Raw genomic sequence first — 144,179 nt, 5'->3', positions numbered from 1 at the left:
TGAAGAGGAATATGTCAAGGAATGGGGAAGATTAAGAGAAAGAGTAGACTTTGTTATGAGTGAACTTCAGAAGTCTTGTATTGAAGCTCATAGCAATGCTAAGAACTCTCTACATGACTGGTTCCAAGAAGTTGTCAAGAGCATGCAAGAAGTGGAAATCAGAAGGACTGAAGAAAGAAGCAAGCTTTATATTTCAGGCCCTCCAATGTTTGTTGATGCTTCTGGTATCATCTCCTCAAGTGTTCAATCTGAGAATCTGGATCTAAAATAGTTAACCAAGCTGAAGGTTCAAACAGTTTCTCCTATCCTTGAGAAATTGAAGAGTGATTTTGAGCTAGAGAAAGAGAACAAAAGACTCAAGAAAGAACTCTTAGAGTATAAATTAGCACTTGCTGAACACAAAAGACAAACAGAAGTTCAGCTGGAAGAAGCAAGAATTAGAGAAGAGAATATGATCAGGAGCAACAAAAGAAGAAATGAAGAAGCAATCAGAAACAACAAACAAGATGCTCAAAGAGATGATGGAGATGTTCCAAAAACAAGCCAAGCCTTAGTTGCACACCTTTAGCTTGTTTATTTTCCTTGTTTGTATTTCTGCATGTTTCTGCTTCTGACTAATTTTCTGCTTCTGACTAATTTTATGCTTCTGGACTACCTTTGTGCTTCTGAACTCAATGTTTATAGAATTTCTCACTGTTTTTCTCATCTCTTTCTTTTTGTCTTATTTTTATTTATCTTTTTGTTAATGACAAAAGGGGGAGTAGATGTATAGTATTTATAGGCTCTGAGCCCCATTAATTTAATTTTAATCAAGTTAAATTAATAGGACCTTCTTCTCATATCTTACTCTATTTAATGTGAGATTATTCTGAGTGTTATTATGTTTTTAATGATGAATTTAATTAACATGGATAGAACTAAGGGGGAGCTTACAAACCTCACCTTAAAGTACTATTGGACTCAGGGGGAGCTTACAAACCTCATACTCATTAAGTCAACTTGTTAATTAGATTAACAACAATTGAACATTTTAAATACTAATGTTTGTCATCATCAAAAAGGGGGAGATTGTTGGAACAAAATGTGTTTAACATTATCCTTTAGAGTTTTGATGATAACAAGGTATTAAAAATTGTCAATTGGATATGCTAATATTTGTTCAAGTGTACAGGACCATAGACAAAAAAAATTGTGTCTACTTAAAGCTTAGGTACTGGAAGAACAAAGGAGAGCAATGGAATCAACAAGAAGGAAGCTTGAAGCATCTGAAGAGAAGTGCTCCTGAAGTCAAGAGCTTCTGAAGTGATGACGTCATCAGAAGCAAGTTCATCAGAAGCACCTCATCAGAAGCAATATCACCAAAAGCTGAAGTTCATCAGAAGATGAGAGACTTAAAGCTTCGAAGGCTATTCAAAGGATTTAATCACGTCTAGCGTTGCAGAAGACCAGAAGAGTGAAGCAACGGCTAATTCAAATGAATTTGAATGCATTGGATGCTTGTTCTTTGAAGAGCGTTGACAAAGTACAATTGTACGAAGTGTACAACCACTACCTCCACTACTCTGTTTTGTCTCTGCTACAGGACAAGAATAACAGCTATGCCTGCAACGATGTTCCTTCATACTTGGAATGGATTTGAAATTGATCCTTCAAAGGACAATAACCATATCAGGCAAAAGATCATTGGTGATTGATCAAAGCTTCAAACGACTCTTTTTTTATGTGCTGGCAATTTTACAACGTCTCTTTCACACCTCTATATAAAGGAGTGAAGACTTAGAGAATGGTAAAAAAGACTCAAAAACAATTTACAAGTGCCAAAACTCTGTCAAAATTGTTCTGCATCAAAAGTTCACTTAGAATTTCTTAACAACTTTCATATCTTAGAAATTCTAGAGTCTTAAGAGTCTGTATCTGATTTGTATTGTGAACACCACTGATTGTATATCAAGTGTTCAACCTCAAACAATTTTCTTTGTAATTCTGTTTGAATAGAAGTCTCTTGCAGTTGTGCTTGAGCATAGGAAGTCTCTTGATTGTGTTCAGGAGCATAGGAAATCTCTTGCAGTTGTGCTTGAGTAGTTTGAAGTCTCTTGCTAGTTTTAGCAGTGAGCAGTTGTAATCAAATATTACATTTTTAGTGAACTCTCCTTGGAAGTGCAAGGGGGAGAGGACTACTTCCGGTTTGTGGAAGGAACATGTATAATTGCTTTGTGTCTTTCTCTCTCTCTCTCTCTCTCTCTCTCTCTCTCTCTCTCTCTCTGTTCTATCTGCTGCAATTAGATCCTGAACATTACTTTAGTATTGGAACTCTATCTGCTTCTGATCAGTAATTTCAGCTTAGGAGAAAAAGAAGAAAAAACTAACATAATTCAACCCCCCCCCCCCCTTGTGTTTTTCTCACCTTCAGTTTTGTCTTAACATTAAAGCACCCCAGAAGAAGGATTGTTCAAAGAATGAATATATATTTTTAAGATATAGTTCTAAAAGAACGAATAATTTAATATCAAGCATTCATAAAAGATTGCAAAATAAAAATATTGTGATTTTCCTTTGTTGTTCTCGATGGAGGTTTGTGGTGAGTTCTTGAAGAACTAGATCTTTGTTAACATATACTGAATTTTATACTTTTAATATATATTTTTTATTGAATTTTATTTAGTTAACACATTAACATGTTTGATATTCTTAATAAAACTTTCAATAATTTAATATCGAGTATCCCTGAAGGATTGCGCAAAAGAATTGTTCTCGAATTATTAAGATCATGTGTGATATAATTCCTGAATAGCTTAAAATAAATTAAGATTAAAGCATCCCTGAAGGATTGCAAACAATCAAAATTTTATCATTGTTTATGAAGGTTTAAGATAGTTCTTGAAGAACAAAATATTTAATATCTAGCATCCTCAAAGGATAGCATAAATCATGACCTTCCTTGATGTTGATAGATTTATGATTGAAAATAAGATCTATTTTACCTTTGTATAACTTTAAAATGAAGGTATTGAAGAGTTACACGGTGAAAATGTAATAAAGTTCTCGAAGATTTTTTTTTTAAGGATCCCTGAAGGATCGCTCAAATAAAGAAGTTTCTTGATGATTGTTTATAAAAATTTGGAATATAACTCCCGAAGAACTAAAATTTAATATTAAATCATCCTTAAAGGATTTCAAAGATTGTGATTTTACTTACTTATTGTTCATAGAAGTTTGTGGAGTTATTGACCACAATTCATATATATAAGATCTATTTGATCTTAGTATAAATTTTATCAAAAGAATTAAAAAAAAATATTTATACCTCTTGAATGTGCTCCTGGAGCAGCAAAATTGAGAAAATAATATCAAGAAAATTTTGAAAGATAAATCACATTTGTGATTGAACATAAGAGTAGTCATCGATTAAAAATATGAAGTCTCACAAGATAAATTAAACTTTATTTCTAGATTGAATGATTCATACTATTTGTTTCATATAGTCGATGTTGCATTTATGATAAATGATATGGTAGGAATCTTCATTCATCTAAGCTTTGAACTTGTGAAGATAGTAAAATTCTATTATTATGATTTGTGATTATGATCTTTACTATTTATGAGTTTTCACAAGACATAAAAATTAGAAGTAATGTCATCTCATTACATATTCGATACTTATAAATTGTGATCCACGTTGTTTTTCGGTAGAATGCTCCACATAATTGCTTTGTTAATGAAATTGTAATTATTGCGGTTGTGAATGTGATGTTATTACTTCTTTTGAAAAAATTAAGTTTAAGAACTATATTGTTTTGAAATGGGATTCTTGTTAGTTGACAAAATAACTATAAATTAGATATGTATTATTGATTCCTTCTAAAAAGTATGCATAAACTATTTCGAGCAAGTATTGCTCCTAAAACATGGATTCACTAAGGAGCGCAATAATTTTATGTATTTTGTTGGATATTGTATGTAAATGAAATATTTCTTTTGTAAAAGACTAAAAATGAGGAAAGAAACTAATTTTAGTATTATATTTGACTTTTCCAAATATTATTGAAAGCTCCAGAAGAGCGAATATATTGTTACATGAAAGAATAGGAATTTTTTATATCTTGAATATCATATTGAAATAAGAAATGAAGGACATGTTGAATATCTCTATATTACTAGACAAATTTTTTATAAATATGTGTAGTGAAAAAAAAATTACATGTCTTTTTATCTGGATTAACTACACTTATATTAGTGCAATGGAAGCACATATTATTGTAAATCTGAAATTTACATATTATATTATTAGTGCAATGGAAACACATATTATTGTAAACCAGAAGTTTACAAATCGTTGGCAAGACCGGTTGGGTTATCCCGGATCTATTATGATGCAAAAACTAGTTGAAAAAAATGAATATATATATATATATATATATATATATATATATATATATATATATATTGAAGAGGCAGAAGATTCTTCAATCTAGTAACTATCGTGTGTTATTAGCTCCCAGAGAAAGTTGACAATTTAAAAGAATGAGTCTCTAACTTATATAAGGTGATATATAAATTAATACACTGATCATGTGAATCACTTAGATATTTTATGATTTAAATTGATGCATAAACTAAATGATCACATGTATATCCACAACCATAAGTTTGTGAGATTATTATGTCAACAGTTTGACTAAGAGTTTATTTTCTGAACTTTTTCAGAAAGCATTTGATAAGTATCATTCGTCACTTGAAATTAACATTGAACAGCTAGTAGCATATATGCTCATAAAAATGGACTTGAAGATCCATTCTTTAGACGTCTAAAGTTAATTGTATGATTGATACTTACGAGACCATACCTTATAAACTCTAGCTTGGTTATGAGACCATGTCTTATAAACTCTATTTTGGGAATCAATAATCTTGTATGTAGAGATATTGATTTGCATCAAACCAACACATTACTATATATAAATGCCCCTAATCTATCATTTGTTTTAGGTTAACAACCTAATATTTCTCATCCAAGTGGATTTTGGATGTGTTGTGTATATCACAATTGCTCCAATATAATGCACTAAGATAAATCTTGAAAGAATATTGGGAAAATATATTTGATATATATCCATCTATCCTTGATTGTGCTGAGCCAACTTATTTACAGCCCAGTAGGCTGATTATCAATTGATTGAATAGTTTTTCCAATATTATGGGGAGATAATAAGCAGCTGAAAATGTGAACCTGAAGTTCAAATAAATTACTGGAAAGGAAATATTATTGTCTCATCTTGAACCTCAAGATAAAACTCATTTGCAAAGTTAAACAAATCAAATATCAGCTGCTAATGCTCCAAACGAAATAGATGTCCATGTCGGATAATCTAATACTACAAATGAGTTTCAATCATGCCTAAAGCATGATAGATCAATCGGTTCCAAATATAAAAATCCTTAAATAAGAAAAGGAGTTTAAAGGAAAGATAACCCAAACAAGGATATAGAAACTCTAGAAGAGTTTTCTGACATAATTGATTTTTCAGTTCCAGAAGAACTAATCAGGTACCTGAAACTTATGGAATATTAATAAATTATGTCATGAATGAAAGATCTCAATCATGGGCGGATCCAGTGTGAAACATGGTGTGGCAGTTGCCATACCAGATTATTTCCCATTTAAGTATATATATGGTATAAGTCATCTATATATCAAAGTTTATTTGTTAGCCTAGCGGTATACGTTTGTTGTTGGTGGCTTGCAGGTCCTTTGTTCAACTCTCTGCGAGTTGCTGTTTTTGATTTTTTTTTAAATTAGATTTTTTTTTAAATTATATTAAAAATGGTGTTGCAGGGAGTCGAACCTGTAACACCATGGTATAATGCTCTCACCCAAACCACTTTGCTGCAGATTTTAAGTTGTCAAAGCTTTTCTCTGTTAATATATATAGTTGCTTTGCAAATTTTGCCACCCCAATATCAACGGTCTAGATCCGCCCCTGATCTCAATGGAATGAGATGGAACCGAAATGAAGTCAACGTCGACGTGTTTTTGGATATAATATAGCGCTATATGTGATAAGTAATAATGAGGATCATGAGTTAAATATTAAAGATTATAGAAAAATAAAATATATGCTGATGAAAAGAGACAATTCCAGTGAAATGAAACTCGCTTTGTAAAGTTGAATTTTTTGGACCTGTAGTCCTGATAAAGGACAAAAAGGGGTAGTGATTTTAGTTTTGTATTTTTGTGAATTTTGGATAAAATATGATAATAAAACAGAATGAAAAAAATGGAAATTTGGATATTAAGGTTAAAGAATGATGGAAATAGGCAGAAAATGGTAACCAAACAAATTCCCAATCCAAGGAAGATGTTTAATTTGGTAGAGGATCGCCACAAGAAACGTGGTTTCTTGATAAGATCAATGCATGGTTCAATCCAGAACCAAAAAGAAGCAAAGCTTCCAAATTCACATAAAGTGACTTTTTTTTTATCAAAATTCTCTATCTTTACATATCATTTTCGTGCTCTATTTATATGAGCTTATTACATGATGATTTTGACTCTAAAACTCTTAGAAAATGAAAGGAAATGCAGCCACTAATTACAATAATGTTTTGGTGGCTGATTAATGCAAACAAAAGGTTACAAAATGACTTTAAGGTGGGGGTGGCTGCATCAATGCATGGAGATGTTATACATTCATTTGCTTCTTTAATCATCATTGCTGAATAGTTTAGAGACGTTACACTTTCATAATTCAGCTCCATCTAACCTCCATTGTGCTTCTTTAATGTGTTGTTTCTTCTCTTACATCAGCCCATTCATCAAAATCACGTCATCCAATTCATGCTCATTTTACACCAAGAAATATTCCGAATTTGCTCTTGAGTCCAACAGACAAAATGTAGAGAATATTCTAAGCTTTCCAACGCATTAAAGATCACCTCAATCGGACATTCAGAACTCTAGATATGAGAAAAACAAGACAGCTATATAATTGCCTACGAAAATAACACTTGGAACCAAAATTAACTTGGTTAATTTTATTCCATTATTAAATTATCTCTTGTATAAGGTGAGAATATTAGGTTCTCATCTCTGATACCAAATGATAAAGGACAAAAAGGGGTAGTGATTTTAGTTTTGTATTTTTGTGAATTTTGGATAAAATATGATAATAAAACAGAATGAAAAAAATGGAAATTTGGATATTAAGGTTAAAGAATGATGGAAATAGGCAGAAAATGGTAACCAAACAAATTCCCAATCCAAGGAAGATGTTTAATTTGGTAGAGGATCGCCACAAGAAACGTGGTTTCTTGATAAGATCAATGCATGGTTCAATCCAGAACCAAAAAGAAGCAAAGCTTCCAAATTCACATAAAGTGACTTTTTTTTTATCAAAATTCTCTATCTTTACATATCATTTTCGTGCTCTATTTATATGAGCTTATTACATGATGATTTTGACTCTAAAACTCTTAGAAAATGAAAGGAAATGCAGCCACTAATTACAATAATGTTTTGGTGGCTGATTAATGCAAACAAAAGGTTACAAAATGACTTTAAGGTGGGGGTGGCTGCATCAATGCATGGAGATGTTATACATTCATTTGCTTCTTTAATCATCATTGCTGAATAGTTTAGAGACGTTACACTTTCATAATTCAGCTCCATCTAACCTCCATTGTGCTTCTTTAATGTGTTGTTTCTTCTCTTACGTCAGCCCATTCATCAAAATCACGTCATCCAATTCATGCTCATTTTACACCAAGAAATATTCCGAATTTGCTCTTGAGTCCAACAGACAAAATGTAGAGAATATTCTAAGCTTTCCAACGCATTAAAGATCACCTCAATCGGACATTCAGAACTCTAGATATGAGAAAAACAAGACAGCTATATAATTGCCTACGAAAATAACACTTGGAACCAAAATTAACTTGGTTAATTTTATTCCATTATTAAATTATCTCTTGTATAAGGTGAGAATATTAGGTTCTCATCATACTCCCCCTCTCCAAGAGAATTCGACCTCGAATTTGTAGATTGATTACCTCCGGGGTCAAAAATAACTCTATAGAATTCATCACATGGAATTTCCACTTTAGAAAACTCCTCATTTTGATTGATAGAATTTGTTTGATTTTCTCCCCCTTGTGATTTGTGGACATGATCATCTTTCCAAAGCACATAATTTCCTTCCACCTGTTGAGAAAAAGTTTCTTCATTCTCATTGTTTCCTTCATGACATAAAGAAATGTTAGACAATTGAATAATATTATAAGAAGAATCCCAACATTTGAAAACACAAACCAACTTAGAAGAAGGTACTAATGTAATATTAGGCCAAAACTTCCCAACATTTTTTTCTTCCTTTTCCTTCTCATTCTCCTTTTCTTCTCCTTTTTCCTCTACTTCTTTTCCATCACTTTCTTTTGTCTCTTCTCTTTCCTTTTCACATTCTTCTTCGTGAGTTTCATTTATAATGAGACTCTCTTTTTCTTCAACATTTATTTTAGGCTCTATATAATGATTTTGGATTTGAAGGAGATTTTCCTCTAGTATTTTAGAGATATCAGCCATTCCTCTATCAATTATTGCCATCATTTCCTCTCTCCTATTTCTCTGTGACTCTCTAAGAGCAGAAGAAGGACTTGATCTTCTCTTGATATTCTCAAGAATTTTTCCTCTACATACTTTATCAAAATATTCAATTGAAGCTTGAATTTCATGAGCCATATTTTTTTTGTTTAATACTTCAAAAAGAAACTGAGATGAAGAAATTTCAAGAATAATATGCAAATGAAAAAGATTTTGAAATTGAAAAATAAAAATCAGTCCCAACGGAACCTAGCTCTGAATACCAAATGATAAAGGACAAAAAGGGGTAGTGATTTTAGTTTTGTATTTTTGTGAATTTTGGATAAAATATGATAATAAAACAGAATGAAAAAAATGGAAATTTGGATATTAAGGTTAAAGAATGATGGAAATAGGCAGAAAATGGTAACCAAACAAATTCCCAATCCAAGGAAGATGTTTAATTTGGTAGAGGATCGCCACAAGAAACGTGGTTTCTTGATAAGATCAATGCATGGTTCAATCCAGAACCAAAAAGAAGCAAAGCTTCCAAATTCACATAAAGTGACTTTTTTTTTTATCAAAATTCTCTATCTTTACATATCATTTTCGTGCTCTATTTATATGAGCTTATTACATGATGATTTTGACTCTAAAACTCTTAGAAAATGAAAGGAAATGCAGCCACTAATTACAATAATGTTTTGGTGGCTGATTAATGCAAACAAAAGGTTACAAAATGACTTTAAGGTGGGGGTGGCTGCATCAATGCATGGAGATGTTATACATTCATTTGCTTCTTTAATCATCATTGCTGAATAGTTTAGAGACGTTACACTTTCATAATTCAGCTCCATCTAACCTCCATTGTGCTTCTTTAATGTGTTGTTTCTTCTCTTACATCAGCCCATTCATCAAAATCACGTCATCCAATTCATGCTCATTTTACACCAAGAAATATTCCGAATTTGCTCTTGAGTCCAACAGACAAAATGTAGAGAATATTCTAAGCTTTCCAACGCATTAAAGATCACCTCAATCGGACATTCAGAACTCTAGATATGAGAAAAACAAGACAGCTATATAATTGCCTACGAAAATAACACTTGGAACCAAAATTAACTTGGTTAATTTTATTCCATTATTAAATTATCTCTTGTATAAGGTGAGAATATTAGGTTCTCATCATACTCCCCCTCTCCAAGAGAATTCGACCTCGAATTTGTAGATTGATTACCTCCGGGGTCAAAAATAACTCTATAGAATTCATCACATGGAATTTCCACTTTAGAAAACTCCTCATTTTGATTGATAGAATTTGTTTGATTTTCTCCCCCTTGTGATTTGTGGACATGATCATCTTTCCAAAGCACATAATTTCCTTCCACCTGTTGAGAAAAAGTTTCTTCATTCTCATTGTTTCCTTCATGACATAAAGAAATGTTAGACAATTGAATAATATTATAAGAAGAATCCCAACATTTGAAAACACAAACCAACTTAGAAGAAGGTACTAATGTAATATTAGGCCAAAACTTCCCAACATTTTTTTCTTCCTTTTCCTTCTCATTCTCCTTTTCTTCTCCTTTTTCCTCTACTTCTTTTCCATCACTTTCTTTTGTCTCTTCTCTTTCCTTTTCACATTCTTCTTCGTGAGTTTCATTTATAATGAGACTCTCTTTTTCTTCAACATTTATTTTAGGCTCTATATAATGATTTTGGATTTGAAGGAGATTTTCCTCTAGTATTTTAGAGATATCAGCCATTCCTCTATCAATTATTGCCATCATTTCCTCTCTCCTATTTCTCTGTGACTCTCTAAGAGCAGAAGAAGGACTTGATCTTCTCTTGATATTCTCAAGAATTTTTCCTCTACATACTTTATCAAAATATTCAATTGAAGCTTGAATTTCATGAGCCATATTTTTTTTGTTTAATACTTCAAAAAGAAACTGAGATGAAGAAATTTCAAGAATAATATGCAAATGAAAAAGATTTTGAAATTGAAAAATAAAAATCAGTCCCAACGGAACCTAGCTCTGAATACCAAATGATAAAGGACAAAAAGGGGTAGTGATTTTAGTTTTGTATTTTTGTGAATTTTGGATAAAATATGATAATAAAACAGAATGAAAAAAATGGAAATTTGGATATTAAGGTTAAAGAATGATGGAAATAGGCAGAAAATGGTAACCAAACAAATTCCCAATCCAAGGAAGATGTTTAATTTGGTAGAGGATCGCCACAAGAAACGTGGTTTCTTGATAAGATCAATGCATGGTTCAATCCAGAACCAAAAAGAAGCAAAGCTTCCAAATTCACATAAAGTGACTTTTTTTTTTATCAAAATTCTCTATCTTTACATATCATTTTCGTGCTCTATTTATATGAGCTTATTACATGATGATTTTGACTCTAAAACTCTTAGAAAATGAAAGGAAATGCAGCCACTAATTACAATAATGTTTTGGTGGCTGATTAATGCAAACAAAAGGTTACAAAATGACTTTAAGGTGGGGGTGGCTGCATCAATGCATGGAGATGTTATACATTCATTTGCTTCTTTAATCATCATTGCTGAATAGTTTAGAGACGTTACACTTTCATAATTCAGCTCCATCTAACCTCCATTGTGCTTCTTTAATGTGTTGTTTCTTCTCTTACATCAGCCCATTCATCAAAATCACGTCATCCAATTCATGCTCATTTTACACCAAGAAATATTCCGAATTTGCTCTTGAGTCCAACAGACAAAATGTAGAGAATATTCTAAGCTTTCCAACGCATTAAAGATCACCTCAATCGGACATTCAGAACTCTAGATATGAGAAAAACAAGACAGCTATATAATTGCCTACGAAAATAACACTTGGAACCAAAATTAACTTGGTTAATTTTATTCCATTATTAAATTATCTCTTGTATAAGGTGAGAATATTAGGTTCTCATCATACTCCCCCTCTCCAAGAGAATTCGACCTCGAATTTGTAGATTGATTACCTCCGGGGTCAAAAATAACTCTATAGAATTCATCACATGGAATTTCCACTTTAGAAAACTCCTCATTTTGATTGATAGAATTTGTTTGATTTTCTCCCCCTTGTGATTTGTGGACATGATCATCTTTCCAAAGCACATAATTTCCTTCCACCTGTTGAGAAAAAGTTTCTTCATTCTCATTGTTTCCTTCATGACATAAAGAAATGTTAGACAATTGAATAATATTATAAGAAGAATCCCAACATTTGAAAACACAAACCAACTTAGAAGAAGGTACTAATGTAATATTAGGCCAAAACTTCCCAACATTTTTTTCTTCCTTTTCCTTCTCATTCTCCTTTTCTTCTCCTTTTTCCTCTACTTCTTTTCCATCACTTTCTTTTGTCTCTTCTCTTTCCTTTTCACATTCTTCTTCGTGAGTTTCATTTATAATGAGACTCTCTTTTTCTTCAACATTTATTTTAGGCTCTATATAATGATTTTGGATTTGAAGGAGATTTTCCTCTAGTATTTTAGAGATATCAGCCATTCCTCTATCAATTATTGCCATCATTTCCTCTCTCCTATTTCTCTGTGACTCTCTAAGAGCAGAAGAAGGACTTGATCTTCTCTTGATATTCTCAAGAATTTTTCCTCTACATACTTTATCAAAATATTCAATTGAAGCTTGAATTTCATGAGCCATATTTTTTTTGTTTAATACTTCAAAAAGAAACTGAGATGAAGAAATTTCAAGAATAATATGCAAATGAAAAAGATTTTGAAATTGAAAAATAAAAATCAGTCCCAACGGAACCTAGCTCTGAATACCAAATGATAAAGGACAAAAAGGGGTAGTGATTTTAGTTTTGTATTTTTGTGAATTTTGGATAAAATATGATAATAAAACAGAATGAAAAAAATGGAAATTTGGATATTAAGGTTAAAGAATGATGGAAATAGGCAGAAAATGGTAACCAAACAAATTCCCAATCCAAGGAAGATGTTTAATTTGGTAGAGGATCGCCACAAGAAACGTGGTTTCTTGATAAGATCAATGCATGGTTCAATCCAGAACCAAAAAGAAGCAAAGCTTCCAAATTCACATAAAGTGACTTTTTTTTTTATCAAAATTCTCTATCTTTACATATCATTTTCGTGCTCTATTTATATGAGCTTATTACATGATGATTTTGACTCTAAAACTCTTAGAAAATGAAAGGAAATGCAGCCACTAATTACAATAATGTTTTGGTGGCTGATTAATGCAAACAAAAGGTTACAAAATGACTTTAAGGTGGGGGTGGCTGCATCAATGCATGGAGATGTTATACATTCATTTGCTTCTTTAATCATCATTGCTGAATAGTTTAGAGACGTTACACTTTCATAATTCAGCTCCATCTAACCTCCATTGTGCTTCTTTAATGTGTTGTTTCTTCTCTTACATCAGCCCATTCATCAAAATCACGTCATCCAATTCATGCTCATTTTACACCAAGAAATATTCCGAATTTGCTCTTGAGTCCAACAGACAAAATGTAGAGAATATTCTAAGCTTTCCAACGCATTAAAGATCACCTCAATCGGACATTCAGAACTCTAGATATGAGAAAAACAAGACAGCTATATAATTGCCTACGAAAATAACACTTGGAACCAAAATTAACTTGGTTAATTTTATTCCATTATTAAATTATCTCTTGTATAAGGTGAGAATATTAGGTTCTCATCATACTCCCCCTCTCCAAGAGAATTCGACCTCGAATTTGTAGATTGATTACCTCCGGGGTCAAAAATAACTCTATAGAATTCATCACATGGAATTTCCACTTTAGAAAACTCCTCATTTTGATTGATAGAATTTGTTTGATTTTCTCCCCCTTGTGATTTGTGGACATGATCATCTTTCCAAAGCACATAATTTCCTTCCACCTGTTGAGAAAAAGTTTCTTCATTCTCATTGTTTCCTTCATGACATAAAGAAATGTTAGACAATTGAATAATATTATAAGAAGAATCCCAACATTTGAAAACACAAACCAACTTAGAAGAAGGTACTAATGTAATATTAGGCCAAAACTTCCCAACATTTTTTTCTTCCTTTTCCTTCTCATTCTCCTTTTCTTCTCCTTTTTCCTCTACTTCTTTTCCATCACTTTCTTTTGTCTCTTCTCTTTCCTTTTCACATTCTTCTTCGTGAGTTTCATTTATAATGAGACTCTCTTTTTCTTCAACATTTATTTTAGGCTCTATATAATGATTTTGGATTTGAAGGAGATTTTCCTCTAGTATTTTAGAGATATCAGCCATTCCTCTATCAATTATTGCCATCATTTCCTCTCTCCTATTTCTCTGTGACTCTCTAAGAGCAGAAGAAGGACTTGATCTTCTCTTGATATTCTCAAGAATTTTTCCTCTACATACTTTATCAAAATATTCAATTGAAGCTTGAATTTCATGAGCCATATTTTTTTTGTTTAATACTTCAAAAAGAAACTGAGATGAAGAAATTTCAAGAATAATATGCAAATGAAAAAGATTTTGAAATTGAAAAATAAAAATCAGTCCCAACGGAACCTAGCTCTGAATACCAAATGATAAAGGACAAAAAGGGGTAGTGATTTTAGTTTTGTATTTTTGTGAATTTTGGATAAAATATGATAATAAAACAGAATGAAAAAAATGGAAATTTGGATATTAAGGTTAAAGAATGATGGAAATAGGCAGAAAATGGTAACCAAACAAATTCCCAATCCAAGGAAGATGTTTAATTTGGTAGAGGATCGCCACAAGAAACGTGGTTTCTTGATAAGATCAATGCATGGTTCAATCCAGAACCAAAAAGAAGCAAAGCTTCCAAATTCACATAAAGTGACTTTTTTTTTTATCAAAATTCTCTATCTTTACATATCATTTTCGTGCTCTATTTATATGAGCTTATTACATGATGATTTTGACTCTAAAACTCTTAGAAAATGAAAGGAAATGCAGCCACTAATTACAATAATGTTTTGGTGGCTGATTAATGCAAACAAAAGGTTACAAAATGACTTTAAGGTGGGGGTGGCTGCATCAATGCATGGAGATGTTATACATTCATTTGCTTCTTTAATCATCATTGCTGAATAGTTTAGAGACGTTACACTTTCATAATTCAGCTCCATCTAACCTCCATTGTGCTTCTTTAATGTGTTGTTTCTTCTCTTACATCAGCCCATTCATCAAAATCACGTCATCCAATTCATGCTCATTTTACACCAAGAAATATTCCGAATTTGCTCTTGAGTCCAACAGACAAAATGTAGAGAATATTCTAAGCTTTCCAACGCATTAAAGATCACCTCAATCGGACATTCAGAACTCTAGATATGAGAAAAACAAGACAGCTATATAATTGCCTACGAAAATAACACTTGGAACCAAAATTAACTTGGTTAATTTTATTCCATTATTAAATTATCTCTTGTATAAGGTGAGAATATTAGGTTCTCATCATACTCCCCCTCTCCAAGAGAATTCGACCTCGAATTTGTAGATTGATTACCTCCGGGGTCAAAAATAACTCTATAGAATTCATCACATGGAATTTCCACTTTAGAAAACTCCTCATTTTGATTGATAGAATTTGTTTGATTTTCTCCCCCTTGTGATTTGTGGACATGATCATCTTTCCAAAGCACATAATTTCCTTCCACCTGTTGAGAAAAAGTTTCTTCATTCTCATTGTTTCCTTCATGACATAAAGAAATGTTAGACAATTGAATAATATTATAAGAAGAATCCCAACATTTGAAAACACAAACCAACTTAGAAGAAGGTACTAATGTAATATTAGGCCAAAACTTCCCAACATTTTTTTCTTCCTTTTCCTTCTCATTCTCCTTTTCTTCTCCTTTTTCCTCTACTTCTTTTCCATCACTTTCTTTTGTCTCTTCTCTTTCCTTTTCACATTCTTCTTCGTGAGTTTCATTTATAATGAGACTCTCTTTTTCTTCAACATTTATTTTAGGCTCTATATAATGATTTTGGATTTGAAGGAGATTTTCCTCTAGTATTTTAGAGATATCAGCCATTCCTCTATCAATTATTGCCATCATTTCCTCTCTCCTATTTCTCTGTGACTCTCTAAGAGCAGAAGAAGGACTTGATCTTCTCTTGATATTCTCAAGAATTTTTCCTCTACATACTTTATCAAAATATTCAATTGAAGCTTGAATTTCATGAGCCATATTTTTTTTGTTTAATACTTCAAAAAGAAACTGAGATGAAGAAATTTCAAGAATAATATGCAAATGAAAAAGATTTTGAAATTGAAAAATAAAAATCAGTCCCAACGGAACCTAGCTCTGAATACCAAATGATAAAGGACAAAAAGGGGTAGTGATTTTAGTTTTGTATTTTTGTGAATTTTGGATAAAATATGATAATAAAACAGAATGAAAAAAATGGAAATTTGGATATTAAGGTTAAAGAATGATGGAAATAGGCAGAAAATGGTAACCAAACAAATTCCCAATCCAAGGAAGATGTTTAATTTGGTAGAGGATCGCCACAAGAAACGTGGTTTCTTGATAAGATCAATGCATGGTTCAATCCAGAACCAAAAAGAAGCAAAGCTTCCAAATTCACATAAAGTGACTTTTTTTTTTATCAAAATTCTCTATCTTTACATATCATTTTCGTGCTCTATTTATATGAGCTTATTACATGATGATTTTGACTCTAAAACTCTTAGAAAATGAAAGGAAATGCAGCCACTAATTACAATAATGTTTTGGTGGCTGATTAATGCAAACAAAAGGTTACAAAATGACTTTAAGGTGGGGGTGGCTGCATCAATGCATGGAGATGTTATACATTCATTTGCTTCTTTAATCATCATTGCTGAATAGTTTAGAGACGTTACACTTTCATAATTCAGCTCCATCTAACCTCCATTGTGCTTCTTTAATGTGTTGTTTCTTCTCTTACATCAGCCCATTCATCAAAATCACGTCATCCAATTCATGCTCATTTTACACCAAGAAATATTCCGAATTTGCTCTTGAGTCCAACAGACAAAATGTAGAGAATATTCTAAGCTTTCCAACGCATTAAAGATCACCTCAATCGGACATTCAGAACTCTAGATATGAGAAAAACAAGACAGCTATATAATTGCCTACGAAAATAACACTTGGAACCAAAATTAACTTGGTTAATTTTATTCCATTATTAAATTATCTCTTGTATAAGGTGAGAATATTAGGTTCTCATCATACTCCCCCTCTCCAAGAGAATTCGACCTCGAATTTGTAGATTGATTACCTCCGGGGTCAAAAATAACTCTATAGAATTCATCACATGGAATTTCCACTTTAGAAAACTCCTCATTTTGATTGATAGAATTTGTTTGATTTTCTCCCCCTTGTGATTTGTGGACATGATCATCTTTCCAAAGCACATAATTTCCTTCCACCTGTTGAGAAAAAGTTTCTTCATTCTCATTGTTTCCTTCATGACATAAAGAAATGTTAGACAATTGAATAATATTATAAGAAGAATCCCAACATTTGAAAACACAAACCAACTTAGAAGAAGGTACTAATGTAATATTAGGCCAAAACTTCCCAACATTTTTTTCTTCCTTTTCCTTCTCATTCTCCTTTTCTTCTCCTTTTTCCTCTACTTCTTTTCCATCACTTTCTTTTGTCTCTTCTCTTTCCTTTTCACATTCTTCTTCGTGAGTTTCATTTATAATGAGACTCTCTTTTTCTTCAACATTTATTTTAGGCTCTATATAATGATTTTGGATTTGAAGGAGATTTTCCTCTAGTATTTTAGAGATATCAGCCATTCCTCTATCAATTATTGCCATCATTTCCTCTCTCCTATTTCTCTGTGACTCTCTAAGAGCAGAAGAAGGACTTGATCTTCTCTTGATATTCTCAAGAATTTTTCCTCTACATACTTTATCAAAATATTCAATTGAAGCTTGAATTTCATGAGCCATATTTTTTTTGTTTAATACTTCAAAAAGAAACTGAGATGAAGAAATTTCAAGAATAATATGCAAATGAAAAAGATTTTGAAATTGAAAAATAAAAATCAGTCCCAACGGAACCTAGCTCTGAATACCAAATGATAAAGGACAAAAAGGGGTAGTGATTTTAGTTTTGTATTTTTGTGAATTTTGGATAAAATATGATAATAAAACAGAATGAAAAAAATGGAAATTTGGATATTAAGGTTAAAGAATGATGGAAATAGGCAGAAAATGGTAACCAAACAAATTCCCAATCCAAGGAAGATGTTTAATTTGGTAGAGGATCGCCACAAGAAACGTGGTTTCTTGATAAGATCAATGCATGGTTCAATCCAGAACCAAAAAGAAGCAAAGCTTCCAAATTCACATAAAGTGACTTTTTTTTTTATCAAAATTCTCTATCTTTACATATCATTTTCGTGCTCTATTTATATGAGCTTATTACATGATGATTTTGACTCTAAAACTCTTAGAAAATGAAAGGAAATGCAGCCACTAATTACAATAATGTTTTGGTGGCTGATTAATGCAAACAAAAGGTTACAAAATGACTTTAAGGTGGGGGTGGCTGCATCAATGCATGGAGATGTTATACATTCATTTGCTTCTTTAATCATCATTGCTGAATAGTTTAGAGACGTTACACTTTCATAATTCAGCTCCATCTAACCTCCATTGTGCTTCTTTAATGTGTTGTTTCTTCTCTTACATCAGCCCATTCATCAAAATCACGTCATCCAATTCATGCTCATTTTACACCAAGAAATATTCCGAATTTGCTCTTGAGTCCAACAGACAAAATGTAGAGAATATTCTAAGCTTTCCAACGCATTAAAGATCACCTCAATCGGACATTCAGAACTCTAGATATGAGAAAAACAAGACAGCTATATAATTGCCTACGAAAATAACACTTGGAACCAAAATTAACTTGGTTAATTTTATTCCATTATTAAATTATCTCTTGTATAAGGTGAGAATATTAGGTTCTCATCATACTCCCCCTCTCCAAGAGAATTCGACCTCGAATTTGTAGATTGATTACCTCCGGGGTCAAAAATAACTCTATAGAATTCATCACATGGAATTTCCACTTTAGAAAACTCCTCATTTTGATTGATAGAATTTGTTTGATTTTCTCCCCCTTGTGATTTGTGGACATGATCATCTTTCCAAAGCACATAATTTCCTTCCACCTGTTGAGAAAAAGTTTCTTCATTCTCATTGTTTCCTTCATGACATAAAGAAATGTTAGACAATTGAATAATATTATAAGAAGAATCCCAACATTTGAAAACACAAACCAACTTAGAAGAAGGTACTAATGTAATATTAGGCCAAAACTTCCCAACATTTTTTTCTTCCTTTTCCTTCTCATTCTCCTTTTCTTCTCCTTTTTCCTCTACTTCTTTTCCATCACTTTCTTTTGTCTCTTCTCTTTCCTTTTCACATTCTTCTTCGTGAGTTTCATTTATAATGAGACTCTCTTTTTCTTCAACATTTATTTTAGGCTCTATATAATGATTTTGGATTTGAAGGAGATTTTCCTCTAGTATTTTAGAGATATCAGCCATTCCTCTATCAATTATTGCCATCATTTCCTCTCTCCTATTTCTCTGTGACTCTCTAAGAGCAGAAGAAGGACTTGATCTTCTCTTGATATTCTCAAGAATTTTTCCTCTACATACTTTATCAAAATATTCAATTGAAGCTTGAATTTCATGAGCCATATTTTTTTTGTTTAATACTTCAAAAAGAAACTGAGATGAAGAAATTTCAAGAATAATATGCAAATGAAAAAGATTTTGAAATTGAAAAATAAAAATCAGTCCCAACGGAACCTAGCTCTGAATACCAAATGATAAAGGACAAAAAGGGGTAGTGATTTTAGTTTTGTATTTTTGTGAATTTTGGATAAAATATGATAATAAAACAGAATGAAAAAAATGGAAATTTGGATATTAAGGTTAAAGAATGATGGAAATAGGCAGAAAATGGTAACCAAACAAATTCCCAATCCAAGGAAGATGTTTAATTTGGTAGAGGATCGCCACAAGAAACGTGGTTTCTTGATAAGATCAATGCATGGTTCAATCCAGAACCAAAAAGAAGCAAAGCTTCCAAATTCACATAAAGTGACTTTTTTTTTTATCAAAATTCTCTATCTTTACATATCATTTTCGTGCTCTATTTATATGAGCTTATTACATGATGATTTTGACTCTAAAACTCTTAGAAAATGAAAGGAAATGCAGCCACTAATTACAATAATGTTTTGGTGGCTGATTAATGCAAACAAAAGGTTACAAAATGACTTTAAGGTGGGGGTGGCTGCATCAATGCATGGAGATGTTATACATTCATTTGCTTCTTTAATCATCATTGCTGAATAGTTTAGAGACGTTACACTTTCATAATTCAGCTCCATCTAACCTCCATTGTGCTTCTTTAATGTGTTGTTTCTTCTCTTACATCAGCCCATTCATCAAAATCACGTCATCCAATTCATGCTCATTTTACACCAAGAAATATTCCGAATTTGCTCTTGAGTCCAACAGACAAAATGTAGAGAATATTCTAAGCTTTCCAACGCATTAAAGATCACCTCAATCGGACATTCAGAACTCTAGATATGAGAAAAACAAGACAGCTATATAATTGCCTACGAAAATAACACTTGGAACCAAAATTAACTTGGTTAATTTTATTCCATTATTAAATTATCTCTTGTATAAGGTGAGAATATTAGGTTCTCATCAAGTCCACACACTTCAAGATATGAAGTTAATTAGATATATATGATTTTCCGTGCGAAAAAGGAATTATATTGATAAAATACATACATATAAAGTTTGATATATTCACCAGAAGTGAATTGGTAAATGTCTACCATTTATTTTTAAGAGACATGTATTCTTTAGACACATATTCACCTAAAGTGAATTCATGAAATTTTTCATACTTGATTAAGTTCAGTAGCACATGAAAGGCTCAAATTATATGAAAGATGTTCTACAACATATTTGTATGGCTCACTTGATAGTGATATATGAACTCCCTGAAAGATTTCATTTGTGTAATACATACTATCAAAATTATTGAAAATACAACATCATTTGTCCATTTTAAGAATTTGAAAATGAATTCGTTATAATCGATTTTATGATAATCGTGTAAAATATTATTATAAATCCTGAAGAGATTCTAAAATTTGTTATTATATAAATTTTGATATGGACAAATCTAATTGATTATGTACTAGAATGATTGCGATGTAAGTAAAGATCATGCCCTCAAGAAAATTATGAACAACTTGAATTGGTCAAGTGAGGACACTAATGTATTTTGCTTGTTATTTGCTTATTATATATATCATGCTATTTTAGTTTTGTCAATACAGATATTGCAGCAAAGTCAAGCATACAATTTGTACCTTAGAGAAGGAACAATATCACCCAACCATTTGAAAATGCTAACACCACATCAAGGAAGTGGAAAATGCTCTTTATTAAAGATTATGATCTTATACATAGAATAAACAAACTTGCAGTTTTTTAAAAAGGATGTTCTTTCAACAACTCAATATGAAGATATCTCAAGAGCCGCTAATTTGGAGAAAAGTATGTAGATATATCATATCTTTCTACAGAGTCACCGCCAAGTAAAGATTTTGAGTAACTAATGTGAAAGATTATTTAAACTTCTTTGTTGTCTTTATGAGGGGGGAGACAATAATGTGTTCTGTACTCTTTTTCCCTTAACCATGGTTTTATCCCACTGGGTTTTCCTGGTAAGGTTTTTAATGCGGCAGATTATGACACAAAAGGATGTTGTACTCTTTTTCCTTCGCTAGAGTTTTTTTCCATTGGGTTTTTCTCTAGTGAGGTTTTAATGAGGCATATCCTTGATGGACATCCAAGGGGGAGTGTTATGAATATAAGTGTTAGTGGATGTTCATCCATTACCCTTCCACATGATTGTAACTCCCACTAGTACGTGGATTGTAAAGTGCCTATTCATTCACTTATTTGTGTCCTATAAATAGGACCTATAATCCATTGTAAATGTACACTTGTGAAGTAATACAACATTCTCTTTGTTCTCTCTTTATCCATTTCTCTCCACTCTTCTATGTTGTACAATATCTTGCAATACTTTTGATTAATTTCATAACAATTAATATTATCTATAATTAATACTAAAAATCGGACAAATAGGGTGCCACGTGTTGCTCTATTGGCTCCCTTATCCTCAATTTTAGTCCTAATCCTAAGATGAATGTATTTTTAGGGTTTATCCTTATATGACGGTCCACAACCCCAAGCACGATTCATTTTTAAGGGTGGAGGGTTTGAATAAGATATGACGGTCAACAGTCCTCAAAACACGAGTCTTGTTTAAGGGCGAAATTGTTATAGTAAGATAGGACGGTCCACGATCCCTAAAGCATGACTCCTTTTCAAGGGCGAAGTGGAGTAAAAGTATTTTTTGTTGTATAAATGTGATATGGAACAATGAAAAATCTACCCAAAGTGAGTTACTTAAATTATGTCCATTGGATATGCTATAAGGAAACCATGCTTGATGTGTCCATTCTAATTTCCCACCCAACAACTTTGTGACATTTTAATTAAGCATGTGACTCTTGAAATTCCAACGAGGTAGAACAGAAATCAGCTATGCAATTACATAACCATTTAATACACTACATAAATGAAGTTATAATACAAATTATGATCAGTACCCAAAAAAATTCAAATTAAGAAAGAAAGAAAGAAAAAGAAAAAAAAATTTCAACCATTACATTGTGTAAGATATGCAGCCACTACCCAACACAATTAGATTAGGCTTAAAAAAATTTAGAACACATAAAGTTCAGCCAATTCCTCTAAAGATTCAGAACTAAACTTAGGATCAGCATTTTCTAGCATCCATAATAAATGATCAAAGAGAACAACCTCACAATTAACAACCAAAACATTTTCATTATCACTACCCTTTTGCTTAGACTTGTTGATCAAAGCTTCAAGAAGAGGATGATTCAAATACTTTGAACTTATCACATACCGTTTCCTTGAGCTACCAACAAATATAGTTTCACAATTTTCATCTTGTTGCATACCATGCCCTTCATATAAATCTTCTCTATTTGATTTTGACCTTAAGCTACTATATGATGATGATCTTCCTAATTGCTTTGACAAGCTCTTGCACTTTCTTAGTAATAGATTGATTTTCTTCATGCCTTTTTCTTTCTTTAGGGATGGAAAATAATTTGATTCAGATTAGGAAAGAACAATGAATGTACAAAAAAAGTTATGAAGAAACAAAGAGGCTTAAAAAACACTTGTAAAAAGTGTTACTTATGAAGAGATTGTGAGAGAAAAGTGGTTACAAAGTCATTGTTTTTGGGTACTAGAAGTGTGGGGTCAATTTGTAAACCAAACATTTTTAGTGACACAAACAAGCCATCTTTTTAGTTAACAAATTTGAAGGTAAGAAGCTTTTAACTTACAAACCACAACAGACAGATAGACACAACACAACTGAAGCTATTGTCATTCATCAATGAACAGACACATTTTTTACATAGCCCTTTGTTTTGTTTCTCTTATCCCCGTTTGTTTTTTTTCTGAACAAGGAGTTTAACCCCCACATTACTCATGTCCATGCCAGCTTAGTAGAAATTTGATAAGATTTTTCGAAATAAAATATTTTATGAAGTATTTTGTTAATAAGAACTTGAAATTTCTCGCTTAATTTACAATAACCGATTCTAAGATTTTTTGTGCTCTGTGCGAATTAATAAAGTTTTATCTTTTTATTTCTTGCATTTTTTGTTGCAAAAAATTTATTTATAATCAAGGTTCTCTAAAAATTTATTTTCAATAGAATTAACCAAAAGCAAGTTAAGAAGAAATATATATGTTTATAATATTAACTACTAGGTAAAGTTGGCCTCTTGATGTTGTCTTAGGACCTTGGAGTGTGCTCCTCCTCAAGGTCTCTCAAATTTGATTCTTCCCGATGCCAATTTGGATGGGCTAATTTAGCTTCGTAAAAAACAAACCTACCAAGTAAAATTGTGCCCCTAAAAGAAATTGTGCCTTGGACCCCTCCAGCGATGATCAAGGTCACCCTTGTACAATATGAATATCAAATTGTTCCGTGTAAGTTGGAAGTTATATGGAGTTAGTTAAGGTAGTTAGACTAGAGTTAGTAATCAACTATAGTTAGTTGATAACTAAACTAGAGTTAGTAGCTTGGTTAGAAGTTAGTTAGAGTTAGTTGCTCAAACTAATCTCTATATATAGGAACACCATTGTACACATTCATCATCTTTTATCAAAAATCTATTCACTCTACTATGAGTTTCTTTGAGTATCTTCCTCATGAATACTCTCTTGCTTGCTCTCTTGCTTACATCTATGATCTTCATCCCTATGATTATACCATTTTTAATATGGTATCAGAGCAATACCCGAGGGATGTAGATGAAGATTATGCTTCCGCTTCCGATTCTGAAATCTGCGAAGAAGATGGATCCGATGATGATGAAGTTCTCAGCGTTTCTTCACAAAATCTGGAATCTTCAACTTCGCAAAACTCAATTCTGTTTGGCAGTTTCGCAAATCCAATCATTCCGGTTTCTTGCACTTCCATCGTACCCGTTTTTGATGGATTCTCCATCAAGGTTGGGGAAATATCTTGTTTTCTTGGTGATTCTTGCAGCAACAATGGTGATTCTGCAATCACCTCCTCGGAAGAAGACAAGAAATCAAAGGATGATGAATCTCAGTTTGTGATTTCCAAAGCCAGCAAGAAACCAAAGAATCAAAGTGTTCAAGCGTTCTCTTCTATGATCAAGCGTCGACACGATGACAAAGTCAATCCATTTTCGCATGATCAAAACCGCAAGAACGGTGAGAAGCTTTCTGATTCGCTACTGTGTTCGTCAGGAAGCACTTCTGATTTTTCTACAACATGCTTAAGCTGTTCAGATTTTGTATTCGATCCCGGCGGAACAAGTTCGTTCCAATCATCTCTGTTTTCGTCGCTTGTGTTTGCGGTGGCGATTTATCTCAGTTTTCTTTCCATGTTACAAACACAACGCCTCAAATCGTCACACTTTGTTTTTGATCCTGGAGGAATTTCAGAGATAGATTGCTCCCTATTGTTGTTCTTCCTAGATCGGTGTCAGAAGAAGAAAAGTGCTTTCTTCAGAATTGTGTTTGGGAAAAGTTGTTTTGGTCCAAAATCACTTTTTCATGCCTTTGGGTATCATAATCAATTTTCTGGAATTGCGTATGGGAAGAGCTGTTTACGGTTCAGTTAAGTGATTCAATTTGCTGTTTTCATCAACTTCCACCAGTGGATCATCATCTTCCACCAGTGGAAATGGTGAAGTTTATGATGGCATAAGCTGTTTTAGCACAGAAGCACGTTTCCAGAATTTTTCATAGGGTCAGTTTTGCGAAAGTCATTTTGGTTGAAGTCTTAAGGAAGGAGTTCAGACTTAATCACAATCACATGTCTTGGGAAAAGCTCGTTTTGAAAAGCTATTTTTGCCAAAATCACGTTTGCAAAAGCTCTTTCCATAGGAGGTTGTCATTGTGAAGATTGAAGAAGATGAAGGGTGTTTTTGTTGTTCTGCATTCAGAGCACAGGATTTTCAATAGGCCATTTGCTTTCTCACGTGTTGAGTTTGGACCTTCATCACATTACTAGGCCTTCTTAGCTTTGCTAGTTTTCTTGTCTTTTTTTGTCTTTTACTAGTTTACGCCCCTTGTTTTTACTTAGTTCTTATAGTATGCATTTTTCAATTGTAATTCATTGTATTCCAAACTCAAATTGGTGAATATCCCCATTTTGAGTTTGAGGGAGGCTGTTAAAATAGTTGGAAGTTATATGGAGTTAGTTAAGGTAGTTAGACTAGAGTTAGTAATCAACTATAGTTAGTTGATAACTAAACTAGAGTTAGTAGCTTGGTTAGAAGTTAGTTAGAGTTAGTTGCTCAAACTAATCTCTATATATAGGAACACCATTGTACACATTCATCATCTTTTATCAAAAATCTATTCACTCTACTATGAGTTTCTTTGAGTATCTTCCTCATGAATACTCTCTTGCTTGCTCTCTTGCTTACATCTATGATCTTCATCCCTATGATTATACCATTTTTAATACCGATGCCAATTTGGATGGGCTAATTTAGCTTCGTAAAAAACAAACCTACCAAGTAAAATTGTGCCCCTAAAAGAAATTGTGCCTTGGACCCCTCCAGCGATGATCAAGGTCACCCTTGTACAATATGAATATCAAATTGTTCCGTGTAATTCTTTTAAAGTATTAAAATTGGTCCTATAATTTACAAGTTTTGCGAGTCAGTTTCTAGAAGTTTTTTAAAAAAATATAAATTGGTCCCTATAAACTTTTAAAAGTGCAAATCAGTCCTATAAATTTTTTAAATGTAAAATTTTCAATTACTTCATTCTAACACAATCTAATAGTTGAGGTATTTGAATTGCTTGGAATCATAATTTACGTAGAATTTCCACCTCGTTCTAACACTAAGAGTTTTAGATTATAATGTGGTTTTTTTTTTTTTCCTTTTTCATTTGTCCCTAACATTATCAACTTTTTGCAGCAAGTTGATTACACTATTCTAAGAACCTAGTCTCTTTTTTTTTCCTGATGCAAGGAACTTAGTCACTGAATTTATTATGTTCTTTTCACAACAAATACTCTTTTGACTTACTTTCTACAACGTACAAACTAACAAGACCCTTGCATGACAATTGACAAGTATAATAATTCAAGATAACATTTGAGATAAGAACTAGAAGAGTCACTATATATTCTGACATGTATAAACATGCTATTTTTACAAAGATATTTAATTTTCTTGTTTTAAATATCTAGATGGTTTCATCAAAAATAGAAAAATAGGACATCTCAATTAAACGAAGATGTGCCATGAGATTGATGCCCCCACATAATTATGGAACCTTGACTAGATGCTTCGTTGTATGTGGATGATCATGTTCAATGTTGTGCACGCAAGTATATGTATATGTCCCCAAACGTCTATCGCGTGATGCATGGTTGTTAGATGCATTCTAGTAGGGATACAAAAATGATTTTATATGTGATTTTTTATAAATAAAGTAGGGATACAAAAATGATTTTATGTGTTTTTTTATAAATAAAGTTTTTTATTTCTAGTCATGCAGAATCACAAAAGTGAAAGCACTCAATCATGTGCTAAAAGTGAGTGAAAATAAATGATTTTAGTAGTATTAAATTGATTTTCACGTGTTTGAGTAATTTTGGGTAAATTATTTTTGCATTCAATGTGGATTAATTATGATTTGAAGTTGAGATTTGAAGATTTTCCCTTTAATTATGATTAGTGTTTTAAAACCCGGACCGACCCGGCCGGTCAGATCGATCAGACTGGGAACCGGAGGGTGCAGCGGTTCGGGCAGGCTACTGGACCGGATATGCAATTAGCCCGCTGAAACCCGTGTAACCTGGTCGGGTCAGTGGGTGGACCGCTAAACCAGTTTAACCCACCCGACCCGTTTCCTTTTTTTTTTAATGAAAAATCACAATTTGCTGACACGATTTAATTTATTTTTTTATAACCGGATATCCTTGCATGTAAGTGTAGAGATTAATCCATCAAACTAGATATAACTATAATAAATGACAAAACTTTCACTTGAGAGATTTAACCCTTTTGTTTGAATGAAACAATTCAAGGAGTAGAAACATACAAGCTTATTTATTCAAAGTGGTTCAAAATGAGAATTTTAAAAAACTGGAGTCATATTTGTAAATTCTCGTCTTAAAATTTGTAAATTTCAAATATGACTCTAGTTTTTTTTTTCTTCAAAAAAAAACTGGAGTCATATTTAAAATTTACAAATTTTAAGATGAGAATTTTGGGAATAGGAAGTCATATTTTTGAGTTTTATAAATTAATAATAAATATGAAAAATTTATATACGTAACTAAACATTTTTATATTATTTTAAAATCCATCGACACTACAAAATCAATAATTTCAAATTTGTTTAAAACAACAACAAGTAAATAATTATATTTTTTTTAAAAAGACCAAATAAATTATAAATTGAAACCACCAATCACAGCACAAGTAGTACTATGATAAAAAAGTTGCAAAGTTGACAAGAACATAAAATGCATCAAAACAACGACTCCTGAACCTAAAATAAAACTGAATATTATACTTTAAGTAGAGCAACTCCTGAACATACAAGAGGTTGAGTGTTCTACACTTCCACAAATAAAACCATATAAGAATCATTTAACTTTGGTCTTGATCCATTACCATACCAACCGTTTAACCATGTCCAAATGTGTATCGGTTGAACATCATGCTAGTCAAACACCACAAAATTACAGTGCTTATAAATTGACTAAATACATGTCATCCAAATTACATGAAAACACTTATTTACTTTCTTACCATGAGAAACCAAGCCTGAACTGCATGACAAAAACAATTCTTTGTCAATAAAATACTAAAACCTAACCAAGACAAAACTTCAAACCATAATTTTCTGGAAATCAGGCACTAAAAAATAAATGATTAGCTGATTCATTAAAAACAAAGGTGGTGCTAAAATTTGCATCCCAATACATATTAAATTATCTTTAGTTGGAAGACGATCAAGTAACAATCTTCATGCAAACAACGATATCTTCAAAATTAGAGAGATTATCTCACAAGCTTCTTTAACCGAAAACAAGCCACCAATGTTAAGATCCCAAATCCAAACGGCCACCACATTATTTTGCAAAGTAATGTTAGGTAATAATGTTCTACACTCATCTACCTATTCAAGCTCTCAAACAAACAAATTTATTCTCCGACTCTAACAACCTCCCTCCATACCAATACCTAACACCATATCTCTCAGAAACATTTTTTCATCAATTCTAAACTAAACAACCTACTAAAGTGTATCTTAAACACCTCCCAACTTACCCACGACTCATGCCAAATAGCGTCCTACTAACATTCCTTATTTTCTTTGTAATATTATTTATAAACCAACTCCATCCACTTCCTCCCTCTCTCAACACTACAAATTTCTTCAAATTGAATCCATGCTTCCCCTACCACTTCTCCATTAAGAATGCCATATTTATGAGTTAACACTTGGCACCAGAGCCTTTCCTTATCCATTCTTACCCTTCAACACCGCTTTTCTAAGATGGTTGATTTTTTTATTTTTTTTAAAAAACTTTTCACTCCTAAACCTTCCTTCTCTCTAGGTAAGCACACTTTGTCTAATCAACCTAATGTATTTTGCGAACCTCTTCATTCCCACCTCACAAAAAGGATTTAAAAAGAGACTCAAATTTTAGAATGGTACCTGAAGGAGCTTTGAAAATGGAGAGAAAGTATATTCGAAGAGAGGTTAAAATGACTTTCAGAAGAATTACACGACCACCGTAGATATATTTTAATATTTCTAAGAAGACAATCCTTCTCCGATAAGTTCAACCACAGGGTTCTAAAATGATAATTTACGAGAATTATCACCAATTGGCAGCCACAAATAGTTATAAGGCTGTGCAGCCACTATCCAATTCAATATGGAATCAGCCTTATTTAACCAATAAGAATCAACATTAACACCAAGCAACATACTTTTGTGCAAGTTTATCTTCAACCCAGAAAGCAATTCCAACAATAAAAGAGTAGCTTTAATGGTTACATATATTGCACTATATTTATTTTCCAATAGTCAATGTATCATCTGTAAATTGAATATGAGTGAGTTTGAAAGATTCATCATCACCCGTTTGAAACCCAAAAAACTTCTCCTACCCGATTGCCTCGGTAAATAAGGAGCTAAATCCTTTAGCTGCTAGGAGAAATAGAAAAGGAGACAAATGATCTCCCTATCTTAGTCCACGCCACATTTTTTTTAAACTCGATATCCGACCGAATGACTGTTTAATATGAAGGGTTCAATCTCATCGTCTATTTACGGAGGCTCCATTTAAAACCAATATAAAATTTTGTATGAACTAGCCCACATCATATGTTAGATAAGTGAAATAAAGATATAATATATATTAATTTTATATGAAAAACTACATTTGTAAGAAAATTATATTTAATTTGTTAACACATCATTTGAGCTACTCAACTCCTATTTTTGTTCCTCTTAAACATCTAATGTTGTTCTTGAGTTATATTCATAAGATGTGATACTAAGTAGCAACTGTGTGAATTTTATGGTCTAATATTTCCAACATATTTTTTTGGCAGAAATAATATTTCCAACACTTTTTTTGTGGGGAGATTTTTTTCTCCAACATAGCAATCATTTTTAAATAAATATCTAGTAATATTTTTTTTGTTAACCCTTCGGTGTTCAACGTACATAAATTAAACTCGTGTTCTCTCGATTGATTCATTCTTTGATGAATCTCATTAACCACTTGAACCCAATTGATTGATTAATATTATTATAAATATTAAAACTAGCCAAAATTCAGTTTAGTGTCCCCTTTGGGTGAGTTGTAAATGCAACTTGAGAAATGTGTTGAATAACAATAATACTGCAGCGAGCCCAACCAATTGGTCTACATCTCCTTCAGTTATGTTAAAAATTGATATAAGTTAGTTTTGGTTAAAAATCAATTGAATGTAAAATCGTTTTTTGTTTTATTTTTTGCGTTAATTTAAAACAAACAATAAATTTTGTACCCAAAAAATAAGCAATAAATTTGAGAAACCCGGACCGGTGATTGACCCGGTCAAGGCACTGGGTCACTGGTCGAACCAGTGGGTCACTGGTCGGACCGCATGACTATTGACCCGGTCTATATAAAAATATTTATGACCAAAAATTACATTATGAATGAAATTTTGATAAAAAAAATCTTGTCATTTTTTACTATTTAAAGTTTGTACATTTAAAAATTTATATTCACAGCTGCAAGTTTGCAAGTTAATTTCTTAACTGCAACACAATTCAATTTCAAGCTAATTCCAATCCAAATTCAAATGAACTCATACATTAAACAATAATATTGCATAAAAAACCTCACAAATAAGTTTTAATTCAGATTCCATCATTAAAAGTTAAAACATAGTATGTTCTAAACTTTTTTTTTAATAGTGTTCTAAACGTTGTTGGAAATCAAAATATAACAGACTTACAAACCCAAGTAAGTTCTGAACATAGTCAACAAAAAATAATAGACTTATAAACCCAAGTAAGCTATAAACATAGTCAACGAAAAACAGAAACACAAATAAGTTATAACAATTCACTAATCAATAAACTATTTATGCCCTTGGAGTCAAATTGTTTTAGTCTTTACTCTGATTTTAGCCTCTTTTTTATCATTATTTTGGCGTCCTTTCCTGGAAAAAAGAACTCTTATGACTTGGAAGCTAAGCTGAAAGGTTTAATTATAAAAACTAAATGCTTAAGCACAATTAGCTGGTGGATGGGTCCTATCTATATCTTCACCATGAAGATTGTAGTAATCAAGATTTATACTTTTATTAAGATCCAATAAGTAGCGACAGTATAGATGGTTTTTTTTTTTTTTTGAGAGGGTGTAAAAATATGTATAAATGGACTAATATATTGTTTTTTATAGTAAAAATATATTATTACTCCTTGTAAAATTTGATTTCAGTAACTACAAAAATCATATTCATTTAAACATTAGAAAACTAATGAAATAAATATAAAACAACTTTTTTTTTGTTTTAATGCTCTAGCTTCTAGTAAAAATGGGTCGGATAATCCAAAATTTGTCCGAAAAATAAATAAAGTCCGACCAATGATTCTTCCATCTAAAATTTAAATTTGATACTTCCAATGAATTGGTTCTTACCTGAATTTTATTGCTTATAAAAAAAAAACATTGAAGTTTATTAATCATTTGAGTCTAACCACATAAATGTATACCATCATTAGTATATACTCCCTCCGTTTCAAAATACATGTCCAAGTCAACTACTTCACATATGCCAATGCACAATTTTGACCGTTAATATCTTTAATTATCTAAAGTAAAAAATTATAAAAATTTAATATTTTAAAAATATTTAATATTGAAACGGAGGGAGTACATAATCTCCCTCGAAAAATTAGTATATAATCATAGTTTTCTCCAATAGCTATCAAAACATTAAATATTTTAATAGTAAATAGGTGTGTCTAATTTATTTATTGCTATCAAGATGATTTCATTGTATCACAAAAATAGACTTTATCCTTCAAAAAAAAAAAACTTTAAAATATCCGTAGATTCCACGTAACATGTACTATAGTTTGTATCACCATTCAATATTTTTATTTTTTTTATCATACATAATAGTACTCCACGAACAACTTAGTAGTGCTGAAACCAATAAGGAGCCTATGAAGAAGAGTTTCCTGCTGGAAACTCATCACTAAAATTTACCAAATCTATATTTCATGTGTTTCTTTTTCACATGAAATATGTTGGGTTTTTGATAATGTTTTGACTTCATTTTGTTAAAACAAGAAGTTCTAGTAAGATGTTGTACTAAATGTCATAGACTTGTAAGTACGACATCTTAGCTTAAGGTGAAATACTTTGTTTCACATTCTTGGAAGATTGTATTTTCGTGTGAGATCATAGAAGATTTGTTTGAAGATTTGATTCATGTAGCTTGTGCTCCAAGATGCGTGTGTTCTTAGAAGCCTACTCATGTCTCTTTTGCCATGTCGTGTTTTTGAATTAAATGTCATAAACATATTTGGTAATAATATATTTTTCTTCTATATGATTTTGATCGTATATACGTTTTGGTCAGCTGGTATGTTTAGCCTGATTGAAGAAAAAGCCCATGCATTCTCAGGCTATATAAGGAAGACTCAAACCCTTGTGAAGATTGATCGAAGTCGTCATTTAAAGAAAGAATCTTTAGGGTTTCGTGTCTTGTGCTTTGTTATTTGCTATTTGTACACCTCTCTATGTATCATCTTGATGCATAGAGCTAGTTTGTTTAGCTGAGTTGTATGATTGTAATTTGTATACCACTTTAGTGCATCTGACAAAAGTTGGTCTTTGTATTGGAGGTGTTCTCCTTATTTGATTGTATTTGTGATTGAGTCAATCACTTGGTTGTGGTTGAGAGAAAGTGAGATGTAATCTCATATCTAGGGTGAGTCTTAGATAGAAATTCTCCGGTAGTGATTAGGTGAAAAGGTAGTGAACAAGGTTTCTTCACATAAGAATAGCAACTAATACTATTGAGAGTGGATTTCTTTTCTTGGCATGGATGCCTCCAAATGTAAGTGACGTTGCACCAAACTAGGTTACCAAACCTCTTGTATCCTTTATTGTGATTTCTATTTATTGTTTATTGTGATACATTGTCATACCTGTTATCTAGGACATCAGTATTGTCGAACCTATTGTACAGGACATTAGGTAGGACATTTGTCCAACGTGTGCCAGAATTTCAAAATATTTCAGAAATTTTCTTAAAGCTATGAATTATGTATAACTCACTAATGCTCAATCCAGACTAAATTATGCATACTTAATGATGAAACCAAATGAAAAAACAAGATTCGTGAAGATAGACCTTGTGTTTACAGTTTTCACCTAGAGTGTAGTGAACAAGAACATGGTATGTATATACCTTGCGCAGACTTTTTATCATACTTCAGAATTTTAGGCCAAGTAAGGAAGAGATATTTGTCATTGATGTTGATATATCAATAAATTGTCAAGCAAATTTAATGTATTACAATATGGAAGAAAAAAAAAAAAGTTGAATCAAAACAATGCCTCTCTGAAGTTTAACTAGCAATTGGCTGAAAAATTTCTGATCTGTAGTATATATGTCTCAATCCATCGACTCCTAGCTTGGAGCATCCTCAAATTTATCACAAACAAAAACAATGCTTTTGAAAACTATAACGAGCAATTGGCTGAAAATTTTCCTGATCTTGGTCATAAATTATATCTCAACATTTCCACTGATTCCCATCTGGGAGTGGTAAGTTCGATTATACATTGAATCGAAACAACATTACGTCTCCTTCTTGTACAATGTAGTCTTTACCTTCAGATCGCAACTGCAAAAAACATATTTAGGTAAATTTAGCTAATGTTTTACGGAAATAGAAAATATTCTCCTGTTTACAAGTTTGAACCAAGTCCGGCAGGGGACAGGGAAATGGTGGATGTTCAATTACATGAAACACAATGAGCGATCATCAAATCGCATTTATAGAAATCAATAACAGCCAAGTTATATAAATGAAAATAAAAAGGCAGCCTAGTTTATTGGGAGGGAAATGAAATGAGAAACTTACGAGTCCTTTTTCTCGTGCTGCACCAAGTGAACCAGCAGCAACAAAGTCGTCATAAGCCACCTAATAGAAAATAGAGACATTTTAAAGATCTTACTTGATTCAATTTCCCAAATCCATCAAGACTAGCTTTCATATTTTATATATCCCAGTACATGAGTCAGAATGATTAGTAAACAAAGCCAGTTCTAGGATATAGCAACAAACAGCCAAGCTTTAACCAACTAAGTAGACATGGCTACACCAACCAGACAATACTAAAATTTCCTATCATGTATTCAGTTCAAAGATAGACCATTCGCTTCCATTTCTCTCAATGGCCTATACCTTTTTCTTGGTCTAACTCAAACTATTAGACTACATGCGGTCTAGTTAACCCTCCTTCCACATATGTCTGAGCCAACTAGCACGAAATTCTACCGTCTTTTCTAAATTCGAAGCTCCGTCAATTTTCTTTTGTCTTAAATATGCAAATGTTCCCTGCAAATATTTTCAGGGACCATTTGCATATTTAAGCCTACTTATATATTATTAATACAAGATCTATTAAATGCAATGCATTTATTCAAAAGTAGTACTGAAAACCAGATTGCCCTGGCTCACTTTCAAGTCTACAACATAGAGTATAAACTCTGAACATAAACCTATAACTCTTCATCCCCTGCATATTCTAGAATATTACAACAACCACCACCAAGCCTTATCCCACTAAGTGGGGTCGGCTATTCTAGAATATTGAATACCAAAATCACTTCCACCTTTGTTTGTTTTAGATTATTACAATACTTGCTATGCCAAGTCATGCGCTATTACTTGCTATGCCAAGTCATGCACTATTACTTGCTATGCCAAGTCAAGCACTATTATTAATGTATAATAAATAGGAGTTCAAAAATGTATCCATGATGCTTACCGTCTCTGCTCGGATGAAACCCTTCTCAAAGTCAGAATGAATAACTCCAGCAGCTTGAGGTGCAGTCATTCCTAGTACAACAGAGACTTAAAATTTAGAAAAGAAATTCAATTCAAATTCTTACGTTATTATCGATTCTGTTTGGTCAATCAGTCGGATTACATCATTAAAAAGGGCAATCAAACATGCATTAAAAGAGCACAATGTAATCTAACCAGAACCATTTGTCAACACGAGGAAAAAAGGTATTCAGAGATATCAAAACCTAAGGATAAAGGAAACTCCAATTTAAATTTAACAATCTGTTTAAATATCAATATCTCCAATTATTTGAAAATGATATTCAGAAAAGGATGAAATCAAGTCACATATTTAAGTTTTGTGCAAACAGAGAAAAAATTAACCTGCAAGTATTGTCCATGCCTTTGTCTCCTGTGGATACATTAGAAAAACAACATTAGTTTTGGAGATGAAATACAGAAGTTAAAATCTAGGATGTCTTGGGGAACATTTATTTTACTAGTTAGGTACAAAAATATTAACTACTATGGAATAACTAATCAAGAGGTTCTAGTTTCCATATAATGATATTTATCACCGTATTCGTGTTTAACATGGGCTATCTAACAAGGAGACTTCACATTGAAGGTGTGTCCGGTGTCCACCACGTGTAGCTATCTGACACATGTCACTGTCTGACACAACACCGACGCATGTGGTTATAGCTTATATTTAATTATTGAATTTTCTCAATTTATTACTGGGGTCAATGTTAATATTGTGTTCGTATCTGTGCCAGTGCTTTATAAAACAGGATACTCTAAACTGTAATGCTCTCTAAAAAATTTCAAGATTTTCTCTTACCTTCTCACCGGAAGTAAAATAAGTTCGCAGCCCCAAAAGATCATATGTTGCTCTAATTAGGTTCCCAAGACCACTTTCACTAACACCAAGAGATTTCAAATATTCTTGTCTTTCCTCAAGCGCTAGTTCAGAAAGCTCTGCCTCAACCTGCATAGACAAATAAACACATCTTACTCGATTCTCTGTGGCGATGATAACAAGAATGTCAACGATTGCTGTTTCAATCGAGAGATTTCATGATCTATCAAGTGATAGATAAAGCAAAAGTTGACATTGCACAAATTCCCTACTGAAAATTCATGGAAAGTTGAAATTGCCCATATGATATTTGTAAAACTAGAAGAGAAAGAAGAACTCATTGAACAGAAAAGGTCAAACCATTTAAAAATACCAAGATGCAGAGGACTAGGAAGATAGCGATACTAAAATTAACAGTAACTTGAAACAGAACTATGGTAACATTTTCATTTATCTAACACTGATACACAGGTCAAATCTAGACAATGGATCAAAGGAGTCGAGGTTTTATGCAAGGAGGAAGAAAAAGAATATTCCAGAGGGCGCCAGCCACATGTAATAGGGTATACACTCACGGATTACCCCTAGCCCCAAGTGTTACTAAAAAACAGACAATGGCAACATATTTATTTATATTAGAGAATATAACTCAAAAGTTGCGTATCGAAGCTGTATACCTGCGCTGAAATTGTTACAATTCCAGACTGCAACTCAGATGCAACATTCTTGACACCCGTAACGTAATCATTGTTTGAAGCATCAGCTAGATCGGACTCCGCAACATTTGCCACATATATAATGGGTTTCATGGTGAGCAAGCAAAGTTGTTTTACAGATTCCCTTTCAAAATCCGTCAATGACACAGATCGTGCAGGTTTTCCATCCAAGAGTGCTACACGAATTTTTTCCAATGCAGACTTTTCTGCCTCTTCCTACAAACAAAATTTTCAAAATCAAGTAACATGGTATTTTTCAACCAACAAATTCAAGAAGCAGTGATGGGTAATAAAAATTAAAGATTGTAACCTTGACTTTAGATTGTGAATCCTTTGTCTTGCCCTTTTTTAGTTTATCCAGTCTTTTCTCAATCTGCATTTCTTCAAACGAGGAATATCTTAGTTTGATTTGATAGTCAATTTTGCCGCAAAAACCCAAAAGTAGTCTTCACAGTGAAGAGAAAGGAAAGTGATACAATAATTTCATCCAAGTAAATTTATACAATCATGACATATATCATTGAAGTCATAAATGCGCTGCCACAAACATTTGGAATGATAATAACAGATTCAAAGGATATAAAGGCAGTAAAATTGTGTAGAGTGACAGTTAGTAAGCTGACCTGGTCTAAGTCTGTGAAAACAAGCTCCAAGTTGATAACGTCAATATCAGACTTGGGATCAACTTTCCCGTTCACGTGAATAATGTCATTATCATCAAAACATCGTACAACCTAAGGTGATAATCATCGACCCATGGCATTGTTATAATCAGAAAATGATTACAAAAGCATTTTTTTATCACATGCAGTATTTACCTAACTCCAAGTTTTGTTAAGCAATATGTGCATATCTACTACTGATCTAGGCTTTGTTTGGATAAACAACTTACGTAAGCACTTATCATATAAGTGCTTATGCATAAGCTTTTTCTATAATAAGATAAAATGAAATCAAACTGTTTTCATATAAGCTACAAGCTGTTTTTATAAGCTAATCTGGAGAGCTTATGGAATTAAGTAGTTTCCGTAAGATCTCCCAAACAAACTCACAAGTGCTTATGCAAGTAAATAAGCTCAAATTAATTATAAGTCGATCAAAACAATCCTCTAGTATATAGAAAAGGAAGATACAATATGAAAAGAATAGAAGATGAAAGTAAACTGATGACAAGGAAATGATGATAGATAAACACCTGAAGTATGGAGTCCACCTCACGAATATGTGATAAAAACTTATTGCCGAGTCCCTGTAACAGTTGAAGTAAGATAGCAATCAAAACAATACATATGTAACTTTCTACAACAATAAAGTTATAAAAAAATAAGATAAATAAGTGTCAGTTGACAGAAAACATAAACAAGAAGAGAAATTAAGTAAACCTCGCCTTGACTTGCACCCTTTACAAGACCAGCAATATCTACAAACTCTATGGATGCTGGAACCATTCGTTGGGATTTACTGAGATCGGAGAGCACTTGGAGACGAGAATCTGGAACAGCAACAATCCCTACATTTGGCTCTATTGTACAAAAAGGGAAATTGGCAGCTTGAGCCTTTCCGTTTTCAACCTAAACATGTGAGATCACTATTTGTCAAAATTCGATATATTTGATATGTTATTATAGCATTCAGAACAAGGGCTATATGCATGCAAAACATCGATACAACAATCAGCCAAAATATAGAACAGAAATCGATGTTTCTTACTTTCTTTATTGCACAAAGGCATATGAAGTTATTGCAAGGATAATGCTAAAATAATAATTCCTTATTTTTGAAAAAGTAACCAACAAGAGTGATTTTTCTCAACGGCTATTTCCTAGACGAGATTTAATTATTGATTCTAGGTGGACTATCCTTTTAGCACAAAAAAAAATATACATGTAAGCCGTGACAAAAACCATAAATATCAAATCTCATTTCAAGCAAACTCACAGCCTAGTAATCAGCAGCTAACTTCAAGCTTAACCAGTAGCTCACCACAAAGTACAGTTGACTATATATTCTAATAAAATGATTTAATACTTATATTCTGACAGTGACAACAACGAAATTGTGTCTTCAAGCAGTGGTGAAAAGTATTGTAGTTTTAACTCTTAGGTAACATCGTGTTAGGAGTTAGAACATCTTTCTGGTATTATCTATTGAATGCAAACGATAGCAATAAACAAGAAGATAACCTTGCACACAAGGTTACCCCAGAAGACCCTTCTCCTTTCACACTAAAGCCTTCTCTAGTTCAAAAATTTCACAAAATGATTTCCTCCCTTCCCCTTAGCAAAACACGTCCTATTTATAATCCGTAGAAGCAACAAAAACAGAAAGAACAAGCCTAACAAACAAAACTAAATACTAACTGACTTAACTAGTTACTGGTCTACAATCTTCCCATTTATTCAAAGTCCTAACACATCGCCAATTCGCCATTCATATAAACAGGGACCATTTTAAAATGTAAGTGTCAATGACTATAAGAAGTTCACTCATGTTTATATTTCATAATATAATCAGTGTTGTCAATCACTGAAAATACTGGTTTGTTCAAAGCACTACTACTGTTGCCACTATTGGACAATATTTTGTATAAAAAAGCATAATAGAGAACAATAATAAAAGCTCATTGGATAATGAAAAACCATCAAAAAGACTCGATCACAGAGCAGACGAATAATAAAATAAAGCCTTGTTATAAGCTAGTAGCAGATGAACTTATAACAGATAAGCTAACTGATAGCAGATAAGCTAGCAAATCAAATTTCAAATGTTTGATAAAACGAACAATGGAACTAACTGGTAAATATAAAACGATATTAAAGGATATTTTTAATTGAAAGTTAATTTTTTTCAATTAAAAGTGAGGGTAAAAATGAGAGGAAAATGATACACTATATAAACTCTACTTTGTGAGTTTAGTTCAACCATGACTAAAATTGATTTTGAACGAATGGTTTTGTAAAATTGATTGTGGCCAAATTCAGTTGAATTGAAGTGATTTTATATTTGCATACATTTATTTAAAGTGGATTGAACAATAAATCCAAGGCTAAAATTAAATCAAGAAGCAAATGCTACAAATTTATGCTTCATGTTAAAATCATTTATGCAGGAAAAATCATTTCTACTAAGAACATTCAAACAAGTCAAAATCAATTCTACATATCTAAAATTAACTTCGTGTTAATCATACACTTTAATCATACGAACTTATACGCTATAAACTAGCGCTTTGGCTATGCTAAACATAGCCTTATTCTAAAAGTCATTTTCTCAAACACGCACCCATCAAAGAAAATATAGCGTTTAGGATTAATACTTAGACACCGAAACACGTGGACACTAACACGTAAGCATCAGTAGTACTTGAAGAAGAGAATGACATAATTAAATGTAGACATTTCACATGTCTGACACTTTTAATCAGAAGTGTCGGTGCTACGGGTCATGTAAACGAAAAAGGGAGAGAGTGACTTACGACGGCATTGAAGAGGGTAGATTTGCCAACATTAGGAAGACCAACAATACCAGCTTTGAGACTCATGCTTATCTTAGAAGAAGAAGAATATGAAAGTTTTGGTTGAACTCCATAAAGGTGAAAAGATTGTTTGGTTAAAAGAGAATTACCGAAAAACCTTGATTTCAAAGGATGAACTAAACTGGGTACTAGTTTTGTTGCCATTGTTATTATAATAAGGAGAAAGAATAGAGAGGAGCACAGAGAGAGACGAGAGAGTTTGTTATTGTTGCTGTTGTTATCTCTTCTTCACTATGAACATTTTCAATGGCTACGGTGTGAAGATACTGATGATTGTTCTATCTCAATATATGCCTGCCTGCCTGCCTACCGTTTGCAATTAGGTTAAGAAAATAAATTAAAAAAATAAGGGTCGTGTTAAACAGTTATCCGGTGCTTCCGACACTAGTTAAGCAAGTTAAAAATAGAAATTTTCCAAAAATTAATATTACAAGGAAATATTTTGTTTTATTTTTGTTAAAAACAATAAACAATATTACGTTCAAATTGATAAAGTGCTTGTTTGTTTCAGCTTTTTCATAGTCCAGAATCACTTCTACGAAAATTGTTGAAGACACATTTAGTTTGGCTGAGAAACACTAATAATTTACCCAAATGCCCCCTCGGCAGTTAACTGCCGAATTATGGAACCGGCTGCAGTTAACTGCCGAGGAAACTTCTGCAGTTAACTGCCGAGGAAACCTCAAACCTGTTTTTTTTTTTTTTGACAAAAACCATAAATTGTCATTATTAATATTTATTGATTTTGAATGTTTGAATCATTATTTTGGTACGTTTCAAACAATTGCAGTATTATACTTATGCATATATATCTTAATAAGAATAGCATTTAAATCGATGTAAAAATTAAGCATTTGAATATTGTTTTGCACATTACTTAAATAAAAATAATAATTTGTACCAAAAAAAATCGTTAAAATAATTGTGCACAACGATTTTTTTTAAGGTATAGTATGTTGTTATATTTTCTACATTAAAATAATTGTGCACAACGATTTTTTTTTATTGAAGTAATTTGCAAAATAATATTCAAATGCTTAATTTTTACACTCATTGAAATGTTTTTTGAGGACTTAAATGCTCTTTATTTTTTTGTCAAGATTTAAATGATATTTTTATTAAGATATACTCCCTCCATTCCTTTTCTTTTGATGTTTTAGGTGATTGCACAAACATTAAGGAATCATTAAATTATAGGAATAATTGTATGGTTTATACTAAAATACCCTTACTTACTCCTTATTTATTTTTTCTCAAAATTCTAATCTCCTTAATTATTGAAACTCACCACACAAATTGCATTTATTATTTAAACTTCCAATTTTCAAAGTGTGTTTTTCAATAAGGGTAAAATTGGATAAAAAGTATTAAAAATTCTAAAACATCAAAAGTTTTGGAATATAGTTTATGTTTTAAAACATCAAAAGAAAAGGAATGGAGCGAGTATATGCATAAGTATAATACTGCAATTGTTTGAAACGTACCAAAATAATGATTCAAACATTCAAAATCAATAAATATTAATAATGACAATTTATGGTCTTGGTTTTCCGAATTACATGATATCTCACTACAAAAAACTCAAAACACCTATAAAGTTGCATGATTTAGTATAAAAGTAAATTACAACGACTCGAGTGAAAACAATACAATATGTTCCTCAAACCATTGACAACTCCTCTAACCCTCGCCTTATTTGTCTTCAAATGCATAGAAAAGTACTAAAAACAAAGCCAAAAATATCATATGATGCTCCGTCATCACAACCCTAAATTTAAACTGTTTCTTATTGTAACACCTTAAACCCTTAAAACGATAAATCAAGCAAATAATACAAATCATGCAAAGGATTTAGATGCTATTTATTCTATAAGTGCAAACATGCATAAATAATTTTTCAAAATCATCACAGCAGAATAATAAGATAACATCTCATCAACAGATAAATAAAAATCTCCAAGTAGGCGTGCCACATGATCATAATATATCTCCAAAATAAATCTGACACCTCAACATACTGAGTGATAAAAATCTCAACAAGTCATAAAATGTAAATAATAGACAGACATCCTAATTAGAGCCCGACACACTAAGACTCTGAAAGCAAAATATGAGGTAGATCCAAAGCTAGTCTCCAGCATACTCACCAAGCAAAGCAATTAATCATGCACGCCATTTATCCATTCATAAGAATAAGGTAAGCGTTCAACCAAACGATAACTGGGGTTAGTTCACATTTCACAATTAAAGTATTATCAAACGAAAGTAAGACAACATAATTAAAATCACATGATTTTCGGCATCATTATCACACTTCGATCATACAAGCATAATAGTCATACAAGTACACATTCAACATCTTCACATATTCACCAAATGTCACCAAACATGTAATTCACCAAGTTCACAAATGCACATAAATACTTATGATGATTTTTAGAGAGGTGTAAGCACTTATGATGATTTGATTGTGGCATATGGTAAAATACTTTTATGGTGTTTATCACAAATATGTATACCAACAAAAGGTCATATAACATGGCTGTTTTTGTTCACATTAAAGTCTGCTTAATCAAAGGTTTGTGACGGAGTTTAATCAATGGATAGAAACAAAACAACATAAGAGCAACTAAAACTTCAATCCTGTGAGATATTCTTTAGAAAGAACAAAAATAACATACTAACGAAAACGATAAAACTTATATACATCAATCTTGCTCTTCATACAATATGCTATATTTGCTGATATATAGACAAGTTTTATTGACGTAGTTTTTTTTGGTATAATTCTGTTAACAAAGTTTATAACATTGTTCATTGATGCTCTTCATTCAATATGCTATCTTTGATGATATTTAGACAAATTTAATTGACGTTACTTTTCCACTTTTTTTTTTGTATACAATTTATATCTCATAATTATATGCTTTTGGGGAACAACCCTTACAAAAGAAATTGTACCGTTAAAATAAAATATTGTTTATCAATTATACACATTAGCACAATAAAATACGTGGATAGACAAACAATTATACGGGTATGAGTTACCCGTCTGAATGCTAGTATGTATAAATATAATTCTTAAAAATATTAATAAATATGTCAGGGTTCAAACCTCGTCCACCACAAAAAATATTTTTGACCCAAAAAAAAGTAAACAATATATACCACAAAAAAAAACAATATATATCTTGACAAAAAAGAACAACATAAAAAAAATGAATTGGGGCGCAAGGAAGAAAGAAAAGTGGCGGGAAGTGGGTCATTATCACCAATCTTCGCCCATCTCGTTATTTATACAACTTAATTGTTGATACCTAACTAGATCATCGACCCGTGCTCCGCACGGGTCATACCAGATAAAATTACTTTCATATGTAATTCATTATATAATACGCCTATATGAATAGTTCGTATTGATGCGCTGCAAAATAACAATAATATTGACAACAAAATATATAATATAAAACATTTTGATGACATTAGGCCAATATATAGATGTAAGTTTAAACAATACACGTTTCATAGAGTACAAACACATAATTAATAGAAAACCTAACAAACATTCCGAAATACTTCTCTGTATACAACGTTAGAAGTAACGTTGCTATCTTGACCATCTTCATCTGTAATAAGTATCTCCAAACCATTACTGGAAGTAACTCTAGAAATTGATCAACAGAAATTGTTAATACATGTTTCAACATATCATATCATAACAGAATCAAGGATTTTTTTTGTACAATGAGTATGAACAAACAAATCCATGAGAGAGAGAAACCACACACCAAATCTTCGGCTCCACTACAATAGGACATATTGCGTTTCACCATAATTAGCTCCACTACAAAAAGACAAATAACAGAGAATAGAACAGTACACTGTGTGACCATGTTATAGTGTCTATTTGTCTGAATCCAAAAATGGAAACAAAATTAAATACAAAAACAAACAATGAACCAAAGAAAAAATTTCAAATTTGTGCAACTCTGAAAAGGAAAAGGAAAAGAAAAAAAAAATATATAAAAAGCATGCTAACTTTATCATAATATTTATTTTTGATTAATTCTATATTTATATTTAAAAATGAAGAATTTAGTTGACATTTTTTTTTATTAAATACTATATTGGACATGTGATGATATGATTGATTGATTAAATTAAATAACATTTACAAATGGAAATATCTTACGTTGAAACATAAATAAGTATACACGCCAAACCTTCTCGTCAACTAACAGCAAGTGCATAAAGATAATCTGATCTGGGTGATTTTTGTCAGTTATGCACCACATATGAGGTACACGGACCATGAGCATCAAGTCCTTTTTGGCACCTGATATAGTCGAGATTGGTGTGTATTTTTCTGCCATGTTTTTGTTGTTAAGTTAGGTTTGTTGCTAAGTTTAACTCAAAGTAGTATATCACTTGGATCTAATCTGAAACTGAAAGTATATATATAATATGTTTTCAATTTGAACTTAGTACATTTTTAACTACTGAAAGCTAATCATAAAGATAATCTTGTAACTTCTCAACAGTTATTGGACAATACACTCAAACGAGGTGTATGCGTGTAAAGAATAAACATTAAATGCATTGCAATTGTAACTAAACCCTACCCACATTCAAATATAGGGCAGCACGTAAATTGAATGCATATGTCATCAATTCCACTTCCCTACCAATGTAAATAACAACCAATGAGCAATGAGTGTGCAGCATAGAGCTGTCAAAACGGGTCGGCCCGAAAGCCCTAATAAAATGCATGGCCTGAGCCGAATAATTGCAACCCGAATCGTTTCAAGGCATTTTAGCCCGGCCCAAACAAACCCAGAGCCCGGTAGGGCTAGCCCGGTCGGGCTTCGGGCAGCCCGGCAACCCGCAAAAAAATAGCATTGGGTTATTTCATTAGACTGGATCACTGGACAGCCCAATTACTATTAAGGATCCGGCCCAAATATTCTTAACACTAACGAACAAACCAAAGATAGAAACCCTAAAACACTCACTCACGTATTGAAGTTGAACGGCGCCCTCACTCTCTCTCTTTTCTCTGTATCCTATGTATTCTTCTTCTTCAACAACTCCGTTTCTTCTTTTTCTTCTTCATCGTTTTCCAGGTTCGTTTCTTCTTCATTTACTGATTTCGCTTCTTCTTCATTCTATTGTGTGTTATTCTCTTTGAATTTCTCTGATTTGTGTTATTGTGTGTTCTTCTTCTCTCTTTTCTCTGCTTAGATTATTGTGTGTGTTCTTCTTCTCTCTTTTCTCTATTTTGTAAACGACATCTGTATTAACCAAAATTAAAATTTAAATAAAAGATCGGGGATCAAAATTAACTGACAATATTAGGATTTCTTCTGCATAAGCATGTTCGAAGAATACTATTTTAGTTAGTTACTTAGTATGAGAAGTTTTAGCTTTGTTATAATTTTTGTTAGTTATCTTTGAATCATTTTTACTTAGGTTTGTCAACTAATTGAAGATAGTACAATTTACTACTAGTATTTATTGATCAGTAGTAACCATAAAAGCATATCGCGTATTTAACTTAAAGCAAGAAATAGAGAAATACCGTTGTTCATTCTCAAAAGATCATCAAGTTCCCTTGGATTCAATTCATTGGGAGCAGCACATGAACACCTGCTAACAGCATTGCATAAGCACAAAGGTCTTACTATTTATGAAAGACAGTAGATATGAAAGACAACTTCTCATCATGAATTGATTGTTTATATGATCTTTAATGATTGATTTTCTGGTTTAGATGTCGTTATTCTACATTTAGTTTGACTTATAATTTGTCATATAATATTGTAGGAATTACAATCTATTTGTGCTTGAAATATGGCGGATACGGATAGTGATAGTCATGAAATGTGCGTTGATGGGGAAATTGAGAGCCAAGCTAAGGAAATTCCACCGGTACCACGATTTGATGAAAATGCACAAGAAGTGTCTTCTAAACTGAAGAATAAGAAGCGTAAGGGCAAGGCTAAGGACAAGGACAAGGCTAAGGGCAAGGGTAAGGCAATATTTTGTGAAAGTTGGTATTGTAGAAGGAGTAGAGAAATGTAAATGCAAGGGGTGTGAAAAGTTATTGACTTGTGAATCAGGCAACAGAACTAGTCATTTGAAGCGTCATAGACTTAGTTGTAGAAAGTCTATTAGAAATCATGATATGTGTGAAATGATGATTGATGCTGAAGGAAAATTGAGAAAGAAAAAGATTGACCCTATGTTTAATCGAGAAATTTTAGCTAGAATCATGATTACACATGGTGCACCATTTAATATGGTTGAGTGGAGGGTCTTTAGAGAATACCATAATTTTTTGAATGATGATTGTGTTTTTGTTAGTAGAAATATTATAGCCAAAGAGATATTGAATGTTTATGGTGATGAGAAACAAAAGTTGAAATCACAGTTAGCTCAAATTCGTGGGAGAGTTTGCTTGACATCTGATTGTTGGACCGCATGCATGAATGAAGGTTATATTTCTTTAACTGCTCATTATGCTGATGTGAATTGGAAATTGCAAAGTAAGATTTTAGCATTTGCTCACATGTGAAGTGGAAGAAATAGTCACAAGAAAGGGGGGTTTGAATTGTGACCCTTTTTAATTTTAATTCTGAAAGAAAATAATTACTCACGAAAATTCTTGGTAAGGGTTAAGCAGGTAATAATATAACTTAAATAAATAATTAAGTAATAAATGAACAGGACCAGAGAACTCTGGATTATATAACTGAAATGAATAAAGTAATACAAGGACCAGAAGATTCTGGAATGAGTAACTGAAATAAATAAAGCAGTAAAGTGACCAGAGTACTCTGGATATATAACTGAAATAAATAAAGCGATATAGTGACCAGAGAACTCTGGATATATAACTGAAATAAATAAAGCAATAAAGTGACCAGAGAACTCTGGATATATGATTAGAATAAATAAAGCAATAGAAGGACCAGAGAACTCTGGAAAGTTAGTTAGAAGTGATAGTGTGTGTATATAGTGTAAAAATAAAAGAGAAAGAGAAAGAAGAATAACACAGGAGAATTATCCTGGTTCACCAAAGCCGGCTACTTCCAGTCCCCACACTTCGTTTGAGATTATCCACTATAGTATACAGTTGGTAGAAACTTCTAACCAACACTATAAAGTCTTGATCACACCAGATCAGTCCAGTACACCTGTATTATCAACCTCAGCAGGCTTCTACAATTCTTGATCACACAAGAAAGGTTGGAACTTTCCTATCTCAAACTATTAAGCCCAATAGACTTGAGATCTAGGTTTCTCTTTGTAGGATGATTGTTTGGATCTTTCGTCTCAAACAAAAAAAATTGTAGGATGTTGTTTGGATCTTTGCGTCTCAAACAAACTATCCTTTTACAAATACAAACTCAAAAAGATGTTCTCAATTAAATGAGATAAAGATAAAATATAGTGAAAGATTATGGAGTTTGCTTTGTGTTTGTTGAAAGATTGATGAAGAGATTGATTTCTTTAGCTTTGAGAGAGAGATATCAAAGCTTTTATCAAAACTCTTGCTTTTAACCTTCATAGCCTTCCTCTATTTATAGGAATGAGAGACTTGCTGCCCACTGCATAAAAGAGCTGTTGGGACACGTTTTTCTATGTAGAATGTGCTTCCTTTAGTTGCTTGGAGAGAAAGCATGAAATTTTGCACTTGCAGAACGTTCTCCAGAACGTTCTCTGCATGCAGCTAGACTTGAGAAATATTTGACACGCTTTTGCTAGCTGTAATGAGTTGTAAAAGTGCAACCAGCTGTTCTCTTGATTGTAGAAGCTTGGAAGCCACTTATGATGATGTAATCTTGATGTCATCGCGTGATGTCATAAGATGATGTCTTTGATGATGTCATATGGTAGTAACTTTGGAGACATATTCCTTAATGGGCTTTGCTTCAAATGGATCAAAAATCATTAAGGCCCAAGACAAATTCTTGTATTGGATTTATGTCATGCTTCCCATTTTGATGACTTGTCTATTGACGAGAATTATTTATTTGCTTTGTGAACAGTGACCAGAACGTTCTCCAGATTATTCTCACTGAAACTTTCTCACAAAACACATTAGTGGATAACAAAATAATAATTGTAATATTTTTGTTATCTTTTAAAACATCAAATAATGATGTTTTCTTCACTTTGTATGACAAGAATGATATTTGTAGGAACATGAGAAACATTTCTCAAAGTCAAAATTTCTTTGATTGATTTCTATCCTTCAAATCATATCTTGAATAGTGATGTAAGATTCTTGGACCATCATAAATCTTTTATGATATAATCTCTAAGCATATGATCATGAATTTTCTTCTTTGATATCAATATCATTAATGAATGACTTGATAAATAATTTATTCATGAATTGGTTTCTCTTCAAAGTCGATTTCAATCATTTTGATGAAATGATGAGAATAATTTCAAGTGTAATATGAATCCTCATCATGAGAACATTCTTTCATCAGAGTTGATAATGTTTTCTTCTATATGAGATGAAAATACATTCTCAGTTAATTAACCTTGAATTAATTTGTTGATGATGTGATTTATCTCAATGTTTCTTCTCCATTGAGTATCTTTGAGATGTTTTAGTTTTAGGCATGCATTCAATCATTCTCTTGAATGAAACTTTTGTGCCTTTTTCTTAAACTCTTTTAGAAGATATTTGAAGATCATTCATTTCAAATATTAACCCTTTATTCCTCGAATCTTTAAGGCTTTGTTGAAAACCATGTGGTGATGAGGATGAGTCAATTGATCATAAACTTCATCTTCTTGTTGAATCTTCAATCAACACTCATTTGATTCAAACAATATTCTTTTTATATCTTCTTTGAGATTGTGATACTACTGTTTTGGTATTCTTTCAATGAGTATATACATGCACTTGTAAGAGACTTCTTTCTTGTCAACTTCTGTGAAAAAACTCAAGTGCAAACATTAGTAGATCACCATTCATAAAACTTAGTGTTTATTCCATAAGGTTTGTTATCATTAAAACATTCATCAAAAAGATTTTTGTTTCAACAACATGGAACCCCCACATGCTGGGTGGGATTTAGCATTGAAGGTGTTGGAAATGTTAGATGATTGGGGCATTGAAAAGAAATTTTTTTCCATCACTTTAGATAATGCTTCCTCAAACAACAGTATGCAAAACTTTTTGAAAGAACATTTAGGGCTATCAAATAGTTTGTTGCTTGATGAAGAATTTTTTTTATATAAGATGCTCAGCTCACATCTTGAACCTCATTGTTCAAGATGGACTCAAGGTAGTTAGTGATGCTTTGCATAAGATTAGACAAAGTGTGGCTTATGTGAGGGTAACAGAAAATAGAACACTACTTTTCAATGAATGTGTTAGAACTGTTGGTGATATTGATACAACCATCGGATTGAGATTAGATTGTGTTACTCGATGAAATTCTACTTTTATAATGCTTCAGAGTGCGATTGTTTATCGTCGTGCCTTTTATAGCTTAAGTTTGCATGATTCAAACTTTAAGTGTTGTCCTACAAATGAGGAGTGGAGAAGGGCTGAAACGATGTGTGATATTTTGAAGCCATTTTACAATATCACAACTTTATTTCAGGCTCTTCATATCCTACATCAAATTTGTACTTTGGTGAAATATGGAAGATAGAGTGCCTTATAAGATCTTATTTGAATAGTCAAGATCCTTTGATTCAAAAAATGGCTGGAAGGATGAAGGAGAAATTTGATAAGTATTGGAGTGACTATAGTGATGTTTTGGCATTTGGGGTTGTTCTTGATCCAACCAAAAAGCTTAACTTTTTGAAATTTGCTTATGAAAAACTTGACCTACTCACTACTGAGGAGAAGTTGAAAAATATTAGGATGACATTGAGGAAGCTTTTTGCCGAGTATATGAAGAATGAGATTCCTTCTAATCTAAGCTCTTCACAAGTCCAAACTAGCTATGGAGGAGGAACACAAATTATGTCATCTTCATATGAAGTAAGTTCATATATTCCTTCTTTATTTTATTCTTTTATTAATTTTTTTGTTTTTGTTTGTATGAATATTTTGTAACTTGGTTAGGTTAGGTGATTTGTAGAAATTTGAGGAATATGAAAGCCAATCAAGTAACAACATCGGAAAATCTGAACTTGATACTTATTTAGATGAGGCGCGGATGCCTCAATCTGCAGAATTTGATGTCTTGACTTTTTGGAAGGAAAGAAGTCGTAGAAGTCCAAATCTTGCAAGGATGGCTTGCGATATATTGAGTATTCTAATAACAACACTGGCATCAGAATCTGCGTTTAGTATTGGTGCTCGAGTGGTGAATAAGCATAGAAGTTCAATAAAAGATGTTTCTGTTCAGGCTCTCTTGTGCGCATGTAGCTGGTTACATGGTTTTGAAGGTATAATTTTTAAAGTTCTATCATTTTTACAATTGTTTTATAGTTAATATAGTCAATGGTGACAATGAATGAAACTTTTATCACAGTATGAAAACTATCCAAATCTATCGCAACTAGTCCAATCCTAGTGAGAAATAAATTATTTGAAAGCTGATGTTGCTGCCAGATCATATTCAAAGCATATGTGATGTTGATTAAGTGTTTAAGCTGAAATTGTGAAAAAATTTGTCGCTTCTATCATTTGATATGTTGCTGCTGTGTTTATTTATGGCCTATTTTTTGTTTATATAAGTGCTAAAGCTAGAGCCAAAAGTATGTTAATAATTGAGCTTTGTGATGGATCTGTTTCAAACTTGCTTTGTGATGGATCTGTTTTGTTTCAAACTTGCCAAAAATATGTTAATAGTTGAGCTTTGTTTCTCCAGCCTTATGCACTTCTTATGCTAGGCTGTTTTGTTGGAATAATATTATGCTAAACTATCTTGGTTAAGTCTTGTTATGTAGAATTTTAGTTTGGCAATTATTATAAGAAGCATTCAACCAATTTTGTTATTCTTATGTTTCTCTTTATACGTCAAGCATTTAATTAAGTGGTCATGCGTTTGTGCTTCTATATTTAACAATCAAATTTCTTAATTTGTAGAATTATATGATGACAACAATGATGTTCAAGAAGAAGAAACTCATGGAAGTGGACAAACATCAAACAGTGTGGATGTTGTGAACCTTACTGAAGATTAAGTGACTTTGTTGGGAGTGAATTTTTGGATCATTAAAACTTTTGTTATGTTATTCTGGATAATTTGTATTTTGAATTTAGAATCTTAGTCATTTTGGATAATTGGTGACTTATGTTAATGTTACTATAGATAATTGGTATTCTCTCGGATCGATCTTAATTTATCTTTTGTTCACTATTTGTGTATATTTATGTCAATATGTTCAGTCTTTAAAGAATGAAAAAAAGAGAGGAAAAAGGGTCAGGACTGGCCAGTTAGCCTGGGAGCCCGTACAGGGCCGGGCTCGGGCTCTATATTTCCAGCCCAAATTCAAACAGGGCTTTTCAGCCCGGCCCTAAAAACCCGTTGCCCGGTCGGCATGGCCTAAACGGGTCGGACCGCCTGTTTTGACAACTCTAGTGCAGCAGGACAGTTGGAATGTGCATTGATGCATTTAATGTGACAACTACCCTATATTGATTGTCTCTCATCCTCTACTTGGTATGTTCAAAACGCATGGCTCTATGTATCATTGAATACAGTAGGGTGCAGCCACTGCATTAATTGTATCAATAACTCAAATAAGCACATATATTTATACCAGTATGTTAATCTTTGCACAGCCATCCTTACATATGGTGTCTAATGATGAACCAAATGGTTAGATAATGTTTTTTTACTATTTACCTTATCCTTATTAAATAACGGTGAACATATAATATGCTTGATCTAAACATAAATTAATATTAAAATAAATATGAATCTAATATAAGCAATGCATATGATTAAATTGCATTCTTACAATAAACCAAATAAAACAAAGGTTCTACTACCATAGCTATGTATAATGATTTTGTTCACAATCTTCGTAAAATAAAAGGAAGCAGACATTTCTTCCATTTTTAACTTATAACAAAAATAAAAAAAAGCATACATAGCTGAACCTTTGCTACATTACCATTGATTAAACATAAATTTCTAATCAAGCTGATACAAAAGTTAAGTTTTATCTCAAGTAAAACGGCTGAGAACAACCAAGTTTATTAGTTTGTTAATAGATTCATAATATAATAAGTTGTTGGATTTGGATCAAAAGGAGCTGAAACAATGTTAAGGAAAATCAGCAGTTCATATTTAATTGAACATAGTACAACATATAAACAATGGATATACAATGAAAAACCTTTCAAGCAATGGAGTGCAAGCAACGTTTCGAATTCACGGTAAGACATGTTATCTTATGTCTTATTTCACGCATAAGCAATTAGATGGGAGGAGTTGGGTGATTTTGTAAGATAGCATGTCATTTATATATATAAAGTAAGATAGCACTGGTGATTGGTTAAAGGAAGTATGGGAAGCTTAAACATATAATGATGCATTAAGTTTGGTGGTTAGGAACCCAATGGTCACTTTAGTTATGACATATGAAGATGGGAGGGAAATTCAAATTTTGAAAACCTTTAAGCATCATTTAATGAGGTGTATAGCTTGCAAGGCACGATTCAATAAAGGTAATAAGGAGGGAAACTAACAAAGGAATTAGGGTTTAACAATTGCCTAACCTAGAAAGCTTTTAGAGTAAGTATATTAATTAAGTAGTAATTTGATTTAATTACATCCGATATCAACACTAATTAAATTACTTTTCCTAAAAAAAATACTCCCTCCGTCCTGAAATATAAGCAAAAAATGCCATTTTTTTGTCCCAAAATATAAGAAAAAAAATTAATATTGACCAATTTTAATCAAGTGTTCCAAAATTACCCTTTTACATTTATGGAGCATGAACATTGAAGTTCAATTACCTAAGCATGTTTAAGGAGTATTGGAATTGGAATGCCACTAATATTAAGTACCTACAATAATTAAGTGTATTGGAATCATGGTTTACGGTATTGAAATCAACAGGATTTACAACTATTTAGTGTATTGAAATCACTTGATAGTATTCATGCTTCCTTCTCCATTTGAATTTTAATATACTTCTTTTATCTCTATCACACAAAAATGACAGGACACCAACCTTTGTTTGATGGACCATCATTTGATTTGGGAATTGAAGAAGACACAGAGAACTTGTCACTTCTTATTGTGGAAGACACATTAGATAAAGAGGTGGAGAGAGACCAAGATCAAGAAGAAGTAATTTCTCAAATTGATAATGGGGTCAAATGCAAACAGTGTCATCAAATGGAACGGAAGGTGAGTCTAATGCAAGGGAGGAGAAACATTGTTTAGATTTGCAAGTTATTGAACCCTATGATATAAGGTTTTTGTATTTGAACAAGGTTGTTTTGGATTTGAATAAATTTCCAGAAGAGAGATTGGACTTTGGATATGAAAATGAAGAATTGAATGAAGAGGTTCATTGGTGGCCGAAGATTTTTGTGGATTCTTAATACTAGACGTGATTGAAAATAAAAGCAAGGCAAACTATGAATAATTATGTTGTGTGTTTCTTTTCTATCTTTGGCTAATCATTCATAATTTGATACTACATGGAATTGAATGAATTGTATCTTCTTCTATTATTTGAATGAATGGAATTGGCTAATCTCCAGCTTATGAGTCGCTATTATTTGTTTATCGGTATTTGATGAATAAACACAAACACTATTTATACTCTTGCATTACAAAATTCTCATTATTCTAGAAAAATTAGAATAAATAACCATAAAACAAGGTTCAATACTACTACTGCACCACAAACAAAAAGAGTACGAAGAAATTGAAAACAAATCAATTTCTTTTATTTTACTAAGGCTAATTAGTTGCATGTAGTAAACTCAATTCATTGTTCACAAAAACACAAAACATAGCTAGTATCAGCCAAACAAATCTTGATCACAAACAAAGCTTGATCACGATAAACTTCCGCACCAACCTCCTCAAACAATACCACACGCCATCATCAATCAATATTTGAATACCTAAATAAGCAGAAGTCCATCAGAAAATTACCTACTCGATCACTTTGAAACAAGGAAAAAATATTAGCATAGAATAATAAGTCCCACTTTGAAACAAGGAAAAAATATTAGCATAAATGAACATTGTTTAAGTATTCCATAGTTTCAGTGACTACGAGCCAATTAGACATGGCAACAATACCCGTCCCCATGGGTACCCGCCCAAACCCACCCCGATTTGTCGGGTTTTCCCCGCTTTGACTGGGTTTGGGTATGGGTTTGGGTTTTCCCCGATTTCAAAACACGGGTATGGGACGGGTAACGGGGTTATATGTACCCACCCCGAACCCATACCCATACCCGTCCCAAATGTAAAAAATTATTTTTTTTACCCCTTTTTATATAAATAGAAACACAATCCTAGATCATGTTATGTTATTTGGTTTAATAATTCCCATGTTATAAAAATTGCCTTTGATTTTTAAAGGAGCAACCAAATTATTATGTTAAGGAAATGTTAAAGGGAACATAATGCTTTACAAAATTGCCATTGGGGTTGGAAAAAAAAACTTTTTTTTATTAAAAAATAATTCACTGCGGGTACGGGGATGGGGATGGGATTCCCGGACCCGTCGGGGACGGGGATGGGGTTCGATTTCTCATCCCCGTTGGGTATGGGTAGGGTAACGAGTAAGTATATGAGAATAAGGTATGGGGATGGGGAAGGTAAAACCCGTCCCCACCCCGCCCCATTGCCATGCCTAGAGCCAATCACAATTTAGGGTAGTGGGTAGTTTGTCTTGTCTAAAAAGCGCATCTTTTTGCATATGAGGAGCTTTGTAATCATTATTTCCTTTGGCCTTCATTATCTCAATCATACATAATTTGAGTGACAGAAAAATCTTGTTTGAATCTATACTAGAAAATGTGTCAAAGGCTTTTTGCACAGCTTGGATAATCTCATTGACTGTTCTAGTCACTTCCCTTTGTTGCAAAGAATGAATAGCACTAAAATAACCCAAGTCCAAAGCATTCAAGTCCGGAGAATTTGGCGGTTGACAAGTCAGACGAATAGCGAACCCACCTCCAGAGGCCGTTGCACAAAATTTCGCATCGTTTACACGTATATGACATGGTGCATTATCTTGTTGTATGTAAATGGTTTCACCTACACTTTCACGAGGCCATTTTTCTTTTATTGTCGGTAAAAACCTTGGTTATCAAGAATGGACAAGCAAAATCTAAGACGACTTTTCATATTGTTCTCATTCAAATGTGGCTTTAATGGACTTGCAATTCGTCGTAAAATCCCTTCTTTTTTGCTCCTCAGCAATATATTCTTGTTAACACCTATGACATGTCCTAGTGCTCTATATGTACTGCGCTTATCTAACAGCACGTCACACACTTTTTCCATATCAACCTCAATGCTTTTTCTACCACAATTTCTTTTATGGCGAGCATCTCCGCTTTGACGTATTTGTTTCAAAACTCGATAAATGACATCTTTAAAGACCGAATAAGTTGAAGCCAACCTTACCACAGTGCCACGTTTGAGCTTGCCATTATGACTTTCACTTAACGATATTTGAGCAACGGCCTCTCGTTCGGTATTACTCAGAAATGAACACTTTCCTTTAGATGATTTTGTCTCATATGGATAAATCAAAGATAAATTAAAACTTAATAAATAAAGTTACAAGATATAACCATCATTACAAATACTCCTTTCGTGTTACTAAAACATAACTTAAAACTTAAAAATGGCAATGGTAGTAATAACAAGGTAGTAACAATCATGAAATCTGAGTATGATGTAACAGGGTAGTAACATGGTAGTAACGATCATGAAACTTAAAATATGAAACACCATAAGATCTGCTTTTGGATTAAAGGGTAGTAATAACAATACAAATCTAACATGTGAAAAAATTTAACAAGATTAACATGTAGTAATAACAATACAAAACAACATAAGAAATGCTTTATAATTTGAGCATACCGCAGGTAGTATATCTAACATGCTTTATAAAAAATGTATCAACAAAAAATAACTACTGCAATACCTGCGGTAACTGCCATGTCGCCTTCGTCGAATTCATCATCACCATCATGTTCATCTTCTGAAATTGCAGCACCTCCTTCATCATTTAGATCATGTTGAGCTTCTAAAACTGCAGTACCTCCGCCGCTAATTACAGTCTCGCTGTTTTCCTCGTCACCTCCTTCATCATTTGGATCAGGTTGAGCTTCTAAATTTGCATTACAGATGTTCTCATTAATTTCACAATCATTGGAAAGGCATGTTTAAATCAATATCTAAAGGCATGTTTAAATCAATTTCTAAAGGCATGTTTGTTAAATTGACATAAGAAAAACTGGATAGTTCACTAGCTATTTAAAGGTGAAATTTTAATTTAATAGGCGGGAATGATAATTTTCATTTAGCGGGTATAAAATCCATTAAAAAAATTTCATTAAAAGGAGGATAATATTAGAAGTTTTGATTTCAGTTGGTGATGCAGATTACAAGTATTTGTCATTAAGACCAGGTGGTAGTGGGATAGTTGCATGGAATACAAATAGTACACTTGATTAATAATGTGCCACTGATGAAGTGTTTTTGTTTTCAATGTGTGTAAGGGTAAATTAGGAATATTGTAATTTTATTTGATAAAATTTAGAGTGATCAATGAAGAATGATTGATTTTCTTAGTAAATGTTTTTTTTGCTTATATTTTAGAACGGAGGGAGTACTAATTATTTTTTTTTGACCAAAAATTTGAAATAACACTAATTAAATTTACTTAATTGCCGTAATAAATATATTCAGACTAAAAATCAAAATGTTCAAATTATTTTTAAAAAGAATTGAAGAATATCCTCAAGAGAGAAGAATTTAATTTGTATACAAATTTCTTTTTACATGCATCTAAAGATTTAGCGTTCCCACATCATCAATCAATAAATATGACAACTCATATTTATGTAAGGAAAAAAGAATATGCTAATTTGTATACTCTTTCGGTCTTGTTTGCAAGAGAATGTTGAGTCAACAAATATTAATGTATCTGGTTAAAAATTTAGTCCAGATACATCAAATTTGTTGACTCAACTATCTTATAAAAAAAATCGGAGAGTAATTTAAAAGACTTAAAAAATTTCCTTAAAAATAGACATTAAAAGATATCACAACAATGTGAATGCATTTGATCCGTTAAATAGTAAATACTTGTCAGATCAATATAAAACATAATAACACAACATAAAACATCAATATAAAACATAATAACACAACATAAAACATAACAACACAAAACAAAACTTTATGTATTGAATACTTTATAGTAGGCAAAATGCTATTTTAGTATTTTAAACAAGAAAAATGCTAACCAGTGCCCCCGGTGCACTGATTAAGGATGCTAAAAAAAATTATATAGTAGTTATTGCATTGAAAATTATGTAATTAATACTTAAAAAGTAAAAAATATTTCCTTTTATGGTAATAATTTCCTTTTTTGACATCCTTAACCAGTGTCCCGGGAGCACCAGTTAGCATGACCCTTTAAACAATTTATACGTAGGACAAAAAGTTATGCTGTAGTTTAATAAATGACAATAGTTTCATTCTTAAAAAAAAAAAACGGACCATAGTTTCAATTTTTGTCACGTCTCTTGTTTGTAGTTTGTTCTGTCTTTAAAACAATTTTACAAATCAAACACATTTTATATATAAATTTTTTTTTAAACATAAACATACAATGACAATATCATGTTTTTCATGTCAATTAACGATTAATGAATATAAAAACATATTTCAAGTTGTCATATTCATTAATTGATGTTGACGTGACAAAACATTATTGAATGCATAATATATTTTAATTAAGTTTTTTTTTAATAAATTATATTTTAATTTTTAATTAAGTTTTGTTTTTTTAAAGTCAATATACATATACACTTTAATTAAGTTATAAATAAATAAATAATAAAAAAATAACAAATCTGTCAAAAATAATAATTAAAAAAGAAATATAAAGTGATTTACGCTACCTGAAGCATAATTCACCCTACCCTTTGTAGGGTTCTCTCTCTCTCTCTCTCTAGAAATCAATTCTCTCTTTCTTCGATCCTTCATTCACATTCATACATATATTAACCCTAATCATCACAATCACAATCACAATTCTATATAGTAGCTCACAAACTCTGAGACCAGCAATTTACCCTAATCTTCTTCTTCATTCTTGCGTTTTTCTGTTACCCTTTTATGGATGGACGTGTTTAATGCTGCTGCTGTTGATTCTCTTGTTGCTTCCAACAACCAAGATCTTAATCTTTTGGGAAATCTTACTAAAGGTTCGATTTTTATCAAAAAAAATTTGATTTTTTTGTAGTTTTTACTTTATGGGGTTATTGTCTTTGTTGTAAATTTTTTGCTTTTGTTTTTGTTTTTGTTTTTGTTTTTGTTTTTGTTTTTGTTTTTGTTTTTGTTTTTGCTGTTGTTTGTTGTTTGATTAGGGTCTTGCATGTAGATCTGTTTTTACCGAGAAATTTGATATTTTGATTATTGTTCTTGCATGGCACTAGTAGAGTTAAGTGTTTTGTTAATTTTGATTGTAATGTTTGAACTGAAGTAATCATAATAGTATTTATTTTGATTTGTTAGCTGATATGAAGATTATAGATGTTACTGCATTATAGGGTTCTTGATTTTGAACTTTTTACTATGAAACAGTGATTTTGGATTAATAGGGTTTAATTTAGTAAAAGCCGTGTCGTACTTGTGTCAGTACCTGATACCGAGACATGTGATTACATCGAATTATGTCATATTCTCAAATTGTCATCTATGTTGAGGTGTCTGTCCGTGTTTGTATCCGTGCTTCATAGGTTCTTGTTCATTATTTTTCTTGACTTATTGGAATGTGTTAACTTTATGTTATGTTTAACAGTTATGAAATTGTCAATTGATTCAATTTTCTGTTGTTATGCAGATGGTGCATTATTTGATGCATCACAATATGCATTCTTTGGTAAAGATGTTGCCGAGGAAGTTGAGTTGGGGGGGTTAGATGATGTAAATGATTATATCCCTTCTGTTACGTTCAACGAGGAGGAGTTTTTTCACAATGAAGAAGAGGTTGTTTTTTCAATCTCCTAACCACATTTTTTCTAATTTCAAATTTAATGTGGTTACCATGTTTTAAGTTATAAACATTTTGATCTCTTGCTTATAATTTAACTGTGTATGTTTTCTTCGTGTTATCGTTCAAACATTGCTAATTATAGATTATAGATAAAATTCAATTATCCCCAACTTTTGATTTTGACGAATCTTCCGTTCATAGTTTTGCCAAAGTATCAATGCACCAACTGTTATACTTGATCAATCTTTCATTCACATCCATTTTCCCAAAGCATATTTCCAAAGCATTGGATTATATCCATAATTTGCAGCAGTTATTGACTATTGTTACCAAATGTTATATTTGAATTTTATCTGGCTGACCATCGATGTAAATCCTCAACATTTTGAAATTTGATAACGAATGTTTTCCCTGCTTTGATGGTCAAGTCAACCGATTCTGCCCTCTGTGTGTTCTGCCTAAAGGACAAACATGAGTAATCTTACTCTTATGAGTGATTTAATACTGAAGAGATGATAATGTACTTTTCCACATTGCAGACGGATGATGTAAGGTCTCTTTCTGATATTGATGATCTCACAACCACTTTTTCGAAGGTATGGATATGAAAATATGACATTTAGTGCTTTCTCAAAATGCTTGAGATTTTTGGTAGATTAATTATAGATTAGTATGTTGGTGATTTTTTTTCTTGGGATGCCTTCTCTTAACTAAAAAATTATGTACTATAGTGTATTCTTTTTATTAAAAAATAAAATAGACAGGATAGAAATAAGGTACAGTTAGTGGAGGATAAGTAATCCTATTAAACAGATATCTAAACACAGTGAAAATATAATAAGATGTACTAGAGTATTTCAATCAATGTGTCTGTAAGTGAAACTGCTATAAATGCAGTTTTGATAGTGGTAAACTTGATTGATAAGGAATTATCTGTGTTGCCTGTAGAAGCAGGCCAATAACTTACTGTTGATTGATAAGGGATTGCACTTAAATTTGATGTTTATTTTTCTTCTTGCAATTCTTTGATTGTGAACATGATTATAGTGAACCAAATTTACTAACCAACTCCGGCAACATCAAGCAGCCAGAAAACGTTATATTCTGTTTGAGTACTGTTTTTTTATTTTTATTTTTTAAATATAGAAAACAATTTTCATTTAAAAAAAAATATAGAAAACAAAATAAAAACTTGTTTGAGTGTGTTCTAATTGTTTATTCTCAAAATTTGTTAATATCTATCTAGTTTTCAGAACAAGAAAACAATAAAAAGCTAGAGTGTTTTTTTGTTTTAACTTTTTATTTTCTCTCTTCCCTTATTTCCCTTTACTTTAATGTTCTGGAAACAATTAGCACATTTTTTCTGTGATTCAAAAGTTGTTTGATATTTTATGTAAACTGATACTAATATTGAACAAATTGATATATTTCAGTTGAACAAAATTGTTAGTGGACCAAAAAGTGCAGGAGTTATCGGTGATCGGGTGTCAAGAGAAAGTGAGTAAGCAATTATACAATAAATTCAGCTGTTTGCTTGTTCTTTTATCTAATAAGCTGTTATTTATCTTCATCAATTTTTTTGTAAAATTACATTTTTCAGCACTTGAGGTGCTTAGGGTGGGAACTGAATGTGTTAAAAACTACTTTGGGGCTTTAAAGTGTCACATCTAGTACTAAAATCTTGTGTTGTCAAAGAATTTTTTTGTACCATTATTTTCTGAAAACCTACTTAAAATTCATTGTTAATTTGTCAGAACTATTAAACCATTTGCAGTACTCACCCTAAAAATTCTTACTTGATAACTTGTCCTTTTTCTCTCCCCTCTATATGGGACACACCTACCACACTTGGTTTTCTCCCTATTCAGAATGCAGAGTGTGAAATTCTTAATATGTCATTTTGGGTCTTCGAAATCAAGGGGAAATTGGTTTACGGTGTGATACCAGATTCTTGTGATTTTATTAATTTTTTTTAAAAAATAATCTGTAGTTGTGGTTTCTTCTTTTTATGGTTATTTATCGAATTTTTTTTTTGGGTGTCTGCTATAAATTCTATGTACGTGCATATACGTTATTAAGAAATCTCAAGCTTTACAAGCATTGATTTAGAAACTGTCCAAACACGTATCTTTACAAGTGGAAAGCCTTTGGGTGGGTGCTGCAAGCTAGCTTGTAGTTTTAATGGTTTTACAAGTGGAGAAGGTTCTATTTCCGAAAGAAAGAGTCAGAAAAATGTTGGGTCATACCTCAATGATTTCAACAAGTTTTGTCCTGGTTTTTACTTTTTAGTAATAATAATATTTCGTCTGGGAAATTGCCTTGTTTTGTGGTCATTCATAAGGTCTGTAGGTGTGTGTAAACTTTTTTTCTTCTTGAAGTTTGATGCTCTAAGAGACATAGATATACACCAGTCAGGTTAATGGATAATTTGTTAGATAACATTTTGGAGTTTCAACTTGGAGACGATGCATCTAAGTGAAATTTATATTTAGGCTTTATAGCTGCATTATATCCCCTTTTATGCATGGAATCTTGCTTCAATTGTTTGATTTTTTTATTTTTTGTTTTTGTCATTCTTCACTTAATTATTTATCGAATATTTTTTTTCTTTTTTTTTTACAGATTCCTCTGCTTCTGAATGGTCACAGAGGGATGATGTTCCCTACTGGGTTGACGAAGGTTCTCTGGATGGCAAACGATGGTCCTCACATCCACATTCTTCTGTTGCTCATATACAAGAATCAAAGCCCTTGTACAGAACGTCTTCCTATCCTGAGCAGCAACGGCAGCTGCAACACCAACTCCAACATCGCTCTAGTGAACCTGTTCCTAACTGGTTTGATCAACAGTTGTATGATAGTGAAACTGTTGATGATGACAGGAGATGGTCGTCGCATCCACATTCCTCCATTTCACACAAAGAAGGACCGATGCCCTTGCATAGAACATCTTCATATCCTGACAAGCAACAAGAGCTTCATCGTTTTTTGAGTGAACCAATTTTGGCACCAAAGTCTTCATTTACTTCTTATCCTCCCCCTGGGGGTAGGTCTCAACAATCTTCTCCAAATTACAGTACAGGCCAGTTGAACATTCCTTATGCTGGGGGAGCTCACATGGCATTGTCATCACAAAATCGCTCTCATCTATTCAATTCAGTGTCACACTTGGGTGGACCAAAATATGAGCCGCATCTTGGTGGAAACTTAGCCCAATTTAATACTGGCTCCCCTCTCAATAATCGAATCCAGAATCAATGGATCAACCAAACAGGGTTGTATCTTGGAGATAATTCAAACCTTCTGAATAATATGTTGCAGCAACAACTATACCATCATAATGGATCAGTGTCTCCTCACTTACTGCCTCAGTTGCAGCAACAGCAGCACAGATTGCATTATCCTGTTCAAGCGTCAGCTGGCTTAATGTCAGGTTTACAGCCCCATTTATTTAATCACCATCTTCCGTCTGGATCATCCGTTAGAGAGAATAGACAAAAACCAACCCGTAAACATCGGGTCTCTCAACAGGGTTCTAATGCCAGTAGCCAGAAAAGCGAAAGTTGTTCAATACAGTTCAGGTCAAAGTATATGTCTAGCGAAGAAATTGAGAGTATTCTTAAAATGCAGCTTGCTGCTGTTACTCATTTTAATGACCCCTATATTGATGATTATTATCACCAAGCTTCTCTTGCAAAAAAACCTTCTGGGGCTAAATTTAAATTTTCATTTTGCCCAACCAAAATGAAGGATCTTTCTTCACGAGCCCGTGCCAATACTGAGCCACACAGGTTTCTTCAGGTTGATACTATAGGGAGGATTTCGTACTTGCCCATTCGTCAGCCTCGCCCTCTTCTTGAAGCTGATCCTCCAAACTCCTCTGCCAGTGGTGGCTCTGAGCGAATTATTTCAGAGAAGTCCCTTGAGCAGGAGCCATTGTTCGCAGCCAGAATCACTATTGAGGATGGTCTCTGTCTTCTCCTCGATGTAGATGATATTGATCGTTTCCTTAAGTGCAATCTTCTACAAGATGGTGGAACTCAATTCACAAGAAGAAGGAATGTCCTTTTGGAAGGACTAGCAACATCACTTCATCTCGTGGACCCACTAGGAAAGAATGGACACAAAGCTGGTCTTACTGCCAAGGATGACCTTGTCTTCTTACGACTAGCATCTATTTCCAAGGGACGGAAGCTCCTAGCGAAGTATCTTCGGTTGCTTGATCCTGGTAGTGAGCTTGTGCGGATTGTCTGCATGGCTATATTTCGTCATTTAAGATTTTTATTCGGTAGTATCCCCTCTGATTCAGCAGCAGCAGAGACTGCCAGTGATCTTGCTATGGTTGTTTGTCAGTGTATCGAAGGAATGGATCTTGGTTCTCTTGGTGCTTGTCTTGCAGCAGTGGTTTGTTCCTCAGAGCCTCCTCCTCTGCGCCCCCTCGGAAGTCCTGCTGGAGATGGTGCTTCCCTTGTTTTAGTATCTGTTCTCGAGACCGCTACCGAACTTCTAACTGGTTCTCAAGCTGCTTCGAACAAAAAATTGGGAAATCGTTCATTTTGGCAGGGCTCATTTGATGAATTTTTTGATCTCCTCACAAAGTATTGCATGAATAAGTACCAGAGTATCATGCAGTCACTGGTTATACAAGGGGAACAAAATGTGGCTGCGATTGGATCAGATGCTGCTAAAGTAGTTAGTAAGGAAATGCCTGTTGAGCTCTTGCGTGCAAGTCTTCCTCACACCAACGACCGGCAGATAAAGTTATTACTAGATTTCGCTCAGCGCTCTTCGCCTGTGGCTGGATTTAACAGCTATGCTGGGAGCAGTAGTAATAGTCATGTGAACTCGGAGACAGTGCTTAGTTGATAGTGTAGAGATTTCTTCTGATGATAATGGTTTTTTGGGTTTAATGTCACATCAAATGTGCCGCTTACCTTGCATCTGTTCAAGTACATTTTGTAGCAGTCTAAAACTGGAAAATGCAAGTTGCATCTGTGGCGGCGATACTGATGATTCCATGAGAATGTGTTGGCATTTGTGATATATTTTACTTTCAGGCTCTTCATATATCATGAAATACTCAGTTTGATTTGTTCCTCATGTCTTTTATTTTATTTACGACGGGGGGAGCTTAATTTATTACTCCATGAGACTTTTCGTAGACACACTAGTGGTTAGCATGTACAGGTTTAGGAAGATATTTGATTCCCATGATGTTCCCTTTCAGTTATGTATACAAGGTGTGAAGGTTGGGTTATATTCAAATCTAATGATGATGATGATGGGCAACTCTTGCCCTAGGGGTGCACTGGGAAACATGTTGACCAGTTTGGTGGGGCTGAAATACCATAGGAATAGGAACTAGTTAAGAAATAAGAATAATTTATGTTAACTTTGCTGCATCTTTCCCAAACTCATAGACATGTCTTCTAATGTCTTCATTCAATGAGATATCATTTAGTAGTTTTATGACTTATTCGTGCGTTTTCTTATGAAATTAGTTGATGAGATTCATTGCCGTTCATGATTTAACATGCAATCAAATGAGCGTTACATTGTACTCTTCTACTGTTAGGGAAATGCATGAATTTGTCTTTACTTGCAATATCACCTCAGTTATGAAGTGTAAGTCAGTTTTTTATTATAAAATGACAAGTGTTTTTTCTTAATTATTAAATGCGTCTAACATTTTATTTTTAATTATCATCCATTACATCTATCATGCCACATCATTTTTAACCAATACAACAATCCTTCAAATATGAACACTTTCATTTCTTTTGAGGGATTAAAAGATCAATTATTTATTATGCTCAATACAAATTGCTTTGAATTTTATTGTGGTTATTTGTTACACATTTAATTATTTATTTGTTACAAATTGATTCAAATATTGTGGTTATTTGTTACAAATTATCTATTGTGGTTATTTGTTACACATTTAATTATTTTGTTACACATTCACTGACCAAAATGGTTATTGTTATAGAATTTTATTGTATTTGCTGTGAATTTTATTGAACATGGGAATATTGTATTGTATTGTATGCAAGGTTGCAACAATATATGTGTAATGCGATCGTACTGTATACCAAATACAATAAAATTCTATAACATTAATCTTTTTTGTCCTTGAATGTGTAACAAATAACCATAATAGTTTTCGTTATGGTGGAGAGCATGCCTCTATGATGGAGGAGAATGGTGCATGCAGATATATTAGCACTTTGACGTTCAAGTCAGTATACGCAAGGTCACACTTATATAGGTGAAGATGTGGTTGCTCTAAAACAAAGAAATAAGAGTAAATTCAGGATCAACTTAATATTCCCAAGACAAATAAGGGCAGCCAACTAAACATCACACATGTGCCTGAGTACTACGAGATCTATCCAAAATTTTACATCAGAATTAATTTGACACAAACAGGTTCCTTTGAAGGTCTCTGTTCTCACGTGGCGCCTCCTATGGAATTGATTGCCGACGAAGGATAATTTGTTCGCTCGTGGTGTTATTGCTCACGGTAATCAACATTGTGTGGCGGGATGCGACGATGTCTAGTCAGTTCAACATTTGTTTATTTCCTGTCTGTTTTTTGCAGCTGTGTGGGGACACATTCGGTCCTGGTTGGGAATAACCTCAGCCGAGCCTTCTCGAGTGACAGAGCATTTTTATCAGTTTGATTACTCCGCGAGTGGCTTGCGTACTCGTCGTGCATTTCTCCAACTTATTTGGTTATGTTGTGTGTGGATTGTGTGGAATGAAAGAAATTGTCGGGTTTTCAGAAATTCAGAGAGTCCCATTCATCAATTGGTAAAGAAAGTCAAATTAAGTTCCTTTTGGTGGATGAAGACGTTTTATAATTCTATTCGGCATAATTTTCATATGTGGTGGTCAAGCCCTTTTGTTTATTTGGGCATTGGCTAACCTACTTTTTTTCCCTTTCTGTAGCCTTGTATACTTTTGAGCGGTCTCTAGCACACCTTATGCTTGAGAACTCTCTTGTGTTTTTAATATATTCCATTTTTGAAATAAGTAAGTTTTATTAAAAATTAAAAAATGGTATAATTATTACTTGACCAAAAGTAGTAATTTATATTTTTAAGATGAAATTTCTATTTTTAAATTCTTTAACCAGTACATGTTAATAAAATCTATATTTTTTTACATTTTTGTTGAGAAGGATATATTTATTCTTTTAACCAATACCTTAAGGATCTTTTTGACATTTCACAAAAGTATTTTTTGGAAACAATGAATGAGAATTTACTTTTTTTTTTTTGACAAAATTGAATGAGAATTTACTGTATTGCCACATAAAGTCCATATTAACCGGTGCCATGACGAAACAGTATTATTGCAATACATTCATTGATTTAGGTTAAAAACCTATTCAAATCCCCTTGTCCCTTCTACTTCTCTCTTTTCTTACAAAACCCCAACCCATATTTCACCTTCCTCATTTTACCCTCGCCGGAACACCTCCATCAACCTCCGTCTCCACTTTTCTTCCTTCGCCGGAACGCCCCCAGATCCGCTGGTTTTCTCCAACCGTCTTCCCTCGTCGGCGGCCACCCAGTCCGCTCTTTTCACAGACCGTCCAACATCCGCACCGGTCTTTCTCCACCATCACTATCCTGGTTTGCTTCTTCTTTTTCATTTTCATTTTTTTTTTCTCGTTTTTTTCTTCCGCTTTGTTAGGGTTAAGAAGGTTGATTCACAACCAACCCTTTGCATGTCTCATTTTGGAGAAATTGGAAAAATTAGGGTTTTTCCTTAATATATGTTGGGTTTAGGGTAATGGGTCTTTAAAGGATAAACATGTGTGTGAAGTGAATGTGTTGATTGGATAGGGTAGATAGGGTAGTGGATTCAATATACGAGGAAATGCTTAGGGATGATTGTTACTGATTGTGAACATGATACTGATTTGTATCTATGAAGCATGGATACGGACACTGTACACGACACTGACACACTGACACCTCTAATAATTTGAGAAAATCACATAATTAAGTGTAATTATGGGTCGGTGTCGTGTTGGTGTCGGACATGACACGTGTCTGACACGCGTGTCGTGCTTCATAGATTTGTATTAACAGAGTTAGCGATTTCCTGTTGTGTGTTATTCTGTGTGTGTGGCTGAATTTTGAGGATCCATTGGGGGATGGTAATCGGGATTTGAGCGCTCATTACTCTATATCCTTTGCATTGTTTATTATGCCCATTTGTGTGTTGTTTTTTTGGCTTTGATTCTTATAGCTTATTGTTCGTTCATATGGTAGTTTAGTTTTCGCAAATCCTATTCCCATGAATTGAGTTTATAAAGTGGAAAATGCATGGCGTGGAAGGTTAAATGAGACTTAGAAGATTGAACCTAACTCAACTGCACCACCCTCGTGCATGGACATGTGGAGTGTATTGCCCTATAAGTTATAACAGGTGGCCTAATTTCTTAAAGTTTAAATTGGGTTTGATGGAATATTGTAAAACCGACTTGTAAGGTGAGAGATGTTTGTAACTATGTTTTTGCTAGAGATGGTTTTGATATAGAGGTGGCGAAGGTGAGATGACGAGGCGGTGAAGGTTGTGCCATCTGTTGAGTGAGAGTTGATGATGTATGGACTGTGATGATGGCTATTGATTGATTTGTGGTTGCACTCTTTAGGGTTTATGACATTGTGACTGATTTGTGAGCTCTCTAGTTAGCATAACAGAATCTAAGTGCTTTCCTGTTTTTTGTATTATTCTGTGACTGAATTTTGTGGTCTGTTTGGGAGATGGTAATCAGGATTGAGTTTATCATTCCCATTTATGCATAGTTTTTCTAGCTTCGGTTCTTGTAGCTTATTGCTCAAATGGTAGTGTTAATTTTGTTTTTCGAGAATCCTATTTCCATGTGTTGAGTTGATATATAGTCCCTCTTCTTTTCAGGTACCATGGGCACCAAAAGAGCGCGTCCAACTAATAAGGTCAGTACTTTTCGATCTGCTGCCCCTGCTGCTAATGTGCCTGCACCTCCTCCTCCTGATTTGGTGGACATAGTAGCACGTTTGGACCGTATTGAGGCGCGCCAGCAGCGTATCGAAGCAAGCCAACAACGCATTGAAGCGAGCCAAGAGCGTATTGAGACTGCTGTACACCAGCGCTTTGATGAGCTATTCCGCATTATGGATGGTCAAATCCCCCAACCTCCAACTCAGTGATTTGTCCTTTTTTTTAGTTTGTGTGAATCTCAGGGAAGTGTCGTTCTTTTTCTTTTAGATGATGGTTCTATTTTTTTTTTTTTTTGCTACTAGTAGTTAACATTGAAGACAATGTTTGGTTTAAATGTAGGTGGGGTACCAATTAAATCAAAATTTTCCAATTCAGTTGTATTTGCTGCACTACACTTGAGAATTGCGAGTAATTAAGGCAATATATGACTGACTTTTTGGAATGGACTATTAAGCTGATATAGTAAGATATGACTGACGTCTTTGCTAATGGGTGATTGTTTTGCTAAGCGATATCGTTCTAGTATCATATGGCATGATGTGATCCTATTTGAAATTTAACCTCTTGCATTTGTTCTTGTTCACTTGCATTTGTTTTTCCTGAATTGGTCTTCATTTTGAGTCATATTGTTTCTTTGGAATTGTGATATCTCTATTGGTTGATATATTCTACAACTTGGTTTTATATCTTGTTTAGACATCAATAATTTACATTTGAATACTTAGGCAAGTATGATTGATTCTTTTGGACCTTCAAAGTTGTTCTGATACAATATTTCCCTTGTTGATTTGCCATCGTTCAACCCTCTTTAAAGTTTCTGGTTGAATAATACATTGGTAATTATTTGTAGAGTTGGTGAGGTATTTAATTGCTAGCTGAGTCATCTTTAAGTGTTATTTATGATCGGATGAAATATATATGAAAACAAAAATAATTGAAAATAATGAAAGGTGATAAAAGGAGAAAATATTTCCTTCGGGGATGAATGAAAGAAGTTCAGAGTTGTCATAGGGTGTAGCAGTGCATTAAGCTTCACTAATTATAGTTTTGACTTGATTTTGATTTGTACTGATTCATCAGCCTCTGGTTCTTGTTGTGCATGTGAAAATTGAAGTGCAGATGAGATTGTTAATCAAGCTATGTAAAATTTTGGATAGATCTCGTAGTACTTAGACACATGAGTGATATTCAGGTGACTGTTCTTATTTAGGTGACTGTTCTTAATTGTCGTGGGAATCCTACTTAAGTTGATCCTGAATGTACTCTTATTTCTTTGTTTTAGTGCAACCTAAAATGTAGTTTTTTTTTTTTTTTGAAGAAGCTAAATTAGCCTATCTAAATTGACACTAGAGATAATCGAACATGAGACCTTGAGGAGGAGCACACTCCCAGGTCCCAAGCCAATACCACTAGGCCAACCCAAGTGGGTTGTTGATAAATTTAGTTTATACGCACAGTCATAATTGCATGTCGTGGTTTTTGGTGCTAACACCCTATTTCCATTAATTTTTCTCTCATAACCGTAAAAGGATGATTCTTGAACCCAATTGTTTTCTTTTTGGTCAAGTATCCAAGTGGTTATAATTCACCTTTTAAGGTGAATAATTTAGGTTTTGAACTTTGACCTCTGCATATAACAATGAATTGTTCTTGTCAATCGAGTTATGTTCATGGGAAAAACCCAATTTTTACTTGGTTATGCTTTTATATTGACAATGTAATATATTTTTTATTTTATTTTATAGGGTTAACATGTAAGAAAATTAATGAGGGGTTAGATCAATTCAAAAGAGAGGAAATAATTTGAATGGTATAAGGATGCTCATGGTATAATACACAATGTACTATAAAATATTGCATTGTATGTAAAAAGTTATTTTAGGCTAGTTTCCACGGGTTTCTTCTTTTTTTCCAAGAGTTTCCACTGGTTGAGTAAAAGTAATTATGGACCAAAACATTTTTACGATTTACATTTCGTTTAGGATGGATTCATAAATGAGGGTTCAATTAAGTCCCTTATCACTGAACAACAAAATTGATACCGTCAGATTTAATCAACGGTTCATATTTATTAAAGTTAAAACGAAAACACGTGAGAATTTCTACAAATAGTCGCACCTCTATTTTTTCTCCATTTGCGTTCTCTCTAATTTGCCAAAAACCCAAGGGAGATGCTAGCTTAATATTTATAAATTGTGACAAAAAAAGAGAGGAGAGATACGACAGCCAACGTAGAAGAGGAGGATTAAATGATTTGATTACCTTTTGAAGTGGATGGGATTAAAATTAAACAATCAAAGTGAGGAATGAAGATGACGCTTGCGTTGAATGAAGGATTGAAAATCTCAAAGATTACAAAAGCAAAAGAACTACATAGTTCTTCAGAGGCACGTGATTTAATGGTGTCTAAAAGAAGTAGTGAAAGATTACTTCAACAAGCCTTTGCAAGTACAAGCTGGAAAGAAATATGACCATGATAAGAAGAAATTCAGGAAGGGAAAGGATAACCCTAAGTGAGAAAACTGGTCAAATTTCAAATGAAAGAATAAAGCATATGATAAAGCTGAATGTTCAAAAGGAGAAGACTCAAGAAATAATCTAGGAAAGAAGAAGGAATTTGATAAAAGAAATGTATAATGCTACAATCGCGAGAAATTTGGTCATTATGCTTATGATTGATGGTCTGGTAAAGGAAAACAAGGAAAGAAAGATGAAGAGGAAGCTAAGATTGCACAAGAAGATTCAAATCCTGATTCTATCTTATTAATGATTACAACTACCATTAATGAAAGCTTCAATTCAGAAAGATGGTTTTTAGATACTTGTTGTTCTAATCATATGACCGAGAATAAGAAATGGATGAAGGAAACTGACGCTGGAAAGACTACAAAAGTGAAACTGGCATATCTTAAAACATTAACCTCGGAAGGAATGGGAAAAATTGCAATTGAAGGCAAGAATAGTGTGATAACTGTTATGAAACTCAAAGAATGGAAAAAGTATCATTTCTCATTACTTGTGAATGAAGTTAGAAGGAGTATTTATAGGAATAAAGTGTAGTACAATTGTACTATCAGTAAGCTAAGTAAGTACAAAACTGAAATGTAAACTAGTTAGCTTGGGATCCAAGTAAACTATTATTGCTTTGCTTATTTTCTTCTTCTTTCTCTAATAATAACAATAATTGTGGATGTGCTATATGTTATGGGATGCAGTGTAATCTTCTAAGTGTAGGTCAACTTGTGCAAAAAAGGCTATTCAGTAACAATGAATGACAACTCCTTGAAATTGTTTGATACAAATCAAAGGTTAGTAATTAAATTAGAATAGAAATCCGGAAACTTTGCATAGACAACATTGACATCAAATGCATAACCTTCGTGCTCCACCATAACCTCTTCAAAAGTTCGCTTTGAAAGATCAACATCCACCAAGATTCGAGCATAATGACAAAAGACTCGTTTCTTTGTTGCCTCATCTATCATCAAATGTGTACCAACTCCGTTGACAATTTCCATCAAAGTTTAGGGAAATTTACACTTTTGCGTTAAATCCAAAAGTCAAATCCATACATGTACACATGACTACTTTTGCGTGTAAGGATTAAAGTCAGGTTCCCATTTCGATAGCTAAAGCAAAGTGGATTTTAGATTCTACATTCCAACAGACCAAGACTTTGATTTGTCATCATGAGTGGCGAATTGGAATTCAAAGAAACCTCGGCCAAGAGATATGAGATGCCATTAACTAAGGGGTCCTTCCAAATTGTTTAAAGCTTCAAAGTGAGATCACGGGACGTTAATGGCTTGTCCCATTCATAACCAATCTCCATATAAGTTGTTTATGAAAACCTCAACTCCACAATCATAAACTTCCTGCATGAGTTTGACACAAACAATGTCTCCCTTAATGCAAGACTTAGGAAGGCGTAATATAGAAACATCATCCTTATTCACAGGAGCTTGCGTAAAAGTGCACTCAATCGCTAGCTGGTGTTATGCGACGATGGAATTGTCTGTGGAGCAGACACATTTCCAATAACAAATTGGTGGAGACGTGACCATGGTGGCAAGCAAACAAAACACCACCAACAAGAAAAACGAGAGTAAGTGGATAAATCAAACCCACAAAGCCCAACAATTCAATGAATATTGACGAGTAATTGAGATGCCAATCACACGTAAAAGATGCAATAGAAATTAGAAGTGATTGGTGGGTGGATGGAGCTATAATATGGGTGGGCGGCGCCCAACCCCATCAAAGCGTCGTCTTGACGTATATCATATGAAATTATGAATAAAGTATATGGAAAAAAAATTAAGTGTTTTTTCCATTAATAAAAGTCTGACAATAAATCAAATGTCAAAACTGCATAAATACAAGGAGGTGTCTCTCCAATCCATATGCAATCTAACTTATGAAGAGCATATTTAACTAAATAATGAGCAATTTGGTTGACTTCACGCCTAACATGCAAAATATTTAAACCACGAAAACAAACATTAAACTAATACAATCTCCAATAATAGAGCCGACACGGGTGAACGATTGTTGATAAGAATTCAACACCAAGACCACATTAGAAGCATCTGATTCTTCTATAAGATTCGGAAAAGATATTGCTTCCCAACTTCCAAACTTTCCCGCATAGCTAAAGCTTTTGCAGCCTCTGAATATGGTAATGAAAGACTTGCCAGCAACTAGTAGCAATGACATCACCTTCATTATCTCTCACCACAACACCAATACCCCAATATCCCCACTCTATCAGACCTGCTGCATCAACATTAAGCTTATAGAAACTATTAAAAGGAGGTGTCTAATGGACATCAAATATTGGAAAAATTGGACCTCCACTCAGTGTCTTTAACAACACCGTAATAGCACTCTTAAAATTCACAATAGAAATTTGTGCCTTTTGAACAATGACAACCACATCAACATCAGTCCTCTCAAAACATTTCTGATTTTTAGCACACCATATTTCATAACACAAGGCCAAAACATGGACTATAATATCCTCATCAACATCAATAATATTTCTCTCCAACCATTCCTGAAAAGGTACGTACCTGAAATCATGTGAATTAAATACCACACCTAAAGAGGAAGAAAACCATATCTGCTTTGACCAATGTCACTCAATAATATTTTAGTTTCTCACAAAGAACATACAATAGATCTCTACTTATTCCTTTTTTAAAAAGATCATTTTTTTCCTGGTAGTTTTGCATATAGAATCCTCCAAGAAAAATGTATGTGTCATGGAATACTTTTTGTTTTCCATAATTTTTTCCACATTTGGTGATCAATGTCCTACATTGAGCTATGAGAGACATATACTTCACGCATTGCCTTTAAGAAATGGTATAAACTCTTCACATAAAAAATAGTTGATCGTGAAGTACCCCACACAAATTTATTTTGTAATTGAGAGAAAGAAATTGGCAATTGAAGAGTTTATTGAGCCTTAAAAGGGAGAAAAATTTCATTAATTGAAGTGGGAATTCGAACATCGAATATCACGATGAATGAGATCTGAGTCAAACATAATATCACAAGTAGGAGTTTTAGGGGACAAAATCTTGTGCCCATTTTGATAAGGAACCCAATTATCCTCCCATATGTTAATTAGATGACCATCCCATACTCTCCAAATACCACCTTTCTCGATAACATCCACACTTATTTTTTTTTTCCTTACGTCTTCTATTTAATCTAATGAATTTTACACTCACCTTGTTTGCTGCCCCACCGGAACTTACTAATCATGCCTTCAATATGCTCACATAAACTCATCGGAAGTAGAAAACAACTCATCACATATGTAGGGATTGCTTGAACCATTGATTTGATTAAAACTTCTCTCCCATAAGTTGATAGAAATTTTTCTTTCTAACCTTTCAGCTTCTTTCACACCTATCTTGGACAAAATTGAAAACATGTTGCTTAGACCTACCAACAAAAGTAGACAGCTCCAGATACTTTGAATGACACTCAACAATCTTAATTTACATCTTGACCTATATCATATGAATAATTAGTATATGGAAAAAAATTAAATTGATTTATATAGATGAATATTATTTTGTTTGTGCAAAGCATCATATGCTCTCATGATTGTAATTAGTGTCATTTCTAGTTTTCTAATTTTTTTTTAACTATTTCACTTATTTATTTATTTTAGGCAATTTTTGTTTACATTAGTCGAATAATACTACAAACTATCAAATCAAAAAGTTTTATTCAAAATTAGGAGCACAACCAATATCAAAAAATCCGTATCAATATATTCTAATTTATTTCTTCAACATACAATAATTATCAATAATAACTCAATAAAACTTACCTATGCATTGTACGGGTAGACGTCTAGTTTAGTTTAAAAACCCTAACCTCATACATTCTTTCAGATCCGAAAGTCGTATTTTAAACTAAAAAAAAAATCCTTTTTTATATGTCCAGTGAAGATCAGATAAATGTTGCGGTGAATCTTTAGGAATTGTGGTTGATGTCACGGTGGTTTATGGTGCTCTAGTGTAGAGGAGAGCAAGCTTCGTCGCCGGAGGAGAATGGAGTTTGCATGCACTTTAGCACTCAAACGCTTAATTCAGTATGTGAAAACTAAAAGCACACATTCGTTAGTGAAATCTTATAAATTAACAAATGCTTATTTATTTGTATAAACTATTTTCATAAGTTTAAAATTAAACCAATCCAAACGGGCTTATATATATATATAACTCCTCGATGCACCGTCAAAATAAATTTCACTAAATACTCGTTTATAATTTTTTTTGGGAGCATTTTTATTTACTTTATTGTTGTTTTAATTTTTATTTTGTACACTGTTTAAATTTTTGTACTCGAACTATCACTTATTGTGATTTTTTGCTTATTGATTAAGGTTAGGGATACATATCTTTTTTGTCCCTACAAAATTTATGTTTTTCAAGTTTGGTTTCTACAAAAAATATCTTCGATGTAAGTTCTTATTTTGCTTTTATAGGGATTATATATAGACTAAAAGCACACATATGTTTTAAAATTACAGGAACTAAAAAATATTTAACTCTAAAAAATATTCTACTATAGACTTTAATATTTTGTTTTATAGTTGGCCTCCTCTTAAAAATTGATCTAGCTTCGCGGCGGCCGCCGTATAGAAGCCCCTTTTGTGAAAACCACTTGGATATTGTGAAAATTATCCAAACTCAGCCATCACTATCCAGGTTTGGTTCTCTTTTTTATTTATTTTTTCACGTTTTTATTTTTTGGCTGTAGTTTGTTAGGGTTGAAAAAGTCGATCCATAGGAGAGATAAGAGGAACCGGTCTTTGCATGTCTCAGTTTTGAAAAATTGGAAAACGAGGCTTTGCCCTTTTAATATATGTCGATGATGGCTATTAGTGAGTATAGGAATAGGAGTGGTTTTCTGACTTAGTGGGAATTGAAAATTAGTCTTAAAATTTAGGTTGGACGTAACTCGACTTCAAAACCCTAGTGCATGAACACACGGAGACGGCTGGCCAAACTTCTTAGAAGGTGAGAGATGGCGAAGGTGAGATGTGGAGGAGGTGAGGTTTGTGCCTTGTGTAGAATGAGAGTGGATAAATATTGACACTCTTGAGCTACTTTATATTCAAATATTTATTAGGGTTTAATTACGAGTATGAAATGATAAAGATGTGTATGAAATGAATGCTTTGTTTTGTGTTGATTGGAAAGGGAAGAAGGGGTAGTGGAATTTATATAGAAGGATAATTATTATGGATGATTTGTACTGATTGTTGGTTTTGAATTCGCTATTGATTTGTGGTTGCACCCTTTAGGGTTTATGACAGTTGTGAACTTGTGACTGATTTATGAGGTCTCTCTGGTTTGCATTAATAGAGTCTGATTTATTTCCTGTATTGTGTTGTTGTGTGTTATTGTGTGACTGAATTTTGAGAACCAATTGGAGAATAATAATCACAATTGAGTTTATTATGTCCGTTACTGTATCTTTGTGCATTTTTTAATTCTATACCTTTGTGTATTGTGTTTTTCGCTTTGGTTCTTGTAGCCTATTGTTCATATGTTAGTTTTATGCTTCACGAATCTTATTCATATGCATTAGTTGATAAAATGGAAAATGAGTGGTGTGGAGGGAGAAAAGGAGACTTAGAATTTAGTTTAAACCTAATTCAACTCCGCAACCCTAGGGCATCTACATGGACATGTGGAGTGTGCCTCCCGAAAATGGGTGGCCCAACTTCTTAGAATTTGAACTGTGCATGATGCAATATTACGAAATTGATTTGTAAGGTGAGAGATCTATCACTATGATTTGCTAGAGATAGTGTGGGTCTAGAGATTGCGAAGGTGATGAGTATGAAGGACGGATACGGACACAGACATGGATACGGACACGGACATCGGACACTGACACGCCGACATGGCTAATAATTTGAAAAAATCTCATAATTCAGTGTAATTACAAGTGTCAATGTCGATGTCGTGTCGTGTGAGTCTCGGACACGACACGTGTCCGACATCGGGACACGCCTAATCCGAAGAGTGTCCGAGCTTCATAGGTGATGAGATGTGGAGGAGGTGAGGGTTGTGTTGTCTGATAATTCTTAGGGGTGGTTGGTACTGATTATTGGTTTTTAGAATTTGCTATTTATGAGTATTCTATGGTTAGTGATTTCATGTTTTTGGTGTTATTCTGTGACTGAATTTTGAGGTCCCATTGGTAGATGGTAATCTGGAATCCTTTTATTTTGCCCATTACAATATCTTTGTATTTTATTTTTTCTGACTTTGGTTCTTATACCTTTTTGCTCACATGTTAGTTTCGTTCTCTAGAATCTTATTACTATGGGTTGAGTTTATATATGGCCCGTCTTCTTTTCAGGAACAATGGGCACCAAAAGAGCCAGCACCACTAATAAGGTCAGTACTTTCCGAGCTGCTGCGCCTGCTGCTGCTTATGTGCCTGCACCTCCTCCTGATGTGCTTGCACTTCCTCCTGTTGACATAGTTTTACGTTTGGCCCGTATCAATGCACGCCAGCAGCGTATCTTTGCACGCCAGGAACGTATCGATGCACGCCAGGAGCGTATTGATGCCAGCCAAGAAGAGCTCTCCCGCCTTATGGCTGGTCAAATCCCCCGACCTACAACTCAGTGATTCGTCATTTTTTAGTTTGTGTGATTTTCAGCGAAGTGTCGTTCTTCTTTTAGATAATGGTTCTAGTTTTTGCTACATGTTAACATTGAGAACAATGTTTGGTTTAAATGTAGGTGGCGTACCAATTAACTCTAAATTTTCCAATTCAGCAGGATATGATCCTAGTTTAAATTTATCATGTTTTCTTGCATTTGTTTTTTCTTAACAACTTGGCTCTAGAAAGTTAGATTTGAGCCTTGTTGACTGGATCTTCGATTAGAATCATATTTTGTTTCTTGGGGAGTGATATCTTGTTAGGACTTCAATAATTCGTATGCATGATTGATTATTTTGGTCGTTTATATATATAGTTGCTTTGATACAATATTTCCCTTGTTGCTAGCTGCCATTGTTTAACCCTCTTGCAAGTATCTGGTTGAATAAACCCACTTGGGTTGGCCTGATGGTATTGACTTGGGACCTGGGAGTGTGCTCCTCCTCGAGGTCTCAGATTCGATTCTTCCTAGCGCCAATTTAGGTGGGCTAATTTAGCTTCTTCAAAAAAAAAAGTATCTGGTTGAATATATTGGTAATTATTCGAAGCATGGTCGATGTATTTAATGGGTAGCTGAATGATTTGTAAATTTTTTCATTTAATATATTTAATGGGTAGCTGAATGATTGTAATTTTTTATTTTATTTATTTTTTCACAAAAGAATGATTTGTGAATGCTACTTATATGGTGATGGGCTGAAATATATAAAAACAAAAAATAATGAAAAGTGAGAAGATTAGAAGGAAACTCAATTCTAGAGTTTGGGTTCCCTTGAACTTGAGAAGATTAGAAAGAACCGCAAATTATTTTGGAGGTGGAAAGAAATCACTCTATTTTATTTGGACTCTTGATTCTCAATCAAGTTCATTGAAAGAAACCAATCAACGATCCTTATAGCACTCTAGCAATCTATGACTCAAATTAACCACAAAGATTCTTAAAAAAAGTGTTTAATCTGAAGAACAAGTGAAGAGAGGTTTGAAGACTCAAGAATGATAGTTGCAATTGATTCAGCAGTTTGGGAGTGATATGAGTATAGCTATATATAGGAATGAGTGGTAAGTGCAAGATTTTAGGCAAAACACAACGTAGTGATTCGAATTAGGTAATGTATGATTCGATTCAGACATGTGTAAATAGACAGATCTGGAGCTATGAATGTTGATACGAATCATAGAACTGTGATTCGATTCAACAAGGCAAAATACAAGACCAGAGAAAACCAATGATACAAATCAAGATATTTTGATTTGATTCACATGTGATACGATTCATAGAAAGATGAATCGAATCAAACTACATGACCAACAAGAACCAATGGCAAATAGAATGATTGATACGATTCAAAATATTATGAATCAAATGAAGAACCTGGAAAAAGGTTTTTGCCACTCAAAAATGAAGATTTTCACACATAGAGACACACTTGATATACAAAATACATATGACACAATGGGACAATGATTGCTAGGTGTTTTAACATGTTCTAGACTTTAACTAAAAACTTATTTAAACATTATCAAAGGAATATATTTAACAAACATTAAGAAAACACAAACCTTACACTATAAGCAACTTCAAATGTGTCATGGAACAAGAAGAAGAGATCTCAAGGGCATGATTGATATGATTTACAACCACCTGAATCGTATCAAATGACTTAAAAACTAGTTTTAACAAAACTTGACTCACAAGAAACTCCTAAACATAATTTTAACATAAGATACTATAATGTAGATAACTTAAGTTCATAGATTGACTAGGGTGTTTTCACAGTTGAGCTAATTAAACATAAAATGTAAACAACATCTAAAATAAAACATCATCAAAACCTAAAGTAAGGAACAACTACAAAACCTAATGACATCACTCCCAACATAAAATATTACTTAAAAACAACTTTCACTGGTGTGTAGATTACCTGAGCTACCTCATTGTTGTTCCAATTTCCTTGGTTCACCTTTCTTGAATAATCTCAAAGTTCATCCTCTTGACATTGATAAGGATTCCCTATGTAATCATTGATAATCTCCCTATCAAAACACACATCTTTGCCTGCTATGTTTGTAGTGTAGCAGAATGGATGTTCATATGTAGGATAGGCATTTGCATAAAATTCCTGAACCATATTGTAGCTTATCTCCTTTGGAGGAGTCACCAGAGTTCCCCAGTTCCTTGAATTGATGATTGCAGCTGCTTGCCTTATTGCTCCATTTGGTTTGAAGACAAAGCTCTTTTCAAAGATCAATCCCCTAGATTCCAGCTTCTTGAAACTACACTGATTCTCCGGACCCTTTAATCTCCTTGAATCAAAGTTGTGCATGTTAAATTGAGATCTCCCTTTACTAGTTGACTCTCTTTCTCGTTTTCCAGAATTCTTTGTCATTGTAGCTTATCTATGTTCTGTAATTTACGTGGAATGTATCTCGCCAAAATAAGAAGTATGAGTTTACAATAGGTCAAATATCATATAGCATCTTTTAAGTTAGATGTTTATAACAAATTAGTCTTTAAGTTTTTTTATTACAAATTGGTCTTTTACACCATAAAATATATGCGTCATTATCCTATTTTCATCAAACGTAATTAAATAATGTTTACGTAGACGTTTAATGTTAAGTACATATGTCCAAATTCATCACTCTTAACTAGGGTTCATAAGTATACTATTCAGCCTTGATTTGAAACAAAATTTATCAATGCAATTCTAATGTCGGTCGTTTATACACTCGCTTCCAACACACCGAGTTAAGACGCCAAGTTGCCTATCATTTTTTATAATTTACTTGTTAACCGGTTGTATGTGTTAACCCACTTTGTTTTTCTTTTCAATTCCAACACAGAAACACCATCTTCTTTCAACTAGTAGATCATGTGTTTACATCACCATTCAAACATAGCTGGTTGCCGGTTTTTTTATTTTTCTTAATTATAGCCACATGGACCAATGGGTGAGGAAGTACCCAAAGCATTTGTTGGAAGTAATCATGTTTGATGTCATAAATAAATATTTTTAGACCTACCACAACAATGTTAGATGATTCATAAGTACTTTTTGATGAAATTGGCTGAAAAAAGGGGATAACAGTATACATATTCTATGACTTATAAACATCTAACTTAAAAGAACACGCGAGGTATTTAGCCTTTACAATAGTACAAATAAAATATTTAAAAAATACTTTACGAAGACAAATACTAAAAATTACTTTCATTTCATTAAAGCCAAAAAAATACTTTTAAATTTGAATGGATAAAATAAAATAAAAATATTACAGAGAGCATAGTCAAAATCCAATAACTAATAGCACTAATAATCCATGTTCTATATGATTTGCATATCCTAATTATAAATGTTAGTTATATTTGAATCTGAATTCACAAAATTATAGACACAATATAGTCAGAACTTCATATACATCACCAGGTGATGCCTCATTTACAAGATGCTACTTTCGATAGTTTTTCCAACTTTAAATTGGCATATAATTTATTCACATAGTGAATGTAGAATCTGATGTTGTCCTTCACAATTTTATCATAGGCACTAACTTTTCAAAAGTTCCTGAAGCATGTTTCTTGCCGCAGCCAGACCACGTGAGCAAGAGACTTCTTTTGCCCATATATTCTGCATGGGTTGCATGTTCACCATATGTGTAAGGTATTCATTCTTCAAATGTACAACTTCCTCTGAATCCATCACACTAGCAACTACATTCTGCGCAGATTAGTTTAAAAACTTTATTTAGCAAAAAAAACATTTAAAAGGGGTCAAATAAAATGACTGAGAAGATGCACGATGGAAAATAGTATGATTTTGTACAATAACAGACAGGGAACAGGCTGCAGGTAATAATCATAGAAAGTCATACCAAATCGGAATACAAAGTATTCCTTATTTATAAACAAATTAAGATTTTTGCTTGAATTTGGCTTGGGAAGATTAAAGTTATATAAAATTGGCAACATATATTATTCTCAACTTTCTATTTTTGTATTTTACAAAAGGTGATAAACTAATACTATTAGTGTCCATGTCTGATAAACTCACCCATGTTCTTCCGACACATGCATTGAAGATTATGTACTTGATGAGGCTTTCGTCGGAACTGTTAAGAGCATCACAAGAAGCATCAGAAACAACAAGATCTTGGTATGGAAAATCAACAAATGATCCACGGTTTTTCACAGTAATTCTCTTGTACTTCTTCAAAATTCTGGCAAAATGATAAGATGTTGTGGGTTCATGTTGAAGTCTTAATAAGGTTGCTGCCCTCTCAGCATTAGCCCAGCAATAACATGATGATGACCCATCATCTGCATGAAACACAATGTTAGGATAGAAGATAAGAATTTAGTCAGAGTAGTTAGTCGATTAGTTCGAGGAAATTAGCATACGTAATAAATAGAACACAAGCACAATGCTTTATTATAGAAGGGGAAACCCTTGGGGAGAGATCTCTTGCCTGTTCTTCACAATTCTTTCAATAAAATTATTCTTTGTTTTCATTCAATTTTTGGTTCATAACACATGAAATACCAAGGAGGATATTATAAAGCAAAATATCCAAAGAAGCTAGCATATGGTAAAGAATCAGAAAGTATAAGATGTGAAAAAAAGTAGAGGTCATCAGATTGCTTTTGGATGTCAAAGACATTGTCCTACGGCCAACTATTGCCTACCAAGTTTTTTAAGAAAACACCCATGTCAACCCAATTTAAAGACAGCTTGTTTGAATTCATGCATGACGATACCTTGGTTATAAAGTAGTGTGCAACTCTAGTTTAACAAGTTCATCTTATCCTGCAAAATTTGCTGCCAAACAAAACACGATTGCCACTTAATTCCAAGATCCATTAGGTCAATTACTATATTATTCATGCAACATGCCCAATTGTGAGGGACATGAGGGGAAATATTGTGTAAAACTCAAGTCCATATTGAGTAGAGATAAGGTCTGAAAGGAGTTTAAAAAGAATGGGCATCCATCAACCTACAAGCTAGTTTTGTGGGGTTGAGTTAGACGCATTCCAAACTGTAGTCAGAAACCTAAGAGTGAAACAAGCTCAACATTAGAACCAAGGCAAGAGACTCAACAATCCAAAAAGTAGATGCAAGTTTTGAGGAACAATTTATTCAAAAAAGGATGTCTACTAAACACTTAGTAGTATCATAATTTCAGAAATTAAACCACATTTGACCTACAGACTACAGTACATACAGGTTCAGAGCATAAAACGCGATTAAGCGTTCTTAGCAGTCTTCCATTTAGTAACATGTTGAGAGAACTTAATTATTAATGCAAATAACTTACCCAACACAAAACAAGCAAGTGGAATGTCCAAAAGAATCCCTTTAGAATTCATTTTTGCTTTTGTATATAAATTCGTAGTCTTCCTCTCTAGAACTAAAACAATAACAGCAACAACCTGATCACCACAAATGGACAAATTAATTTACTTTGACACTTGAGAGCATAAATATCCATAGATGTATAGGGAAAAAAATTACCCTGCATCGAAGCACTATTTGCTTTTGACTCGGACACTGAGGCAACTGGGAAATCAAGCAGGAGAAAGAATCCTGAGACACACTATATGCATCTTTTAGAGGCCTTAAAGTGTGTAACCTGTTACTGCATGGTTTATCATATACTTCTATCGAATTTATTTCGATGAATGACACAGGCAGCAACATAAATTTTTGGGCCCTGCAGAAGAATCAAAATCCAAAATCAAATTTGTTGCAAAAAAATCAAACAATTTATGGTACCGCTGGAAGGATGAGTGCTTCATATACACATGGGAAAATAAAAGGACACAATTGAAATGACAGAACAGAGTAGCAAGTAAAAGTACTCACAACATCATAAATCAGTGAAGAATCATTATTTGAAAATAGTTCACAATTACCAATATTATTCCTCTCCTTAAAAGTGCAGGGGAACAAGATCCAAATTATTTTTGGATAAGGTGTCCTATGCATACCTTGCATCAAGGATCCGATGAAATGTTGCAGTTACACCAGGTCCGAAACCAGTCGGAAAAGCATGTTTACTTATAGAACCAAAAATATTTACCTAATAAGAAGTACACGGCATGATTAAGTTGCAAAACAAAAGTATAGAAAATAAATACATAGAGAATATATAAGATGGCATTGCAGTTACAACTTACAATATTATGATGCACTAAAACATGAATACAGAAACTTCCTTTATCCCCAACAAGGCCTTTCATTTGAAGAGCATCAAGGCTTGCCCCACTTGAGCATGAATTGCAGAAACCGGAGCTGATGTCATGAATGCCAACTACATTTCCCTTGAGAGAAATCAACTTGCCCTCAGGAAACACGCAGTTTGAACTCTGAGGCTCAGAACAAAAATTAGGCCAAGCCACTACAGTCCCAATGTTGAAACAAATATTAGCACTTAGTTCTGATGTTTCAAATTTTTGAATTTGACCATCTTCTGATTCTGTTACATTATCTTCCAGGAGACCTGTAAGGTTGACAGGTAGATAAAGACAAACATCCGAACAGACACTCGAAGAATCATCATTGGAACTCAGCAGTTGCTGTTGAATTTGAACTTTAGGTCGAACCCCATCAATGGCATCATCAGAAATAAAAGCAAGGCTCCATATATGTTTTCCAGAATCAATAAGAAATTTAACAGTACCACTGCTGCCAAAAGCAGCATCATTTGTGGCACTAAAGCAATCTTTTGCATTATGTTCTATGATGTAATAACCACCAATATGCAACAACTGAAAAGAAGTATAAAGTGAATTAATACTCAGGTTCACATCACAAAAGAGAGCACCTAGGTAAGCAAGTTAAAGAGAGAAAATTACCTGATACTTTAAAAAACTATCAGATGAGAACTCAAGCAAAATTTTCCTTGCATTAGATTTTGAATTAAAACGCGTATCTTTACTAGGTGATGTAGAGCGCAACAGAGCCTGGTGAACCACATCCTCATTTTCGAGGCCTCTAAAAGTAACCGTACACGATATATCAGCAGAACTCAAATCCTCCAATTTTTTGTTCTCTTTTGATTCCGTAAATGTATTAGAGCAAGCATTCAGCTCATAAACAGATCTGTGAAACTCATCGTTGGATGTATTTACTGATTTCTTAATAAGTTTCTGCCTCTTGGAGGAAACTCGCTCTTCATTATTATCACTGAAACAAGATTTTGAAAGTTCTATTGCCTTGTCCCCATAAACATTGCCTGGATGTAAAATTTCCGCCTTCCCGTCCAGCAATAAAATGTAAGGCAACAGTATAGCTTCAACAAAAGCACTTGACTTGTTGGAACTCACATTATTAGAATACTGCAATAAGTGAGATAGGGGAATTAGCAGTGCAATTTTTTTAGTACATACTATAAAAGAAAACTAGAACATTGCTGATACTCTATAGCCATAGAACACTTTACAATGGGCACTGCAACTCAATCTAAAGTTATAGAAATAAAAACAATCACATACTTTCTATACTATAAGATTGTTGCAATGGCACATCAACATGTTTTTTAACGGATTTGAAGCAATTCAACAACTCTTCTCACTAGCTATGCCTATTTATGTCTCTAGACATTGATAATATTGCACGGTGAGTTCCTATTTTGTTATTAAATCATATTGTCCGCATAAGGTTTGAATCAGTATGTATGTGTTTGATCCATGTTTCGAGTGAAGCTGATGGACTTTCAATCATGCTTTAATGATAGAGATTTTTAAAAAAAAAAAAAAAATCATATCTGGGCATCCGTCTAACAGCTTATAGTAGGGTTTTATATATTATGGTCATTGACGAATATGATGAATACGGTACTTCATCTTCCTCAACAGGTATCTTATTAACAAGAAATTTAACCCTGTAAGAGTGGATGTTGAAATTATCACAATAAGTTGGGTTAAAGAATCTATTAATTATATACACAGAGCAGCAAAAGCACTTAACATATTATATCCTGCCAGCCAGCCAAATAACAATAAGAGAATTCTTGAGAAACTAAAGCTTGCAGGATATCTATTCTGAGAGGGTTAACACTATCAATTGCGTGGCATTAGTATAAGTTTATATCAGTTCTATTAACTGATCTTAAAATATTTACATCTGCAAATCTTATCTATTTTTGTTTTACTTTGCAACTGCTCAAGTGAAAAAACAAGTAAAATAATTACCAATTGCAATTTTCTGACCAAATATACAGTTGGAACATACCTTTTCTTGCAAAGGAAATTTGTGAGACACTCTAAGCAAATGGTAGGATCCAGATTCAAGCATCTTAGCTTCATTCTTACTATTGATACAAGGGTAAAGAGGAGATTTTCTGCATTTAACATTCTTCCAAAGACAGTAAACAGAAATCGATGTGCTAAATCGTCTTCCCACTTTGGTACAATTAAAGATCATTCTGCATGATAATGATTCACTAAATTCCAACTGATCCACAAGTTCATCAATGCCATCCACAATAACATCGTAGTTTGTCACCTGGAAATCCAAAATAATAGAAGTTGAAATACAAACTTCTGAGGACATATTATAACTTTGTGGGAAAATTATACCATTACCAAAGTCATCTGCGGCCTAAAGAATATGTGAAAATTACTAATAAGGGTTCACAAGATAAAAAGGGAAGGTAATGTGGATGCAAAGAGAAATTTGACCTCAAATATGTCATTGGAATTCCAAGTCAAGGGAAGGTCTGGTATAAGAACATCAATGCCACCAGTAGCATCAACCAGCTGCAGTCTTCTAGTCAATGGATCAATCTGAGTATTTAAAGCAAGATCAGGAGAACTCTAATATATGTAGTACATATGCAAATATTACCTACGATTAATGTTCAAAAAAATGTGCTGCTCCATTTTTAAAAGATCAAAGAAAATATTACAACGTACAAAACAGAACCACTAAAGCCATCGCAAAATGCAGTTTACATTCAAATATTGAGATAAAAGATAAACTAAACTAATAACCTTTAGATATCCATGCAAAACAACGCCTACGTCTTCACTTGAAATCATCTTTCTACCTGATCTGCTATTATATCTGGCTTGACGAGGTAAAATACTGAAATGATTGCCAACAGACAATAATTTACACTGACTTTCTGACATTAGCATTCTTTGTAATGTGTTTATACAGTGATGGATGAAGATAGACATTGTTACTACCTGTAAAAACATCATAGAAGTAATTTAAATGTATATGTATATCCTTCAATGTTTAGTAACAAATAATATCTTCTGCCAGGAAAAGACAAGATAATTTATCAATCCTCCCTACTATGTTCTCACAGGCCCCCAAAAATAATAAATATGTTCCAGTGCAGAATCAAATGTCATACTGTAGCAGAAGCAAATTTAATATAAATAAAAAATACAAGTAAAGTACCAATTTCAGGAAACCGCAATGCATTTCTCTGCCACAGCCATTAAAGTCATGTCTGCACAGCCCCATGAAAGCACCACGCTGCCAAAAGAAAGCATTACAACCAAACTAATGGAGCCAATTTGGTTACTACAAAGTTCTCCCAGCTGCTAATTTATTAACATACCTCAGTTCGAAACACTGAAGTAGGGAACAGCGAACTGGCATACATCTGAGCTAGCCCTTCATTCTGGAAAAACCTTAAAACAACAACTCATAAGAATTGAGATAGAACATAGAGAACCAGCCAAGCTAAGAAATCCTTGAATCCAAAGAAAGTAGATTACATGTTTTGATCCCAAAATCTCTTTGTCAGATAAGCTACCAGCAAACTTTTTACGGAAGTTTGAAATGAGAAGTAATACCCTGCAGAGAAAAATTAATAAAATAAACATTGTAGCATTCTTTGAAACTCTTAAATTCAAAAGTGAATGCTCTAAAAGGAAGACAGACTATTTAATACCAGAGTCTTGCCGAAAATGGTAATGACTGAATGAACTTTTCTAGCATACTTGTAGACTGCAAAACTACATTACACCTGCATTGCTATAATGAATTATCAATTTATCTCTAGAGGATATGCATAGACAACCACACATTTAATAAGTCAAAAATGGAGAGAAATTTCTCCTCCAAGGGTTTTTCCTTCACAATAGTCACTATTCTTTTCACAAATTGTTTACAATGTCAACGTTTACAATGATCAATCGTACCTCTCATTATCCTTGTATTCCACTATTTATACAAACACTTCTCCAACAAAACAAATAACTAACTAATGCGGCCAAATACGAGCATTCATGCAGCGCTAACTCAAACAAAAGCAAGCACAATATAGGTAGCAACACATACACAGTTTCCAGTGGGGAGAACGATTCCACGGTAATGCTAGTCTTGACGCATGCCCCAAGAATAACAACTTTAGTCCACGAAAATTTCGGATCCACAAAATGAACATTTCTCACAGATATCTACACAATACAACCAAGAATTTAATGGTAAAGCTCAAAAGTCTTAAACATCAGCAAAGTATAAAACAATGTCTCATAACAAATTCATCATTGAACATATCACGTCTATTAAACAACAAATTTACTTCACTTACAATGGAGCCAACTCGTAAACCATGCATCAAAGTATGTAGTTGATCAGCTAAAAGAAGCCACACATTATTATCCAACTCCAAAGCCATCCCTTTCATGTAAACACCTCTAATTACACCAGTATAACAACCACACTCACCCTTCCCCTTAATCTCACTCTTCAATCTCGGCCCCAATTTCTCCAAACGCGGACAAACATGCAAAACCGTCGCATCCAAAGTCAAATACATCAAACAAGACTCTTCCTTAGTTATATAAACCAATTTCTTCTTCAAACCCGAAACAACAACACGATTACCAATCAGCTTCGTCATCACAGGTTGAAACGTCGATGCATTGCCACAAAAATACAAAAACTCGATTTTGGTAAAAGAATGACCATCCATATCATCAATTTTAAATGAACCATTCCTCAAATTGTTAACTAAATCCCTAGAACTACATAATCTACACTCACAACACAACAATTGTACTAAAAACCCTAACGTGTTAACCGAAGAACCCAAATTCAAATTGTACTCGAGTTTCGCGCTACTCGCAGGTGTGATGCACGGGACAGTTGAAATAGGAGTAACTGACTCCACCACTCCATGAACACCCCTGAAATACTTACCACCAGTAATGTTATTACTCCCCGGTAAATTTGAAGTAACAGGAAGCGAATCCACGAGATTTGATTCACCGTTGGGATCGGAAAAACACCATTTGATAATCTCCAAGAAACCGGTTTTGCTTCCGTGGTTGCCGGGGTTTTTGAAGGGGATGAAATTCCATGCTGTTATACGGATTTGTTTACCGACAGCAGCGAGGCGGAAGGAGAGGATGTCACAGCAGACGGTGGCGGATGCGTCGGAGAATTTGAAGCAGGAGCAAGGGAAATGGTAGGGAGGTGTGTGGTTGGGTAGGGATAGGGTACCGAGGATGATGGTAGGGCGGTTGAGAGTGGTGAGGATGCGGTGGTTGGAGGTGGGGGTGTGAGATTGTGGAGGAGGGGGTGTGGATAGAAAAGGGAGAGAAGCGGAGGCGGTGAGAGGACGAGAGAGATGAAGAAGATCTGAGAGTGTAATGGTGTTTGGGTGTTCCATCGGGATACGCGCGCCAAGTGTTTGTGAGATTGTTTCTCTTTTTTTATAACTTTGACGGAAGCGGGAACGAGGGATTTTTCGAATTTGGAATTTGAAATTGCAATTGCAATTGGAATTGGAATTTGGAACATTTACACAAGACAAATTAAGAAGATTTAAATAGGTTTATAGTTCCGGCAAATAGAAATTATTTGAATTTTCATCTCTGAAATTATTAATCATTCCATTTTGTCATTGTAAATATTAATTATTTGAAATTACGCTTTTTTTTTGCTGAGGTGGAGTGATGTGACACCTATGTGTCAAGTGGTGACTGGGTATGACTATTGCCACATCAGCAAGCAAACCAAACATTGATGGACATTTTTGCCCATAATGAGATACCACACGTGGGAAAAGACATGTTTTCCCTTGTCTACATCTTTTTCTTATTCCCTATCAAACTCTTTATCTGTAACACGATTTGGGGGGAAATGAATTAGGGTTAGGTCAATTGGAACAAGATTTGGGGGGAATTTGTGATTGGAACTCAATTGGAACTAAGAATTGGTGATCGGAACTCGATTGGAATTGGAAGTCGAAATTGTGACTGGAAATCGTGGAAGTGAAAAACCTAGGTACAAACTTGTTCGATTCTGAAAAACCAGTTAAGTATGTTGTTCGATTCAAGATTTCTTATTTGTTTATATTCTTGTTCGATTCCCTAAAAAATATGATAAACTTGTGAGTTTCTTCTTTTGATTTCCATGACTTTCTATATAATGTCTATATAGATGATAAACTTGTTTCGTTGTTGTGTTGCTTGTGAGACTTCTGTGAAAACAATATCTCAGTGGATTAGAAAATACCTAATTAATAGGATTGCTTCTTTAAGACATAATGTTGATAGGATAATTTGACAACTCTTTTTTGGTAAAGGTAAATGAAGTATAAAAGTCAGGAGTTGTCTGAACCTCATACAATATTAGTCCATAATAATGCGAGAAAATGGTAGACCTAAACTATATCTATAAAGAAAAGAAGAGATGATTGGGGGGGGGGGGGGGGGGGGGGGGATAGCTAACCCCTGACCATTCTTAGTAAGAGCATCCGCAGCCATATTGCCCTCCCTAAACTTAGGAATATATAAATCTAAGTTAATATTCAAGGTAAGAAAAAATCGTAACTAGAAAGCTAACTAATTACTTAACTATACAACAATGTAAAATAGATTTACATGTATGCCTTTTGAAGTCATAAACGTGGAAATTTGACTCTCAGCTCGTGAAGTCACCAATTTTACAGGTAAATTAATCAATCATGTATTAAAAGAAATAAATGTTTCGTTTCAACTTAAGAATCGACCTCATAACGGATCTAAAGAGGCCAAGCTACATAAATGGGAGTCTATTGTGGGCTTAAATACCATAATTATGGTGCATTAGAATAAAAAAAATCTAATAATATCACACAAACATGCTAATACCCAAGTTCTTCATGGCCATTTAAATGTCATCCTTTGTTGCTCCCCAGTTGTAACTCACACAATTTACATCAACATCTAATCTAGTCACACCATTTAAGGAGTGGTCTAAGTGATATGGTTTCTCTGATATGAGCCCTTCTCCCTCCCCACATACATATATAAGCTGAAATTAATTATATGAAGGAAGAACAATTATTGTGAGGCTAATTAATGTTTTTCCTAACTTTTGGGATTGATATTGACATCAATAAATTATTTAATACATACTAACATGTTGATATCCCACCACTTAAAAGCTTAACCTAGACGCACCTTTGGAGAGGATCCATCCATCCTTATCCCACCACTTAAAAGCTTAACCTAGACGCACCTTTTTATCTCTAGCAGCTCAAAGATGCACGCCTTTTTCCTAAAAAAACTACAAAATTTTCGCAGAACATCATCTTCATGGAACCCGATTCTCTCGTCTCGCAAACTCCATGATGCTTCTTCCGCAGGTATCTAAAACTAATGAGTATCTCAGTTTTCTTCTATATTATAATGAAAACCAACTGTTTGTGAAATTTACTGTTAGACTCTGTTGACAACAAGTTTAAGCTTCTTGACATCGCTTCAACAAGACAAAAGGAATTAACAATTGAGACGAAACAACTTTGTGAAAGCCAAAGTGACCGCAAGACACAGATTTCGGATGTGTTGAAAAATATAGACATTAGATGGTTTGTTGGTAATTTCAAGGTTGAGCATATCATAACAATGATGGAGAATTTGCATGGTGAAATTTTGCCTATGTCCTCTATGTATGAAAAGCTAGTTTTGAATTGCTGTGCCTCGGATAAGGTATAATTTTCTCCTTTATTCATTCTCATAATACGGTTATCTTGCAAAAAAAATATATTTTTAATCACATAAATTATAATTTTTTAGGTTTAGGTTTAGTCCTTGATAAAAGTTATTCAATTTTTATCTCAGTTTTTTAAAATTTTACAAAAACAAATGTTTTTAGTCTTAAATTTAATCTCTAACAAAAGGCTTCTCTATTGTTGTTATTGAGTTCGTGAGTATCAAACCAATATAAATAAATCCAGCAATCTTGTAGTAATTTTTTTACTTTATTATTTATGGTCTTTTTTACAACAAAATTTGTTTTGGGTAGCTCAATGTTTATTATTATTTGGGGTAGCCGGATATAAATACATACCGACCACGTCAAGAATAATATTTTTTTTGGGGTAGCCAAGGCTACCCCTCCTATATGAAAGGCTACGCATCATCCATGTGAAGGAAAACGATAACAAGACGTTTGCTCCCTTCATATCAAATTCTCTCTTCATTCTATTTTCTGTTACCATCATTTTTCAAAACTGCATTTCATTTTTCTTTTTCACTTATGCAGGTGGATGTAGCTATTGATGTTGTTGATAAAATGTGTGAAGCAGGCTTTACACTCTCTAGTCATGTAATGCAATCTGTATTAGAGACTTGCTCGAAAACTGATCAACATTTTCGGGTACTATATATCTTACGTAAACCAGCTTCCATTTTTTTTTTTACTCTTCTTCCTCTCTCTCTCTCTCTCTCAATTAGATTCTAATCAATTTCTTCGCACAATATGTTGTGTTGGATGAGTGGCATAAGACTAGACAAGATAGGATTAGGAATGACACCATTAGATAGGATTAAGAGAGAGAGAGAGAGAGAGAGAGAGAGAGAGAGGGAGAGAGAGAGAGAGAGATTGGGGTAGCCCCTATAGTAGAAAAGATGGTAGAAAATAGGCTAAGGTGATCAGACGGAGGAGATTCCACCATTTGAAGGACTTGAACTCGCGACCTTTCTTTCAGTCACGTGACAACAAGGCTCACCCTTAAACTTTTACAATTACATAATGAAATTTATGATTCCTTTTTTCCCGTTAATTGAAGCATTGTTTCTTGTTTGTCTTGTTTTACTAATATTTGTTTGTTCATCTTCTATTCCTTTTGCTATTTTGAAAATCAAGGTTTTTGAAATCTATTCCATCATAAGTCGCCATCCCCACCATTTCGAGTTAAATGGAAAGATTTGCAGGCTTTTGGTACACTGCTGTGTGGTGATGAAAGATGTAAGTTTTACCTTTTTATTTTTTATTTCTTAATGTCTGCTTGTTTTCTACAATGATATCTTTTGAACTAAAGCTTTTTACTAACCTGATAATGTATTTACTTTCATTATGCAGTTTGAATGTGCGTACAAGATGGTTAATGAATTGCAGAAAAAGAATTTCAAATACAAAACAACCATGTATAATGCCATTATGGCAAGATATTTTTTCGAGGTATCATTGTTGGATTGTGCTCTCACTCAGATTTTCAACTATGAAAGCTTCTCTCTCTTAATGATTTCATTCATTAAAAAATATATTTAAATGAGTGTATGAAATCTATTTAAAATAGTTCTTTCATATTCTGACTTTTTTCGATATTGTAGAAAAACATCAGTGGTGGGTTGAGGGTTCTCGAACAAATGCGAGATGCCAACGTAAAGCTGGATTCATACACTTTCAGCTATTTGATTGGCAATTGTGAAACAAAAGAAGAGATTAAAAAGGTAAGTTGAGTTTAATAATTTCATATATTCAAGTTTGGGGGCCTCTGAGCAGGGTTTTTTGGTCCGATTCCTGGTTACATGTGTCTTATCTCTCTGGTGGAGTTGGCTTGGTCCATTCTTAATTTGTTTTGGGCACCATGAGGGAGGGAGATTTCTTGTGTTGTTGTTTTTGTGATGGTGTTGGTTTTTTAGTTCCTCCTAGTAGTGTTGCAGGTGTTATTTTTATGTTACTGTTGGGGTTTTTTCCTTGGGCCACCTTTGGTGTGCTTATTCTCTTTGTACATTTGTTATCCTTTTCGTGTATATAAATTTTCCTTTCCAAAAAAAAAAAATCCATATATTCACATACTTTCAGCGACTTGGTTGTTAGTTTTAAAATCAAGTATTGAGATTAAGATTTGATTTTTCATTAATCAAGTTGCTAATTAGAATATTTACTTGTAGTATTATGAAGAGATGGAACAATCTGGAATCCACTTGACAAAAGAAGTTTTTGTAGCCCTGATTCATGCATATGCAACTTGCGTTGAAGATTATGAAGAACAGGTATGTTTGTGTAAATATGTTGTCTTTCTTCGGTTTCTCTTTTGGAGTGACCTTGTAAAGGACATAGCATGTTGTAAGTCTCATGGTAGGGTTTTAGATTATTATTTATTAATTTGTAGGCTTAATTAATGATTTGGTCCCATAAGTTATTAATGTTACGTTTTGGTCCCTTAACTTATACTCTGTTAGCCAAATAAATCCTCTCGTCAAAAACGTTAACAGAATGTCTATGGTGTATACAAATTGTAAGTGGTCCACCAAAAACCACATTAAAATGTTTAATATCAGCCGTTTGATCAATTTTTAAAAATTACAACCTTTAAATCACCCATTTATACCAGATCTAATAGTGCACCATCAACATCCAATTTCTTGTACCTTTCTTCATTTTCTTCCTTACTCATCTTCATCAACATCTTCATACCTTCATAAAAAACTCAATTTAACCGAGAAAAACCCAGAACACTAGGAAAATTTAATTAAAACTAATATTAAATTTGTTGTTGTTTCAAGCATCTGAATGAAGGCAGTCATCTCTAACACAATAATGGTTTCAATTTCAAACTCAATTGTAGTTACTTCTTTTTATTCACCATCATCATCACTTCTACCTTGCACCCTCTTCCATCCCCACAAACTTTCCTCCTCAAACCAATTCTCTGCATTTCTTTCTCACAATTACCGTTTGAATTCTAAAAGGATTCTTCCCTCCGTTTGCTTCTTCAACTCTAGAGACAACAAATATGACACCAAATTACAGGACCAGGTAATCGCTTGCGTTTAAACCACCCCCCCCCCCCCCCTCCTCCCTCCTCTAAGTTTTTTCTGGGTTGATTTGAGTTTTTTCATTAATGTATGAAGATGTTAGAAGAGTAGCATGGAAGAAGATGAAGAAAGATAAAAAAAAATTAGGTGTTGATGGTGCAATATTTAATCTGGTACATGCATGATCTAATGGTTGTACTTTTTGAAAAGAAAATAAAAAATCAAACGGTTAATATTAAACATGTTAATGAGGTCTTTGGTGGACCACTTATAATATGTATACACCTTAGACATTCAGTTAATTATTTTGACGGAGAGGATTTATTTGACCAACAGAGTATAAGTTAAGGGACCAAAACTTGACGTTAATAACTTATGGGACCAAAATATAACCAACAAATAACTTAAGGGATCAAATCATTAATTTAGCCTAATTTGTATACCTTCTACTTTCAACCTTAAAACTCATCAATCATTGTACATTCTTAGGATGTGTTATGGAATTTACATGGCGAGTTGGAGAGGGTGCTTCTCCTACTCAAGGAGTTGAGCGGTCAAGATTGGGTTGACGGTTGCCGCTGGGCTATCCGGTACTCAGTTCAAAACAAAAATTTAAGGTATGACGGTTCTTTTTTCCCAATATTAAATTATGATTTTATTCTGCCATTTGTTTATGTTCATTGTATATTTCGCAGTTCTACCATTGAACTGTTTAAACAGCTCAAGGATTATTACAAAAATGAAGCACCCAATAGAAGGGATTCTCTTTACTACATAGTAAAGAGCCAGGATCTTTTTGATAATGTAAGTTTTTGTTTCCTTATGACTTGAATGCGATTATAAGAATTAAATTTTGGTTTAATATTTCTGTGTATGAAGCATGACATATTGGTCTCATGTATGTATGTATAGGCGTATTATGTAATGTTGAAATTTGGGTCCACATATTTGCGATTTGGATTGGACTTGCTGGATCTAATAAAAAAAGAGCTTGACCTTGATCCTTCAAAAATGTGTCTTGATATTCTCCTAAGTCTTTGTGCCATATCAAGAGATTTGAATAATGCTAAATTGGTTTGGAGAGAATATGTATTAGCTGAACATCCTTATGATGAATTAAGCTATATGAGGTGGGTTTCTAACCTTTATACTATTTGTTCCCCTTTCTTATAATATATTCCTTCTCCTTATGATTTTACTTTATGGCTGTAGTATGTATCAAGTACTTTTGGACTCGGGAGATTACAAATCTGCTGACATTTTCCTAAATGAAATTCCAAGTGTTTTATCTGGTTTTGCTTCCGATATGAAAAAGCACTATTTCGCCAAAATGGATGACGTACTGGTATCCGATACGTATGATTGGCAAAACGGGTCCAATGAGCCGGGCCGTCCTGTTTAGCCCGTTATTTTTAGCGGACTTGCTTCCTACAGTTGGCTTTCTCTGCTTAACTCGATGAAAAATGAGGCGGGGCGGGTCGTCTCGCTTAATTCGTTTTTCTTTTATTATTTTAGACTTGCATTATCCTTCTTGTATTGTTGGATTTATTTTAAGATTTGTTTTTTTTGGCGGTTTTTACTTATTTTGCTATTATTAAGTATGATGTTATTTACTAGACGTCTACCCGTGCGACACACATATAATATTAATAGAATTATTCTTAATATATGTCTGAATAATCCTGGTCGCGCTTTCAATTTTGACCTTGAAGAAAATAGGTGCTTGAGTATTTCAAAGTTTTTTTTTTATTTTATTTCAGTGAGTTCATCATGTAAAGTAAACGAATCAAGATTAGTGGTGTGGTTTAGTGGGACGGGGTTAGTGAAATACAACTAAAAGTGACATGGTTTAGTAAAAAAACTAGTTAGAAGTCTATTGATTTTTTTTTTTTTATGTGGTGCATTTGTGATTAAGAGTTTCGGCTAGCTAGACAATTTTAAGTCATAGAGGAATATAAAAATATATCATTAAGAACAATAAGTAGATCCCTTTGGCTCTATAACCATGTTCCAAATATTGGAATCCATTATTTAGAATTTTTTAAATGGAATAAAGTTTTAAATAAATAAATTAGAAGTTAAAAACATATTATGTTACGATTAAGAAGTTTAAATTAATTTATACACAAATTATTTTTTTCTAAAAAAAGTGTGTGTGAATGTGAATTTAAAGATTTGTGAAAGCTATATATGGGTGGAATGATGGAATAAAGTTTTAAATAAAAATTAGAAGTTAAAAACATTATGTCACAATTAAGAAGTTTAAATTAATTTATACGGAATTTTTTTTCCTAAAATAAAGTGTATGTGAATTTTAAGATTTGTGAAAGTTATATATGCGTGGAATGAATTTTAAAATAAAAATTAGAAGTTAAAAACATATTATGTCACGATTAAGAAGTTTAAATTAATTTATACGCAAATTTTTTTTTCTAAAGTAAAGCGTATGTGAATTTAAAGATTTGTGGAAGTTATATATGGATGGAATGACTAAGATGAATCAAAATTTAAAGTAGTATTTATAAAGACACTTCTGGATTAATCTCAAAGTAATCTCAATGTGCTTCGTTACCACATCATGGTTGTGACATCAGAAGTTACTACGAAGCACAAGGTCTCATGGATTACTTCAATATGTTGAATGGTTCAACATACATGACACTGGTTAGATACTTCTGGGTTAGAGCACAGGTCTACGACAGGAAGGTTGCTAATTTGGAAGAAACAGAAAAGGTGCTGATTGATCCTACTCTGGAAGGAAAATCAAGGGAAGAAATGGGTCTAGAACCATTCACATGCACAGAAATCAGGTCAAGCATCATGGGCATCCCTGTTTTCATTTCAGAAGATATTATTTTCTTTGTTCTCAGAAGACATGCAGAAGGAAATTACAAAGGCGGTATAGGTAACAGCAAGACCAGTCCTTGGAATGAAGTGGTGAATCAGTCAATGTTCAACAACACAAAGAAAGGTGCACAATGTGATCTGAGCATGGAGAAGAAAATGCTCCTGAAAATCCAAAATGAAAATCTCCTACCAAAAGGTGGTGGTAGTGATCAACCCTCCCTGGAGCACATAATTTTTCTTCATTACTTCATCACTAAGGAAAAAGCAAATGTTCCCAAGTACATTTTAAAACATATGATGAAAGAGCTCAGGGAAAACCAGGATAACAGGAGACGCTAAGTTCCCTATGGAAGGCTTATCTCAGAGATCCTTCATCAATGAGGGATTCTGAACGCTCTCAAAGAAGTCAACTTCTTCACTGATGAATAGCTTGATACTGAAACAGGCAAGATCATCAATGGAAGAACTCTCAGGAACATGGATTTGATTAAGAAGGAAGCTTATACAAAGCTCGGCACGGATTTAAAAGAATCTGATGCAATGTCCAATCTAATGGATTATTTTCCTCCAATATGCAAACAAGATCCTCTTGATGTACAGATGAACTTTATAAAGATTCATTTTGCAGAAACCAATCAGAAAATCATGCTTGAAGATATTCCAGACACCATGTATGGTGGTGCATTGCCTGTAAATAAAAGCAGGAAGACTAAGAGGAAAGCATTTAGAAAGGATGAGTATTTGAGTGATGCTTCTGAAGAACCTCAGAAGAAGAAAGCTAAGAAAGCCAAAGCTGCTTCTAAATCTGAAGTAACTGGTTCTGGTCTGCCATCTATCCAAGAAGAAGTTCAGGATCTTGATGTTGATAAGGTTCTAAACAAGAGAACAAGAAGTGGCAAGACTGTTAGCATTTCTCAAACTAAACCACCTCAACCTTCAATTCCACAAAAGAAAAGGAAGCCTGCTATCAGGAAGGTGAAGATAGCAGATTATGTGTCTGAAGATGAAGAGCAGATTGTAGCTGCTACTGACTTAGTTACAAGAGAATTGAAGAATAAGAAGGCTGAAGATGCTGGTGCACTTGCTAAGATAAGGGAACTTGCAAAAGAAATTGGAGTTCCTGTATCAAGCATAGCAAGGGAAGATGCTGGAGTTGGTGCACAGTAAGTTGTGAAGGCTACTGAAGAAGTACAAGAGTTGGTGACTTCAGAAGCTGGAAGCTTGTTGATGATTGCTAGTGAGAAGACTACTGAAGAAGTTCAGAAGATTGATGCTGCTTGTCCAGGAGCTGCTGCTCCAGAAGCTGATAAAGGTAACACTAATCTCCACATAATGCTAATGTTATAGTAGTAGAATATAGTTTAACCACATCCTATCAATCAACCTCCTCAACCTCTTTAGACATGGATGATGTTTCCTTGAACAAAGTCTATGAAAACTTACAAAAAGCTTTATCCCCATCATCATCTACCAAGCACCAGAAAAAGCCCAATGTTGATACTTTTGAGCCTATGTATCCAGTTGTTCAAGAAAGGATACAAGATATGGCTTAAATGAGATTTAAGGTGTGTGAAAGACTACCTGCAAATCACCCTTTTCAATCACCCATGATTGAACCTCTTAGCTTTGTTCCTGCTGATGTAGAGGTCATAGGTGAACATGTAGGTCCTGAGTCTTCAAACCTCAATGAGTCATCATCATCTCACCCCACTACAACTACCCAAACTTCAGAGCCTTTCATTTTAAAGAATCTGGTAAGTCATTACTCAGGTGAACTACCAGGTTTTAAGCCCAACCTAGAAAGAGCCTTTGAAGTAGCTTCTGGTGAAGTTGCTTTAGAAAGCCCCCAACAATAAACATCAAACATACAAATGGCCTCAACAACCTGCCCGAATGTCTCTACCTCTGAACATGTTGTTCCTGAACAACTTGTTCCTGATCAAACTGAGTTTCCTCCATCAATAGAAAAGGTCAATGAACCTGATTTTATGATCACATCAGAAGCTTCTAATGTTGAGCAATCAAACTCTTCCTCTACTGTGATTGTAAACTCTGTTCTTGATCAACCCTCAGAGACCAATATCCAAACTGATACCTCCACAAATGTCCCTCAACCTTCAAACTTAGCCATTCAACCTTGTGCTTCTGCCAAAACAAATGTCCCTTCTCCATCCATCTTGTTTCTAGATTCTACTATCTTAGCATATTTGTGTGAGAACATATTTCAGGAGCTCAACAAGCTGATTCAAGGTAGGAATAATCTGATTCATAAAGACAGCTATGAGAAGTTATAGAAGAGATTAAAGGATAGAATAGACTTTGTCTTGACTGAGCTTCAGAGAACATGTCTTGATGCTCAAGACTCTGCTCAAGAAAAGCTTCAAGATTGGCTGAAGGGAGTTGATAACAATCTGCAAGAAGTGAAAGTTTTCAGAACTTGGGTGCATACTCCTCTATGCTTAAGGTAAACAAATGCTACATATTTCATTCCAGCAGGTATGCACCCAAGAGAGTTAAATGTCAACTGGTTGTCAAAGGTGAATGTCAATCTAGTCTCTACAGAACTAGCCTTGCTGCAAAGGAATGCTGAGTTGGAAACTGAAAACAGGCAGCTAAGGAAATAAATTCTTGAACAGAAGCTACTTCTGATTGAATACAAGTCTTCTACAGAAGCTAAACTGGAAGAAGCAAGAGTTAGAGAAGAGAACTTGATCAGAAGCAATGAAGATTTCAAGAAGGAAATGAAGCAACATGCTGAAGAGACAAACAAGTTGATGAAACAGATGATGGAAATGTTTCAGAAACAAGCCCAACCTTAGATTGCACACCCTTAGCTTGTTTTTAAAACTGTTGTTTGTATATTTGCATGTTTCTTAATTTTATTTTGCTTCTGAACTAAGTTTTTGCGCTATTAATCAGTTATTATGCTTCTGAACTACTGTTTTTGTCCTATATAGAATTTCTCTCATTATGTTTTTCTCATCTCTTTCTTTTTGTCTTTAGTTTTTATACTTTTTGTTGATGACAAAAGGGGAGTAAATGTATAGTATTTATAGGCTCTGAGCCCCATTAATTTAATTCTAATCAAGTTAAATTTATAGGATCTTCTTCTTATCTCTTAGTCTATTAATGTGAGAATATTCTGAGTGTTAATTCGCTTTTAATGATGAATTTAATTAACATGGATAGAACTCATGGGGAGCTTACAAACCTCACCTTAAAGTACTATTAGACTCAGGGGGAGCTTACAAACTTCAAACCCTCATTGTCAACTTGTTAATTAGATTAACAACAATTGTACATTTTAAATACTAATGTTTGTCATCAACAAAAAGGGAGATATTGTTGGAACAAAATGTGTTTAACAATACCCTTTCAGAGTTTTGATGATAACAAGGTATTAAAAAATTGTCAATTGGATATGCTAATCTTTGTTCAAGTGTACATGACCATAGACAAAAATTTGACATCTTAAATAGGTTCTGGAAGAACAAAAGAGAGCACTGGAATCAACAAAAAAAGAAATCTTGAAGCATCTGAAGAAAAGTGCTCCTGAAGTTTAGTGCTCCTGAAGTGATGATGTCATCAGAAGCAAATTCATCAGAAGCACCTCATCAGAAGCAGAGGATCACCAGAAGCTGAAGTTCATCAGAAGATGCAAGACTTAAAGGTTCAAAAGTTGTTCAATGGATTTAATCTCATCTAAGCATTGCAGAAGACCAGAAGAGTGAAGCAACATCTATTTTGAAAGGATTTGAAGGCATTGTATGCTTGTTCTTTGAAAAGCGTTGACAAAGTACAATTGTACGAAGTGTACAACCACTACCTCCACTACTCTGTTTTTGTCTCTGCTACAAGACAAGAAAAACAACTCTGCCTGCAACGATGTTCCTTCACAATTGGAATGGATTTGAAATTGATGCTTTATAAAACAATAACCATATCAGGCAAAAGATTATTGGTGATTGATCAAAGCTTCAAACGACTCTATTTTGATGTGCTGGGAATTCACAACGTCTCTTTCACTCCTCTATATAAAGGAGTGAAGACTTATAGAACATCCATTCATGGGGAAAAAAGTATGTCTTTAGATATAACATTAATTAATACTACTATTTTGTTTTAAAATATGATAAGTGAATTGTAAATACTACACTATCTGTTCTACAACGAGTTATCTCAGTTGATTGTTTCGTATATGTCAATACATAATTCTAACATTTAATATCTTTAATTATATATCAACATAAATTATAAAGTTGATAATTTAAAAAAGGTTCTTGTTAAAGAGTGCTCTGGGACACTTTTTAAACATTCTAAATTATGTAATTATTTTTTTAAAATGTTAAACTTTTCAATTTTCAATGTATTGATTATACTAACTTTGATAAAATTTACCACTCAGGGTCCTTGTTAACATTTCCCTTTAATAAATTTCACCGAGACAAATATAACTGCACATTTATATTTAAATATTAGTAAACAAAATATGATCAAAATATACTACGTTAATTATGCACGTAATCATATTAAATTCTTTATTGTGAGCCAAAAGAAGTAGTAATTAAATACTAATATTAATAATAATAATTTGTTTGTCAAACTAATAATACTAATACATAAATATATACATTTACACTATGAATCTTCCTTGAAAATTTTATATGCCTATGAATGTTTATAAAAATGGATGGTGGGAGTATTATGAAGGAAGAAAAACAAATAAAGGGGAGAACAAGTTTGGCTAGAAGTGGAATGGAAAGGGAGTGGATAGCTGTTTGTTTAATTTGAAAATTGATTTTGACACATGTGGTTTGGCTGAGAAACACGAGTAATTTACCTAAATTCCCTTCGGCAGTTTACTGCCTAATTTTGAAGAAATCGGCTGCAGTTAACTACCGAGGAAATCCTCAGTAGTTAACTGCCAAGGACCTTCTGCTACAAGTCTGGCAGAAGCTCTCTCATCTCCATTATTCATCTCATCTTCCAATTTTTTTTTTCAAATCTCTCTCACAAATCTCTCTAAAAAACCCAACCAAATCCAACCAAATTTATTCAACAAAAACACAAGTAAGTAATTATAATGCTATTAACTTAAATTTTAGTTGTTATAAATGTTTTTATTTTTTTATTTTTTGAGTAGATTTATTTTATTTTAATTTTTGAGTAGATTTACATGTTATAATTCATTTTTAAAGTAGATGTTAGTTGATTAATGTTGTTAAAATGTTTGCATGATGTTTATGTTATAGTTTAAAATTTATTGGTTATATTTTAATTTGGTGTTTTAATTTTTTTTTTTTTAGTTTTTAATTAGATTTACATGTTATAAATCATTTTTAGATTAGATGTTAGTTGATTAATTTTGTTAAAATGTTTGCATGATGATAATGTTATAGTTTAAAATTTTAGGGTTATTTTTTAATTTGGTGTTTTATATATATATTTTTTTTATTTTAGTAATAGTATATGATTTATTTTAAGAGTAAATATAAGTTGATCTATGTATAATTTGCACATCAATTGTTTGATGAAATGTTTGAATGAGTTTTTCATTAATTGTTTTTAATTTCTTATTGTGTGGATTTGAAACAATGGCTGGGTGGATCGACGTTCATGCACAATTCAACGGCGGAGAACCTCATAGGTTGAAGGTTCGGTGCCTTGGTGTAACGTTAAGAGGTCTCAATGATGAACTTGATGAATTCAACCAAGGAGTCAATCCCAGAGACACAAGGAGGGTGCAAAACGTTCGGTATAAACTTCCAACGCTCGACAAAGGGAGGGTATCATTCACTTGGGTGAAGTTAAAGAACGACGAAAACGTGATGAGCATGTTTTGGGAGCACAGCATGTTCCAGTGGATCGATATGCGGGTGACGTTGCTGAGATCAACTGAAGATATCATCAAGAGCTTGATTCCGCCAAAAGATCGTCATTAGTTAGGGTAAGGTGCATTCCAACTACAACAATTGTCTTGCCTCTGAAATGGGGTAATTCAAACTTGCCAAACGGCCAGGACTCAAGCATTTCGCTCGGCATTCATGTTTTTCCTTTGAAAAGATTAAATTCTTGTTAGGCTGGTTTAGATGAAGGTATTAGGTGTCAAGGAATGGACCTCATTTTGTTGGCACTTGAATACCATCATCTAAATCAAGCCTAACAAAAATTTATTCTTTTCAAAGGAAAGCATGAATGTCGAGCGAAATGCTTGAGTCCTGTTGTTTGGCTAGTTTGAATTACCCCATTTCAGAGGTAAGACAATTGTTGTAGTTGGAATGCACATTCCAACTACAATAATTGTTTTACTCTGGATGGGGTAATTCAAACTTGTTAATCGGCATGACTCCAACATACGATAAACATCTTCAATGTTGGTATTCAAGTGTCAAGGAATGAACTTCATTTCGTTGGCACTTGAATACCATCATTGAAGATGCTGATCGTATGTTGGAGTCCTGCTGCTTAGCAAGTTTGAATTTGCCCCATTCAGTGGTAAGATAATTGTTGCAGTTGGAAGGTACATTCCGGAATGTAGTGTATGTTGGAACAAAATGTGTTTAACAACGAACCTTAAAGAGTTTTGATGATAACAAGGTATTAAAAATTGTAAATTGGACTAGCTAATATTTGTTCAAGTGTACAGGACCATAGTTAAATTTTTTACATCATTAATTGGTACTGAAGAACAAATAAAGAGCAAAAGAAATCAACAAAATTGAAGCTTAGATGCTCCTGAAGGCAATATGCTCCTGAAGACAAAAAGCGCTCCTGAAGTCAAGTTGCTCCTGAAGAGAGAAAAACACTCCTGAAGTCAAGTGCTCCTGAAAACTAGTGCTCCTGAAGACTAGAGGTCTTGAAGTGCCACGTCATCATCAGAAGCTACATTATCAGACGCTGCCTCATCAGAAGCCATTTCACCAGAAGCTGAAGATCAATTAAATTTGCAAAATTCAAGGATTCAAGAGTTGTTTCATGGATCAAAATTCATCAAAGGACAGCAGAAGACTAGTGGAACATTGCAACGGTTATTTCAAAGGTATTCGAAGCCATTTGCTTGCAAAAGAAACTAAAGCGTTGCCATTGTACTGTGTACGAACTGTACAACCACCTTCTCCACTACTCTGTTTTGTGTCCACGTTACAAGACAAGAAAACAACTCCAGAATACGGCTTCGTCTGCAAAGATGTTCCTTTGGATTAGGATGGATTTCAAATTGGTTCTTTATAGGACAACAACCAAATCAGGCAAAAGATCATTGGTGAAAGATCAAGCTTCAACAACGACTCTTTTGATGTGCTGGCAATTTCACAACGTCTCTTTCACACCTCTATATAAAGGAGTGAAGACTTAGAGTTTTATATACAATTCAACTACAATTTACAAGCGCCAAAACTCTGCTGAAATTGTTTTGCTTTCAAAGTTACTTAGAATTTCTGTTTTCAAGTTCATATCTTAGAAATTCTTAAGTTATTGAGTCTGTATTTGATTTGTATTGTGAGCACCTCTGATTGTATATCAAGTGTTAAATCATAAACAATTTTCTGTGTAATTTTGTTTATTTAGAAGTCTCTTGCAGTTGTGCTTGAGCATAGAAGTCTCTTGATTGTGTTCTTGAGCATAGGAAGACTATTGCAAAGTGTGCTTGAGCAAAGGAAGTCTCTTGCTGTGTGCTTGAGCATTTGTAATCAGATATTACATTCTAGTGAACTCTCCTTGGAAGTGCAAGGGGTATAGGACTACTTCCGATTTGTGGAAGGAACATGTATAATTGCTTTGTGTCTTTCTTCTTCTCTCTCTGTTTTTTTCCGCTGCATTTAGATTCTGTTTATCACATCAGAAGCTGTCTCACTTAGCTTCTGAACTGTGTGTTCAGTTTCAAAGAGAAACGAAGAATTTTTCAAAACACAATTCAACCCCCCTTCTTGTGTTTTTCTCACCTTCAATTGGTATTTAGAGCCTTAGTCTGTTGTCTTAACACTTAACAGTGTAACAGTAAAAGATCTGAGAAAAAAATGTCTGGTGAATCTCCTACTCCTACTCCTGGTCATACTAGCTATAATAATGTCTCACATGATTATAGTGATAGTAAGAAATCCAGTGTTGGAAAGATTCCAAAGTTTAATGGAGATGCTGAAGAATTTTCTTGGTGGAAAACCAACTTCTATAGTTATATCATGAGTTTAGATGAAGAACTATGGGATATACTAGAAGAAGGTGTTGGTGACTTGGTTCTTGATGAAGAAGGAGCTGCTGTTGATTGAAAGAAACATACTCCTGAGTTGAAGAAACTCTACAAGAAGCATCATATTATCAGAGGAGCACTTGTCACTGCTATACCTAAAGCAGAGTACATGAAGATGAGTGACAAATCCACTGCTAAAGCTATGTTTGCTTCTCTTTGTTCAAACTATGAAGGCAGCATGAAGGTCAAGGAAGCAAAAGATCTTATGCTTATACATCAGTAAGAGTTGTTCAAGATGAAGGATGATGAAACCATTGAGGAGATATACTCTAGGTTTCAAACCTTAGTCTCTGGACTACAAATACTAAAGAAGAGTTATGTTGCTTCTGACCACGTGAGCAATATACTCAGAAGCTTGCCTGCTAGATGGAGACCAAAGGTGACTGCCATTGAGGAAGCTAAAGATTTAAACACTTTAAGTGTCGAAGATCTTGTTAGTTCACTCAAAGTTCATGAGCTAAGTCTTAATGAACATGAGTCTACTTAGAAGAGTAAATCAATAGCTCTTCCATCCAAAGGCAAGTCATCAAAAGCTTTCAAAGTATTAAAATCTGAAGAAGAAGAACCATTTGGTTCAGACTCTGAAGAAGATACTGCTGAGATGGCTATGATCTCCAACAGACTTCAGTATCTGGTCAGGAAGAATAGAAAGTTTCTGACCAAGAGGAGTGGTTTCAGAAGCTCAAAGAAAGAAGATCAGAAGGAATGCTTCAACTGTAAGAAGCCTGGACATTTCATTGCTGATTGCCCTGATCTTCAGAAGGAAAAGTCAAAGAACAAGTCAAAGAAGTCAACATTCAAACCAAGCAAATTCAAGAAGCAGATTAAGAAGAGTTTAATGGCAACCTGGGATGACTTAGGAAGTGAATCTGGATCTGATAAAGAGGAAGCTGATGAAGATGCAAAGGTAGCTATTGGGTTAGTAGCTACAACAACTTCAGAAGCTGGATCAGAATCAGATTCTGAAGATGAAAACGAGGTATATTCTAAAATTCCCAGAGATGAACTTGTTGAGTCACTTAAAGAACTTCTTACACATTTTGAAGTAAGAACCAATGAGTTGAACGTTTTAAAAGAAAAATATGCTGATTTAGTAAAACAGCAAAAATCAACTCTATTGGATCTGAAAGCTTCTGAAGAAGGACTTAGGGGCTTTGACTTCATTTGTAAAACTTATGAAGATAAGCTCAGATTCTTGTGTCAGAAGCTACAAGGTAAGTGTAATGAAAAACCTTTAAGCAACCATGAAATTGCTCTTGAAGATTTTATCATGTCTGGCATTGACAGAAGCAGAGTAGCTTCTATGATTTGCAGCATTTACAGAAACAATGGCAAATGGATTGGTTTTTCAGGAGGGAAACTAATGAAATCAGTCTCAAAGCATGTTGTGAATGCATCAAGGAAGGATTGAAAATCTTCTTTGTACCTGAAGGTGCTGAGTTGGAAACTGTTGTTCAATCAAAACCTGAAGCTTCTAGCTCTAAGGCGAAGATTACCTCAAAGCCAAAGAACTCTAAGCTAAAGGCTATGATCAAATCTGATTCCAAGACTTCAAAGATCAGAATCTTAAAGAGATCAGAACCTGTTCCTTAGAGTCTGGTGAAACCAAAATCTGAGGTTCTGAAGTCTAAGTCTCAGAAGAAGACAGTTACTGCTTCTGAAGTACCAAAACCTAAGGTGATGGTTAATCAGAAGCAACCCAACTCATAACACAAGGTACAAGAAGCGAAGAGTAAGATTTCCAGTACTAACCTGAGAGGACCCATCAGACAATGGGTACCTAAATCTGAAAATGTCAATGATGCAGGTATGTCTAAGAGTAGTGCCAAAGCAAAGATCATGGTACCTAGACAGCGGTTGCTCAAGACACATGACAGAAGAGAAGTCCATGTTCCTCAGCCTAACAATGAAAGAGGGAGGTGTTATACCCTAATTTTGGACCTAAAAATACTAACTCAATTCTTCTTTTCTTGCATTTCAAGTCATTTGATATGTCTCTGATCAATTGCACCTTTCTCTGCATTTTATTTCAATATTGTTTGCAAAATTCACACAGAAGGGTATTTTGGTCATTTCCTATGTCAAGATTCCTTTCAGTCTTTTAAAAATTTGTTTGAGTCCTTTCAAGTAGTCTGAATGAGTCTCTGTTTCAGTCTATGTCAAAATCCATTTCAAAAGTTGCATTTGAAGTCATTTTGAGTCAGTTTTTCCCCTAGGGGCATTTTAGTCTTTTCAAGTGTCAAAGCTCTGTTTAAACCCTTAAAATTGTCTCTGAGTCTGTTAATTTTGCGTGTATAAGTTCTTGCTTTAATTTCTTGTTAAAAATCCATTTTTTATTTGCACTTGAGTCGTTTTTAGTCGTTTTAAGCCTCCAGGGGCATTTTGGTCATTTCACATAATATCTCTGTTTCATTTTAATCTGCTTTGTTGTTTTTTAATCGTCTCGCTTTACGTTAATTTTCAATTTACTTTTTCAATTCAATTTTAGTTTTAATTTTCATTTTGGTCCTTGTACTTTTGTTATTTGCATTTTAATCCCTTTTAAGTTTGTTAGAGTCCAAGTGCCATGTGTCCAAATGCTATTGGTCCTTAAGAGTTTGTTACTACTTAGTCCATGTGGCATTTCCTCATTGGTCCAAGCATCCCTTTCATCACCTATATAAGTCAAACCTTTAGTCAAAATTTCACACTCATTCATTTACACAAAATCATAAAAAATTCAATTTCTTTTCTTTCCCTCTTTTCTTTTTCCCACGTGACCATTTCTTCCTCCTCCCTAACTAACCACTTCACCACCCTAACTAACCTCCAACCACCACATCCACCACCATAATAACCTTTAACTTCCATAACCACCTTCAACCTCCACAACCACCATAACAACCTCCACAACCACCATAACAACCTCCACAACCTCCCAATTTCGTCACAAACTCACCATAATCCACCATCATCATCAACAACAATTTTCACATCACCAAATCAAATCATTTTCGCAAATCATCATCATCATCCATCAACAACATCAACAATCGGACCCAAGCTTCAATCTCATCAAGCTATCAAGATCAAAACTGAACGGAATCAAAGTGAAGAAGAAGGAGCAAAACCGAATTGAAAATTTGACAAGGAAAGGGCGCAGAATCGAATCCAGCAACATCCAAAAGCACGAATCTGTGAAGCTTTCTCTCTATTTCAAAGCCAAATCGCCAGATCGCCGTATTGAATGAGGTAACGCGTGTTCTTCTTCCCTGTTTCCGATCTGTGCCATTCTCTTTGTTCTTATGTGAGTCTGAATCCACAAACGGGATTTTAATTCCTTCCAGATTTCTTCTTTGTTGGATTTGCACTGTGTTCTTCGTTCTTGTATGAATCTGAATACATGATTGAGTGAAAGAGAGTTTGGTTTGATCATTTTGGAAGTAACTTGTGAACAAATCGAATAGAGAAGGGTAGAAAGAGCAATAACGTAGAAAAAGGCAAGTTTAGGCGGCGGCGCCGCCACCCCTGGCCGGCCAACCGCCGCCGGAAAGTTGTTGAAGGAGAAGGTGTATAGGGAGGGAGTTCACGCGAAGAAGAAGATAGGAAGGAGAGGGAACCGTGTTTCTTTTTTTTTTTGTGCTCATGTGTTTTTGTTCTAATTTCATTCAACCCATGAACCATACCCAATAACCCATGGGTTTAACCCATGACCCTACCCGTTTCTGCATATGTGGGCTTGGGCTTTTGTTCCTTTACTGATTTCGTTTTCTGCCCTATTTCTTGCTATTTTAGTACTGATAATTGCTGTTTACGCCTCCGGTGTGTCTTCTCTTTATGATAAAATTCCAAGAAAATTACTATTTGTTTTTGATGTTTTTTATGTTTCTTGATATTTTTTTGCTTGTCGAAAATTGATTAGAGGCGTAGAAAAATATTTTGTGGCTTTGATAATTCAACGCCTTGATTCATGTTAAAATGTCGTTGTAAAAACTTTCAAGTTTTATGAATTCTTTTGAGGTGATTTTGGCATTTGAAACCTATCTCTTGGGATGTGGTTTCATGCCAAAATTCACTCCAAGAGTATGTGTGTTTTTGTCTCGCTTTTAGTCCACTTTTTTTTGAAGAATTTCGTGAAGTTTTAATATGATGTTGACCTTGAAATTTTGGTATAAAGTTGTGGCATCTATACATACATTTTTGTGGAATAAATTTGCCTCTTAATGTGGTTTTTGCTTGCTGTTTTGGTTTAGTTCTTGAAGACCTTGTGTTTGGTAAATAATGTGAAAATCTTTTGTGAAATAAGGGTGCATAAAGAGCTTGAAAATCTTATAACTTTTGGCGTGTTAATTTTCCTTGGTTCTCATATTTGTTCCCTTTAAATGAACCTCTTGAAATGTACACCGACACAAACACCGACACATGCACACACCTCACTTTAGATATATAGCTAGAATATGCATGTTTAGATGTATGTTTAGGATTGTATGTTTAGATGAATGCCTAGGATTTACACTTAGAAAAATCATTTTCCAAAAAAATATGAACAATATCACTCAAACTCTTTTTTCATAATAAACCTTGGGATCAAAATCCCATTGTAATTTTCCCTTTCATTTTTTTAATCAAACTTTGATGAATTTTAACCATACTTTGAGTTTTTTTGCAAATAACTAATCAAACCTCACATTTTTTCAATCTCATGCCCTTGAGGCCTCTTTCTATTCTTAAAAATTCCATTTTTCAAACTTAAAATCAACCAACAAAAACAAAAACATTTTTGGAAGAGAACTACGGTGGATTTGATCCCTTAAACGGGTACGTAGGCAAGGAACAAAATTCCTTCAATTCAACTAAAATAAAAATCCAAAAACATTCTTCTCCCTCCAATTCTTCATTTAGTAAATTCTTAGGTGTGAATAACATTTCAAAATAGCATTTAAAAATAAAGCGCGCGCGTAGAAATTAAAGACGGTTCCTATAGGATACTATAGTCGTTATGGGTGCCTAACACCTTCCCGTAGCGAAAACAACTCCCGGACCTCGATTCTCAAGGGTTTTGCTTACTTTTTCCCTTCCCAAGAAAAAAATAAGATATCACCGGTTTAAAAGGTTCAAACGTAATCAATGTTTGACACCCGAAAACCAAGATAAAACAGATGGCGACTTCACTGGGGACATTCGAGAGTTACGCCTAGTCTTTATTTCCACGCTTGCGCTTGTATTTTTACTTGCTTCTTTTACTTGCTTCCCTATGTGAATAAATGTTTAAATTTCTTGCAAACGTGTGGGGTGAGAATATCAAAAGTCCTGCACCCGGGCTGAGTGAACTTAGGACTTAGGAGGGATATAATCGACAATTCATTCCGGGGGTTGCCTCGTGTTTTGGATTATGCGATCAATCCCACATAGCTGAGGCATTTTGGGGGTGATGTTGTCGGCGCGTGTTGTCGCGTTTAGGCACTTTACTTCTAATTGTTCTATGACGCTATGAACCGTAGATAACCAAACCCATCCATGGCCATTTTCTAGGACGTAGTGCGGAGGCTAAACCGAGTGTTGTCTCGAGTTTTAGTCGTCACGCGATACTACACTCAAGTTAGACCTTCCACGGATAATCATGGAGCGAGTGTTGTCTCGTGACACCATGATATACGTCGGAGAGGTTGCAACTTGGGAACCTTTTTAGAACCCGGTTACTATTATCCTAAAGCCCTAGATTCACCAGACACCGTGTCCACCCATGACTCCTTGACTTTGAACTTCAAACCCACCATGTTTTCTCCGAACTTGAACATAATCATGCATTCATGCATACATGCATACATGCATAAACTTTTGTCATGCATTGTTATCGAAGGGCTTAGACAAGATGAATTTGTAAACATTGTAGGAATGAAGAAGACTAAGTCCTACAAGTTCAAAGAAGTGGATTTGGCTAGTTTGAGAGATTTGGCACTCAAGGTTGAGAATCCGACTGGTTTCCGACACCGTTACGGGGCTTTACTTACTATTCTCTAGACTAATGTGGATGAGAAGCTTGTGCACACTCTAGTGCAGTTCTATGATCCGGAGTGTCGATGCTTTACTTTCCCCGACTTTCAGTTGGTGCCTACTTTAGAGGCTTATTCTTCCTTGATGGGTCTATCTATTGCTAAGGGGATACCTTTCTCAGGACCTGAAAATCCTCCTACTCCATTGGTTATTGCTAAAGATCTCTATCTCAAGACCACCGATGTCTCCAAGAATCTTGTCACTAAGGCACGCATCCGAGGGTTCACTTCAGAGTATCTTCTTGGGAAAGCCAACCTCAATACCACTTGTCAGGACACTCTTGAGGCTATTCTTGCACTTCTCATCTATGGGCTTATTCTCTTTCCGAATCTTGATGGCTTCGTGGACATGAATGCTATTATGATCTTCCACTCCAAGAATCCGGTTCCTACTTTGCTAGCTGACACATACCATGCCATTCACGATCGTTCCGACAAAGGTCGTGGATACATTCTTTGTTGTGTGCCTCTCCTCTATAGGTGGTTTATTTCGCACCTTCCGAAGTCTTTCCACGACAATCCTGGGAATTGGTCTATTTCACAGAGGATTATGGCTCTCACTCCTAATGAAGTAGTCTGGCTCACTCCCGCTTCTAGAGTTAAGGAAATCATCTTTGGTGGAGGAAAGTTTCTTAATGTACCTCTTCTTGGTACCCGGGGTGGAATCAACTATAACCCGGAGCTTGCTTTGCGACAATTTGGTTTCCCGATGAAAGATAAGCCCATCAATCTTGCTACAGCTCCTTACTTCTTTCGCTACTCCAATGCTCCCACGGGAATAAAAGAGGATTTCATGGATGCTTGGTCCAAGCTTCGGAAGAAAGAAGTGAAACACATGGGTGTAAGGTCCGGTGTTGCTCATGAGGCCTATACACAGTGGGTGATAAACCAAGCTGAGGAGATTGGTATGCCTTACCCCTCTATGAGATATGTGTCTGCATCTGTTCCTACCATGCCTTTGCCTCTACTCCCACCTACCCAGGAGATGTATCAGGAGCATCTAGCTATGGAGAGTCGGGAGAAGCATCAGTGGAGGGCTAGATACTATGAGGCGGAGAATTTGATCATGACTTTGGACGGAAAGGATGAGCAGCAGACTCATGAGGTCTTGACACTGAAGAAAGAGTTAGCTAAGGCTAAAAGAGAGATTGAAGAGAAAGATAGGTTGCTTATGAGAGATTCCAAGAGGGCTAGGGGTGCCCGTGACTTCTATGCACGATACTGCAGCTATGAGTCTGAGTCTGAGGATGATGCTTCCACTTCCTATGCTTGAGGATTTCATTTTCCTGTTGTTATTTCCATTTGTTTATGTTGAAATTGTCTTGTAAAACTATATGTTGGTTGTTTGTTTCCCGTGTACGTTAATTGTTGTTTAGTAATGTTTACGAGTTTATAATTTGTCTAAAACCCTTCGATAACACAAAAAGAGTCTTTTTTTGCATATGCATTAGCATATTTCATGCATCATATGCATTCATTGGTCACAAAAACTTCTCTCGTGCTCATTGCCTCCTGGTTTTGTCCGCCGCAGTCTGAAAAGTGGCTCGTGTACCAGATAGAATTCATCAAACAAGATTTCACAAGAGAAGAATGATGGCTAACTTTGAAGAAGAAAATGCTCAGCTCCGTGTCGAATTGGCTGCTATGAAAGAAGACTTGGCTAAGGCTCATGACGCTATGTCCGCTATGATGGCTTCACAAGAACAGCCAGCCACTTCTATTCCAGTCACTGCTGAGGTGATTCCCTCTATCCCACTATCTACTGTGGCTACTGATGCTCGTTTTGTTATGCCCAACGACCGTCCCTATGGCCTCTCAGCTTACTACTCTCCTAATACTGCTGCTGGTGTCTCTGGTTTTGCTGGTCAAGGACAGATTCCTGTATCCACAACCATGCCTCAAGTAACCACTGTTGTTACCGACCCTATTGTACACACTGTGCAACAAGTGATTGATGTTGACACTCCGCGTGGACAAGATCCCGCAATGGAGGCTATGAAGAGACAGTTAAGGGAGTTGGCTGGAGAACTCCGTGAGGTCAAGGCTAGCCGGGGAAACAACGGTGCTCCTGCTAAAGCTCGTGATCTATGCCTGGTATCCCGATTTGAGGTTCCTAAGAAATTCAAAGAGCTTGAATTTGACAAATACAACGGAACTTCTTGTCCACACAATCATGTCATCCGGTATGTCCGAAAGATGGCTAATTACGCAGATAATGATGCACTGATGATCCACTGCTTTCAGAGTAGCTTGACAGATGATGCTGCAGATTGGTACACTAGTTTGAGCAAAGACAACATCCATACTTTTGAGGAACTCGCTACTGCTTTTGAAAGTCATTATGAATTCAATACCCGTCTGAAGCCAAATAGGGACTCTCTCAAGGCTCTGTCTCAGAAGTCGGATGAAACCTTCCGTGAGTATGCCCAGAGATGGAGAGGGGCAGCTGCCCGTGTCTCTCCTCGACTTGATGAATAAGAATTAACACAGACATTCCTGAAGACTCTGAAGAAGGAATATAAAGAAAGGATGATAGTCTCAGCTCCAAACAACTTCTCTGATATGGTTACCATGGGAACTCGTCTAGAGGAGGCTGTCCGAGAAGGTATTATTGTCCTCGAGAAGGGTGAATCTTCGACCAGTGCACCAAAGAAGTACGGTAATGGCCACCATAAGAGGAAAGAATCTGATGTAGGGATGGTATCTGGCAATCCGTCTGCAGCTGCTACACAATTACCTCTGCCCTATCACTACATGCAGTACTCTCAACACCCTTTCTTCCCACCGTTCTACCAGCAATATCCTCTGCCACCGGGTCAACCACCAGTGCCCGTCAATGCTATTGCACAGCAAGTACAACAACAGCCGCCTGCTCAACAGCAACGGCAGCAACAACAGGGTCCCCAACCCAAACCTTCTTTTCCACCAATACCAATGCGGTATGGTGAGCTGCTCCCAACTCTACTTGCTAAGGGACACTGTGTCACCAGACCAGGCAAGCCTCCGCCTAATCCATTGCCTCCCAGGTTCCGTCAGGACCTAACATGTGAATTCCATCAGGGTGCTCAAGGCCACGATGTTGAAGGTTGCTTTGCTCTGAAATATATTGTGAAAGACCTGATAGAAAAGGGACGGTTGACTTTCGAGAATAGTGTTCCTCATGTTCTTGACAACCCGTTACCAAACCATGCTGCTGTTAACATGATCGAGGCCTTCGAAGAAATCCCTGTTCCTCAGGAAGAGCCCATATTGGATGTCCGCAATGTTGTCACTCCCTTGGTGCCATTACATGTCAAGCTCTGCCAGGCTTCTCTGTTCAAACATGATCATGTTTCTTGTCCAGAATGTCTCCAAAATCCTATGGGCTGTCATGTGGTGCAAGATGATATCCAGGGTCTGATAGATGACAAATACTTGATCGTCAGTGATGTATGTGTGATTGTGCCAGTGTTCCATGATTCTCCTGTTGAAACTGCACCTCATACAAGGAATGTTGAACCTTTGGTGATCAGGTTACCTGGTCCGGTATCATATACTTCTACAAAAGCAATTCCTTACAAATACAATGCAACCATGGTCGAGAATGGAGTGGAAGTGCCTCTGGTATCCCCAGCTGCAGTTGACAATGTTGCCGGTGAAATTACAACTCTGAGAAGCGGAAAAGTCCGTCCACCCTTGTTTCAAAAGAAGGTGGTGACACCCATTGCCACAATAACACCACCAGTTGCTCCTCCTGCCAACAAGAACCCCGGCCCAACAGGCCAATCTATTGAAGAGTCTAATCTGGATGAGATTCTGAGACTTATCAAGAAGAGTGACTACAAGATTGTTGACCAGCTGCTGCAAACCCCGTCAAAGATATCCATCCTGTCTCTGCTCATGAGCTCAGAAGCTCATAGGAAAGTGTTAATGAAGATACTCGAGCAAGCTTATGTTGACCACGAAGTCTCTGTGGATCAGTTTGATGGGATAGTGAGTAATATTACTGCCTGCAACAACTTGGGGTTTGGTGACGATGAACTCCCCGAAGCAGGGAAACACCACAACTTGGCTCTGCATATCTCAGTACATTGTGGATCTGACATGATATCCAATGTGTTGGTGGAAACTGGATCGTCTCTGAATGTAATGCCCGAATCCACACTGAGGCAGTTAAGCCATCATGGAATCTCCTTGAGGGGAAGCAGCTATCTGGTTAAAGCTTTTGATGGATCCCGCAAGGATGTTCTCGGGGAGGTAGACTTGCCAATTACCATTGGTCCAGAGACATTTCAAATCACTTTCCAAGTCATGGACATCAACACTTCTTACAGCTGTCTCCTCGGAAGACCGTGGATTCATGACGCTGGAGCAGTCACTTCCACTTTGCATCAGAAGCTCAAGTTCATGAGGAACGGTAAGATTGTCACTGTACATGGTGAAGAGGCATTTCTGGTTAGCCAAGTATCATCTTTCTCTTGTGTTGAAGCAGGGTCCGCTGAAGGGACGTCGTTTCAAGGCTTGACTGTTGAAGGAGCAAAACCCCGAAGGGCTGGTACTAGCATGGCTTCATTGAAGGATGCCCAGAAGGCTGTTCAAGCAGGGCAAGCTGCTGGTTGGGGCAAAGTGATTCAGATCTTGGAAAACAAGCGTAAAGAAGGCCTTGGATTCTCTCCAACATCTGCTGTTTCAACAGGAACTTTCCATAGTGCGGGGTTCATTAATGCTATTGCTGAAGATGCTGCTGAAAGTGGTTATGTGCCTACATTTGTTATACCAGGAGGCACTGTGAGAAATTGGGAGGCCATTGATGTTCCTTTAGTCATGCATGCTTCCATGTAATGTGTCTTGTTGCTCATGTTTTTTTGTGTTCAAAATAACAATCCTTTCGCTCTGCCCAAGGCGAAAGTGATATCATTGTAAGGGCGTGTTTGTTTCGGCATTGCCGTTATCAATAAAAGTTGTCGTTTTTCTCACGACTATCTGTTTTTTGACTTTTTAGTGCCTTTTTTCTTGGAAATAATGGTAATGCCAGAAAAAACCAAAACATCTGTATTTTTCTTATTTAATTTCAAAAATCTGCATAAAAAACATTTTTCTAAAATCATCCCAATCATATTATGCAGATTGAACCATAATAAACCCATTGAACACAATGACCCTATGGTTCCTCCAAATTTTGAATTCCCTGTATATGAAGCTGAAGATGAGGATGATGATGAAGAGATACCGTATGAGATCACTCGACTGCTTGAGCAAGAAAGAAGAGCCATTCAGCCTCACCAGGAAGAAATTGAGCTTATCAACCTGGGTACTGAAGAGAACAAGCGAGAGATCAAGATTGGTGCTGCACTTGAGCCAGAAGTGAAAAAGAAGATTACTCAGCTTCTCCATGATTATCCAGATGTCTTTGCATGGTCTTATGAAGATATGCCGGGTCTAGATCCCAAGATTGTGGAACATCAGATACCGACAAGACCTGAATGTCCTCCTGTCAAACAGAAATTGAGAAGGTCTCGTCCAGACATGGCTCTTAAGATCAAGGCTGAAGTACAAAAGCAAATTGATGCGGGTTTCCTCATGACAGCTGAATACCCTGAGTGGATTGCCAACATCGTACCAGTACCAAAGAAAGATGGGAAAGTTCGAATGTGTGTCGATTACAGAGATCTGAACAAAGCCAGTCCAAAAGATAACTTCCCATTGCCTCATATTGATGTGCTTGTTGACAGTACTACTCAATCCAAAGTGTTCTCCTTCATGGATGGTTTCTCTGGCTACAACCAGATACGAATGTCACCTGAAGACAGAGAAAAGACGTCCTTCATTACTCCATGGGGAACGTTCTGTTATAAAGTGATGCCGTTCGGCCTGATAAATGCTGGTGCTACCTACCAAAGAGGTATGACAACTCTGTTTCATGATATGATTCACAAAGAGATTGAAGTATATGTTGATGATATGATTGTGAAGTCAAGTGATGAAGAGCAGCATATTGTGTATTTGAAAAAGATGTTTGAAAGACTGAGAAAGTACAAGCTGCGGTTGAATCCTAACTAGTGCACATTCGGTGTACGATCCGGAAAGCTGCTAGGCTTCATTGTCAGCCAAAGAGGCATTGAAGTTGATCCTGACAAAGTTCGAGCCATCAGAGAGATGCCAGCCCCTCAAACTGAGAAGCAAGTCAGAGGTTTCCTCGGACGTCTGAATTACATTTCAAGATTCATATCCCACATGACCACTACCTGCGGTCCAATTTTCAAATTGCTCAGAAAGAATCAGCCTGTCGTATGGAATGATGAATGTCAGGAAGCTTTTGATAGCATTAAAGAATACCTGTTGGAGCCACCCATCCTTGTCCCACCAGTGGAAGGATGGCCTTTGATTATGTATCTGTCAGTGTTAGATGATTCAGTGGGCTGTGTTCTCGGTCAGCAAGATGAGACTGGTAAGAAAGAGCATGCCATCTACTATTTGAGCAAGAAGTTCACCGACTGTGAGACTCGGTATACAATGCTTGAAAAGACTTGTTGTGCTTTAGCCTGGGCTGCCAAACGCCTGCGTCATTATATGGTGAATCATACAACTTGGTTGATATCCCGAATGGATCCAATCAAGTACATCTTTGAAAAGCCTGCTGTTACTGGAAAGATTGCACGTTGGCAAATGCTGTTGTCTGAATATGATATTGTGTACAAAGCTCAGAAAGCAATCAAAGGAAGTGTCCTTGCTGAGCATCTTGCTTGTCAACCTCTTGATGGTTACCAGCCAATTAAGTTTGATTTCCCTGATGAAGAGATTATGTATCTAAAAGCAAAAGACTGTGAAGAGCCACTGATCAATGAAGGGCCGGACCCCAATAGCAAATGGGGATTGGTGTTTGATGGTGCTGTTAATGCTTATGGTAAAGGAATTGGGGCCATCATTGTAACTCCGCAGGGGCACCACATTCCTTTCACCGCTCGAATAACTTTTGAATGCACAAACAACATAGCTGAGTATGAAGCACGTATCTTGGGCATTGAAGAAGCCCTTGATCTGAGAATTAAGCACCTCGACATCTATGGAGATTCTGCACTTGTTATTAATCAGATAAAGGGTGAATGGGAGACTCATCATGAGAAGCTGATCCCATACCGTGACTATGCAAGACGTCTGTTGACATACTTTACAAAGGTTGAGCTGCACCATATCCCTCGGGATGAAAATCAGATGGCTGACGCTCTTGCTACTTTGTCTTCCATGTTTCGTGTCAATCACTGGAATGATGTGCCTGTAATCAAAGTGCAGCGTCTTGATAGACCCGCTCATGTGTTTACTATTGAAAATATGCCAGATCAAGCTGATGAGGTTGTGAATGATAAAAAGCCTTGGTATTACAACATCAAACAATTCTTGCAGAATCGCGAATATCCACCTGGTGCTTCCAACAGAGATAAAAAGACCTTGAGACGATGGGCTAGCAAATTCCTTCTGGACGGAGAAATCCTATACAAGAGGAACTACGACATGGTCTTGTTAAGATGTGTTGACAAACAAGAAGCCGAGAAATTGATGCATGATGTACATGACGGTACCTTTGGGACCCATGCTTCGGGCCACACCATGTCAAGAAAACTGTTAAGAGCCGGCTATTACTGGATAACTATGGAGCGTGATTGCCACAAACATGCTAAAAGATGCCACAAATGTCAAATTTATGCTGACAAGATTCATGTGCCTCCACATGCCCTCAATGTTATATCTTCCCCATGGCCTTTCTCTATGTGGGGCATTGACATGATCGGAAGAATTGAACCAAAAGCTTCCAATGGACATCGTTTCATCCTAGTGGCAATTGACTATTTCACCAAGTGGGTTAAAGCTGCCTCCTATGCCAATGTGACCAAGCAAGTGGTTGTCAAGTTTATCAAGAATAACATCATCTGTCGATATGGTGTTCCCAACAAAATTATCACTGACAATGGTTCCAATCTGAACAATAGTATGATGCAAGCTTTATGTGAAGAATTCAAGATTGAACCACAACTCTTCTCCTTATAGACCTCAGATGAATGGTGCAGTTGAGGCCGCTAACAAGAACATCAAGAAGATTGTTCAGAAGATGGTCACTACCTACAAAGACTGGCATGAAATGCTACCTTTTGCCTTGCATGGTTACCGTACTACAGTGCGCAGTTCAACCGGGGCAACTCTTTTCTCTCTTGTGTATGGCATGGAAGCAGTTCTCCCCCTGGAAGTGGAGATTCCATCTCTTCGAGTGATCATGGAAGAAAAATTAACTGAGGCTGAATGGTGTCAAAGTCGGTATGATCAATTGAATTTGATTGAAGAGAAACGTATGGATGCTATGGCTCATGGACAGTTGTATCAAGTGCGAATGAAGAATGCTTTTGACAAGAAAGTCCAACCTCGAGAATTCAAGGAAGGCGAACTTGTATTGAAAAGAAGAATAAGTCAGCAACCCGACCCAAGGGGTAAGTGGACACCTAACTATGAGGGTCCTTATGTTGTCAAGAAGGCTTTCTCTGGTGGTGCTTTGATTCTTACACACATGGATGGTGTTGAGCTTCCAAATCCCGTTAATGCCGATATAGTCAAGAAATACTTTGTCTAGAAAGAAAAGAACAGCGTGGTAGGTCGAAAACCCGAAAGGGCGGCCTAGGCAAAAATGCGCTTCCCGGTGGATCGAAAACCCGAAAGGGCGATCCAGGCAAAAGTTAGGGACGAAAAAAAATGAATATGAAAGAGCTCGCTGAGATTGTACGCAACTCAGGCAAGAATGAGCGCCTCGATGAGCCGAAAACCCGAAAGGGCGGTTCATGCAAAAAGAGGTTGACAATAAAAGACAAATAACTATATCTGGCAAATCACCATCACCCCTTGGGGCATCTGGAACTGTCAATGATCGTCGTCATCAGAGGCTTCTGTACTTGTGAATTCAAAATTTCTATGAAATGTAGCGGTCATCGTGTTCAATGTACCACCAACCAATAAAATTACCATTTTCCAAGCTTTGTAAATCCGTGAAGTCATGCCTTTGGCTGACTTTCACTCTTCCACATCAATTTGAGCCCGTGCTATTGTTTGAAACTCTATTTTTCTTTCTACTTTCAATGCTATATATACAAAATATTTCTTTCTATTTGATAATGTCAATGTCTGAAACAAACATCTTTTGAAAACTTGAAAACTCTTTCCATGTCTATGTTGAAAGCAAACCTGAGCAATAGGGTACATTTCAATGAAACATGCATGGATAAATGAATGTCAATGTCTCTTTCAATACATGTTACAAGCAGGTTACTCCCCAGGATGATCTGTGGCAATGGCAAGAATGAAAAAATAGAATGAAAAGAAAAATGAAAAATGCAAATGAAAAGCTCGCTAAGTTGAAAACCCGAAAGGGCGGCTTAGGCAAAAATGAGCACCCCGCTGATTGACAACCTATGAAGGCAATTCAGGCAAAAATGGGGCAATGAAAAGATCTTATTCCCCGGTGAATCGAAAACCCGAAAGGGCGGTTCAGGCAAGAGTGGGGTTTGAAAATGAAAAATGAAAAGAATATTGAAAAGCATTGACCACAGATGCGAACATCCAATGATTACCCAGCACTGGCACGCCTAGCAACGGCGACCTGTATCCAGGGAACTTTCCAAGGCTATCTCCTCTACAAGTTTTATTGCCCTCAGCCATGGTTTTGATACGTCTTTCAACGACGGTCTCTCCAAAGAGGTTTTCCCCTGTGAATATGTTGCAGCGCGAGCCACTACGTGCCCAACCTTCCAATGTTTTGTCTGCCTTTGCGAAACTTCTCTGTCAAGTTACAAACCAATCATGCATTTCAAGCATTCATACATGCATAATCATGCATTTTATGTGCTCATACATTCAATAATCTTGTTATACCATACATACATGTTGCATGTCCTGTCAAGTTCAATCCAATTTCCAATTTCAATCCAATTCCAATTGCAATTCCAATCCAAATTTCAACTGCCAAACTCAATTTCAATTCCAAATTCATCTCCAATGTCAAATCCAATTCAATTTCAACTGTCAAATTCGATGCAATCTCGACTTTCCAATCTCAATTTCAATTTCAATTGTCAAATTCGAAGCAATCTCAATTTCAATCCAATGTCAAATTCGAAGCAATATCCAATCTCAATGTCAATGTCAATGTCAATATCCAATGTCAATGTCAATGTCAATGTCAATATCCAATGTCAATGTCAATATCCAATGTCAATGTCAATGTCAATATCCAATGTCAATGTCAATGTCAATGTCAATTTTCAATTCAATTCCAATATCCAATGTCAATGTCAATTTCAACTTTCAATTCAATTCCAATCCAATCTCAATGTCAATTGCAACTCTCCAATCCAATGGCTATGTCTCTGTTCAATCTCAACTTTCAATGTCAATTTTCAACTCAAATCAATGTCAATTTACTCTCAATTTGCTTTTGGGCCAACAAAAATGGTCATGTCTACCTTCAAATCAAGTCAATGACAATTTACCCTCAATTGGTATCTTGTTAAACCAGACTTCCAATGAACCTTGTTACTGGTCAAGTGCCAGGTTCGATCCAAAAAGAACCACTTGTACCTGCTTATATACTTATACTTCCGGACAAACGGCAAGTTCGATCTAAAAAGAACAGTTTGTACCCAGCTTATGCTTTGTTATCGGTCAAACGGCAAGTTCGATCTAAAAAGAACAGTTTGTACCCAGCTTATGCTTTGTTATCAGTCAAACGGCAAGTTCGATCTAAAAGAACAGTTTGTACCCAGATTATGCTTTGTTATCGGTCAAACGGCAAGTTCGATCTAAAAGAACAGTTTGCACCTTCCCACATGATGTGGTGATGATCCAGCGGCAAGTTCGATCCAAAGAACAGTTTGTATCTACCCTTTTGTCTATATTTCCAGCCAAACGGCCAGTTCGATCCCAAAGAACAGTTTGTGTCTGCCTATCTGTTTGTATCTTCAATCAAGTGTCAAGTTCGATCCAAAGAACCGCTTGTATCTGCCTATATGTCTATGTTTCCGGTCAAGTGCCAAGTTCGATCCAAAGAACAACTTGTACCTTATTTTCTATCCCCTGGTTTGTCCACCCTGTCAATGTCCACCTGAATCCCCAGTGACATGACATGTTCTATGGACTCCAGTTGTTTGTCTTGCATTCATAATCAAAGTATTGCATGACATTCATATTTTTGAAAATCTGAAAACGTATTTTTATGTCCAAAAGCAGTGCAAATGTTAATATTTAAGTATCTTCGTCCCGTCAACTCTAAGACTTCGTCTCTTGACTCTCCGGACAAAGAAACTTAAATAGGGGCAGCTGTTATACCCTAATTTTGGACCTAAAAATACTAACTCAATTCTTCTTTTCTTGCATTTCAAGTCATTTGATATGTCTCTGATCAATTGCACCTTTCTCTGCATTTTATTTCAATATTGTTTGCAAAATTCACACAGAAGGGTATTTTGGTCATTTCCTATGTCAAGATTCCTTTCAGTCTTTTAAAAATTTGTTTGAGTCCTTTCAAGTAGTCTGAATGAGTCTCTGTTTCAGTCTATGTCAAAATCCATTTCAAAAGTTGCATTTGAAGTCATTTTGAGTCAGTTTTGCCCCTAGGGGCATTTTAGTCTTTTCAAGTGTCAAAGCTCTGTTTAAACCCTTAAAATTGTCTCTGAGTCTGTTAATTTTGCGTGTATAAGTTCTTGCTTTAATTTCTTGTTAAAAATCCATTTTTTTATTTGCACTTGAGTCGTTTTTAGTCGTTTTAAGCCTCCAGGGGCATTTTGGTCATTTCACATAATATCTCTGTTTCATTTTAATCTGGTTTGTTGTTTTTTAATCGTCTCGCTTTACGTTAATTTTCAATTTACTTTTTCAATTCAATTTTAGTTTTAATTTTCATTTTGGTCCTTGTACTTTTGTTATTTGCATTTTAATCCCTTTTAAGTTTGTTAGAGTCCAAGTGCCATGTGTCCAAATGCTATTGGTCCTTAAGAGTTTGTTACTACTTAGTCCATGTGGCATTTCCTCATTGGTCCAAGCATCCCTTTCATCACCTATATAAGTCAAACCTTTAGTCAAAATTTCACACTCATTCATTTACACAAAATCATAAAAAATTCAATTTCTTTTCTTTCCCTCTTTTCTTTTTCCCACGTGACCATTTCTTCCTCCTCCCTAACTAACCACTTCACCACCCTAACTAACCTCCAACCACCACATCCACCACCATAACTATGAGGGTCCTTATTGTTTTATCTTGGTTTTCGGGTGTCAAACATTGATTACGTTTGAACCTTTTAAACCGGTGATATCTTATTTTTTCTTGGGAAGGGAAAAAGTAAGCAAAACCCTTGAGAATCGAGGTCCGGGAGTTGTTTTCGCTACGGGAAGGTGTTAGGCACCCATAACGACTATAGTAACCTATAGGAACCGTCTTTAATTTCTACGCGCGCGCTTTATTTTTAAATGCTATTTTGAAATGCTTATTAAACCTAAGGATGTTCTAAATGAAGAATTGGAGGGAGAAGAATGTTTTTTGGATTTTTATTTTAGTTGAATTGAAGGAATCTTGTTCCTTGCCTACGTACCCGTTTAAGGGATCAAATCCACCGTAGTTCTCTCTCAAAAATGTTTTTGTTTTTGTTGGTTGATTTTAAGTTTGAAAAATGGAGTTTGAAGAATAGAAAGAGGCCTCAAGGGCATGAGATTAGGAAATAGTGAGGTTGAGTTAGTCATTTGCAAAAGAAGTCAAAGTTTGATTATTTTCATTGAAATTTGATTAAGAAAATGGAAAAGAAAATACAATGGGATATTGGATCCCAAGGTTTATTTGGAAAAGATTTGAGTGAAGTTGTTCACATTTATTTGGAAAATTGGTTTTTTCTAAGTAAGAGTCCTAGGCATTCATCTAAACATACAATCCTAAGCATACATCTAAACATGCATATTCTAGCTATAGTGGTGTGTGTGCATGTGTCGGTGCTTGTGTCGGTGTACATCATTAGAGTCCATTGTCCTTTACATCACACCCTAGATACATTCTATGGCCTCTTTTGCCAAGAAATTAAAATTGCATGAAGGTAAAATATTACAAAACCTCTAAGTATTTACATTTTAAATTTGGCATGAAATTGAAACTTAAAATGCAAGAAATTAGATGGAGAAGAAGATGAAGTGGGAATGCTTATGATGAATATGAAACATGAAATGGAAAGGTTAGTAGCATAGAGCAATATCAAAGGAAATAAAGCAAGAGAAGTACTAGGACATAAAGGATAGAAAATAAAGGCAAAAAAGTGCAAACATAGCTAAAATTTATTCACAAAATGCAAGAACCAAGTGACCTATAATTCTCACATTCTAATTACATTTTAAAAGGTTTATGATAAAGTCTTGGAATGGATATTAAGGCCACATGATTTTCTTGGCATTTTAGAACAAACTTTGAACATACTTGCATTATTTAACTATTCAACTAACTTGCAAGCTAAGTAACTAATCAAAATTCATACTCATGCACTAATATCAAACACAAACAGTAGCTAAACCTTATGGAATCAAAAGGTATAGGTCACCAACATTCATCAAGCAATTGGAATTAAAATCAAATGAATTTTCATTTATTTTTTAGCACAAAATGTCACAAAACATTAGGAAAATTAACCACACCATGCTCACCAATCTTTAATATGCAAAATTATCACAAGAACACTACAAAGTTATCAAGAAAAGTGTATGCAATTTTTTTAGAATTTTTAAAGCATTTTTTGGACACAAAAACATACAAAATTTCACAATTTTTAACTAACATAGTAAACAATTGCCAAGAAAAATATCACACACTTTTTAACCAATTTTATCATGTGAAAATTATTACAAAATACTACAAAAATATCAAGCAATCTATATGAATTTTTTTTGGCATTTTTTAAAGGCTTTTTGGACTAAAAAGTTCAAGGAAATTATTAATTCTAACAAAAATAAGAAAAAAAACTTCAAATATTTTTTTACAGGTTTTAGCACCAAAAAATATCACAAAAATGTTAAGGAGCATATCAAGAACACATAGAAAAAAGATTCAATAATTTTTGTGAAGGAAATTGGACAGATAGGGTGCAAATAGCAAAAGAACAGCAAAAACATGCAGGACAGGGGGGTGTGAATAACAGAACGTGTAAAAACAAGGCAGACTGGGCTTGGGAGCGCAATTGGACCGGGTTAGTGGAGCAAATAAGGTCCGAACCGGTTCTTTGGCCTATATAAGGCTTCGAACCGGTTCTTGGTTCATTTCCACTCACTATTTCTCTCTCTAAAGGAAACTAGAGAGAGAGAGTCTGCAACAGACTCATCTTCTCCGATCATCTTCTGCTCTACTCCGACGTGGTGGCCGACGGCGGCGCCGCCGCGTCGGAGCTGTAGACTACTTCGATTCAAAACCTTTTTACATGATTTTAAAGCTCTTTCCCTCCTCTACATGATTTCGAGATTAATTTTCCGAGGAGAGGTCAGAATCGGAGTAGATCTACATTTTTTGACTCGGTTCAAACTGAAAAACGGAAGAGAAAGAGAAGAGATGAGGAACCTTTACCTCGATCTGTTCGTAGCTTTGTGATTTTATCGCAGAACTGGACTTTTCCTTGTGATTGCACTGAACCGGTTCCTTTTCACTTCGATCTCTCTTCTTCTTGCCTCGTCTGTGATCGTTCAGTTTTTTGCTGCCTTCGTGGTGAATCTGAGCTCGGATTGCAGAGGATTAGGTTCGATGATGATGATTCGCACCGAATCTCTGAGAACCTTGCAAATTCGTTGCAAGCTCGTGATTAATTGCGCTAGGATCCGTTTTTCTGCTTGATGTGTGCGTTGTTCTGCGTGAATTCGTCCTTGGATTTGCACTGTAATGTTGTGCGAGTTTGGATTGGTTCTTTGCGTGATTGATTGTGATAATTTGGTTACGGTAGTTGGATGAATATTCAAGTGTGTTCTTGAATGTTCTTGAGAATTTTTTGTGATTTTTGTGGTGTTTGATCTGTGGAATGGAGAGAGAGAATGGGAAAGTTGTTTGTGATGAGTTGGAATGTAATGATTGCCTCTGCAGAATTTTGGTGAGTTGGCTGGCTTTATAGCTGACACATGTGCGCCCTGGACCAATGGCTGATTGCCACGTGGCATAGCTTGTAACAAACTTTGACTGTCTTGTAACTGCTTTGACTTTGGGACTTTTCTGCACAATATGACAAACAAAAGGACCAATCTGCAAAAATACTAAAAAGACAAAAAATGGACTATAACGCAAATATTAGAAATTTAGGACCAAAATTAAAATAAAATTGAATTAAAATTGGTAATTGGAAAATAACGTAAAGTGGAACGTCTAAAATTGACAAAACGGACTAAAACGAACCAATGGCCTAAATGAGGTACTTTAAAGTAACCTCTCTGCCGAAATTTCGTGTGAAATGACCAAAATGCCCCTGGGGCTAAAAACGACTAAAAATGACTCAGATGCAAATTAAAATGGATTTTTAACAAGGGATTGAGACAAAAGCCTATTTAAACCAATTTGAAGGTCCCAGAGACAATTTTTGAGATTTAAACAGTGACTTGACACTTGAAATGACTAAAATGCCCCTAGGGGCAAAACTGGCATAAAAATGACTTCTCATGCAAATTTTGAAATGGATTTTGACATCGAATGAAACAGGGACTTATTTTAACCAAATGGAAAGACTCAAACAAATTTTTACAAAACTGAAAGTAATTTTGACATAGGAAATGACTAAAATGCCCTTACATGTAAATTTTGCAAATAACGTTGAAATAAAATGCAAGGAAAGATGCAATTGATCAGAGATAGTTCAAATGACTTGAAATGCAAGAAAAGAAGAAATTGATTAGTATTTTTAGGTCCAAAATTAGGGTATAACAGCTGCCCCTATTTAAGTTTCTTTGTCCGGAGAGTCAAGAGACGAAGTCTTAGAGTTGACGGGACGAAGATACTTAAATATTAACATTTGCACTGTTTTTGGACGTAAAAATACGCTTTCAGATTTTCAAAGTTATGAATGCTATGCAATACTTTTGATTATGAATGCAAGACGAACGACTGGAGTCTATGGAACCTGTCATGTCACCGGGGATTCAGATAAACATTGGCAGGGTAGACAAACCAGGGATAGAAAGTAAGGTACAAGCTGTTCTTTGGGTCGAACTAGTCACTTGACCAAGAAATACAAAACAAGAGATAGGTGCAAGCTGTTCTTGGAATTGAACTTGGCACTTGACCGGAAACTTAGACATATAGGCAGATACAAGCGGTTCTTTGGATCGAACTTGACACTTGGTTAAAAACACAGACAGATAGACAGACACAAACTGTTCTTTGGATTGAACTGGCTGTTTGGCTGGAGCTATAGACAAGAGGGTTGATACAAGCTGTTTCTTTGGATCGAACTTGCTTGTTGGATTATCACCACATCATGTGGGAGAGTGCAGACTGTTCTCCTAGATCGAACTTGTCGTTTGACCGATAATAAAGCATAAGCTGGGTACAAACTGTTCTTCAGATTGAACTTGCCGTCTGACTGGTAACAAAGCATAAGCTGGGTACAAATTGTTCTACAAATCGAACTTGCCGTTTGACCAATAACAAAGCATAAGCTGGGTACAAACTGTTCTACAAATCGAACTTGCCGTTTGACCAATAACAAAGCATAAGCTGGGTACAAACTGTTCTATCGAACTTGCCGTTTGTCCGGAAGCACAGGTATATATACAGGTACAAGTGGTTCTTTTTTGGATCGAACCTGGCACTTGACCAGTAACAAGATACAAATTGAGAGTCTGGTTTGACAAGATACCAATTGAGGGCAAATTGTCATTGACCTGATTTGCAAATAGACATGACCATTTTTGTTGGCCCAAGAGTAAATTGAGAGTAAATTGACATTGGTTTGAATCGAATTGAAAGTTGAAATTGACATTTGACATTGACATTGACATTGGCTTGGAAACTGACATTGACAGTGACATTGGATATTGACATTGACGTTGAAATTGGAATTGAAATTGGAAACTGACATTGGAATTGGATTGAAATTGGAATTTGACATTGAGATTGGAATTGGAATTGGAATTTGACATTGAAATTGACATTGGAATTGGAAATTGGCATTGGAATTGGAATTTGACATTGGAATTGGAATTGGAATTGGAATTTGTCATTGGAATTGGAATTGGAAATTGGCATTGGAATTGGAATTAGAGATTAGCATTGGAATTGGAATTGGAGATTAGCATTGGAATTGGAATTAGAGATTGACATTGACATTGTCACTGGATGTCAACATTGGAATTGGAGATTTGACATTGACTTTGTCATTGGATGTCAACATTGGAATTGGAGATTGAAGTTGAGATTGCTTCGAATTTGACAATTGAACTTGGGTTGAATTTGACAGTTTGACATTGAAATTGAGATTGGAATTGAAGTTGGAGAGTTGAAACTTGCATTGAATTTGGCAGTTGAAAGTTGGATATGCAACATGTATGTATGGTATAGCAAGATTATTGGATGTATGAGCACATAAAATGCATGATTATGCATGTATGAATGCTTGAAATGCATGATTGATTGGCAGTTTGACAGAGAAGTTTCACAAAGATAGACAAAACATTGGAAGATTGGGCACGTAGTGGCTCGTGCTGCAACATATTCACAGGGGAAAAACCTCTTTGGAGAGACCGTCGTTGAGAGACGTATCAAAACCATGGCTGAGGGCAATAAAACTTGTAAAGGAGGGACCCTTGGAAGGTTCTTGGATACAGGTCGCCGTTGCTAGGCGTGTCAGTGCTGGGTAATCATTGGATGTTCGCATCTGTGGTCAATGCTTTTCAATATTCTTTTCATTCTTTCATTCTTTCATTTTCAACCCCATTTTTGCCTGAACCGCCCTTTCGGGTTTTCGATTCACCGGGGAATAGATTCTCTTCATTGCCCCATTTTTGCCTGAATTGCCTTCATAGGTTGTCAATCAGCGGGGTGCTCATTTTTGCCTAAGCCGCCCTTTCGGGTTTTCAACTTAGCGAGCTTTTCATTTTTCATTTTTCATTTTCATTCTATTTTTTTTCATTCTTGCCATTGACCACAGATCATCCTGGGAAGTAACCTGCTTGTAACATGTATTGAAATAGACATTGACATTCATTCATTCATGCATGTTTCATTGAAATGTGCTTTATTGCTCAGGTTTGCTTTCAAAATAGACAGAAAAAGATTTTTCAATTTTCAAAGATGTTTGTTTCAGACATTAACATTATCAAAATAGACAGAAAATGTTTTGCATATAGCATTGAAAGTAGAAAGAAAAATAGAGTTTCAAACAATAGAAAGGCTCAAATTGATGTAGAAGAGTGAAAGTCAGCCAAAGGCATGGCTTCACGGATTTACAAAGCTTGGAAAATGGTAATTTTATTGGTTGGTGATACATTGAACACGATGACCGCTACATTTCATAGAAATTTTGAATTCGCAAGTACAGAAGCCTCTGATGAAGAAGATCATTGACAGTTGCAGATGCCCCAAGGGGTGATGGTGATTTGCCAGATATAGTTACTTGTCTTTTATCAACCTCATTTTTGCATGAACCGCCCTTTCGGGTTTTCGGCTCATCGAGGCGCTCATTCTTGCCTGAGTTGCGTACAATCTCAGCGAGCTTTTTCATATTCATTTTTTTTGTCCCTAACTTTTGCCTGGATCGCCCTTTCGGGTTTTCGATCCACCGGGAAGCGCATTTTTGCCTAGGCCGCCCTTTCGGGTTTTCGACCTACCACGCTGTTCTTTTCTTTTTAGACAAAGTATTTCTTGACTATATCGGCATTAACAGGATTTGGGAGTTCCACACCATCCATGTGTGTAAGAATCAAAGCACCACCAGAGAAAGCCTTCTTGACGACATAAGGACCTTCATAGTTAGGTGTCCACTTGCCCCTTGGGTCGGGTTGCTGACTTATTCTTCTTTTCAATACAAGTTCTCCTTCCTTGAATTCTCGAGGTCGGACCTTCTTGTCAAAAGCATTCTTCATTCGTACTTGATACAACTGTCCATGAGCCATAGCATCCATACGTTTCTCTTCAATCAGATTCAATTGATCGTACCGACTTTGACACCATTCAGCCTCGGTTAACTTTGCTTCCATGATTACTCGAAGAGATGGGATCTCCACTTCCAGAGGGAGAACTGCTTCCATACCATACACAAGAGAGAAAGGAGTTGCCCCGGTTGAACTGCGTACCGTAGTACGGTAACCATGCAAGGCAAACGGTAGCATTTCATGCCAGTATTTGTAAGTAGTGACCATCTTCTGAACAATCTTCTTGATGTTCTTGTTAGCGGCCTCAACTGCACCATTCATCTGAGGTCTATAAGGAGAAGAGTTGTGATGTTCAATTTTGAATTCTTCACATAAAGCTTGCATCATACTATTGTTCAGATTGGAACCATTGTCAGTGATAATTTTGTTGGGAACACCATATCGACAGATGATGTTATTCTTGATAAACTTGACAACCACTTGCTTGGTCACATTGGCATAGGAGGCAGCTTCAACCCACTTGGTGAAATAGTCAATTGCCACTAGAATGAAACGATGTCCATTGGAAGCTTTTGGTTCGATTCTTCCGATCATGTCAATGCCCCACATAGAGAAAGGCCATGGGGAAGAGATAACATTGAGAGCATGTGGAGGCACATGAATCTTGTCAGCATAAACTTGACATTTGTGGCATCTTTTGGTATGTCTGTTGCAGTCACGTTCCATAGTAATCCAGTAATAGCCGGCTCTTAACAGCTTTCTTGACATGGTGTGACCCGAAGTATGGGTCCCAAAGGTACCATCATGTACATCATGCATCAACTTCTCAGCTTCTTGTTTGTCAACACATCTCAACAAGACCATATCATAGTTCCTCTTGTATAGGATTTCTCCGTCCAGAAGGAATTTGCTAGCCCATCGTCTCAAGGTCTTTTTATCCCTGTTGGAAGCACCAGGTGGATATTCACGATTCTGCAAGAATTGTTTGATGTTGTGATACCAAGGCTTTTTATCATTCACATCTTTATCAGCTTGATTTGGCATATTTTCAATGGTAAACACATGATCGGGTCTATCAAGCCGTTGCACTTTTATCACAGGCACGTCATTCCAGTGATTGACACGAAACATAGAAGACAAAGTAGCAAGAGCATCAGCCATCTGATTTTCATCCCGAGGGATGTGGTGCAGCTCAACCTTGGTAAAATACGTCAACAGCCGTCTCGCATAGTCACGGTATGGGATCAGCTTCTCATGATGAGTCTCCCATTCACCCTTTATCTGATTAATGACAAGCGCAGAATCTCCGTAGATGTCAAGGTGTTTGATTCTCAGGTCCAGGGCTTCTTCGATGCCCAAAATGCATGCTTCATATTCAGCTATGTTGTTCGTGCATTCAAAAGTTATTCGAGCGGTGAAAGGAATGTGGTGCCCCTGTGGAGTTACAATGATGGCCCCAATTCCTTTACCATAAACATTAACAGCACCATCAAACACTAAGCCCCATTTACTATTGGGATCCGGCCCTTCATTGATCAGTGGCTCTTCACAGTCTTTTGCTTTCAGATACATGATCTCTTCATCAGGGAAATCAAACTTAATTGGCTGGTAATCATCAAGAGGTTGGCAAGCAAGATGCTCAGCAAGGATGCTTCCTTTGATTGCTTTCTGAGCTTTGTACACAATATCATATTCAGACAACAACATCTGCCAACGTGCGATCCTTCCAGTAACAGCAGACTTTTCAAAGATGTACTTGATTGGATCCATTCGGGATATCAACCAAGTTGTATGATTCACCATATAATGACGCAGGCGTTTGGCAGCCCAAGCTAAAGCACAACAAGTTTTTTCAAGCATCGTATACCGAGTCTCGCAGTCGGTGAACTTCTTGCTCAGATAGTAGATAGCATGCTCTTTCTTACCAGTCTCATCTTGCTGACCGAGAACACAGCCCACTGAATCATCTAACACTGACAGATACATAATCAAAGGCCTTCCTTCCACTGGCGGGACAAGGATAGGTGGCTCCAACAGGTATTCTTTAATGCTATCAAAAGCTGCTTGGCATTCATCATTCCATACAACAGGCTGATTCTTTCTGAGCAATTTGAAAATTGGACCACAAGTAGTAGTCATGTGAGATATGAATCTTGAAATATAATTCAGACGTCCGAGGAAACCTCTGACTTGCTTCTCAGTTTGAGGGGCCGGCATCTCTCTGATGGCTCGGACTTTATCAGGATCAACTTCAATGCCTTTTTGACTGACAATGAAGCCTAGCAACTTTCCCGATCTTACACCAAATGTGCACTTATTAGGATTCAACCGCAGCTTGTACTTTCTCAATCTTTCAAACATCTTTTTCAAATACACAACATGCTGCTCTTCATCACTTGACTTCACAATCATATCATCAACATACACTTCAATCTCTTTGTGAATCATATCATGAAACAGAGTTGTCATACCTCTTTGATAGGTAGCACCAGCATTTATCAAGCCAAACGGCATCACTTTATAACAGAACGTTCCCCACGGAGTGATGAAAGATGTCTTTTCTCTATCTTCAGGAGACATTCGTATTTGATTATAACCAGAGAAAACATCCATGAAGGAGAACACTTTGGATTGAGCAGTACTGTCAACAAGCACATCAATATGAGGCAATGGGAAGTTGTCTTTTGGACTAGCTTTATTCAAATCTCTGTAATCAACACACATTCGAACTTTCCCATCTTTCTTTGGTACTGGTACGATGTTGGCAATCCACTCAGGATATTCAGCTGTCATGAGGAAGCCCGCATCAATTTGCTTCTGTACCTCAGCCTTGATCTTAAGAGCCATGTCTGGACGAGACCTTCTCAATTTCTGTTTGACAGGAGGGCATTCAGGTCTTGTCGGTATCCGATGTTCCACAATCTTGGGATCTAGACCCCGCATATCTTCATAGGACCATGCAAAGACATCTGGTTAATCATGGAGAAGCTGAATGATCTTCCTTTTCACTTCTGGCTCAAGTGCAGCACCAATCTTGATCTCTTGCTTGTTCTCTTCAGTACCCAGGTTGACGAGTTCAATCTCTTCCTGGTGAGGCTGAATGGCTCTTCTTTCTTGCTCAAGCAGTCGAGTGATCTCATACGGTATCTCTTCATCATCCTCATCTTCAGCTTCATATACAGGGAATTCAAAATTTGGAGGAACCATAGGGTCCCTGTGTTCAACGGGTTTATTATGGTTCAATCTGCATAATATGATTGGGATGATTTTTTAGAAAAATGTTTTTCTATGCAGATTTTTGAAATTAATAAGAAAAATACAGATGTTTTGGTTTTTTCTGGCATTACCATTATTTCCAAGAAAAAGGCACTAAAAGTAAAAAACAAAGAGTCGTGAGAAAGACGACAACTTTTTATTGATTAACGGCAATGCCGAAACAAACACGCCCTTACAAAGATATCACTTTCGCCTTGGGCAGAGCGAAAGGATTGTTATTTTGAAAACAAGAAAAACATGAGCAACAAGACACATTACATGGAAGCATGCATGACTAAAGGAACATCAATGGCTTCCCAATTTCTCACGGTGCCTCCTGGTATAACAAATGCAGGCATGTGACTACTTCCAGCAGCGTCTTCAGCAATAGCATTGATGAACCCAGCACTGTAGAAGGTTCCCTTTGAAACAGCAGATGTCGGGGAGAATCCAAGACCCTCTTTACGCTTGTTTTCCAAGATCTGGATCACCTTGCCCCAACCAGCAGCTTGTCCTGCTTGAACAGCCTTCTGGGCGTCTTTCAGTGAGGCCATGCTAGCGCCAGCCCTCCGGGGCTCTGCACCCTCAACAGTCAAGCCTTGGAATGACGTCCCTTCTGCGGACCCTGCTTCAACACAAGAGAACGATGATATTTGGCTAACCAGAAATGCCTCCTCACCATATACGGTGACAACCTTACCGTTTCTCATGAACTTGAGCTTCTGATGCAAAGTGGATGTGACTGCTCCCGCGTCATGGATCCATGGTCTTCCGAGGAGACAGCTGTAAGAGGCGTTGATATCCATGACTTGGAAAGTAATTTGAAAGGTCTCAGGACCAATGGTAATGGGCAAGTCCACTTCCCCGAGAACATCTTTGCGGGATCCATCAAAAGCTTTAACCAGATAACTGCTACCCCTCAGAGAAATTCCATGATGGCCCAATTGCCTTAGCGTGGATTCGGGTATTACATTCAGAGATGATCCAGTGTCTACCAATACGTTGGATATCAGGTCAGATCCACAATGTACTGAAATATGTAGAGCCAAGTTGTGGCGTTTCCCTGCTTCGGGGAGCTCATCGTCACCGAACCCCAAGTTGTTGCAGGCAGTAATATTACTCACTATTCCATCAAATTGATCCACAGAGACTTCGTGGTCAACATAAGCTTGCTCTAGTATCTTCATTAACACCTTCCTGTGAGCCTCTGAGCTCATGAGCAGAGACAAGATGGATATCTTTGATGGGGTTTGTAGCAGCTGGTCAACAATCTTATAGTCACTTTTCTTGATAAGCCTCAGGATTTCGTCCAGATTGGACTCTTCAATAGATTGGCCTGCTGGGCTGGTGTTCTTGTCAACAGGAGGAGCAACTGGTGGAGTTACCGTAGCAATGGGTGTGACCACCTGCCTTTGAAACAAGGGTGGACGGACTTTTCCGCTTCTCAGAGCTGTAACTTCACTAGCAACATTATCAACTGTAGCTGGGGATACCAGAGGTACTTCCACCCCCTTTTCAATCATGGTTGCATTGTATTTGTAGGGAATTGCTTTGGTAGAGGTATAAGGTACAGGACCAGGTAGCCTGATCACCAGAGGCTCAACATTCTTTGCACTTTCAACAGGAGAATCATGGAACACTGGTACAATCACACATACATCACTGGCAATCAAGTACTTGTCATCCATCAGGCTCTGGATATCACTTTGCACAACACAACAGCCCATAGAATTCTGCAGACATTCTGAACAAGAATCATGATCATGATTGAACAGAGAAGCCTGACAAAGTTTGACATGTAATGGCACCAAGGGAGTAACGACATTGCGGACATCCAGCCTGGGATCCTCTTGATGGACAGGAACCCTTTCAAAGGCCTCAATCATATTGACAGCAGCATGGTTTGGAAGCGGGTTGTCAAGGACATGAGGAACACTGTTCTCAAAAGTCAACCGTCCCTTTTCTATCAGATCTTTCACAATATATTTCAGAGCAAAGCAACCTTCGACATCATGGCCTTGAGCACCCTGATGGAATTCACATGTTAGGTCCTGACGGAACCTGGGAGGCAATGGATTAGGCGGAGGCTTGCCTGGTCTGGTGACACAGTGCCCCTTAGCAAGTAGAGTTGGGAGCAGCTCACCATAATGCATTGGTATTGTTGGAAAAGAAGGTTTGGGTCGGGGACCCTGTTGTTGCTGCCGTTGCTGTTGAGCAGGAGGTTGTTGTTGCGCTGGCTGAGGAATAGCATTGACGGGCATTGGTGGTTGACCCGGTGGCAGAGGATATTGCTGGTAGAATGGTGGGAAGAAAGGGTGTTGAGAGTATTGCATGTAGTGGTAAGGCAGAGGTAGTTGCATGGCTGCTGCAGACGGGTTACCAGACACCATCCCCACGTCAGATTCTTTCCTCTTGTGATGTCCGTTACCGTACTTCTTTGGTGCACTGTTTGAAGATTCACCTTTTTCTAGGACAATAATACCATCTCGGACAGCCTCTTCAAGACGGGTTCCCATTGTAACCATATCAGAGAAGTTGTTAGGAGCAGAGATTATCATTCTCTCCTTATATTCCTTCTTCAGAGTCTTCAGGAATGTCTGTGTTAACTCTTCCTCATCAAGTCGAGGAGAAACACGGGCAGCTGCCCCTCTCCACCTCTGAGCATATTCTCGGAAGGTTTCATCTGATTTCTGAGATAGGGCTTTAAGAGAGTCCCTGTTTGGCCTTAGACGGGTATTGAATTCATATTGACCTTCAAAAGCAGCAGCGAGTTCCTCAAAGGTATGAATGTTATCTTTGCTCAGACTAGTGTACCAATCTGCTGCATCATCTGTCAAGCTACTCTGAAAGCAGTGGATCATCAGTGCGTCATTGTCGGCATAGTTAGCCATCTTTCTGACATACCGGATAACATGGTTATGTGGGCAAGAAGTCCCATTGTACTTGTCAAATTCTGGCTCTTTGAATTTCTTAGGAACCTCAAATCGGGATACCAAGCATAGATCACGAGCTTTAGTAGGAGCACCATTGTTTCCCCGGCTAGCCTTGACCTCACGGAGTTCTCCAGCCAACTCCCTCAACTGTTTCTTCATAGCTTCCATTGCGGGATCTTGTCCACGCGGAGTATCAACATCAATCACCTGTTGCACAGTGTGTACAATAGGGTCGGTAACAACAGTGGTTACCTGAGGCATAGCAGTAGACACAGGAATCTGTCCTTGACCAGCAAAACCAGAGACACCAGCAGCAGTATTAGGAGAATAGAATGGTGGGAGTCCATAAGGACGGCCGTTGGGCATAACAAAACGAGCATCAGTAGCCACAGTAGATAGCGGGATAGAGGGAATCACCTCAGCAGTAACTGGAATAGAAGTGGCTGGTTGTTCCTGTGCAGCCATCATGGTGGACATAGCGTCATGAGCCTTAGCCAGATCTTCTTTCATAGCAGCCAATTCGGCCCGGAGCAGAGCATTCTCTTCTTCAAAGTTAGCCATAATCCTTCTCTTGTGAAATCTTGTCTGATGAATTCTATCTGGTTGGTAGACTTTGCGAACACGAGCCACTTTTCAGACTGCGGCGGACAAAACCAGGAGGCAATGAGCACGAGAGAAGTTTTTTGTAGCCAATGAATGCATATGATGCATGAAATGTGTTAATGCATATGCAAAAAAAAAAAAAAAAAAACTCTTTTTAGGTTATCGAAGGGTTTTAGACAAATTATAAACTTGTAAACATTACTAAACAACAATTTACATAAACGGGAAACACACAACCAACATATGGTTTTACAAGACAATTTCAACATGAACAAATGGAAATAACAACAGAAAATGGCAATCCTCAAGCATAGGAAGTGGAATCATCGTCCTCAGAGTCGGACTCATAGCTGCAGTATCGTGCATAGAAGTCACGGGCCCCCTAGCTCTCTTGGAGTCCCTCATAAGCAGTCTATCTTTCTCCTCAATCTCTCTCTTAGCCTTAGCTAACTCTTTCTTCAGCGTCAAGACCTCATGAGTCTGCTGCTCACCCTTTCCATCCAAAGTCATGATCAGGTTCTCAGCCTCATAGTATCTAGCCCTCCACTGATGCTTCTCCCGACTCTCCATAACTAGATGCTCCTGATACATCTCCTGGGTAAGTGGGAGTAGAGGCAAAGGCATGGTAGGAACAGTTGCAGACACATATCTCATAGAGGGGTAAGGCGTACCAGCCTCCTCAGCTCGGCTTATCACCCACTGTGTATAGGCCTCATGAGCGATACCGGACCTCACACCCATATGCTTCACCTCTTTCTTCCGAAGCTTGGTCCAAGCTTGCATGAAATCTTCTCTAATTCCGGTGGGAGCATTGGAGTAGTGAAAGAAGTAAGGAGCTGTAGCAAGATTGATGGGTTTATCTTTCATCGGGAAACCAAATTGTCGCAAAGCAAGCTCCGGGTTATAGTTGATTCCACCCCGGGTACCAAGAAGAGGTACATTAAGAAACTTTCCACCACCGAAGATGATTTCCTTGACCCTAGAAGCGGGAGTGAGCCAAACCACTTCATTAGGAGTGAGAGCCATAATCCTTTGTGAAATAGACCAATTCCTCGGATTGTCGTGGAAAGACTGCGGAAGGTGCGAAATAAACCACCTATAGAGGAGAGGCACACAACAAAGAATGTATCCACGACCTTTGCTGGAACGATCGTGAATAGCATGGTATGTGTCAGCTAGTAAAGTAGGAACCGGATTCTTGGAGTGGAAGATCATAATAGCATTCATGTCCACGAAGCCATCAAGATTCGGAAAGAGAATAAGCCCATAGATGAGAAGTGCAAGAATAGCCTCAAGAGTGTCCTGACAAGTGGTATTGAGGTTGGCTTTCCCAAGAAGATACTCTGAAGTGAACCCTCGGATATGTGCCTTAGTGACAAGATTCTTGGAGACATCGGTGGTCTTGAGATAGAGATCCTTAGCAATAACCAATGGAGGAAGAGGATCTTCAGGTCCTGAGAAAGGTATCCCCTTAGCAATAGATAAACCCATCAAGGAAGAATAAGCCTCTAGAGTAGGTACCAACTGAAAGTCTGGAAAAGTGAAGCACCGATACCCTGGATCATAGAATTGCACTAGAGTGTGCACAAGCTTCTCATCCACACTAGTCTGGAGAATAGGAAGTAAAGCCCCGTAACGGCGTCGGAAACCAGTCGGATCCTCAATCTTGAGTGCCAAATCCCTCAAACTTGCCAAATCCACTTCCTTGAACTTGTAGGACTTAGTCATCTTCATGCCTACAATGTTTACAAATTCAACTTGTCTAAGCCCTTCGATAACAATGCATGACAAAAAGTTTATGCATGTATGCATGTATGCATGATTATGTTCAAGTTCGGAGAAAACATGGTGGGTTTGAAGTTCAAAGTCGAGGAGTCATGGGTGGACACGGCGTCCGGTGAAGCTAGGGTTTTAGGATAATAGTAACCGGGTTCTAAAAAGGTTCCCAAGTTGCAACCTCTCCGACGTATCTCACGGTGTCACGAGACAACCCTCGCTCCATGATTATACGTGGAAGGTCTAACTTGAGTGTAGTATCGCGTGACAACTAAAACTCGAGACGACACTCGGTTTAGCCTCCGCACTACGTCCTAGAAAATGGCCATGGATGGGTTTGGTTATCTACGGTTCATAGCGTCATAGAACAATTAGAAGCAAAGTGCCTAAACGCGACGTACACGCGCCGACAACATCACCTCCAAAATGCCTCAGCTATGTGGGATTGATCGCATAATCCAAAACACGAGGCAACCCCCGGAATGAATTGTCGATTATATCCCTCCTAAATCCTAAGTTCACTCAGCCCGGGTGCAGGACTTTTGATATTCTCACCCCACACGTTTGCAAGAATTTAAACATTTATTCACATAAGAAAGCAAGTAAAGGAAGCAAGTAAAAACACAAGCGCAAGCGTGGAAATAAAGACTAGGCGTAACTCTCGAATGTCCCCAGTGAAGTCGCCAGCTGTTTTATCTTGGTTTTCGGGTGTCAAACATTGATTACGTTTGAACCTTTTAAACCGGTGATATCTTATTTTTTCTTGGGAAGGGAAAAAGTAAGCAAAACCCTTGAGAATCGAGGTCCGGGAGTTGTTTTCGCTACGGGAAGGTGTTAGGCACCCATAACGACTATAGTAACCTATAGGAACCGTCTTTAATTTCTACGCGCGCGCTTTATTTTTAAATGCTATTTTGAAATGCTTATTAAACCTAAGGATGTTCTAAATGAAGAATTGGAGGGAGAAGAATGTTTTTTGGATTTTTATTTTAGTTGAATTGAAGGAATCTTGTTCCTTGCCTACGTACCCGTTTAAGGGATCAAATCCACCGTAGTTCTCTCTCAAAAATGTTTTTGTTTTTGTTGGTTGATTTTAAGTTTGAAAAATGGAGTTTGAAGAATAGAAAGAGGCCTCAAGGGCATGAGATTAGGAAATAGTGAGGTTGAGTTAGTCATTTGCAAAAGAAGTCAAAGTTTGATTATTTTCATTGAAATTTGATTAAGAAAATGGAAAAGAAAATACAATGGGATATTGGATCCCAAGGTTTATTTGGAAAAGATTTGAGTGAAGTTGTTCACATTTATTTGGAAAATTGGTTTTTTCTAAGTAAGAGTCCTAGGCATTCATCTAAACATACAATCCTAAGCATACATCTAAACATGCATATTCTAGCTATAGTGGTGTATGTGCATGTGTCGGTGCTTGTGTCGGTGTACATCATTAGAGTCCATTGTCCTTTACATCACACCCTAGATACATTCTATGGCCTCTTTTGCCAAGAAATTAAAATTGCATGAAGGTAAAATATTACAAAACCTCTAAGTATTTACATTTTAAATTTGGCATGAAATTGAAACTTAAAATGCAAGAAATTAGATGGAGAAGAAGATGAAGTGGGAATGCTTATGATGAATATGAAACATGAAATGGAAAGGTTAGTAGCATAGAGCAATATCAAAGGAAATAAAGCAAGAGAAGTACTAGGACATAAAGGATAGAAAATAAAGGCAAAAAAGTGCAAACATAGCTAAAATTTATTCACAAAATGCAAGAACCAAGTGACCTATAATTCTCACATTCTAATTACATTTTAAAAGGTTTATGATAAAGTCTTGGAATGGAGATTAAGGCCACATGATTTTCTTGGCATTTTAGAACAAACTTTGAACATACTTGCATTATTTAACTATTCAACTAACTTGCAAGCTAAGTAACTAATCAAAATTCATACTCATGCACTAATATCAAACACAAACAGTAGCTAAACCTTATGGAATCAAAAGGTATAGGTCACCAACATTCATCAAGCAATTGGAATTAAAATCAAATGAATTTTCATTTATTTTTTAGCACAAAATGTCACAAAACATTAGGAAAATTAACCACACCATGCTCACCAATCTTTAATATGCAAAATTATCACAAGAACACTACAAAGTTATCAAGAAAAGTGTATGCAATTTTTTTAGAATTTTTAAAGCATTTTTTGGACACAAAAACATACAAAATTTCACAATTTTTAACTAACATAGTAAACAATTGCCAAGAAAAATATCACACACTTTTTAACCAATTTTATCATGTGAAAATTATTACAAAATACTACAAAAATATCAAGCAATCTATATGAATTTTTTTGGCATTTTTTAAAGGCTTTTTGGACTAAAAAGTTCAAGGAAATTATTAATTCTAACAAAAATAAGAAAAAAAACTTCAAATATTTTTTTACAGGTTTTAGCACCAAAAAATATCACAAAAATGTTAAGGAGCATATCAAGAACACATAGAAAAAAGATTCAATAATTTTTGTGAAGGAAATTGGACAGATAGGGTGCAAATAGCAAAAGAACAGCAAAAACATGCAGGACAGGGGGGTGTGAATAACAGAACGTGTAAAAACAAGGCAGACTGGGCTTGGGAGCGCAATTGGACCGGGTTAGTGGAGCAAATAAGGTCCGAACCGGTTCTTTGGCCTATATAAGGCTTCGAACCGGTTCTTGGTTCATTTCCACTCACTATTTCTCTCTCTAAAGGAAACTAGAGAGAGAGAGTCTGCAACAGACTCATCTTCTCCGATCATCTTCTGCTCTACTCCGACGTGGTGGCCGACGGCGGCGCCGCCGCGTCGGAGCTGTAGACTACTTCGATTCAAAACCTTTTTACATGATTTTAAAGCTCTTTCCCTCCTCTACATGATTTCGAGATTAATTTTCCGAGGAGAGGTCAGAATCGGAGTAGATCTACATTTTTTGACTCGGTTCAAACTGAAAAACGGAAGAGAAAGAGAAGAGATGAGGAACCTTTACCTCGATCTGTTCGTAGCTTTGTGATTTTATCGCAGAACTGGACTTTTCCTTGTGATTGCACTGAACCGGTTCCTTTTCACTTCGATCTCTCTTCTTCTTGCCTCGTCTGTGATCGTTCAGTTTTTTGCTGCCTTCGTGGTGAATCTGAGCTCGGATTGCAGAGGATTAGGTTCGATGATGATGATTCGCACCGAATCTCTGAGAACCTTGCAAATTCGTTGCAAGCTCGTGATTAATTGCGCTAGGATCCGTTTTTCTGCTTGATGTGTGCGTTGTTCTGCGTGAATTCGTCCTTGGATTTGCACTGTAATGTTGTGCGAGTTTGGATTGGTTCTTTGCGTGATTGATTGTGATAATTTGGTTACGGTAGTTGGATGAATATTCAAGTGTGTTCTTGAATGTTCTTGAGAATTTTTTGTGATTTTTGTGGTGTTTGATCTGTGGAATGGAGAGAGAGAATGGGAAAGTTGTTTGTGATGAGTTGGAATGTAATGATTGCCTCTGCAGAATTTTGGTGAGTTGGCTGGCTTTATAGCTGACACATGTGCGCCCTGGACCAATGGCTGATTGCCACGTGGCATAGCTTGTAACAAACTTTGACTGTCTTGTAACTGCTTTGACTTTGGGACTTTTCTGCACAATATGACAAACAAAAGGACCAATCTGCAAAAATACTAAAAAGACAAAAAATGGACTATAACGCAAATATTAGAAATTTAGGACCAAAATTAAAATAAAATTGAATTAAAATTGGTAATTGGAAAATAACGTAAAGTGGAACGTCTAAAATTGACAAAACGGACTAAAACGAACCAATGGCCTAAATGAGGTACTTTAAAGTAACCTCTCTGCCGAAATTTCGTGTGAAATGACCAAAATGCCCCTGGGGCTAAAAACGACTAAAAATGACTCAGATGCAAATTAAAATGGATTTTTAACAAGGGATTGAGACAAAAGCCTATTTAAACCAATTTGAAGGTCCCAGAGACAATTTTTGAGATTTAAACAGTGACTTGACACTTGAAATGACTAAAATGCCCCTAGGGGCAAAACTGGCATAAAAATGACTTCTCATGCAAATTTTGAAATGGATTTTGACATCGAATGAAACAGGGACTTATTTTAACCAAATGGAAAGACTCAAACAAATTTTTACAAAACTGAAAGTAATTTTGACATAGGAAATGACTAAAATGCCCTTACATGTAAATTTTGCAAATAAAGTTGAAATAAAATGCAAGGAAAGATGCAATTGATCAGAGATAGTTCAAATGACTTGAAATGCAAGAAAAGAAGAAATTGATTAGTATTTTTAGGTCCAAAATTAGGGTATAACACTTATGTTGTCAAGAAGGCTTTCTCTGGTGGTGCTTTGATTCTTACACACATGGATGGTGTTGAGCTTCCAAATCCTGTTAATGCCGATATAGTCAAGAAATACTTTGTCTAGAAAGAAAAGAACAGCGTGGTAGGTCGAAAACCCGAAAGGGCGGCCTAGGCAAAAATGCGCTTCCCGGTGGATCGAAAACCCGAAAGGGCGATCCAGGCAAAAGTTAGGGACAAAAAAAATGAATATGAAAGAGCTCGCTGAGATTGTATGCAACTCAGGCAAGAATGAGCGCCTCGATGAGCCGAAAACCCGAAAGGGCGGTTCATGCAAAAAGGAGGTTGATAATAAAAGACAAATAACTATATCTGGCAAATCACCATCACCCCTTGGGGCATCTGCAACTGTCAATGATCGTCGTCATCAGAGGCTTCTGTACTTGTGAATTCAAAATTTCTATGAAATGTAGCGGTCATCGTGTTCAATGTACCACCAACCAATAAAATTACCATTTTCCAAGCTTTGTAAATCCGTGAAGTCATGCCTTTGGCTGACTTTCACTCTTCCACATCAATTTGAGCCCGTGCTATTGTTTGAAACTCTATTTTTCTTTCTACTTTCAATGCTATATATACAAAA

The 144,179-nt window shown here is 35.2% G+C and overlaps 7 protein-coding genes and 3 long non-coding RNA genes across 10 annotated transcripts; 7 read left to right on the top strand and 3 right to left on the bottom strand.

Annotated features, from left to right (window-relative positions):
• Positions 1 to 22,209: 22,209 nt before the first annotated feature.
• On the bottom strand, positions 22,210 to 23,209 carry LOC146899019 (SAUR-like auxin-responsive protein family). Its single transcript, XM_085735828.1, has one exon. The coding sequence runs from the start codon at positions 22,820 to 22,822 to the stop codon at positions 22,439 to 22,441; it is 384 nt and encodes a 127-aa protein (XP_085591954.1). The 5' UTR covers positions 22,823 to 23,209; the 3' UTR covers positions 22,210 to 22,438.
• A 10,096-nt stretch (positions 23,210 to 33,305) lies between these two features.
• Positions 33,306 to 40,242, bottom strand: LOC146899018 (GTP-binding protein-like protein). Its single transcript, XM_085731808.1, has 11 exons — positions 39,924 to 40,242; positions 37,831 to 38,019; positions 37,644 to 37,697; positions 37,072 to 37,182; positions 36,759 to 36,821; positions 36,410 to 36,664; positions 35,715 to 35,861; positions 35,255 to 35,282; positions 34,851 to 34,921; positions 33,941 to 34,000; positions 33,306 to 33,700 (listed from the first exon to the last, which is right to left on the bottom strand). Exons 1-11 carry the CDS (start codon positions 40,125 to 40,127, stop codon positions 33,632 to 33,634), a joined length of 1,251 nt encoding a protein of 416 aa, XP_085587934.1. The 5' UTR covers positions 40,128 to 40,242; the 3' UTR covers positions 33,306 to 33,631.
• A 5,568-nt stretch (positions 40,243 to 45,810) lies between these two features.
• LOC146899017 (uncharacterized) lies at positions 45,811 to 51,325 on the top strand. The gene is made up of 2 exons (XR_015021260.1): positions 45,811 to 45,943; positions 51,052 to 51,325. It is a non-coding gene; the product is annotated as an uncharacterized LOC146899017 (long non-coding RNA).
• Positions 51,326 to 58,106: 6,781 nt separating this feature from the next.
• Positions 58,107 to 64,664, top strand: LOC146899016 (protein PAT1 homolog). The gene is made up of 5 exons (XM_085738969.1): positions 58,107 to 58,398; positions 59,037 to 59,182; positions 59,729 to 59,785; positions 60,623 to 60,686; positions 61,812 to 64,664. Exons 1-5 carry the CDS (start codon positions 58,314 to 58,316, stop codon positions 64,052 to 64,054), a joined length of 2,595 nt encoding a protein of 864 aa, XP_085595095.1. The 5' UTR covers positions 58,107 to 58,313; the 3' UTR covers positions 64,055 to 64,664.
• Positions 64,665 to 66,530: 1,866 nt separating this feature from the next.
• On the top strand, positions 66,531 to 68,674 carry LOC146899015 (uncharacterized). The gene is made up of 2 exons (XR_015022569.1): positions 66,531 to 66,828; positions 68,123 to 68,674. It is a non-coding gene; the product is annotated as an uncharacterized LOC146899015 (long non-coding RNA).
• A 6,640-nt stretch (positions 68,675 to 75,314) lies between these two features.
• LOC146899014 (uncharacterized) lies at positions 75,315 to 77,701 on the top strand. The gene is made up of 2 exons (XR_015023089.1): positions 75,315 to 75,417; positions 77,084 to 77,701. It is a non-coding gene; the product is annotated as an uncharacterized LOC146899014 (long non-coding RNA).
• A 2,888-nt stretch (positions 77,702 to 80,589) lies between these two features.
• Positions 80,590 to 89,044, bottom strand: CTC1 (conserved telomere maintenance component 1). The gene is made up of 16 exons (XM_085733206.1): positions 87,947 to 89,044; positions 87,694 to 87,812; positions 87,305 to 87,379; positions 87,129 to 87,207; positions 86,969 to 87,031; positions 86,806 to 86,883; positions 86,388 to 86,585; positions 86,076 to 86,180; positions 85,627 to 85,899; positions 84,249 to 84,731; positions 83,571 to 84,161; positions 83,382 to 83,473; positions 82,906 to 83,104; positions 82,709 to 82,823; positions 81,445 to 81,710; positions 80,590 to 81,111 (listed from the first exon to the last, which is right to left on the bottom strand). Exons 1-16 carry the CDS (start codon positions 89,027 to 89,029, stop codon positions 80,941 to 80,943), a joined length of 3,990 nt encoding a protein of 1,329 aa, XP_085589332.1. The 5' UTR covers positions 89,030 to 89,044; the 3' UTR covers positions 80,590 to 80,940.
• Positions 89,045 to 90,484: 1,440 nt separating this feature from the next.
• LOC146899012 (pentatricopeptide repeat-containing protein At4g21880, mitochondrial-like) lies at positions 90,485 to 96,089 on the top strand. The gene is made up of 11 exons (XM_085734199.1): positions 90,485 to 90,991; positions 91,069 to 91,334; positions 91,891 to 92,004; positions 92,494 to 92,595; positions 92,710 to 92,808; positions 92,961 to 93,080; positions 93,525 to 93,626; positions 94,881 to 95,008; positions 95,087 to 95,195; positions 95,304 to 95,521; positions 95,604 to 96,089. Exons 1-11 carry the CDS (start codon positions 90,889 to 90,891, stop codon positions 95,791 to 95,793), a joined length of 1,551 nt encoding a protein of 516 aa, XP_085590325.1. The 5' UTR covers positions 90,485 to 90,888; the 3' UTR covers positions 95,794 to 96,089.
• A 957-nt stretch (positions 96,090 to 97,046) lies between these two features.
• On the top strand, positions 97,047 to 97,577 carry LOC146899011 (uncharacterized). The gene has a single exon (XM_085736675.1). The coding sequence runs from the start codon at positions 97,047 to 97,049 to the stop codon at positions 97,575 to 97,577; it is 531 nt and encodes a 176-aa protein (XP_085592801.1).
• A 1,532-nt stretch (positions 97,578 to 99,109) lies between these two features.
• On the top strand, positions 99,110 to 116,356 carry LOC146899010 (uncharacterized). The gene is made up of 4 exons (XM_085736674.1): positions 99,110 to 99,488; positions 99,600 to 99,679; positions 113,880 to 113,967; positions 114,058 to 116,356. The coding sequence occupies exons 1-4, from the start codon at positions 99,110 to 99,112 to the stop codon at positions 116,334 to 116,336; spliced, it is 2,826 nt and encodes a 941-aa protein (XP_085592800.1). The 3' UTR covers positions 116,337 to 116,356.
• The last annotated feature ends 27,823 nt before the right edge of the window (positions 116,357 to 144,179 follow it).

Source organism: Medicago sativa, chromosome 8, assembly GCF_051527215.1.
Source record: "Medicago sativa cultivar Bolivia chromosome 8, Bolivia_mono, whole genome shotgun sequence".
NCBI lineage: Eukaryota > Viridiplantae > Streptophyta > Magnoliopsida > Fabales > Fabaceae > Medicago > Medicago sativa.
The sequence above is the reverse complement of the archived record's forward strand: the minus strand, read 5'-3'. Positions and strand labels throughout refer to the sequence as shown.

Excerpts from the sequence above, each read along its gene's own strand:
- LOC146899010 (XM_085736674.1), top strand. The coding sequence starts at position 99,110 with ATGGCCTCAACAACCTGCCCGAATGTCTCTACCTCTGAACATGTTGTT. Across the intron at positions 99,489-99,599 it reads GCTCAACAAGCTGATTCAAG|ACTCTGCTCAAGAAAAGCTT; the intron begins GTAGGAATAATC and ends TTGATGCTCAAG. Across the intron at positions 99,680-113,879 it reads TGAAAGTTTTCAGAACTTGG|CCAAATAGGGACTCTCTCAA; the intron begins GTGCATACTCCT and ends ACCCGTCTGAAG.
- CTC1 (XM_085733206.1), bottom strand. The coding sequence starts at position 89,029 with ATGGAACACCCAAACACCATTACACTCTCAGATCTTCTTCATCTCTCT. Across the intron at positions 83,105-83,381 it reads CATCGGATCCTTGATGCAAG|GGCCCAAAAATTTATGTTGC; the intron begins GTATGCATAGGA and ends ATTCTTCTGCAG. Across the intron at positions 82,824-82,905 it reads AAATAGTGCTTCGATGCAGG|GTTGTTGCTGTTATTGTTTT; the intron begins GTAATTTTTTTC and ends TGTGGTGATCAG.
- LOC146899016 (XM_085738969.1), top strand. The coding sequence starts at position 58,314 with ATGGACGTGTTTAATGCTGCTGCTGTTGATTCTCTTGTTGCTTCCAAC. Across the intron at positions 59,183-59,728 it reads TTTTTCACAATGAAGAAGAG|ACGGATGATGTAAGGTCTCT; the intron begins GTTGTTTTTTCA and ends TCCACATTGCAG. Across the intron at positions 59,786-60,622 it reads TCACAACCACTTTTTCGAAG|TTGAACAAAATTGTTAGTGG; the intron begins GTATGGATATGA and ends GATATATTTCAG.
- LOC146899018 (XM_085731808.1), bottom strand. The coding sequence starts at position 40,127 with ATGGCAACAAAACTAGTACCCAGTTTAGTTCATCCTTTGAAATCAAGG. Across the intron at positions 37,698-37,830 it reads AGGGTGCAAGTCAAGGCGAG|GGACTCGGCAATAAGTTTTT; the intron begins GTTTACTTAATT and ends CAACTGTTACAG. Across the intron at positions 35,862-36,409 it reads TTGTAACAATTTCAGCGCAG|GTTGAGGCAGAGCTTTCTGA; the intron begins GTATACAGCTTC and ends TTGTCTATGCAG.
- LOC146899019 (XM_085735828.1), bottom strand. The coding sequence starts at position 22,822 with ATGAAGAAAATCAATCTATTACTAAGAAAGTGCAAGAGCTTGTCAAAG.
- LOC146899012 (XM_085734199.1), top strand. The coding sequence starts at position 90,889 with ATGCACGCCTTTTTCCTAAAAAAACTACAAAATTTTCGCAGAACATCA. Across the intron at positions 92,596-92,709 it reads GCTGTGTGGTGATGAAAGAT|TTTGAATGTGCGTACAAGAT; the intron begins GTAAGTTTTACC and ends TTCATTATGCAG. Across the intron at positions 92,809-92,960 it reads TGGCAAGATATTTTTTCGAG|AAAAACATCAGTGGTGGGTT; the intron begins GTATCATTGTTG and ends TCGATATTGTAG.
- LOC146899011 (XM_085736675.1), top strand. The coding sequence starts at position 97,047 with ATGACACTGGTTAGATACTTCTGGGTTAGAGCACAGGTCTACGACAGG.